This window comes from Hydra vulgaris, chromosome 07 (genome assembly GCF_038396675.1).
Source record: "Hydra vulgaris chromosome 07, alternate assembly HydraT2T_AEP".
Lineage (NCBI taxonomy): Eukaryota > Metazoa > Cnidaria > Hydrozoa > Anthoathecata > Hydridae > Hydra > Hydra vulgaris.
The window spans coordinates 25282525-25426703 of NC_088926.1; the positions used below are offsets into that span (position 1 = coordinate 25282525).

General features: G+C 26.9%; 4 protein-coding genes across 6 annotated transcripts in view; 3 read left to right on the forward strand and 1 right to left on the reverse strand.

Moving 5' to 3' along the window:
• The first annotated feature begins 949 nt into the window (after positions 1 to 949).
• LOC100205446 (sodium/mannose cotransporter SLC5A10) lies at positions 950 to 77867 on the forward strand. The gene is made up of 15 exons (XM_065801458.1): positions 950 to 1048; positions 13726 to 13797; positions 23020 to 23124; positions 23240 to 23299; positions 38700 to 38804; positions 40643 to 40748; positions 46528 to 46608; positions 47761 to 47969; positions 52917 to 53052; positions 62197 to 62304; positions 72092 to 72242; positions 72590 to 72758; positions 72832 to 73047; positions 73296 to 73467; positions 77471 to 77867. Exons 1-15 carry the CDS (start codon positions 962 to 964, stop codon positions 77776 to 77778), a joined length of 2085 nt encoding a protein of 694 aa, XP_065657530.1. The 5' UTR covers positions 950 to 961; the 3' UTR covers positions 77779 to 77867.
• Positions 77868 to 91398: 13531 nt separating this feature from the next.
• Positions 91399 to 116140, forward strand: LOC100210286 (probable rRNA-processing protein EBP2). 2 transcript variants are annotated; one of them, XM_065801461.1, is made up of 9 exons: positions 91399 to 91486; positions 98814 to 98858; positions 105101 to 105270; positions 105459 to 105582; positions 110873 to 110962; positions 111043 to 111118; positions 113055 to 113112; positions 115308 to 115479; positions 115934 to 116140. In XM_065801461.1, exons 1-9 carry the CDS (start codon positions 91433 to 91435, stop codon positions 116015 to 116017), a joined length of 873 nt encoding a protein of 290 aa, XP_065657533.1. In that variant the 5' UTR covers positions 91399 to 91432; the 3' UTR covers positions 116018 to 116140. The 2 variants fall into 2 exon arrangements, with proteins under 2 accessions (XP_065657533.1, XP_065657532.1); XM_065801460.1 differs by having other exon boundaries at positions 91402 to 91495.
• An 88-nt stretch (positions 116141 to 116228) lies between these two features.
• On the forward strand, positions 116229 to 133894 carry LOC100205729 (asparagine synthetase domain-containing protein 1). Of its 2 annotated transcripts, none has more exons than XR_010639636.1 (12): positions 116229 to 116466; positions 116659 to 116874; positions 116945 to 117067; positions 117248 to 117364; positions 121634 to 122259; positions 122499 to 122688; positions 128430 to 128464; positions 128869 to 129056; positions 129135 to 129202; positions 129426 to 129509; positions 132672 to 132762; positions 133602 to 133894. XR_010639636.1 is itself a non-coding variant. In XM_065801459.1 (12 exons), the coding sequence occupies exons 1-12, from the start codon at positions 116413 to 116415 to the stop codon at positions 133779 to 133781; spliced, it is 1947 nt and encodes a 648-aa protein (XP_065657531.1). In that variant the 5' UTR covers positions 116229 to 116412; the 3' UTR covers positions 133782 to 133894. The 2 variants fall into 2 exon arrangements, 1 of the variants encoding a protein (XP_065657531.1); XM_065801459.1 differs by having other exon boundaries at positions 128869 to 129031.
• A 6759-nt stretch (positions 133895 to 140653) lies between these two features.
• The window catches only part of LOC100197301 (DNA repair and recombination protein RAD54-like), a 68238-nt gene continuing 64712 nt past the window's right edge, over positions 140654 to 144179 (reverse strand). Inside the window, exons 23-27 of the mRNA XM_065801462.1 lie at positions 142064 to 142207; positions 141819 to 141974; positions 141598 to 141621; positions 141212 to 141375; positions 140654 to 141058 (exon numbers count right to left, since the gene is read on the reverse strand). Of these exons, the coding sequence (XP_065657534.1) occupies positions 140857 to 141058; positions 141212 to 141375; positions 141598 to 141621; positions 141819 to 141974; positions 142064 to 142207 (690 nt within the window). The 3' untranslated portion in view covers positions 140654 to 140856. The remainder of the gene's footprint in view (positions 141059 to 141211; positions 141376 to 141597; positions 141622 to 141818; positions 141975 to 142063; positions 142208 to 144179) is intronic.

The window sequence follows — 144179 nt, forward strand, 5'->3', positions numbered from 1 at the left end:
AACCCTCAGTCAGTTTATTTCAAATAGCCATTGAAATAAACTGACTGAGGGTATGTGTTTGGGTTGCCAACATGTAATTTTGTAAGAAAAAAATATTGCCAAAATTTATTTGTTTTTATCTATTATAAAAATTTAAGGTTGACACTCAAAACTATCAAAATTGTCAAAAATTTATTGAAATGTTCTTTAAGTATATATTAGATTGTTTAGATACTGATAATGGCAAAATTATTTTATTCTATCTAATTTCGTTAAGATATAGTATTTTATTTGGTTTATTGTCTTTGGCTGAATTTCAGAGAAATTATAATTTTTTTAATATGTAAAGTATAAACAATCTTTCTAAATAACTGTTTTTGTTCCGTAATACCATTAATCTTGTGAATCTTTTGATGGCCTGTTGGTCATGTATTAAAAAATTAATAAATTAACAATCAAACTAAAAGGTTTTTTTTTAAAAATTTGAATATCCAAAAGGTTAGACTCAATGTTGTACAGTAGCTTTTGGTGTCTGCTTCATGCTTATATTACAGAATGTTTATGTGGAATGATTTTTCGAAATAAAGTTGGCCAAAATCAATTATCTATCAGTTTTTTCACTTCAATATTATTTTAAGTTATAAAAAACATATACATTACTATTACAAAACAGTATACAAAATTGTCTGCAATAATTATAATAATTATGGATTATTATGTTACTACTATTCATTTACTCAGGATATATATATATATATATATATATATATATATATATATATATATATATATATATATACATATATATATATATATATATACATATATATATATATATATATATATATATATATGTATATATATATATATATATATATATGTATGTATATATATATATATATATATATATATTATATATATATATATATATATATATATATATATACAATTTTGTTTACTTTACAGCATAAAAACACTAAAAATGAATAATAACATTGGAAATCTATCTGTTGCTGATATCTGTGTGATTGCAGCTTATTTTTGTGGAGTTGTTATTGTTGGAATATGGGTATTTTTTTTCTATATGTATATATATATTTATATATATATATATATATATATATATATATATATATATATATATATATATATATGTATATATATATATATATATATATATATATATATATATATATGTATATATATATATATATATATATATATATATATATATGTATATATATATATATATATATATATATATATATATATATATGTATATATATATATATGTATATATATATATATATATATATATATATATATATATATATATATATATATATATATATATATATATATATATATATATATATATATATATATATATATATATATATATGTATATATATAGTGACAAGCCTTTTTTTTAAGATGCAATTTAAAGTTTTATTTTCTGGTGTCAAAAAAAATTTTGAGACTATGAAATTTACTATGAAATTTTTTTCTCTCATTTTTAATTAAATTGCTTTAAAATAAACTACTAAAATAAAGTTTCAAATATTTTGTAATAGAATAAAACCATTTTTAGTTATACCTGTTTAAGGTAATAAATCTAAAAAATAAGTACATTTTTATTTTTGTAAAATTTATTACTTTAAAAGCAATCATTAAATTCTTATACAGATGGTAGCCACAGTTCTGCGATATCCTTTTATTCAAAAATATGCTATTCAAGAATTGTTCTAAAATATAAAAAGTTATAATTAATATAGCAGTAATATTAATTTTTTTTATACTATATAAAAAATTAATATTATTAGTTTAATTTTTTTTTTAATACTATTAGTTTAATTTGATATAATTTAATTTTTAACAACGAGAGAGAATTTTTTATGATTTATTTAATCAAAAGTTTTAAATTTAAAATTTTTGAGACAAGTAAATGAAGATTTCAAACTTAATGAGTATTTAACATTAATAGATATTGGTCTTCACTCAGTTCTTGGAAGCCTTAAAATATCAATTTTAGAAACTTCTGAATGAATGTCTTTCTATGAGAACATTTACTCAGAAGTTTCCATCTCTCCAAACCTTTTATCTCAGACAGTATCAAATATATTTGAGATGAAGGTTTGTTGTTTACTTTATTGTGGCCATCATTGGTGTGATAATCAAAATATTGTGAACAAGCAGCAAGTTTTTTATTAGGTATTTAAAGTTTATTGAACAGTTAAAAAGTTTACTAAAACCAAAGCAACCTTGATGAAAATGGTTAAATTATTTTAAAAGATACAATAAGTTTTATTTTTTTTGATTTTATTTTTTGTAATTAATTTTTTATTGCATTTTTATTGCTGATTGCTAAATTGAAGTTTGTTGAGTTTATATCTGAAGAGTTAAATCTATTTCTGAAATGGTTTTTAAAGTGATAAACCAATGGTTCCTTTTTATTTAATGTTTTTAAAAGTATATTAATATACTTTTTTTATTAACTAATTAGTTAATATTCTCATTATATTTTTATTAACTTGTGTTGAAAAGATCTGATACAATTAAAATATTATAAAGCTAAATGTATCAGATCTAATTATCAACATCAAAAGGAAGCACATTTCCAAAATTTTACAAAGATGTATGCATTTTTTTTATCTACACATGTAACTGATCTGTTAGAAAAATCTTGTTTAGGTCTGTTAGAAAAATCTTGTTTAAGCCGATATTAACGTTGTGAATTAATTTTTAATTCACAATGTTACGTCTTAATTGTGTTTTTAAAAACTTTTTAAAGTGTAACTAATTGAGGCATAATGTAACATAACTAAATTTAGATTTAGTATTGATTTTTAACATTACGTTATGTCTCAATTGGTTAGACTTTTAAAAGCATTAAAAAAAAAAGTTGTGATGTAACATAAAAAATTTATATTTGTGATATAATTTAATTACGTTTCAATTCTTAAATGTTTTACGTTACGTTATGTCTCGATTAGCTTTATAAGCTAATAAAACAAATAATTAGATTGCTTAAGTACCTTAAATTGTTTAAGTACCTTAAGTTACTTTAAATTTTAAAGATACTTATTTTATGTTTTACCTTACATAACTTTTAAAGTTTTAAAAGTTTTATTTATCTTTAAAAAGTCTTTTAAAAAGTCTTAAAACTAAACCACAAGCTTAAGCTTGTGGTTTAGTTTAAAAAAAAAAAAAACTCTTCAATTACAATAGTTTTGACAAATGTATTAATGCGTTTTCAATATATTGATAAATAATATTGTTGATAAGCAATTTTGTTAAATAAAATTAACTCATTAATTAGTTATCGTATTTAACAATGTGTTTGTCAAGACATTTGTAACAAACAAAAAAAATATTTTTTAAATTGCTAGTTATCACCATTTATTTATATTATAAAATAGATTTGTCTTAATTAGTTACTTTATTTTTTTTATTACCAATTTGTCACAAAAACCCTCACAAAGTCTTTAAAATATACGCTGCAATCTACAGACTTTATAATTTATTCAAGCGCGTTTTATTTCAAAGACTTTTAGTAAATGATGTTATTGTAGAATTTTTTTCTTTTGTATTAATGTTATTTATTTCTGTTTTATTTGTTTTTTAAAATAAGTGTTTATTATCAATCGTATTTCTATATCGACTTTCCTATAAGTTTTATAAGAAGCTAAACAAAATAATGTTTTTTTATAGAGTGCGAGAGAACTAAATAAGTTTAAGATTTTTATGTCAAAATATAATAAATATTCAAAAAAGACATTGATCACCTTATTATATATTCTGAATCTTTTTTTTATTTTATTTAAACAATGTGTTATGTAAACTTTTTTAAGCCATTTATTGCTATGACATTTTTGTTCTCCTATCCTATTGACATTTTACAAATTCTCAAATTTTTAATTGATAAAGAATTTTGGTAAATGACATCATTTATTAGAGATATTTGCTGAATTCTTAAATTTTTAGTTAGAAAATATTAATAGATTTTACACTTAACAAATTTACAGACAGCTTTTTATTAATTAAAGCAATAATTAGTGTCTTATGGCAACAGTTCAAGACAGATGGCGAATAAAATAGTCAATGTGTTGCAGCGCGCGTTAAAAACATATTTAATACTTCCTAATTTATGTTGTATTTGGCAAGTATTTAACATTAAAACCTGTCTCTTAAAATTACGCATCAAAAAACTATCAAAATCGACAATGAAAAGTTTTTCATTAAACGATATCAATTTTAAAATTTACTCGATAATGCTACACTTTTTTGCAATCTTGACCAATAATTGTTCAATTTTAAAAATAAAATAAAATAACCAATACATGTTTTACAGAATAAATTTCATTAAATATATACTCGCATGATTAAATAAGAATTTCAAGAATACTTGTACCCGATAAAAAGTTTAGCAAGTAAATGCTGTTAATTAAACTTTCATAAGATTAAATCTTTCGCTACCAATCGTTTTAACAAAAATCTTTAAACTGCATCGCACATTTTTTTGAATAAAATTTGGAAGGCATAACATTGACAACTAATTAAAATTCGAATAGTAAATCTCTTTAAAAGCATAACAAACTGTATATCAATAGGAAGCTAAGCACATGAACTTTTTGATTAAATAAGTTTTTAACACACATCATTGAGCAATAAGAAATGCAAAGTGCTTAAAACCATTGTTTTATAAATAGTAATTAAAACATTAAGTCCAAAACATAATTCATTTAATGTATAAAAAGAATGTTTTTCGAGACAGAAAAAAGACGTTTTTAATTACTTAGCTAAATACTTATCCACTTATACAAGTTAAATTTTTATAGTGTTAATGCTGCTTTATTTTAGAACTAAATTTAGAGAAGTTTTTTTTAATCAAGGATTACTCAAGATTTTTTAACTTTGTCAAGTGTAACTTTTTATAATAACAATATGGCTCTTATTTGTTCTTGATTATGTAAAGAATTAAACCTTAAGAACAAAGAAATTATATGTGTCTAGAGTGAAAATTCATGTTCAAAACAAGATAAATTGTGAAGCAGATTCAAAAGCTGCTACCAGCAGCTTTCAGTCAAAATTTGAAAAAATCAAAAGCCGCTGTCAGCGGCTTGCGGTAGTGTTAAATAATACAAAATAATTTTTTCAACAGAATCTTAATAAAGATAATAATCATTTAATAACAATAAATATAGCACAAAAAATTATTTATAGCATAGACGAGCTTAAAATATGTGAAATACTTTATTTATATTTTTAATGCGAAGTTTGCGAAATTTAGAAAATAAAATAACTAAAGAAATTCTACAGTAATTTATGACGAAAAATAAACTTTTATATAAAATAAGTAACTAAACAAATATTTTAGTAATCTATAATAATAACAAATAAAAAGTTCTATAATTTGATAAAAAAAAAAGAAGAATTTTCAGATTTCTTATTGAAATTCTGCAATGATGTCATTTACTAAAACCCTTTGGAATTAAATGTGCTTGAATAAATTGTAAAGTCTGTAGGTTGTGGCGTATATTTTAAAGACTATGAGAGATTGGCTAACATGGAGAAGACAAGCTTTGAGTAAAGCAACAAATTTTGTTTTCTTGGTATACATTTATTATTTTGTTTTACTTGAAAAAATTCTGCCCAAACATTTTTTTAATCATTCTCTTTAAAATGAACACAACTTGTCTCTGCACTTTGGGATCCCTTTAATTGTATAGTTTGCACATTCTAACATCCAGTACAACATCTGTCCGCTTTCTTTAAGCTATCTTACTACATCAACTTCTTCTGTCTTTGGCATTATATATATCTTAATATATATCATATGTATATATAAATATATATATCGTATATATATATATATATATATATATATATATATATATATATATATATATATATATATATATATATATATATATCAATTAAAGAAAAGTAAACATTAAGTTAAAAAGATACCATAGGTTACAATGTTACGTCTCATTAGGACAAAACAATATGTATTGTTTCATAATATAATAGGTGTTGGCTACTTAAAATTAACAGACATTTTGCATGTAACGTTATGTTATAGTATTATGTATTGTTAGATAATATGTTACGTCTCGGTTGTGTAAAAATAACAGACATTTTGTAGGTAACATAACATTACAGTGTTATGTATCATTACGTAAAATCTTATGTCTCGGTTACACAAAAATAATGGACATTTTGCACATAATGTAATGAATCTTGTTTACGCTACAATACATGACATAAATTTAAAAGGTTATAGGGGATTGTTCATAAACATACCACAGAGTTTTCTTAATCTAAAAAACATGAAGATAGCATAAATTTTTTTTTTTGCTCAGGATATAGCTGTAAAAGGATATACATTTCTTGAGGATGTTTACATTTATATTGTTTTTCTTGTTTCATGAGCAGGTTGCCATTAAACGTGGATTTAAACTGCCCAGTATAAAAGTTTAAAAAAAAAAAACATTAAAATAAATGGTTTTATAATTTTTATATTATATATTATGGAGAAAAAATGTTGAAAAAATGCTGAATTGGAATATCCATAAAGATCTTGATAAAGCTTTTTTTTTTGATCAAGCATATAATCCAAAGTATTTCAACTTTGCAAAATATTGCAAAATAATTTATTACTCAGTTGACTATACTAGTGAACGATTATTAATCAATTTTTCAAACAACCTAATATTAAAACTATTTTGGAATAAAAAAAAATCATTTTGTCTGGTTTTAACAGGTTTTACACTTTATGCTAGTTATTTATGTCTTCGGAAATTAGTTAGGCATCAAACTTTCACAGTTTATTCCTTTTTAACACAGGTAAAAAAATATGAAATTTTGCTAATGACAGTTTACAAAAATCCATTGTTATCTGAGCTTGGTCTCAATAAACAAACAAAAGTTTACTTCTCTATAAAACCATTTGTCCTCCATAAAAAAAATTTATTATTGGATTATTGTAAAACCAGCATGACTGTTAGCAATGATTGTGCCCCTAAATCATAATTATTGGACATAGTTTAACAGAACGTGCAATGTTTAATGAATTGAAGATATTGGTGGCTGGCATGCATTGACTTTGTGTGCTACAAATTACTAAAATTGTCAAAAAAATTACTAAAAAAACAAAATATGTCACTCTATTTATACAGTCTTCATGCAAAACTTGAGGCAGTTGCAGAGGTTTGGCAACCTAATCAATCAACTAATGCAACATGGTACAATCAAAGGTAAAAGTACCTAGCAAAGTGTCTTTCTGACTGTGTGGGTACTAACACTCACACTAGAAGGCAATTGAAATCTGTATTCCCTTCACAGCCAAAGTGTACCATATTGTTAGCTTTTAGAGTGGTAGTTCTTATTCTTCAATAAGATTTTATTGGATTGGTCTGATGACTTGATTTGCTGAATGATTTCATGAAAATTTGTCTTAGGCATCTTTAAACCCCTAAAACATTTTCAAGTTAAGTTATGTCTCAAATTAGTTACAACTGGTTACAAGGTTACATCAACTTTAGACAATTTACTACATCTTTTTATTTATTTTACCTTACATCTCAATTGGTTACTCTTTTGAAAAACATTTAGCTTTTAAATGTGATCTTCAAGTTCAAAAATAGCAAGGTCAATTAACAATGTCAATAATGGCAGAATTAAGTGAGGTTGATGAAAAAGAGAAATTCAAATTATTCAGTAGAAAAGTTCTGACATGTCTCAGTTAATTACTAACGAAGTTACCTTGTTTGACACATTCATATTCTGCTAGTTTAGATTACAATTAATGTATTATCATGGTAGATTTTGCAAAGATCTATCAGTTTTTTATAGCTTTCTATTCACTCACTGACGAGTCCGCATTTTTTGATTTTTTGATTTTTTTTTTGTAGAGGCCAAAACTTCACAGCGCTTTTTGAAGCAATTCTTTTGATCGTACAGCCCTGAAATTTTACAAATAATCTTTTGCCGACTAACAATAGCTATATTTGTTACATTTGATTCAATAAGTATTTTAGATTTACGATGCCCCACCTCCCAGTTAGTTAGATCTGGAACTCCGAAAAAAATATCGGAAACCGAGAGGGCATCAAAAAGTGTTAAGTATCAATATAAATTTAATTAAAAATTTTACAAATATTCCACTTGTTAATTTCAGACAAATAAAAATGCGTCCAAAAAAGAACAAATACATCAACCGAGAAGAAGACCCAACCAACATTTAAATTAATAAAAAAAAATATGCTCCAAATATTTTTGTTAATTATTATATAAAAAATTCAAAATAAATTTTTATTGAATATTAATCATAATCAATTAGTGTAATAATTCAATTTTATCAAGACTAAAAAGTAGAAAATAAAATAAATAAAAAAAACTTTTTAAAAATAGCTTTCTATTCAATCGACTAAAAAGTAGAAAATAACTTTTTTCTGTTTCTGGTACTCGTGGAAATCATGTACTTAGTAATAATCACTTTTGTAAAGCCAATACTGGAAGACATTGAAGGCAATTCATGTACGTATGTAAACAAACAAACTCATCGAAGTAAAGGAATAGAAAGTTTGGCGCCTTTTAAGTCAGATGCTTTCAAAATCAAATTCGTTTTAAATGTACATAAAGCTAAAGGCGCCAACCTTTCTATTCCTTTACTTCAATGAGTTTGTTTGTTTACATACGTACTTGAATTGCCTTCAATGTCTTCCAGTATTGGCTTTACAAAAGTGATTATTACTAAGTACATGATTTCCACGAGTACCAGAAACAGAAAAAAGTTATTTTCTACTTTATAGTCGATTGAATAGAAAGCTATTTTTAAAATGTTTTTTATATTTATTTTATTATAAAGGATGAAATACAAAGTTACCATTGGAATAAACAACAATGTACAGTACATCTGCTCTCAGAATTAGGAAAAATGACCTTACGCTATTAGAGGTTGGCATCAGGTTAGCAAAAAAAAAAAAAATTTGACACAAAAGAGTTCCCATAAAACATAGAAATGAGGTCAGCAATTTTTTACTGACCTCAAACGCATTTAAGTCAGCAGTTAAGTTGGCATTGCCGAATGCTGACCCTAATTCTGAGCGCTGGTACATCCAGTTGTTATTTATTTCAATGAAATTTTTAAACCAATTATTCAACTTAAGTCATTCTTGATCATAATACGTGCTTTGTGTTTCAAAAGAGTAACAAAAGAAAATTGTAGAGTACATTCATAAATTATTAGGTGGAAGTCAATATAATTTATTATTTTTTGCATGAATATTCTACTTTTTAAAAAAACTTTTTCAATCTATACCACCATAAATTAATTATTAAACCATAATTTAATATTTACCACATAATTTAATATTTACCACCAATATTACCAATTTAATACCACCATATATTAATAATAAAGAAATTTTTTCAATCTATACCACCATAAGAAAGATTTTCAGATGACAGCTGATGGGCAATTTTTTTGCAACTAACCATTTGAAATCCCATGCGATAGTATAAGTGATAATGTTAACAGAACAACAGCAAGAGCGAGTGTACAAAGACCACTGAAAAAGCAAACATTGACAGTTGATGATATTCTTGACTTTCAATCTTCACCTTGCTGTTTCTTTAAGAATTTTATCAATCACATTTGATAAAATTCCTAAAGAAACAGCAAGGTGACAACAAAGTGACACTAAGATGATACTGGAAAATTGTCCAATGATATACTTGATTTATTTTGTATATTAAACACAATTACATTTTATAAAATTACCACAGAAACATCAATAGCATGTCAACAGCAACTAAAGAATATAAGATATGGAAAAAAAAAGTTTCAGCAACCAGAAGTAACCATCATTACATAGAGGAAAGGTGGTATAATTGATCTGATTTTAGAATTTATTAATCTCCTTACACAGGCTGTTTACACAAAACCTCTCTCGTGCAGCACAATCAAGCCAGATCAGCTTTTGTAACCTACTTACAGGGATCAAGTATCCCTGTCTATATGAAATATAGTATCCCATGAAAATAAAATATGTAATTAAATTAAACAATAATGCAAACTGAAATACCTACTTCATTAAAAAAAAAGTAGAAATAGGTTGAGCCATAAAAAATTTCGCAACAGTTTAGTCAAGTTTCTTGTAGGAAACTTGACTAAAACGGAATCAAAGAGTTAAAGGTAATCAGAGTCAGAGCTGAAATCTGGATTGCTGGAAAGGTTATGCTCTTCATCAGTCAAATTGAAAAGTTATCTTCTAAGTTTTTGAAGCTTTTTTTCTCTTTTCTTAATGATTTCCTTAACTATCTTCTCACAAGCAAGTTCTGTAATGTCTACTTTTTCACCGATATACAAGAGCATCCCCTTTATTTACCTCAAGATAAATGTGCACAAGTACACAAGGAGGATGTCTTTGGAGAAAAATGCTTCAGAGACATTTTATCTGATGTTTGACTGGGAGGTTTCAGGTTCCCAAATGATGTTTTTTTTAGAAACTGATGGAGTGCTACTAGGTGTTGGTTGCGTTAGATCATGTACTGATTCCTGAATCAAAGTTGAGTCTGGATGGTCTTTCACAGCACTAGTCATAAGTTCATTGTCAGTAAATATTCTTTGATTTATTGGCCATATTCCAGATACTTTAAACCCACTTACGATGTTTGTAGGAGCCATGGCTCAATGGAATTTATCTCCATGCACTTCAGCATCGTAAATTGTAACAGTTTTCCCTAGGAGTTTTATCATAAAATTGGAAACTGCTTGGGCATAGTATGTCTTTAGCGGACTAAAAACAGCAGTCTAAAAGCTGCAACTTATGAGAAGTGTGCAACAGAATTATAAGAAAATGATACTGTTGTCTCTTGCATAATTTACAGTCTTCACTGAGCATTGGCTCAGTTGGCTATAGTTGCCCATAATAATTAAATGCTTCGAATCTGAGTTCGGTTGAGCAAAACGGACAAAAAGTGTTCCAAAAAGTTTAGAAAATTAAAACATCCATCCAGTGTGATTTTGTTGCATGGTTTAGAAACCAATCCCGACAGTTTTACTGGTAAGTATCATTTAATTTTGCAAAATTCCAATTATGTTTGTAAAAGTGTTTTTAAATTTAGTAAAAGAACTTTGCTCCAAGCTTGTGACTTCTGTTTTTCTCAATGCTGATGTAGGTTTTCTATCAAGAAAACCTCATTATCAGTTGTGGAAACAGCTTGCTTGGTTTTATCCCAGGGGTGGGATATGGTGTCTTATTTGTTGCAGGATAGAAGTTTTCCAATTTGTGCAGTTGCACAACATTTAGACCACATTACATCATAGACATGTCTTCCAAAGTGATATCAAATTCTTTTTTCTGATCAATTGAAAAAGCATGTTGCACCTTGTACATACTATGTTTCTTCTGCATTATCTCTTCAATGTCATAACATTTATTCTGAGTTGCCTAGTAAACATTTTGTAGCCCACATTATTTTTTTACAGCTTTTACAGCTCCTTTAACTTTTTAATTGCTCTTATTTTAACTTAGTACTTAGGTGGCTGAAAATGGTGAATGTGAATAAAATAAATGCATTAAAAATAAAATTTTAAATGTCACGAAATATAACAATTTTTATTAAATTGTTAGGTTAAAAGCCATTTGTTGAAAAAATAAAAAAAATAAGGCCACTTCACAGAGGTGCCAACACAACAGTGTTAAAGTATCACTAGAATCTAAATTTGCATGAGATAAAGTATACCACTGAGATCAACCATCCCACCTTTCCCCTTCCCATTTTAAATTTTAAAATTAGTTGTAAAAGCCCAAGTGATCATCAATATGCAGACAGGTTTATATTGTCAAAAGCAGCAGGTCTGATGTTGTGGTTGTACCAAATCTAAATGATTTTGTTGCATGTAAGTATGATTCTTTTTGGTGGGTAAACATATTTACCAAGGTAGAAGATACTACAAAGGTTATTCAAATTAAGTTGATGTACCCCCATGGTCCATCTCAAAACTTGTCTTGAGTACTATTGTTGAATTTAATTATAGTAACTAATATCCTAACAACATGATCCGGGATCTGGGATCTATAGAATTTTTTTTTCCTTTAGAGTTTTTAATACGTTCTTTATTTGTCTTAAAGTCTTTCTTCATTTTCTAGTTAATTTGTCTTAGCTGTCATAGTTATATAAAAATAAAATTCATTTTTATCAAACCTTTTAATAAACAGTTTTACAAAGTAACAAATTCAGTACAGTTTTACAATGTTTAAGAAAACACAGTTCTCCAATTCTTTATAATAGCTCTAAGTATTCAAATCTTTTAAAGAAAAAAATTTGGCTTTTTTATTTTAACTTGCTCCAGTGAAATTATGAAAAATTCATTTGTTTAATAAATATGTTTGTAAAATAAATTTTAATATCTTTTCTGACATAAATCATTTAAAACAGATGAGATAACATTTAAAACATTAAATACATTTAAAACAGATGAGATAACATTTAAAACATTAAATACATTTAAAACAGATGAGATAAACCTCTTATTTAAATAATTCTCTATTTAAAATAGAAAGCAAAGCAAAAGATCTTTTTAAAGTTTTGATAAAAAATCAAGAAATGATTTTAGCTCAAAACATTGGCAGCATTATCTTCTAGGCAAAATCTTTTGTAATTGTCCTGTCGCATAAAATTTATTAAATGATTTTATATAATTAATTTTATTCGAATGTTGCCGGGTTTGTTTATTGTTTTCTGACTATTTTCTTATTTTTCAAAATAAAAAATAGTCAGTTTAAATTATCACATATGACATGTGATAATTTAAACTGACAATTAGTACATATGATCATGTTTTTATTTCTGTTTTAAAATTTTTTTAAGATAAACATAGTTTATTAAAATCTTTGAGCACTGTACACCTTTTGTTGCACCTGTTCCTTGTGGTCTGACAAGGTTCTAACTTAAATTTTTAATCTTGGGAGAATTTAGCAAAAAAAAATTTTTCTTTTTTTTTAATGTGTTTTTAGGATTATTTATATCATTATTTCTTATTTGTTTATGTATTATATATAAAGACACATAAATAAATAAAGTATAATGGTATAGTTAATTTTATTAATATATTAAAAAAAAGGATTTGTTAGCTGAATTCTCCAGCAATTGAAAATTTCAGTTAGACCCTAAACAAGCAAAAAATTTGGTCATAAAAAAACAGCAAAAATAAAAAAAAACAGCTATTTTTTCAGTATAATGAAGAAATGGTTTGTTTGGTTTAATAGCTTATTATCAACCATTTAATCACTAGGAGACTTTTTATTATCACATGTTTCAATTGTCACATTTTTCAATTGTAATCAAAATAATTATAAGATAATTATAAGGTTTTACTATTGAAATTCTTCTTTTTTTTTTTTTTTAGTAGTATATATTTTGCTGTTTAATAAAATAAGTTACATAAGAGTTTCACATAAAAAATATAAATAAATAAGACAATATAAAAAACAGACCTGGGCTAAACGAAGATATGGGTTCTAAAAAATCAATTCTTTAATTGTGTGGTGGCATTATTGAATTTGTCTTTATTCAATTATTTTTTAAATTCAAATAAATCAAATTACATAAGTTTCACTTCAAATATTTACACTTTTTTGTTGCATGGAATGTTAGTTGTATTAGCAGAACATTAGATTAAAAAATATATATGAATCTCTTTTTAAACATTTGTTTTTCAAAAATTTGTTTTAGTCGATGTTTCAGTCAAAAAGAGGCACAATCGATGGTTACTTTCTGGCTGGTAGATTTATGACTTTTTTGCCGGTAAGTTGATATGTACTTCATTATTTTATTATTATTATTATACTTCATTACTTTCTTATTTATTTGATGTATACTTTAATTGTTTATACTTTTTTATATATATTTATATTTCATATATATATTTTAATTTTTTTTTACTTTTATACATTTTCATATAGTTATATTTTTCTATTATTCTAATTAATCAGTGAAAAAAAATTTTTCAAGTTTTTTTTTTTTTTATTTAATCAAAAATAAGTTAAAATATTTCAATTTGATATTTCCGTTTGATTTTTATATTTTGTTTTTATGTTTATCAAAATTTATTATTATTTTTTTTGTAAATTCTTAATTGCAAATATAATGGTTCTCTGGATAATGATGATTTACAAACAATAATAATAAAAGTAATTTAAAAAAATTAAAAAGTTAAAAAGTAAAAGAAAATTAAAAAAGTAAAAACCTCAATTAGATAAAAAGTTAAAAGAAAATTATTTTTAAGTTCCATTAAATCATGTTGAATACTGAACATCACCATAAATGTCTTTTTTAGAAAAAAAATGCAAACTCAAAATAAGATTTTATTTTGATTTTCATTACTTAAGAGATTAAGCAATTAGCAACATATTTTTTTTGTATTGTGGGCCTTTTTTTTTTTTATTACAACCAGTTATTGTATACTTCTGGACCTTCTTATATCAATACCCAAATACTTTTTACCATATATCAGCCCTCGGAATTAGAAAAAATATAGTTTGCAATTTATTACCATCCTTAAACTATTTTTGATCAGCACAAAATTTTTAACACAAAGGTTTTACCATAGTAACATCTAAATCTCAATTTTTAAGGTTGGCAATTAGCTTTGCTGAAAGCTGACAATTCTGAGAACTGCATCCATGCTTCTTATTTTTTTAAATTATTTTATTTTTATTTTTTTGTTATTAATTGATTACATATATTAGAAACATAAAATAGAATCATAAAAGTTTATAATAGTCAATAGTGTCGCAAAACTTTGATTGTTGCAAATTTGATTGTTGAAAATGTGAAAATAGATTGTTGCAAATTGTTGCATTATTTATTGTCGAGTAACAGAATAAGGAATAATGTTGCAAATGAATTTAATGAATAGTGTCGAAAATAAAAAAAAGAATAATGTCGTAAAGGAGTTTAATGAATAGAGTAGATAACAAAAAAAAGAAATAGTGTCGCAAATGATAAAATCAGAATAGTGTTGAAGCCAAAAAAATGGAATAATGTCGTGAATGAATTTAATGAATAGTGTCGAAAATAAAAAAATGAATTCTAAAAGAGCTCAATGAATAGTAACAAAAATAAAAATTTAATAATAACTATAAACGTGTGTTTAGATAACATGTCTGATATTATACTGAAATAGCCTGCTGCCGGGTGGTTCAGTACATACACCAACTATCTTATAGCCTACTGCCACAATGGAGTGCCGCTACATTGACTGAGGGTTCGGGGTTTGGTAGCAATCTTTTTTTTTGTTATTCTTTGTTTTTTTCTGTAAAAGCCATATGCTATAAAGATAAGCAAAACCAGTAAGCAATTGCTGAAATTAACTATTTGTGACACTATTGCGTTTTTACTATTTGCGACACTTTTTCTTTTTTTTGTTTTCGAAACTACTCATTAAGTTCATTTGCGACACTATTCCTTTTTAATATATTCGACACTATTCTGAAGTTTATTATTCGACACTATTCCTGTCACCAGACTAAAACAGTAAGTGAATAGTTATTTTTAATGGTAGATACCAACAGAAAAGAAAGCCAGAGGCATCAATCTAAAATTTAGTTTTTTTTTTTTTAGTAAGAAACTGTTACTAAAAAAACATGAAAAAAAGGAGTCTTGTTCTGTTTTTCTGTTGTTCTGTTTTTTTGTTCTGTTAAACAGGAAAAAAATAAGCAAATAGAGTTAGTGTAATTAAATTTAATAATTAATTAAATGTGATGTAAATTAATAATGTAATGTAAATAAATAATATAATGTAATGTAATGTAAAATAATAATGTAATGTAAATAAATGATGTAATGTAATGTAATGTAAATAAATAATGTGATGTAATGTAAAATAATAATGTAATGTAATGTACATAAATAATGTAATGTAAATAATGTAATGTAAATAAATAATGTAATGTAAATTGATTTAATAATTAAATAAAAAATCCTTGTATGTTCATCTATTTGAGTAAGTCAATGTTGCAGCACTCCTTGCATATTCTTTCTATTTAAGTCAGTTAATGTATTTACACTCCATGCATGTTGTACCTAATATATTAATATTCTCATTAATTTTTTATGATAGTTAAATTTATTATCACTTTTTATTAAATTAATTTTTTATAACTAATATTTATTAAATTTCCTCAGCAATATCCTTAATTAAAAAAATATTAAACTATTATTGTTGTTTCGACACTATTCTTTAAATTAATTTGCAACATCAGTCTTAGTTCTGTTTTGCGACAGTCAAAAATGTGACAATTCACAACATTATTCATTATTCTGTTTTTTGATAATCAAAAATGCAAAAATTCACTCATTGTGATATGCTAAATTTTTCAAAAGTATCCCCCCACACCAAATTAGAATTTATTATTAAATTAGGACCAAATTACCAAATAAAAGAAAAAATCATATAAATATATAGAAAATCTTATAATGATAAAAGATAATATAACATATAAGTTTTAACTAAACATTCTTATTAGAGTAGAATAATTTAATACTTGCCTAATTTTTCAAATTGAAAGTATGAAAAAGCACACTTCCAATATGAAAATAAAATAAATACCTCTGGAATAAAATATCTTTTACCCAACAATTTAAAAACTTTTGTTGTATTCTAATTTTTATGTTCCACTATTATGCCGGATGCAAACCATCAGGCATTAAATAGATTTTTGAACATTTAAACTCTGATAAGGCTACTTTTATTAAAGACAGAGCTCTCTGACTAAAACCTCAAAGTAAAGTCTGAGTTTAAAGTCAAAATTATTAAAGGTATCTATTAGAACACTATCAACCTAAACCTGGAGATGTAAGTGTAAATTTAAATTTATATATATATATATATATATATATATATATATATATATATATATATATATATATATATATATATATATATATATATATATATATATATATATATATATATATATATATATATATATATATATATATATATATATATATATATATATATATATGTTAGTGTACTCTACAAATAGAGTGCTCAATGTTTTTAAAGAACAAAGCAAAAATAAATTAGTAAAAACACTTATCTAATTTTTTTCTTCAACAACTTGTTTCACCATCAGTAGGTTCATCAGGAAGCCTTTTTGATGAACCTAATGATGGTTAAACAAGTTGTTAAAGATAAAAAAGTATAAAAATTGTTAAAGATAAAAAGTGACATGACAAGTTGTTGTAGAAAATTGGGGGTTATGGAATCACATTAAATGGCATTTTTTGATAAATAAAAACAACTGTAAAATGTTTTGATTTGATTTGAATGCATCTTTTACTGACATTTTCCACCAGCAGAGTGGATGTAAAAAATTGATTATGTAAATAAGCAAAAAAATCAATGACATCATGTACTAAAACTCATAAGAATAAATTGTGCTTGAATAAATTGTCAATTCTGTAGATTGGGGCAAATATTATGAAGACTATTTGGCCTACAATAAAACAATAGAAATGAACTTTGACTAAAACAAAAAAGTTAGTTTTTCTTGGTATTCCTTTTTCTTTTGTTTTAATCAAAAAAATTTAGCCTAAAGTTTTTTATTATCTCTTTAATTTGAACACGACATGTCTCGGAGATTTGAGATCCCTTTTATTATCATTGTTGTATAAGCAAGTTTCTAGTTATTTATTACTTCATCACAATTGAGCAGTAAATGTTATAGATAAGGTTGTAGCATCAATTCTTCTTTTCCTCCCTATTCATTATTAGTCTATTGTTTTATTATTCTTCAAAGAAAAAATTTTAAGAAACTAAAAAAAAAACTTTTGCTATTTTTAGGAAAGCACATGTTCAAAAGTTTTATTTTAATGTTGAATCACAAAAAAGAATATAAATAGTTCAATCGCATTAAAGTTTTGAATTTGTGTTAAAGTAAAATTTGTGTGAATCTAAAAAAAACCTGAATATATACATATACTACTACATTTTCAGTATTAAAAACCATTTTGTTTGCAATGGAGTTTCATTGAAGTCCCGAATCAGAAAATGTGAGAACTGTTTCCCATGTTTTTAGCATATATATGGCATGAGACTTTGACTTTAGAATGCAGAAATTTAATGTGTATGTATGAATATATATATATACAGTCGACTCTCAATATCTCGAACACTAAGGGGACCGGAAAAAAAGTTCGAGATATCAAGAAAAGGGTTGAAAATAAATAAAATTGCCCGACTTTCATTAAAAGTTGTAGTTTTTGTTGTTAATGATTTTTCTGACAAAAATCATTAACAACAAAAACTACAACTTTTGGAAAAAATCTGTTATCTGATATTGCTTTAAATTATCCATCTTTTCCATCTTCATTAAGTCCTCAAGTTTTAGTGCTAGGGATTGTATTTCATTTCCGTATTTTGAGCTGTATAGCGAAGCATTTTGAATTGTTTCAAAAGCAATTTCTAATTGAATATCAGATGGGCGTGGCGGGGCTTCGACGTCAATAGCTTCGTCAACGCTATCTTCAACTTCATTATCGTCGTTTTCAAAATTAGGGTCTAAAATCTGAGCAATGATTTCAGCATCAGTAGCAAGTGAACCGGTGGTTACTACATCGCAATCTAAACCAATGTAAGATTCCGCTGAGAGATCTTCTTGGACAGCACGAGGATCTAACTCTCGCAAACGGTTAAGTTCTTCTGTCAAAAATTTAAAAGAATGATCATCATCAGCTTCTTCAATACTCTTGTTTGTTTTGCTGATACCAGCTTTTTTAAAGCAGTTGATGACAGTCTCCTTCGACACAGCATTCCACGAAGAAACAAGATCTTTCATTGCTTGAAGTATAGAAATTTTTGGCATGGGTTCGTTATTATCGACAGCCTTGATACACAAACGCACAATTTTGTGACGATAATGAGCTTTAAGACTTCGTATTACACCTTGATCCATGGGCTGAAGGACAGATGTGGTGTTAGGGGGGAAAAATATTAGGTTGATGTTGCTTAACCTTCAATGTCTTGAGCACGTTTCGTGCTCAAGACAGGAAAGTAGCCCTTCAGAGTGCTACTTTCCTGTCTTGAGCACGAAAAAATGAGTCAAGTTTCATTACCCATTCTGTAAAAAGGTCTCCGGTCATCCAACTTTTTAGCTGATTTTTATATGTGCAAGGAAGTTGTTTAATGTGCTTAAAACACCGTGGGTTTTTAGATTTTCCAATAACAAACATAGGTAATTTTTCTCCCGTTGCACTCCCTGCTGCTATGCCTGTTAGTCTGACTTTACTATTTTTTCCCCCAAAACATTTTTCTCGTGATAAATGGTATGTTTTGTTTGGTAGGCACTGGTAAAATAGTCCAAACTCATCGGCATTGAAAATGTTTTCAAGCTTGTAATTCAAAAGCAATGTTGGAAGTGTAGTTTCATTCCACGAAGCAGTCATATTATTCATCACAGCGGCACTTTCGCCTGAGATTATTTTAAAGCTGACGCCGTTCCTAAAAATAGGAACAGAATAATTGAATTTTAATTACACGTTTAAAAAACTAAATAAATTAAATATAAACGGATACATGTTATTTGTTTATATTAAAATTGAACAAGATTTGACAAAATTTAACTGACCTTTCTTTCCAATTATGAAACCAACAATCAGATGCTTTAAAATCCAACTCTCCTAATGCTTCTGCGAATTTTAGTGCCTTTTCTTTTAGTATGGTACCATCAATTGGTACTTGTTGACTTCTTTTTGCAACGAACCACGTGTATATGGCCTTGTCTACATTTTTGAAATTACCACTACGAAGTTTCTTCCGTTTAGATTTTGTGCCATTTTTTTCCAGTGAGGTTAATAACTTGGTTTTATTTTTAATCCAGGTTGATAATGTGTTCTTTGGGACTCCATACTTTTTGGCAACCTCTTTGTTAGACATCCCAGTCTCTAGGTCTTTTAATGCCTTGCATTTTTCTATTATAGATTTGTTCGTGAGTTTTCGTTTAATGAGCTGCATGTTGCTGCGTTTGACAAAAAGAATAAATTATATATTAAAGGAAAACTTTTCAGAAATTCGATTCTTAAAAAAAATCGAATTTAAAAATCGAATTAAAATTTTTTTTTTTTCGAAAATTGGAATTTAAAAAAATTAAATTTTATTAAAACATTTGTTGAAAAAAATGACAAGTTTGAGATAACGAGAGAAAATTGCCCTGTGGACCGAAAATATTGTTCGAGATACCAAAAAGTTCGAGATAATAAGGTTCGAGATATCGAGAGGATTTTAGCCTAAACTAGTACGTTATGTCCATGGGACCGCTAAAAAAGTTCAAGATACTCTAAAGTTCGAGATATCGAGAGTCGACTGTGTATATATATATATATATATATATATATATATATATATATATATATATATATATATATATAATATAAATATAATATATATATATATATATATATTATTATATATATATATATATATATATATATATATATATATATTATTATATATTATTATATATATATATATATATATATATATATATATTATTATATATTATTATATATATATATATATATATATATATATATATATATATATATATATATATATATATATATATAATAATCGGCAATAATTTGCCGACCTCAATGTTTTAGAGATTAGCATCAGGTCAGCAAAAATTATTTGGTACAAAGGTCTTACCATAAAACATAGAAACAAGGTCAGCAATTTTTTGCCGACCTCAAACATTTTCAGGTCGGCATTGCTGAATGCCGATATATGTATATATATATATTTTCAGGTCGGCATTGCTGAATGCCGAATATATGTATATATATATATATATATATATATATATATATATATATATATATATATATATATATATATATATATATATATATATATATATATATATATATATATAAATATATATATATATATATATATATATATATATATATATATATATATATATATATATATATATATATATATATATATATATATATATATGTATGTATGTATAGAGGCCTCGGTGGGAAGCTAGAGCTTTAGTTCTCACTCTCGCCCACACTCACCTCAAATGGTTTTGGAAGCAATTTACTGCTCTCACAAAAATATAATTTTTTCTCTCAAAAGTATAATTGTTTTTGTAACTAAATTGAAAAATACAAAGTCGTTTTTATAAGATTTTTTATAAGCAGTAAAAACTTTTATAGCTCTTTGTCAATTTTTTTATTAAATAAGTAATGTTGTTAATAAATAAATGGATAACTAGTGTGAAAACCCCCGCCTAAAGAATGTTTTCATGGCGTAATAGATGATGCTATGTATATACATATGATGTTATGTATATACTCTTGTAACATTAACGTTACAAACATATGCTTGTTACAAGTGTAAAACTAAATTTTTTTATTTAATAAACAATTTTTTTAATAAATAAACAGATAGCTCGTGTTAAAACCAAAAGCTCTTGAGGAGAAGCTATTTAGAAGAGCAGCTCGCATGGCTTGCCTTTTACTCCTTTCGAGGCCTGTATATATATGTATATGTATATATATATATGTATATATATGTATATATATATGTTTGTATATATATATATATATATATATATATATATATATATATATATATATATGTGTATATATATGTATATATATATATATATATATATATATATATATATATATATATATATATATATATATACACACACACACATATATATATTTAATGTGGAATGGTCAAGTTGCATATGAAATGTCAATGATGATGTAATACTGATATTGCCTTCTGTGGGGCTTTCATATATAGATTGACTGAGGGTTTAAGCTTTGACATTCAGGACATTTATTATTGCTTTTCTACTACTTTATAAAGAAAATTTTATTTTTTTCAAAATTTTCTCCTTTATTTGTAAATATGTTTGCATTAAAATCTGCATTTTAAAACTAAATTTAGGCAAATATATTACTTACTATAACTATATATAAGTATTTATGTTTCTGGTAACTTCCTGATGAACCTACTGATGGAGAAACAAGTTGTTGAAGAAAAAAATAAATATAAATTTGACACTCTTTAAGCTATTAAAAATGAACCAAAAATGGAAATGATTTAAAACTTTCCAGAAATGTGAAATACTATCATATAATTTGGTATGCAAAAGTTAGAGCATTAAAGCCTTAAATTTTTTTTTAAAAATTAACTCTATGTTGTGTGACAGTTGTAGCATTTATTTTTTACCACTTCTGAGCAAAACAACTTTGTAAGACTTAATGCAGCGAACAGCATGGTAAAAAAAATCATTAAGTGTGTGCATTTAGCACATATTGATATTGTTATATGCTGAGTTTCATAGTTTTTACTTGAAATTTTACAAGTATTTTTTTGTTTTTTTGTTGTTGTGACAGTCGTAACTGTGATAGTTGTAATGAAAAATCCAATATTAAAATACACCAAAAAACTAATCCAATCAATGACCTAAGAAAAAAAGGATAAATGATTATTTAAAACCATGTAAATTATGTTAAAAAAATGCAATATAACATTATCAATGTTTTCAATTATGGTTTTCAATACCATTTTTAACGCTACACAGCAGGGCTGTAAATAAACATCAAAACACGTTTTTACAACTCTTACACCTTTAAAACTTCGTTATGGTACGATAAAATGACAAAAAATATATATATGATTATATGTATATAATTATATTTATATTTATATATATATGTGTATATATATATATATATATATATATATATATATATATATATATATATACATATATATATATATATATGTATATATATATGTATATATATATGTATATATATATATATATATATATATATATATATATATATATATATATATATATATATATATAATTATATTTATATATATATATGGGCATTTTTATATATATATATATATTTATATATATATATATGTATATATATACACACACACACTCACATATAATAACAATCACACTAATCTAGGTTGGTATGTCCTTATTTGCTAGCAATATTGGCAGTGAACATCTTATTGGACTCGCTGGTTCAGGTGCTGCAGCTGGCATAAGTGTTGGTGCATTTGAATTAAATGTATGATAAAGATGCTGTATCACTATTTTATTATGTTAAAATAGAATAATATAATATAATTTAAGTTGATGTTTTAATTTTTCTTTTTAATTTTTATAAATTTTATTACTTTTAGGCACTTGCATTTTTACAACTTTTGGCTTTTGTATTTTTACCTGTATACATTGCAAGTGGGGTAAGTAATCTATTTGTTCTTCGATACAATGAGTTTTTTGGCGAAGTGCAAATCCAAATTTTACCTGCAGTTTTTCTATTTTAGAAATTAAAAAAATAGCTTATTAAGAAAAAGTTTTAAAAGAGATTTTAAGCTATTATTTTCTTTATTTCTAATATAAAAAAAAAATCGCAGGTAGAATGCATTCTGCACATGTACCTTGTTTTAAAAATTTTTATTTATCCCAACTTCCTGTGAGAAGTATTTTTTTATAATTTATTATTCTTCCTGATAAACCTACAGAAGGAGAAACAGCAATTTTGTCAAAGACAAAATTAGATTAGTATTTTTACTAATTTATATTGCTCTGTTCTTTAAGAACATTAAACACTCTATTTGTAGAGTACACTAACAAAATTTACACATCTTTATTGGAGGTAAAGTAGTTTACTACTTATATATATATATATATATATATATATATATATATATATATATATATATATATATATATATATATATATAAAATATATATATATATATATATATATATATATATATATATATATATATATATATATATATATATATATATATATATTAGACTAATTCACCTCCAACAAGGTTGCCAACAACCACTATTAAATTATGAGTTATTTAAAAACAAAGGATAGGGTTAAAGAAAAAGAAAAGGTTAGCTGAAGACTTGAAAAGTTGTAGGTTGTATGAGTCAGGAAAGCATGAGGTAGGTGAGAATTTTAAAGTTTTGTTGATGTGCAAGGAAAAAAAAACAGATAAATAAAAATTTTCATAGCATGAAGGGACAGATACAGTAAAAGGATGCAACTTTGCTGCATGACAAGCTAAGCAAGAATGCCTTTAAACTTGTGGGTTCATCCAGAGTGACAACAATGTGCCTCAAAGGAAGCTCATTGCAATGTAACATACAAATAGACACAATTTTATATTTTATTATATAAATTTTACCCAACAAAAGTTCAAGATTTATAGACATTTTATGAGATTTTGTGTGAACAAGTTTTGAAATGTTGTAAACTTTGATTTTACACAGAATATTATTATCTATTGAGAGCAGAGAAAGTATTGACAATCTTTGCTGTCTAATTCTGGTTTTGATTTAGTTTTTTTATAAGATCTCTAATTTATATTGGTTCATTGATGGCTAATAATACTGTAATTACATAACATGTAATAGAAAAAAAGTTTTGTAATCCCATTTAGGCCTACAAAGGTCATAAAACAGCCTTCTACCAAAGATATCTCGTTTATTAACACCCGAAACTTTAAAAAAGCATTCAATTTTTTCCACTGTTGAAGAACCAAGTCTGCTAATTGCACACAAAGTTCTTTTACAGAATCATCCTCCTGAAAAATAAAACAAAAGGTTTGGCATAGTGGATACAAGTAAAATTTCAAAAAGCAAACATTCTTGTATTAACAGACTCTTCATCAGGATTTCTCTGATGTTCATCACTTCTGTACGATTAAAATCATTACTTCCACCTAAATATGGTAAAAACTTTAATTTTTTTTCTAATTTAAATTTTACTCATTCTTCCTGTTAATGTTAAATAAATACCAGTAGTACTGCAATTAAAAAAAAACTGTTAATATTAAACAAATACAAGTAATAATGCAACTAAAAAATAACCAAACTAAAAGTAAATAACTTTTGTTCTGTGTTTACATGTATGAGGTACATGAATACACAGTGATTGCAATTCGTACAAAAAATTACATTGTTATAGAAGTGTGCTTCATGTATATTTTATGAAAAGCTCACTTTTGTACTTATGTAATAAACATAGACAAAAATATGCAATTTCTTTAACTTTTGTACAATGCAATAAACATAGAAAATACCTGTTCAAAGTTTAAAAATTTTTTTAAAGTTTTTATTAAAAATCATTAATTTAAAAAAAAAAATTAATTTAAATCTTAATTTCAAAATTTCAAAAAATTTCTAAAAAAAAAAAGTCCTCCTGAACAAAAGTGGAGTAAGGAGAGGGGCATATGACTTCTTGGCCACCCGGTTGTCAGCCCTGATAAATATCAATTTTTTAGCGCCAATCATTTTACCATTTTTTTCTCATTTGTCCAACATAAAGAACATTGAAACTAGACTAAAATTCATTGAGATATAATTTCTTTTAAATTCACGAGTTTTACAATATGAAATCTTCCAAAAAAAATCAAGTTTCCTAGTAAAAAAAAATTTCAATTTTTTTTCTGAACTTTAATTTTTTATATATATTGGCACTATAATATTGATGGTAGAAGTTTCTTGGCGCATTTTTGGTTTTAAGTGACGTACCCTAATATACATAGAAATAGACTTTAAATGTGTGGAATAATGAACTTAGTTCAGGGTTGATTAAACAAAAAAGTTACTGGTTTCTATTAGCATTCAATTACTATTAGAACAATTTTTTAATAAAAATGAAATTAATGTGTATATAATAAACTTAAAGTTGTACAATTAATCAAATAAAATTGTTAATAAGTTATTAATTTTAAATTATTCATAAAAAGTTAATTTAATGCAACATTTTAGAAACAAAGATAAAAACAAGGCTGTATTGTTAAAAAAAAAAATAAAGCAAAAATTTGCTTTAGCATCTTTTTGCTTTTAAATTTTTTGCTTTAAGGACCTCCTATCAATGAACTTACCATGACCTAAAGAATATGGGTCATGGTAAGTCTATTCCACACCAATCATTTCTATTCATGTTGTTGTAGAGATATAATATTTCACTTGGATATAATATTTCACACTCGCAAGCATTATATTATCATAAAAACAACTGCATGAATCATACATGAACTGCGTGAATCATACCTGAACTGCATGAATCATACATGAAATGCTTGAATCATACATGAACTGCATGAATCATACATGAACTGCATGAATCATACATGAACTGCATGAATCATACATGAACTGCATGAATCATACATGAACTGCATGAATCATACATGAACTGCATGAATCATACATGAACTACATGAATCATACATGAACTGCATGAATCATACATAAACTACATGAATTATACATGAACTGAATGAATTATACATGAACTGCATGAATCTTACATGAACTGCATGAATCATACATAAACTTAAACAATTGCTGTGATTATGATACATAGTGCAATCCTGTAACTTTCTTGAAATCTTTACTTATATATAAGATGTTATTTTAAAAAAAAAGTATACTGCTAAAACTTGTATTTTCGGAGGAATTAAAGTTTATTTAATTAGTAACTTGATTTTTCCGGTTTATGTGTGATTCCTTATCAAACTTAATTAATTTTTGATTAACATTACAAAAGTATACCATTCTTTGTTTACAAAATGTTTATATAGATTTGAATTAACTGAGAGTAAATTGGAGATTTCCAGTTTCATTATTTTGAAAATAATAGACAAAATATGTAAGAGTTTTCATGCGTGATTTTTGGAAATGCCCACATGCGAACCAAGAATGTTTATTACATAAAAAATCGGAATTGGTTTCGAAATGCAGGCATCCATTAGTTTTCTCTTAAAAAACTATAAAAATAAGTGAGCTCAAAAAATAATAATAATAATAAATCCCCCAAATAAAATTATATTTAAAAAAAAGCAGAAGTAAATAATTGTAAAAGATTCTTTTTTTATTGGTGTTAAAATATTCCATAAACATTATAGTAGTTATGACTTTTTTTTTTTTAATTTTATAAATCGTCATTTAAAATTAACTGCATTACAAATAATGTTTTGTACAATTTTATTTGTAGTTAAATACTAATCAAAAGCTAAAAATATGCAGTAAAAAACATATGTACATACGTTATGAAAAGATTTTAATGGGGGGGTGACATCTGGTTTTGCCGATAAAAGTCAAAAAAACATTTTTGCCAACTAATTTATCTATATAAAAAAAAAAGTTCTTGTTGGCCAACATTTGTCGACTGCTAACTACAGGTCCAATTTTGCCAACTCCAGTGTTCTATTTTATTCGTCCAGTGAATTTTATTTGTAGGGGGTGTCTAGCCCCCCTACGAATAAAATTCGTAATGGGACTAGACACCCCCTATGCCCCCCCTTGGGATGGCTCTGAACATATCATTTATGCATTGAAAAGGCAGTGGAGTATCTAATGTTTTGTGGCAGGTAGAGGTCACTGACATCATCACAAAGAATACAGAGGTATATTTGAATAAAAGATGGTTGATAGATAGTGATCTTTGCAGTGTTCAGAGCAAATCGGAATTTGTTTGGGTTTCTGCTGTTAGTGAGCTAGTTTAGTGGTGTAACAGGACACGAAGTAGAAACAGGAGCACAATGTATCAAGTAGGCGATAGCGAAAGATCTTTAGACTTGTAGAAGGAGTTTAACTTGCTTCAGGCATTTGAGTAGATATGGTTCTAGTTTTATATTATTGTACACTTTCGTCCATTGTTCATCTCAATCATATATACACAGCAAAATCCACAATTCTTGTTTTAAAGAAAAAAAGTCTTATAACAAGAAAAAAAAGTCTATTTTTTCTTGTTTCAAAAATTTTTATTCTTAAACTAAGAATTTTTTTTCTTAAATATTTTTTTTTTCTTGTTTCAAGAATTTTTATTCTTAAAATAAGAATTTTTTTTTTTGTTTCAAGAATTTACATTTTTAAAATAAGAATTTTTTTTCTTGTTCCAAGAATTTGTATTCTTAAAATAAGAATTTTTTTTCTTGTTACAAGAATACTTTTGCTAAAATAAAGATTTTTTTTTATTGATAAGAATTTTTTTCTTATTTCAAGGAAAAAAATGTTAGGAATCCTTACTTAACTATGTTTTATGGTAACCCCTAAGGGTTACCATAAAACATAGAAACAAGGTCAGCAACTTTTTGCTGACCTCAAACACTTTTAGGTGCAGTAAGCCGACCCTAATTCCGAGGGTTGTATATATATACATACTTCACTAAGTGTTTAACTTTAGTATCTAAAAACACATTCCTTATTTTATTGTTAAATGATTTCAATACATTATTGTACCTTACTCTAACCAAGCAAAAATATAAAAATGCCTGAGGTTGGCAATTTTTTGCCAACTTCAGATGAAATTTACTAATTGAGAAGTAATGTTTTCTTTACTTACTTTACATTGCATGTATTTGGAAATATGCAATTACTAAAAAGATAACACACACACTTATATCATATGCATGTGTGTCTGTATGCACCATACACATGCATTTTATGAATATTTAGAAATAGTACTAGTACTAATCTAAAGTAACAAATTGTATAATAATAGCAATAATAATATTAAAACAATTATAACCAGGAAAATAACAACATTAGCAATGTAAACAATAATATTTATATTAAAAAATGTAATCAATATAATGATAATAACAATAATAATAGTAATAATAATATTGATAATTGTTAAAACTAAGTATTAAACAATAACAATAAGTAATAGTGATATAAATAATAGTAAAATAATGTTATAGTAATATACATATTACATATAGTTATATCAAAAGCAATCATAATAGTAACCCACAATGAGCCCAACATTTTAAAGATGAGTTATTGTAGTAGAGTTTAGTGATTTGAAGTGAATATAAAAAATAAATTGTTCCATAAATAAAAAATGGTAAATTGTTCCTTGATTTTATGCATTGGTTTGTGATTTATGGCTGTACTTAACTGGACAATGATTTAGTATATATAATTTAAGGCTACTAAAAGATGGAAGAAAATAACGAGACCTTTTTATAGAAGTAAAGAAAGTAGAGATTGAGAGAGGTAGGGTAACTTGCATGTGATAAAAATAGATAGTTTAATAGATGAACAAGAGCACACAATTTAACAATTTTGGATACAAAGTAAAAGATATTAGAGTCAGAACAATATTCTTAAAAGTATATTATTTTAAATGTCTTGTTTTTAGATTAGATATTCTTAAAAAATTATTGGTTGATAAGTAGTTTAAAAGGTATTGTAGAAGCTTAAATTATAAGTTTGCATATATTTAAGTGTTTGTAGTATGTTTGAGAAATAGAATTTATATTAGATAAAAGAGATTTGCTTTTTACTATTACTATTGATTTGTCTTTAGAAAAATATATTGCTGTTTTAATACAGTTTTATTGTGCTAATTGGTCAAGTGATTCAGTGCTATCAAAGTTACATATGTTGGAGATCATGCTATTCCATTTTTGAAAAAATGGGGTGCTGGGTTTAAATACTACAAACAAGGAGGCCAATCTATTCATTATGAGTTTAATAAATTATTTACCATATATTGATCCCTTCTCCAACAAAGGGCTCAAAAAGTATTCTTAAAGAAAAAAGAATATGTTACAACTATTAGTTTCAGTTATTATAAGTATTAGAATAAAAATTATTATAAGTATTAAAAAAAAAAGTCTAAATAATGTAAAAAATATATGTAAGATATTAAAATAATAATAAAAATAATAATAAAACAGAGTAGACATATACTACAAAATATATAAAAATTGCCAAATACATTTTTTTCTTTGTTGGTTTCATTTTGTACTTGTTGTGTTAAAATCACGGCGATCTATACTGAAGGCCTTGCCATCGCGCAAACAGCGTATTTGACTGGGGGTCTATTTTAAACTGTACTTAACTATAATCGCCATTTTCGTTATATTGAAATATGGGTAAAAAGTGTTGTATTTATGGCTGTATTACAAATTATTTATCTGCTAAAAAGAAATCAGATAATTTGAAGATCTCAGTATATCAATTTCCTAAAAATGAAGAAGAAAAACAAATGTGGATTAAAGTAATTCCAAATGCAAATCTAAATGTAACTAATGAGACTGTAGTTTGTGAGTTGCATTGGCCGATAAATTTTGAAAAACAACAAGTCAGAGGAAAATATCGTCCTAAATTTCCACCATCCGTTTGGCCAGGCATACCTTCTTGTCAAATTCCCACTCAATCTCCTCCATTTCGTTTAACAAATTGTGCTTCTTCGTGTTCTCGAAATTTCGCTCAAGATGAACTATCAACCTTTTTAGAAAAAGATAGAGTAACTTTTGCTGAAATGAAAAAAATTATTTTAAGTAATGAAAGAGATTTAGGTATTCCATCGGTATGTTTTATGATTAATAACACTATTCATTTTCAATCACAAGCTTATTCAAATAAGGTTCCATGTTTTTTAATCAAGATTAGTAACGATTTGCATTTTGAAACTTATCACTATGGAGTCAAAATGAAAGTTTCTACAATTTCTGAAAACAGAGTTTCCAAAATTAATGCATGGTCAATATAAGAAGAAGTTGTACGTTATTTAAAGAATTTGATTCTTGGAAGAAAAAAAATTGTAATTCAAGAACATTTAGCTTCTATGGGTTCACAGTGTATTGGTAGTAAGATTTATTCTAAAGAAATTATTATTAGAAGTTTGTATAATCAATTGCAAACAGATTACCAATTGCCTTCTGTAACAACTTTGACAAGCAACTTCAAAAGTTTCTAAATTAAACGAAAAGCTTTTTTTGACAAATATTTTCCAATCTATTGAAGAAAAACAGAAACTTTGTTTGTTATTGCATGACGAGGTTTATGTTAAAAAAATGTTATTATATCATGGTGGTACATTGTTTGGAAAAGCAATGGACGATTCAACTTCTCTTGCAAAAACTGTATTGGGTTTAATGGTTAATAGCTTATTCGGTGGACCATCGTTCATTACCAAAATGATACCTATAAGTAAATTAAACTCGCAATTTCTTTTTTAACAAATTAGCATTACTATCCAATCAATAAAAAAATCATCGGGTCAAGTTAAAGCCATGATATGTGATGGAAATAGAATTAATCAGGCATTTTTTAAAATCTTCGAAAGAACAGTTCCAAATAAACCCTGGTTGACTAATGATGGTATTTTCTTAATCTTTGATTATGTTCATTTGCTTAAAAACATTAGAAATAATTGGCTTACTGAAAAACTGGTCAACTTATTTTTTATGATAAAGGAGTACATAAAGTAGCACAATGGGATCATCTTAAAAAGCTTTATGAACTTGAATCCAAAAATTTAGTTAAATTATCTAATCCTATATATATATTAAGTAATGAAAGAGATTTAGGTATTATATAATCCTATATATATATTAAGTAATGAAAGAGATTTAGGTATTCCATCGGTATGTTTTATGATTAATAACACTATTCATTTTCAATCACAAGCTTATTCAAATAAGGTTCCATGTTTTTTAATCAAGATTAGTAACGATTTGCATTTTGAAACTTATCACTATGGAGTCAAAATGAAAGTTTCTACAATTTCTGAAAACAGAGTTTCCAAAATTAATGCATGGTCAATATAAGAAGAAGTTGTACGTTATTTAAAGAATTTGATTCTTGGAAGAAAAAAAATTGTAATTCAAGAACATTTAGCTTCTATGGGTTCACAGTGTATTGGTAGTAAGATTTATTCTAAAGAAATTATTATTAGAAGTTTGTATAATCAATTGCAAACAGATTACCAATTGCCTTCTGTAACAACTTTGACAAGCAACTTCAAAAGTTTCTAAATTAAACGAAAAGCTTTTTTTGACAAATATTTTCCAATCTATTGAAGAAAAACAGAAACTTTGTTTGTTATTGCATGACGAGGTTTATGTTAAAAAAATGTTATTATATCATGGTGGTACATTGTTTGGAAAAGCAATGGACGATTCAACTTCTCTTGCAAAAACTGTATTGGGTTTAATGGTTAATAGCTTATTCGGTGGACCATCGTTCATTACCAAAATGATACCTATAAGTAAATTAAACTCGCAATTTCTTTTTTAACAAATTAGCATTACTATCCAATCAATAAAAAAATCATCGGGTCAAGTTAAAGCCATGATATGTGATGGAAATAGAATTAATCAGGCATTTTTTAAAATCTTCGAAAGAACAGTTCCAAATAAACCCTGGTTGACTAATGATGGTATTTTCTTAATCTTTGATTATGTTCATTTGCTTAAAAACATTAGAAATAATTGGCTTACTGAAAAACTGGTCAACTTATTTTTTATGATAAAGGAGTACATAAAGTAGCACAATGGGATCATCTTAAAAAGCTTTATGAACTTGAATCCAAAAATTTAGTTAAATTATCTAATTTAAACAAGGTTTCAATATTTCCAAAGCCAATTGAGAGGCAGTCAGTTTCTACCTGTTTAAGGATATTTTGTGACAAAACTTACCATGCTTTGATTAACCATCCAGGACTGCAGCATATAAAAGAAAGACAAGGCACAGCAGATATTATCAACATTGTTGTATCGTGGTGGAAAGTTCTCAATGTTAAGGGAACAGGTGCAGATATTAGATTTAATGATGAACTTCAAGCAGTAATTAGAGATCCTAATGATAATAGGTTGGACGATATTTTAAATTTCGGAAATATGGCTTTAAAGATGGCTGGAAAGTAAGGTAAAAGCAAGAAACAACTTACTTGTGGCACTGCACAATCAATTCACCACATGTGCAATGGTGTTGTTGAATTATGTCAATCATTATTGAATAGCTCACATCAATATGTCATTCTTAGTGAGTTTTCTACTGATCCATTGGAAAAAGAGTTTAGTAAATTGCGACAAGGTTCCGGAGGCACATATTTTATAACAGTACAACAGGTGATTGAAAAATTGATTATTTCAAGAGCCAAGCTTTTACTGTCACTTAATAACCTGGCTCTTGACATAAGTCTTGATACAACCTATTCTTGTCCAAATTGCAGCTTTTTATTGGATTAGTCCTCTGCTGAGATATTTGACAACTTACCAGATCTTGAATCTTTCATTTCTCCTGATACAAATATGGCACTTACATACATATTGGGGTATTTAACTCGTAAAGATATCGAACTATCAGAAAATGAGCTGCTAGAAAAAACCACTTTTTAGCACGAAAAATATGGACAATACATAGACTCAATTGACCGTGGTGGACTTAATATTTTCGCTGATAATACCTGTCAATGGGTAATATTTTGTTTTATAATTTATAATGCGATTAAGGATCAAGTATGCAGAGTTTCATTGAGCAATATTCTAATGATGGTATCAGAGTTTTACAACTTTGAGATGCATCGACATCACGGAAATATTCTTTCAAACATTTTTTTAAATAATTGATGTAAACTTCTGACTCGTTCAAATAAAGAACCAGCTCAAAAACATATTAAAATTGTCATGAATTCTTAAATTATTATTGTAATCTTATTGCAAACTTTTTATTGTAATTTTATGTATATGATTATTAACTTGTGTTTTACAAATAGAGTGTTTAATGTCTTTTTTTTTCAACTCTGAGTTTCACCATTACTGGATCTTCCGGAAGAGTTACTAAATCTCAAAATATAATATGTTTTGAGATTTAGTAACTCTTCCTAAAGAACCAGTAACGGCAAAACTCAGAGTAGAAGAAAAAAGATAAGTGTTTTCACTAATATATATGTATGTATGTATATATATATATATATATATATATATATATATATATATATATATATATATATATATATATATATATATATATATATATATATATATATATGTAAATTATGTTAGTGTATTTTACAAATAGAGTGCTCAATGTTCTTAAAGAACAGAGCAATAATAATTTTGTAAAAAACACATTTTTCCTGAACTCTTCCTGATGATCCAGCAATGGTGAAACTTCAAGTCGAAGATAAAAGTTAGATAAGTGTTTTTTACTAATTTATATATATATATATATATATATCTATATATATATATATATATATATATATATATATATATATATACATATATATATATAAATATGTACACAGATATATATATATATATATATATATATACATATATATATATATATATGTACATATATATATATATATATATATATATATATATATATATATATATATATAGATATATATATACATATATATATATATATATACATATATATATATATATATATATATATATATATATATATATATATATATATATATATATATATATATATATATATACATACATACATACATACATATATATATATATATAATTTTTTACAAAAATTTTTTTGAACATCGGAAAGGTCCCCACAGAAGGCAAAAGGGTCAATTTTTGCCCTGTTTTTAGGGAAACTTTACCCCACTTGTGGGATCCTTAAATTTCAACCAATCTAAAAAATAAACTATCCAATAACATGGTAATGAGTTCTACAACTTAAGTTTAAGGAGCTCTTTTCATAAATAAACATTCAAAGTATTTGTTTTTTTCGACAAAAAGTGGGTTTTTAGTGGGTATTTTCAAAATATCTTACATTTTAATTTTTGTGTACAATTTTATAGTTAAAAACATAATTTTTTTTGCTGAATAAATTTTGTTTTGAATAAAGAATATAAAAGATTTTAAATAAATTTTTATTTTCAAAATTAAAATATAATCTTATATGATTATTTTATCTACTTATATGTAAACATTTAATTTTAGATTAACATAAAATATTAATAATTTATATGATGCCACCCAAAAAGAAAATTGAAGGAGTTGATGATACTTTTCTAGTGGGAAAAATGAATTGTACTATTCTCAACAACAAATTTGCAACCACACAAGAAATTCTTCAATACTATAACTTCCTGAAAAAATCTAAATCTGAAGTTAAACTGAGTTTTATTGAAGGATATCCAAACAAAAGTGGATCATTCTCACCAAATTGTCCTACCAGTCAGTTACATTGCTACATAATATCTAAACTTGTAGTACCATGGACACTTGGTGGATTTGAAGTAATTACCACTCAGAAGCTAAGGTAATGATAGATCAAACTGTATAACCTTATCAAAACACTAAAATATATTTTTAAGTTTTTATAAGCATTTAATAATAATAATTCCATTTTACAGGACCAAGCTCAAAAAAATGGTGAAGGACTGGATGAAGCTGAAAAGCTTAAGTAAAAGAAACAACTCTGCTGAAGTTAAAAAAAGAAAGAACTTTATAGAAAATATGAAAAAGGTTTTCTGGATTGGAGAAAACCCACTAAATATGATTGAAAAAATAAAGAAAGATAAAGTTGAGAAACCAAAATGGCAAAGAGGAAGACATAGCTTTTCTTAAAGACCAGTTAGAGGAAAGGAAGGTTAGGGGGATTGGATAAGAGATTTCAGTACTCATTAAAAAGAAAGTATAAATCTAAATGTAATTATAACAAGTTAAACAATGTATCCGATACTGATTCTGAAAATTCCTTAAGTTCTTTTAATACCAATAAAAGCAATTCAACTGATAGTGAATTTAAATTTGAGCCATATATTAATCCTACAAATTCTGTCAACCTACCCAAGGATATCTTGCACCGTACTACTCACACGGCAGTTGGAGAGGATTTAACTCCACACCAACATACAGCAATTCTTAGCAGCATTATCAATTATTTTAATGTATTGTCAATTCTGGAGGATGCATGTCTGAGTCATACAGAGCAGCAGAGAACGCTGTGTTAATGGGTGCAAATGAAATCAGATAAAAAGCATTTCTAAATCTTCAAATTCTCTGAGTGCTATTTATTTTTGTAGATATATAAATAGCACTAAGGTTTTTAAGAAGGTGATTAATAAAAGCTTTATAAATTAATTCAATTAAATTTGATTATCCCTTCCTATTTCCAAAAAGTAGTATAGTAAAGTAGTACTTCACTTATAATTTTCCAGTTTTATAATTTTGTAGTAAGTTATTTAAGTTATTATAACTTAAAAAAAAATTTGTTTAGGATAGAAAGTTTCATAAAGGTTATCAGGAATTGGCTGAACTTACATTGATGGTACTGTCATACACCAACAGATTTAAACTTCACAATCCTGGAGCTGTTCATCATGCCAGATTCATGGGTAAAAGTTTATTTTACCTAAAACTGTTTCTACTTATTGAAAAAATCCCTGAAATCAATGAAGAGAGCAGGGATGAAATCACTGAAATGACAAAGTTCCTTTTGATTTTTTAAACTGAATGGTTTCTTAGAGCAGAGCTAAGTTCAGCTGCCCCGACGCAGGTACACAGTCTGAATAATTGTTTTAAAATTAAAATATAATTTTGAACAAATACATAAAATAGGTATATTATTTATTTTTAGATTAAACATTGAAAAATCTAGGCTTTAACTATAAGGATATGAAAGCATACTGGCAGATGAAAAGGTTTGAGGAATCGAATAAAGCTGGAGCTCAAGCTGTTTCTAACTCCATAATGCGGCATACTTGGTACCTTGACCCATATTTAGTCATTATAGCAATTGCAAATCAGAAGTGTAAAGAACGTAGCAACATGGCTAAGAGACAATTTGGTCTAAAATGAGCCCCTATAGAGAAGAATTCCGTAGAAAGACAGGTGTTGGATAAAGACATTTTGATTAGCTTAAACTTTACACAGGATGAGTCTCCCAATTTAGTTCTACTAGTTACAGAGAAGTCCTGGCTTGTATTTGACATGCTTGGTCATGGAAAAGCTGTAGTTCAATGGATGAAGCTTCCTCCAGAGTATTGGATTTTAAATAATTTCTATCAAGAATCTGAAATAGCCATCATGAATCTTGATGTTGTGAATGATAGATTTTTCAGAAAGAACAGTCAAATTAGTTCAACAACTTATTAATAAAGTACATTCAGAAAAGAAAAGGCAAGATACCTTTCTTTTTACTCATGTGTACAAGCGAAATCAAAATGATAGAAAAAAGTTGGATCATGTCAAAGCTGCACTCAATAGTATTATTTAATATATACTTTTTGATCCAATTTATTTTTGAAACACTTGTAAATTTGTACCAAAGCTTTTTTTTCATTTAACTTAATTTTGAGCTGCTGGTCTAATTTTTTGTGACAACTTTTAAATAATATTAAATCAGTTTTTTTGGAGTTATGGGAAATTTTGTTTGCATTTAGCCAGTTGCATAGTTTTTTAAGGCCGTGGTTAACATAATTAACATATTCGTAGTTAATATATTTGTTGATTTTTTTCATAGATTTATTAAAATAGAAGAGGTTTGTGTCATCTGCAAATAAAAGTTTAGCAAAAAAACAAATTAAAACATTTTAAAATATTTCTTAGCTTATTTATTTATTAATAAAAAAATGACATTTATTTATTGAGCTAGATTAATAATATGGTTGCAACATTAATTTTTACAAAAATGAACTAAAAAATACAGTTACCATATAAAAAAGATTATGTAGCTAAGAACCCCACCCATTTTAAAATTTTTGAAAAGTTCTGGCACATGTGCACCTAAACATAACACTCATAATCAACCATGCATAATTAAAGTTTTTTAAGATTTTGGGGCCCTAATGACAGGTTGGGGGGGACAGACCCTTTAGCCACGGTACTGGCCTACAAAAATTACTTGATCTGTCACTAGGCATTATATATATATATTTTTATTCATTTATTATAAAGAAGTGCACAACTTTGGAGCACTTCAAACTAAATGGCACTTATGCATGTTTGCACTTATGCTTGCACTTTACACTTATATTATTTTGCAACTATTTCACTCTTACAAAAGATTCACATTTTTGCTGTTTAGGTTTATGCAGATTTGCAGGTATGAAAATCGCACTTATCAATGGCGAATTCTATAGAATTCTTGTAGTATACGACTCCTTCTGGTTCATATTTTAGTTTTAATGGCAATCAAATGAGTTACATAAAATCATGAACACTGGGTCTATCAGAGGGTAGGGGAGGGGGGATAGGAGGAGAAATTTAGTAAACTTAATTTCTCTGAATTTAAGGGTCCCAATCCAAATTTAATGATTTAATTTTTTTAGGTATATCTGTTAAAAGGAAGGACCTTTGATATATATATATATATATATATATATATATACACACTATATATATATATATATATATATATATATATATATATATATATATATATATATATATATACACACATATATATATATATACATATATATATATATATATATATATATATATATATATATATATATATATATACATATATATATATATATATATATATACATGTTATATACAATAACAAAGTTTTACAATATTACAAAATTAGAAATAATGTTGTTTATTGAAATATTCTTAAATAGGAATGGAATTCTTAAAATAAGAATCGAGTTCTTAAAAACAAAAGCTTTTAAGATAAGAACAAAAATTCTTAACCTAGAATCTTGAATTTTGCTGTGTATGCATATATACACATACATACATACATACATACATACATACATACATACATACATACATACATACATACATACATACATACATATATAAACAATTGTAAAGTATAAACTATAATTGATTTTAATATACTTAAAATTAAAAATTGAATATTTAGGTGTGTACTCTACCAGAATATATACACAAAAGGTTTGGTGGTAATCGTATTCGAATATTTTTATCTGTTTTATCTGTTTTACTATACATCTTTACAAAGATATCTGTAAGTTTTTTTTCAATCTAATTCTTTTTAAAAAATTCAGAAAAATTACAACTGTTTTTTTTAAATCTTAAATGTATATGTAAATATAATATGAAATGGCGTATTAAATTCTCAAAGTGTTAAATATTCAGTTTAAATTAATTGTTTTAACATTCTTTTGTGCTAAAACACTTGTATAATATAATATATTTTGTGCTAAAACACTTGTATAATATAATATACAACTATTAAATGTTTTACTTTTGTAAAACATTTAATAGTTGTATATTATATTAAACATATATGCATTATTATAATGAATTCTATTATAGTTAAACAGTGAAACCTTTAATTAATAAATAAATTAACTTTTTGTTGCATAGAAAAAGCACTCTGTATAAAACAACATTTACAACTAGAAGTAAATTTCATATCATTGCATGCTATAATCTTAGTAATTTATCCAGCTATACTTTTTTAATATTTAGTAATAATCTAACCCAACACATGCAATAACTTCAAACTATCTCAAACTACGAGCAGAAACCCATACAGATTATTATATAAAACAAATACTGCTTACACTACATTGTATCAAAAAGTGTTTGTTCAGAAATATTTATGTACGCTTTGAAATGGTATCGAAAGCCTATACTTTCGTAAGTAGCATGGACAGTACATCTCCCACTTATCATTTTTAACTTAAGAGCCCGCCAGTAGGCTATTTCAGTGCTTATCTAAACACGTATTTGTATTTATAAATGTGATAAGCAAGATAGATAAGCAAGCAAGCATCATCTATACATGCATTTATATTTATAAATATGTGTATAGATAATGTCAAGCTTTTCCAGGAAGGCTTGATATTTTTTAGAGAACTTGACCACGTTTATATATATTAAGCGTTTTAAGAATTTGTAACAAAACAAAGCTATAAGAAATGAGAGAACAAAACAGCATTACATTTTTTTAAACAGTGCAATCATTATGTTCATTATATATAGTAATTCGTATTAACATTGGAAATTCAATCAAAATAAACAATTTCAGACATAAATATATTGATTAAAGAAACTGTTATTCTTTTATTTAACTTATTCCATCATAAACAACATAGGAAAATAAGAAAACAAATAGTTAAATATTTTTTACAAATAATTAACTATTTATTTTCTTATTTTCCTATTATATAAGTATTGAGAAAAAACACCAAATATAGCAAAAACTTTTTTAAAAGCAAAAAGACATAAAAACAAATAGACGAATAAACATAAAAAAAAAATTAACAAAATTTCTTATAGTTCTAGCCTAAATAGCAAATTAGTTTCTTAATTCTATGGGCTGATAAAAATGGTGAATAAATTGCATATCAAAATTTTCAATTGTTGTTAGATGGTTATAAAAGATAATGTATTTTTTAACAACGTCAAAAAATGAATGCAAAAGTTGTATAAAAATTTAATTAAAAATTTTTAATTTACTTTTTTTAATTATTAAATTTTCTAGTTTATTTAATTAAGCTTGATATTTCGTTACAATTTTGTTTCAATTTTTTAGGATTTTTTTTAGTAGCTAAGCTTTTTGCTGCGAATTATTAAAATGCTTTATATAAGTTAAAAGATGCAAATTGCTGTAGTTAGTTTGTCTAAAAAATATACTTTAAACATGGACGAACAAGGTATACGACTTCATGCGCTTCCTGGGAAGGCTTGATATATATGTATAATATATATAAATATAAATATACATATATATGTATATATATATGTGTGTATATATATATATATATATATATATATATATATATATATATATATATATACACATTTATATTTATATATATTATCTTCTAATATTAGGTCAATATGTATTCTGGGGCATTGTTTATACAGCAATCTGTTGGATGGAACTTGTATGTGTCTATACTCGGGCTACTTGCATTAACAGGGCTGTGTACTGTTACTGGTAAAAGTCTGCATATATTTGTCTCAAGTTTAAATTTTACTTTTAAAGCTTTAGTTTCTAAAATAATTTATAAATGTTTTTAATATATTGAATATATTTAAATATTGCTGCTTTAAGCTAAAATGCTTTTCTAAATTAATGATTTTTTGAAACGCTTTTTTAATTTTGATCCAATAATTCTTTACTTTATTTAAATTGATTCATTTTTGCGACATGAGTAACAACAATACTTCCAAACTCATGTTACCAAAATCATGTCAATGATCGGTTAGCATAAAAGTTCATACACTTATTATATATTCTGTTATATTATTATAATATGTTATATAATATATTTTATATAACACAACAAAAGCTATATTATATTATATAATATATGTTACATCATAATAAATATACTGCTCTTAATAAATTAACATTTTTAAAATTGTACTCTAATATACACTAAATAGTCAGGTCTGATTATCCTGCTACTGGTAATATGTACAACCTGCTTCATGTCCTGCTGCTTCGTAGGATTTCTTAGGCAAAGGCTAGAAGAAGGCACCCTTGAACCTCCTGCCTTGAGGCTCTTGGTTGAATAAAGGCTGGAGATGGTGTCTTGATAATAGTAATCATCTGTGGCAGACGCTAAATTCATCTGGCTAATGTCTTGTAAAAGGCCTCTTAGCCAAAGACTTAAGGGGTAAACAGATTATTAAGGGGATTTTATTAAGGAGCCTTAATTTATCTATTAGACTAGTACAGATGTATTTATAATACATTGTTTCCAGTTTAGGATGCTGAATGCTGGATTTTCTTTTTTATGACTAGGCAACTCATTCTATTATCTCCTAATGAGAGTACAGCTCTAAGTTTGATGAGCTAAGCTGGTAGTCAGGTTTTCCAAACTCTGTGGTAGCTCTCAAAGGGGCTGATCATCTAACAGCTGTAAAGAATCAGAGTAGTAATAGTGCTATGTGGCGGATGGATGGTGTCCCTGTTCATACTTTTGGTGTGCATTGTTTTAGCCAATAAGATACCCTTTTGTTACAGCTTAGGGTTTATTAATAGTAATGAGGCAATTGCTTGGACTATTAAATAGTGTAATGAGTACTATTTATACTTTAAGTCAAGTTTTCTAATAAATCCAAAAATGACTAAGGTACCAAAAACTATAAAATACAAAAAACAATTGTTATCATCAAGTTCTCTAAATCATTCACTAATATTCATAATCTTGGAAAACTTTTCTTCTGTTAAGTTTTATCTCTTGCAAAGTTCACCAGACCTAATTGCTCTTTGCCAGACTAATTTGAGTTCAGTTGTCTCATCTTGTGACCTTGGTGTTGATGGTTATCTTCTTTTAATTATTAAAGACACAAATAATTACACGGTTAGCCTGAACATTTACATTTGAAAGAATTCACCTATTTGTTAGAAAACCAGGTTTGAATCTGCAAACTAAATATGTGTTTTCATTTAGCACCAGTTCACTCTATCTCAATTTCTTTTGTTCTATATTGCTCTCCTTCATCTCAAGAATACACTTTTTTTGATGTTATTTCTGATAAAATTGACTAAGCCTTTTCCCTTTATCACTCAGCCAATATCATTACTGTAAGTGACTTTAATGCTCATCACACTGAATGGCTTAGAGCCAAGCCATTTAGTGCGATGAGCATTAAAGTGTCAGTGACTCTGCAGGCGTTAAGGCTCAATACTTTTGCTTTTCTCAACCTCTATCACAAATAGCCAACTTTCCAAATCGCTTTCTAGACAATCCGAATCATTTACCTTCTCTACTCCACGTATGTCTTGTTTCTGATCCTAGTCAGTGCTCAGTTTCTTCAAATTTACCCTTAGGTGCTTCTAATCATGGTTTGATCTATAAAACTATTATCTCATTCTTATCATTGTTAGAATCCCCCTATCATCATACCTCTTACAACTACCTTAAAGCTGACTGGGACTCTTACTGTGATTTTCTTCGTGATGACCCTTGGGTAGAAATCTTTTGACTTCTTTTAAATGTCCTCTTATATTACTTCTTAGACTCAGGCTAGCATAGAATCTTTTAATCCCTATCGAAAGTTCCAAGTCAAACCTCACTCTTGTTCAAGGTTTTCCTCTCATTTTGCTGCTGCAATTTTTAATCTTAACCATTACTTCAAAATCTATCACCAAAACAATTCTTCAGAAAACTGACGTCTGTTTACTAATGCTAGAAACCATTGTATATAGTTTTTGTCTAATGTCAAGGCCTACTATTCTCAGGTCACGAAATCTTGTATTTTATCTAAAAAATTAGGCTCCAGAGAGTTCTGGAGAATTTTTAACAGTGTCTACTGTTAAAGATTCTCCAGAACTGACCTAAAGATAAAGCTGAATTGTGAACTTTTCATCAATGTCATTTCTTGATTCCACTATCCACATCCTACCTGATATAGCCAATAAACTGGTTGCTCCATTGCTTGATATTTGTATCACTCCAGCTTCTGTATCTTAAGTGATTTCCTGCTTAGACTCTTCTACAGCCTGTGGTCTGGACAACATACCTGTTATAGTCTTGCATAAGTGTTCTATCTAGCTCTCGTCTATATTTTCAAAACTATTTAACAAGTGCTTATCAGAGTCTTGTTTTCCAGCCTGCTGGAAAGGGGCATCTGTTATCCCTATTTTTTAAAATTTTGGAGAGCGATCTGACTAACTACCCTCCCATTTGTCTCCTTACTATCATAAGCAATTTTATTGGGTCTTTAATTAACAAACACTCAATCTCTTATCTTTAATCTAACAACTTACTTTCTGATCATCAATATAGATTTCGATCTTTTCAGTTTACTGCTGATTTGTTAGTGGTAATAACCAATAGATTTTATTGTGTATTAGATAGATATAGAGAGGTTTAGGCTATCACTCTCAATGTTTTTATATCCTTTGATAAAGTTTGGCATGCTTGCCTTCTCCATATGCTCTCTTCTTATGGTGTATAAGGCAACATCTTTAAGATTAACAAATCCTTCCTTACCAATTGTAGCATAAAAGTTGTCCTCCATTGACTGTAACTTCAGGGCTTCCACCAGGTCTATCCTTAGCCCTATACTTTTTTTTAATTTACATTAACGATCTCCCAGAACTAAAGTGGCATTCTTTGCTGATGATACTACCATTTGTTCTTGTCTTGAGTAGAAGTAAACACTTTCTGATTGCTTAGAAATACATTTGAGCTTGAAAAGGATCTCACTTCTGCTACAGCATGGGGCTCTCAGTGGCTGGTGAACTTTAACTCAGAATAAACTCATTTTTTTCAGCTGATTGTTATTGAAATAATCTAGATCTTCCTATATTTATGAACAGTAATGTATTTGATGAATCATCTACCCTTCATCTTCTAGTATTAGTTCTTACTTCCAATCTTTCTTGGAAACCATATATCAAATCCATTGCAAAATTAGCATCTGCTAAGATTGTATTTCTTTATTGTGTTTGCCATTTTTTTACTCTGAATTCTATTCTTTATCTCTATAAATCTTTATTCCGTCCTTTTATAGAATACTATTCCCAAATCTAGAGCGGATCTTCAAATTATGCCCTTTCTCTTTTAGACAAGGTGTAAAAATGCTTTGTAAACATAGTTGGTTCTGCTCTACAGCCAACCTCCAACACAAGAGATGCCAGCTCTAAGGTGCTAGTGTCTCTTGTGCCATCTATTAAAATTCATTTTTTTGTTACTTGTCATTCAATAAAGTCTCATTTTTTTACTGTGACTGTTCCAAATGATTCAAAAATTACTTATTGTCAAGTTTTTTCCTTGAACATAAGTTATTTGGAATTTGCTCCTATCATTGTTGTCCTGATTCATATTATTTTCAATCTTTTAAGTCATTTGTTAATCCTTATCTTGCCTTATAAACTTCATTGCATTAATTGCTTGCAGCCTTTGTTGTTGAGGAAGAAGAAAAAAAATCTCTTTCTTAACCTTAAACTCTAAAACATGGTTGCTGCAGCAATTTCCATCTTCTATGCAGTACTTTCTTTGCCTTAGGGTAGATTTGGACATTGTTTTTGTGAGCTGGGTGTTCAACCATTAGTCTGCTATCTCATTAGTTTAAAAAATATTTCGACATTCACCAAAAGTTTTAGCTAGTGTTGATTTTTTGGATAGTGATGGAGTGTAGTGAGACAGTTTAAACTTAGTTCCAAAAGGAAAATGTTTGTGCTGTATTTTTTTAAACTCAAAATCCTTGATTTTTGAAAATATTGTTAGAACAAAATAACTTGTAGTAATAGTAGCACTTTAATCAACTGTTGAAACATATATACATAGACATAGAAACATATACATAGAGTTTAGTGCAGAACTTCTGATGCATTGTTAAATAGAAATCATAAAAAAAGCTTTCAAACATGGAGCTGGCTCGCTTATGGTTTCGGAATTTGATGGGGTTTTTCTTTTAATGGTGTGAACATGCTGGTGAATATTACAGGTACAATGACAGGAAAAGTGTATGTTAATGTCTTAAAATGACCACAAGGCCTGTACCTTAATGCTATAGAAGATTTATGAAAAATTTTGGATCTAAAATATCTTCTTCAAAATAAACACAAAATAATTTTATAAGGTTCTTAATAAAATTAAAGTTCAATTGATTCATTTAAATATTGCAGCGTAAAGGAATATTTTTAACAAATATGTACTACAAAAGTTCAATTGATTCATTTAAATATTGCGGCGTAAAGGAATATTTTTAACAAATATGTACTACAAAAGTTCTATTTATATTATGCAGTATCTGGTAATACTAATAGGAAAAATGCAAGCACATATTAAATAACTTTGAAAATTAACTTTTTATTGCAATTAAACTTTTAATAAAATCATGATTAATAGCAGTTTGTCTTAGTTAAATGTTTTGTGGGTGAAAGAAGAAAAAAAATCTGAATAATATAATGAATAATTATTGCTAATCAGAGTTGTTAACAAGGCCAATAGTAGCAAGGGCAAGACCAAAGCCAAGGACAAGACTAAGGCCAAGAATTAGAGTTTTAAGGCCTAGGCCTACGCAAACATTTTTAAGACCAAAGGCTTAAATTTTTGCCTTAGATTAAAGCCAATTTCTTAATTCAAGAAAAAGTTCAAAGTTAAAATTTAGATAAGTAATTATTTTTTTAATTTTTTGTTTATAATTTTATCTTTTTTTTTTCATTTTTCATTTTTATTTTGTTTTTACTATTTGTGGTAAATAAAGGATGATTGTAAAATATGACAATGACAAATTTCTTAATAAAATAATTTTGTTTGAATATAGTTCTTGGTTTTTCTAAAAGATCTATTAAAATTACAAGAAGATTTCAGATCTTTTTAAAAAAACATTATACAAGCTCTAGTGTTTGAGAGGATAATATATAGTTTTTATTGAGGATAGTGTATAATTTATACCAAGGGTATTATTTGTTCTCTACAAAAATTTTATCAAGTCTAAAATTAAAAGTTTTAAACAACCATAAATAATAACATTTATAGTTAACTATTATTGTCTGTTTCTTTAAAAACAAACAAGAATCATTTAATTTAGTCTATTTATATTAACTTTGTTGTGTTTCCCTAATTTGTTAACATAATTATTACAAGAGTTGTTTTGTTATTTAAGTGGTTAGGGGAGGGTTGTAAAAGTGAGTGTATAGTGTGATTACATTGGTTTATATTTATATTACTATTATTAATGCAGTTATACTTTGCTATATTATATGCTATTTTTATTTGTTTATTATTATTTTTCTTTGTTTATGTATTTAGGAGGTTTAGCTGCTGTTATTTACTTGGACACATTTATGGCATTTATTATGATTGGTGGAGTAACAGTAATGACATATATTGGTATGTAAAGTTGATTATGTTTCATTCAATATTTTTAAGTGTCATTTATAGTTTATTTTATTTTATTTTAAACTTTAATTTTTTTTAATTCAACAAAGTAATTAAATGACAAAGTAATATTACTTAGTAATAAAGTAATTGCAAACAGTGACAAAGTAATTGCAAACAGTGACAAAGTAATTACAAACAGTGACAAAGTAATAACAAACAGTGACAAAGTAATAACAAACAGTGACAAAGTAATAACAAACAGTGACAAAGTAATTACAAACAGTGACAAAGTAATAACAAACAGTGACAAAGTAATAACAAACAGTGACAAAGTAATAACAAACAGTGACAAAGTAATTACAAACAGTGACAAAGTAATAACAAACAGTGACAAAGTAATCACAAACAGTGACAAAGTAATTACAAACAGTGACAAAGTAATTAAAACAGTGACAAAATAATAACATACAATGGTAAAGTAACAACATACAGTGATAGCGTAATAACAAACAGTGACTTAGTAATATAGTTACAAGTTGTTTATTAATTTAGAAAATTTTTTAGTTGCTTTCTTAGGTTGCTTTTTCTGACCTAGAGTTTGTTGTTTAGGAATTCTTAAAACTTGTTAACTTCACATGGTGTCATCTTATTTGATTTTTGTAATAGGATTAAAAGGCACCGTCCTAACTGCATAACACACCATAACTTGTGCACATTAAGTATTTATTGTAATTGCAATCTTTGTATACCCAAACTAAATAGAAAATCTAATTTTCAGCATTTATGCTGGTGCTTTACAAACCTGGCCCAAATACTGTCTTTTATTTGAGTGTCAGCGATTATTGCATTTGTTTTGCATTTAAGCAGGTTTGTGCCTCAGCAGGTTTAGTGGTTTGAGAACAGCTCAACATAAACTCTAAACAATGTTAACATTGTTGAGTTGTAAATTTTTTTTTTCGAATTTTATGATTTAATGAAACAAAAAATGAATTTTTGAATCCAGGAGTCCATTCATTTTGACTACTAATTATTACATGGTCTAAAAACCAGTTTTCTTATCATTTCTTATTCCTATTTTTTGTGTAATTGATTTTAGAATCTGCTGTTCTGTGTTTTATAAGTTTTTGCTTTATTAGTTATGTTTTATTTTTTTTTAAACAGGATTTCATAAAATAGGAGGGTATAATGAGTTACGTATTAAGTATATGAATGCTGTTCCTGATGAAGTTCTTGCAGGGAACACAACATGTGGAATACCTAGACCAGATTCATTTATTTTATTGCGCGATCCTATTAATTCAGATCTTCCTTGGCCTGGATTCCTACTTGGTCAATCTACAGCATCCATATGGTACTGGTGTGCTGACCAAGTAAGGTATTTATTCTTCTTAATAATTTATTTTGATTAAACTTGAAAAGTGTGACCTTAATTAAGGTCACACTTTTTTAAAAAAAAAAAAGGTTTTTAAAGTTAAATATATAAATTGAATAAAAGAAAAAGAAGAATTTTCAAATAAATTTAAATATTTTTTTGTCACATACATGTCTGCAAAATAAGTTTTTATGAATTTATATAATAAAAAAGATTATAAAAAATCGTTTTTACGAAACTTAATAATAAAAAGTAAATGAATAATTTAAATTGTTGATCAGCAAAGAAAAGATGTTTAAACTCCATTAACTTTTAATTGAGTTATTTAAAAAAAAAAAAGCCTATTGATATTTAAATTATATTTTAAAAATATAAAAAAAATTTTTTGCATTATCTCTTAGATCCCTGTAAAAGATTAGCTTGTTTTTATAATGCAAAATTTAGAGTTAAAAAAGTTGCACTGTGAAATTTTAAAATCAACATCAAAGGCTGAAACTATTTTTAAAAAGCATTCAACTAAAAGGAAAAGTGTTGGTAAAGACTTTGATACCAAATGCAAATGGAAATGAGATTCTTTCTAATTTTTTCTTTTTCTGAATAATTCTGTGTGTATAAGATTTGTGTATACTTTAGCATTTTATAAGCATGGACTTTCCCCAGAAATACATTATTAAAGTTGATTCAAGCATCTTGATTCAAGCAATCTTGGAAATATGAATTGATAAAAAAATTTGTTGGTGAATTTTATACATGTAATTACACCAATGACAAATGGATTTCATGCAAACAGGTTGAAAAACACTTGCTAAAAGATAATACATTTGACTTCAAAGAAGTTTATTAGAGTGGAACCAACACATTAATTTTATGCTTTATTGTAATACTGATATATAACAGAGGCTATTCTATAATGCTTTTGACAGCGCTGACTGTAGTTGGGTGCTGACTTAAGCACTGCCCAAAAAGTGAGGACTTTTTTTTTTTTTAAAGGCAAATATTGTTTTTCGTGACAAAAAGCCTACATTTGTATCACCTTCTAAATTATTTTTCTAGAATAGCCCTTGTATAATATAATTTGTATTATATATTAATAATTAAACATGCATTTGTTAAGATAAATCAAGAAGTTTTTAAGAAGTTGAATGAAGTTTCAATATGTAATGAACCTCAAACTGTGATAATCTAATTTGACTGGGCTAAAAAAGCATTGTGATTTTTTAAAAATAAAGCTGTTTATTTTAGTCAAAACCAAATTTCAATTGTGGCCCTTTCAGTCTGGCACATCCAGTTCAAAACGTTTACATGTTTCTGCTCCAACTGATTGTACAAAGTTCAATTATTATTAATTGGCAAAATTATCTTCATAATCAAGCTAAAAAATTCTCTGTAATAATTCTACTTCTTGCATTTTTTGCTACTGGCATTTTTTTTGCTGTTTTAATGTAAAAGTAGGGATTGACAGAATATGAGCTGCGGTTAGGTGAACCGCTGAGAGTCAAATCTATTTAATGCAAAATCAAATCAGTTGTAAATTTTGTGTTAGTTTTATATGATTTGCAAGTCTCTGTAATTTAAATTAGAAAGCGATAAGAAACAATAAAATATGAATTTGAATTCTGTTCAATTTAAATTCTTTAGAGAAAAAACAATCATATCAAATTCACATTATTTTTATGTTCAGAATGTTAAAATATTTCTAATACAAGTTTAACCTTATATATAATAAAAATTTATTACGAAGCATTTATTCAATTTCAATGTAGCATCATTTAACTGATGGAATTTTAATTTTTTTTCAGAGTTTTAAAATTGAAAAAAAATTTTTTTTTTCAACTATTAGCAATGGTAATAATGTATAATTGTGAAAAGAAAAAAAAGGGTTTTTTTTGGCACTCTTTTATGCCCTTTGGGCACCTGAAGACCATAATTTTCTTAAGAAATTTTATTATTTTGAACCAAAAATTAGTTTAAAACTAAAGTAGTATAAAATTGAGTTATAATTTTGAATTTTTTTTTTTCAAATGACATTTTTTTTCAAAATTATATGACAATTATATACTAATTTAGCATCACCTATCATTTGAAAAAGAACTGCTTTGAATTGAAAAACCTGCTTTGCATCCCCTATTATAATATATCAAAATAATTTTATATTTACATCTAAATATTACAATATTTACATCTAAATGTTACAATTTTCAGCTTGTAATGCTGAATTGCGGATATTAACATTAAATTATTAAAAGTATAAAATTATTAAAAATTATTAATTAAAAGCAGCCATAGTGCAGTGGTAGCACGCTTGGTTGAATCTTTAGAGATCCGTGGTTCAATGCCACCTCTGGGCAAGTTTTAAAGCATTGGTAAGGAAGGAGTCGTGAACTTTCTTTCAAATGCTCTTCTGCGGTGCTCTGTAATAAGACTGTAAGGACTTCTTGGGGTGCCTAAAATAAAAAAATTAAAAAAATGCAACCTGGCATTCCATTTTAGTATTAAATGCTGATTTTTTATGTCGACTCTCTAATCTCAATCAGATAAACCCATCTCTTGATTTATGACTACACACTGCTGCTGATGCTTCATTAACAACTTTAGCGCAACCTTCAACATCTTGAATGTGACATGAAAATATATGATAATCAGTATTTTGATTGATCGGTAGTTGATTTACTAGTAATGACTATCTCTCTAATAACTGCGTCAGAAAGGTTAAATGTTAATGGAGGTTTGGTGATTTTTTTTTTTTTCGAACAAAGCTGCAAGCAACCACTATTACGTTGGGAGTTGCTAGAAAAGTTGAAGGTTGTATGAGTCAGGAAAACATGAAAATGGGAGCTAGCTGTAAAAACTAGAAAAATTAAAAGTTTTAAAACTATGCAGGGACAGACACAGGAAAGGAATGAGACTTTGCTGAATGAAGAGTCAAACGAGAATGAGTTATAGTTAATGGAGCTAGAGATAGTTCCTTTGAGTACCAACCATGATAGTATTTGTAGGAACGAGAAAGATATGCAACTTTACAAAGATGGGTTTTTAGACCTTGTCTAGAAGAAAAAGAGCATTATTAGAAGAACCATCCCAAATACGACAACAGTATTCCATACAGGGACAAATAAGAGATTTGTAGAGGTAGAGAATGGAATCAGGAGTGAGAAGATGGCAAGCACAATAAAGAGAAGCAACCTTAGTGGTTGTTAATTTAGCAATCAATATGGTTTCCATGAAATTTCAGTAAATGATAATCCAAGTAGTAAATGATAATCCAAGAAGATGCAAAGCAGAGTTCTCATTGAGAACTCTGCTTTGCCATTCATTAATATAGTTTTGTGATTTTGTTGTTTGCATTAAACAACTTTTAAATAGGCCGCTGCGAGCCTCAATCTGTTACAGAAGTGAGATCAGATTCAAGATTAACAGGAGTATAAAGTTGAGTCATCAGCAAAATGAGCTACTTTAGATGTCAGGTTGTCAGAAAGATCATTAATGTAGATAAAAAAACAAAATAGGTCCAAGGATAGAACCTTGAGGTACCCGATTCTAGTATAAACATTTTAATTATATAATGTAGATTATGTACTTACATAAATCTTTATTTGTTTTTATATCAGGCCTACAAACACAAACTTTGAAAAAATAATAATGTTACGAGTAAATATCTCGCGTGTGCTCATTTAGTTCTGTATGTGTTCAGTATTTTTAAAGCACAACATGGTTTAAAAAAAGTAGAATAAAGAAAATGTCATTAAAATACTAAAGGTTGGGTAAGTATTTAACACAAGATTACAATTGTTGCCTAATTTTCTTTTTTTTAAGTTTAGTTTTATTAATTTTATTGGTCAATAATTTAATATTTTCACAACAATCCGTAATAAATTTATAGAATTTTGAAAAATCATAAATGTTTGCTATGTTTAAATTGCCAACAAAGATGTGCTGCATCAGACACCTCTATACTAACAGTCTTAAGATACTTGTGCACATCTGCAACACAAGTACCATACTTTAAGAACATAATAGAATACTAGAAACATATGTGGAGAGAGTTATTTAACATATTTCCAGTTTATTTCCAGTTATCGTTTAAAAGTTCTCTTAACTAATTTAAATGATCATCTAGCTGATTTTTGAAAATGTTGAAGGAAGTTGCGTCAAATACTATTTGCAGCAGGGTATTCCACTGCAACACAACACGGTTTGTGAAGAATTTCTCTCTTGGCATCCAATTGAGTACTCTTTGCTGTGCAAGTCTTTGATTATGATCAAGCATAATATACTTTGACAACAAAGGATAATTGAATAATGCGTGAAAATTTATTTCATCAAATCCATGCATGAACTTGAACATCAGAATTAAATCACCTCTTATTCTTCTTCCTTCAAGTATCGTAAAACGTAACATGACTCTTTGCTGCTCGACGGTGCAATGCTTAATCTCAGAAATAGTTTTTGTAGGAGTAGTAGTTTTTGTGTGTATATATATATGCGTGTGTGTGTGGGTGTGTGTGTGTATGTATATTATATATTATTGTATATAGTATGTATATGTATATATATATTATATATATATATACATATATATATATATTATATATATATATGTATATATATATATATAATATATATAAATATATATAATATATACATTTATCTATATATATATATATATATATATATATATATATATATATATATATATATATATATATATATATATATATATATATATATAATATATATATATCTGTGTATGTGTGTATATATATATGCGTGTGGGTGTGTGTGGGTGTTATAGACACATACATATACATAAGCACAGGATTTAATTGTACAGATTTTTTGCATTTTATTATGCTAAAACTTGTGTTCAACATAGATTAACTATGAAAATAACTGAAACAATATTTTATTTATATATAGTATTAATATCATTTTTTTACATTTAAAGGTTATTGTCCAAAGAGCATTAGCTGCAAAAAGTCTTTCTCATGCCCAAGGTGGAGCAGTGATTGCTGGATATATCAAAATTATTCCTTTATTTACTATGGTCATGCCTGGAATGATTAGTCGCATACTTTTTCCTAGTAAGTAAAGTTTCCTAGCAAACTCTTAACATAAACTGAGTTGAGTGGGACAAAATAGGAATTTAAAATAGGTTAACATAGAATAAATCATGCTTTAATTAGTGCTAAAATAATTTTATGAAGTTATCATAGAAACACAAAGTTTAATATCATTTTACATTGTTGCTTGTAATATGTAATAAATATTTTATACAATATTTATAATACAAATATGGAAATAAATATTTTGAATACAAATAAAACAAAATATATAAATAAATATTTTGAAGAGGTTTTATTAATATTTCTTAATGTGACAAAATCCAGTATTTCCAAACTACTTAATTTTTCTATTCTTTTAGTCTCCTAGTCTTTTGAAAGAAAAAAATTTTATTGCTAAGTTATTTTTTTTAAATTGGTAAATTTTGTAACTGTATACAAAAAGCAAAAGTTTGTCATGTAAAGTGTACATGATTTAACTGATATACCCATATGTGCAGTGAAGTGTACATTATTTTTATTGTTTGATTTAAAGCAACACATTACGGGAAAACTTTCTGACTTTTATGTAGTTATATATATGTGCATATAATTTATATATATATATATATGTGTGTGTGTGTGTGTGTGTGTGTGTGTGTGTGTGTGTGTGTGTGTGTGTGTGTGTGTGTGTGTGTGTGTGTATATGTATGTATATATATATATATATACATATATATATATAAATATATATATATACATATATATATATATATACATATATATACATATATATATACATATATATATACATATATATATACATATATATATATATATATATATATATATATATATATATATATATATATATATATATATATATATATATATATATACATATATATATATATACATATATATATATATACATATATATATATATACATATATATATATATATATATATATATATATATATATATATATATATATATATATATATATAATTAATTTTTTTGTAAAAATTATTTTATCAGTCCAACATGGTAATTTATAATATTGGTACTGGATTCAATAAAAAATTATTGAATCCAGTACCAATATTATAAAATACCATGTTTGCCTCATCTCTGAAAGTTACCTATCTTAAACACCCAAAATCCAGAACTTGCCAAAGAATCCCCCCCCCCCCCCACTTTTTTTTGTAAGATATTGACACAGTATTTTCAAAATTTAAATTATAACTGTATAAGGTATGGTAGTTTCAAAAATAGAGCCAGTTTCTGTTGTACTTTTTTTATTGTATTAAATACTTCCACTAGTGTTTGTGTAGAAATTATGAATAAGAATATTATAGTAAAAACTTTTTAATTAAGAAATTAAGAATATTATAGTAAAAACTAAATAATTAGTTAAATATTTTTAATAAAGTAACTTAAAGTCATAAGATCATATAACTTTATATTTATCATAAGATCATATAACTATCATAAGATGATATAACTTTAACAATACAAGTATCAACAAAAAGTTATACACAAAAAATATTGTGGAGTGGTCCGCCGTAATGAAATAATGTTTTCAATTAGAAATTTATTTTCATGATGGCATAACATAAACTTGCTTTGTTTATTATACAAATTTAATGGAGACATAATAATGTGGTATTTTTCTGTCAAGCGTATGTTGCAAGATTTACTGCCAGGTTTAATTGACTCCACCAAGTCAAAATTATTCCATGTTAGGATTGACTCTAAACTCTTTTTTTAACATTTTCTTACAAGTTTTAAAAGATCAGTGGAGCCTTTCTTTCATAAAGAAATTTTTATGCTTATTGAGCTAATCCTTAAATAAATCAGTTGATAAAGCAAAAATGAAATAATAATTAAATAAATTTAAATAATAGAACAGTAAAAAAATTAAGTTAAATATATATTCTTAATTAAAAAAGCAACATTCTATTTAATAAAGTTGATTTTTTGTAGTTTTTTAAAATAAAAAAAGAACACTTTATAAATATAAATAAAGATAAAAAAAAAAAAAAGAAAGAAAGTGAAGATAACAAATAAATAAAAAGGAAAGGAAAGAAAAAAAAAGAAGAATTAAGGAAACTAAGAAAAAAAGAAAGAAGAAAAAGTAGAACTAGAAGATTGTAATGAAATTTAAGAAGAGTTTAGTTTGTTTATTTTATAATACGCTTTTAATTTAATGTAATTATTCATTTTTTTTCTAGCTTTGTTTTGTTTAGCTTTGTATTTTTCATTAATTTTTTCTTTTTTTATTTATTGTTTATTGTTATATATACTTATTATTATTATATATACTTATTATTGTTATTATTATTATTATTATTATTATTATTATTATTATTATTATTATTATTATAATATATCTATATAATTTGTTAACTTAGTTACTTTAGTTATACTTATTAACTTATAATACTAAGTATAAACTTAATAATTCATTATTATATAGTTTCACTTATTATAACTAGAATATTTTACTTATAATCATTCATAGTTTTTTTATTATTTTAATATAATTTATTTTATTTTATATTTATAACTTACAATTTAACTAATTACAACTTATTTTTAATACATGTTTACGTTTTTCTTCCCTAACTTTATTAATAGTATTTTTTTCATTATTAATTTTAATTGTTAAATAAATATTACTTTTATTTTATTAATTGAGTTATATTTATATTATTAATAAATACTATTATTATTTTTAATATTTTTGGTTATATTGCTGTTCATATTACTGCTTGTTTATTTCACTTCATTCAATCATTTCATTTTATAGACTACTTAAATGTCTACTCACTATAAAGATTGTTACAAGAAAGTTAAAACCATCACTACCTTCAATGTAATCATTGTCTAAACCTTTTTCATAAAAAATGCTTTCGTCTGAATGATATGGAATTTAGGATATTGAAAAACTCTAAAACATCTTGGCTCTGTATTTCATGTAGAAAATATATTTTTCCATTTAGTTCTTTATCTGACAAGGAACTGCGTCTGCAAACAATAAATGATAAAGTGATTCATATAAATGAACTCTCAAACAATGTATCAAATTTTCCAAACACCATTGGGTCTAATCTTTATAATGAACTTAATGACTTCATTTCCCATCAACTTAATAACAACAATAACCATAAACCTCAAAAAAAAAACCTATAAATTGTAAATATATGGACATAAAAAGTTTCAACTCCAACATCAACAAAAATAATTTTTCTCATTTTCATTTAAATACTGCTTCTCTTATTAAAAATTTTGGCAAATTAAACTCACTTTTATCTCTTATTAACTATAAATTCAGCATTATTGGCATAACTGAAACTAAACTAAAAAATGACATCCTACCAACTATCCTATTAAATTTTACCAGTTATGTTTATGAGCACACTCCAACAAAATCTTATTTTGGAGGAGCTTTACTTTATATGTTTAATACATTAATCTACAAACCTCAAAACGATCCTAATATGGCTAAACCAAAGTTTTTAGAATCTATGTTTGTGGAAATCACTTTTCCTAAAAAATCAAACATCATTATTGGCTGTATTTATCGCCATCCTAATATGGATATTTCAGAATTTATTAAATCATATTTAATTCCACTTTTTGAAAAGCTATCTATGGAAAAAAACAAAACTACTTTTTTAATGGGCAATTTTAATGTCAATCTTTTAGCAAACTCAGATAATTCTGTCTCTGAATTTTTAGACACCATAACTTTAAATAACTTTCTTCCCTTTATTTCATTGCCAACAAGAATCACAAATTACTCCAAAACTCTAATTGATAATATATTTTCTAATGCAACTTTTACAAATATTTTTGCTGATAATTTTACTTCTACGGTATCAGATCATTTACCCCAATTTTTAATACATCCATTATATAGAACCAAAATTAATTCTCGTAAAAGCTGCATTTTTCGTTGGAATTTAAAAAAATAAATTGCGAAGAATTGTGTAGTGATTTCTCAAAAATTAGCTGGACTAATGTAATCTATGTCGACAAAGGTATGACTAATAAATCATTTGAAAAGTTTTTCACAAGTTTCAATTCTATTTCAAATAAACATGCACCATTAAAATAAGTCAGCAATCGCTGTTTATCAAGGGGTCTCAAACGTTGGATAACAAGACGAATTTTGACTTCAATTAAAATATGAAATAAAATATTTAACAAATTTCTTAAAACAAAGAATCCTAATAACAAACTCAGTCTAGAAAAATCTTATAGAAACATATAGAAATTTACTTGTTACTCTCACCTGTCATAGTAAAAAGAACCATTACTCTAAGTTCTTCTCTGATAATGCCAAAAATTTGAAATCTACATAGGATGGTATTAGGAATCTTTTAAACATTAGTTCGAGTTAACTCATATTCTTCTTGCTTATCTTTTAACAACTCCATGATATATGACCCCATTAAAATTTTAGAATCTTTTAATTCATTCTTTGTTTCAGTTCCGGAAGAATTACAGAAAAAGATTCATTCATCCAATACTGACTTTAATAAATATCCTAAAAATCCTAATCTTAAATCAATATTCATAAAACCTATAGACAAAAACGAAGTACTATTCATCCTCTTAATGACAGCAAGGCTTCGGGACCTAACGGCATTCCAATTCCTATTTTTAAAGCTCTTGCAAATGATATCTCTCCTGTACTTTCTGAACTATTTATTCTGCCATTCATCACCGGTGTATTCCCTTATATCTTAAAAACTGCTTCTGTTATCCCAATTCATAAAAAAGACTCAAAACTTGAATGTAATAACTACAGACTAATTTCATTATTATCAAATGTCAGCAAACTTTTAGAAAAACTTATGTATTCTCGTATTTACAACTTTTTGAATAATTCTGCTTGTTTTCATATTCAACAATTTGGGTTTTGCTCAAATCACTCCAATTCTCATGTTCTTATTGGCATTACTGAAATGATTCATGGTGCATTTGACAATGGTTCCTTTGCTTGTGGCATATTCATAGATCTTCAAAAAGCTTTTGATACAGTTGATCACAACATTCTAATAAAAAAATTAAACTACTACAGAATACGTGGTATTGCTAATCGTTGGTTTTCTTCATATATTAGAGATCGCACTCAGTTTTTTCAACAATTCTTTGTAAAAAAGAGTCATAAGTGATTTGTTGAAAAAACTGAGTCTTATGTAACTGGTTAAATAGTAATCGTATTTCATTAAATGTCAATAAAACTGAATACATTATTTTTCATTCCCCTCAAAAGACTATTGATAATATTAAAATTAAAATTAACAGAAAAAAACTTTTTCCATCAAAATTTATATCTTGGAGTATATCTTGATGAAAACCTATTTTGGTGTGATCAACTGTATCATCTGTAAAAAAAACTTACACGAGCTAACAGTATACTTTCTCTAATTCGTTACTATGTTCCTATCCAAACTCTTTGAATGATTTATTCTTCTTTATTGTCTTCTCGCCTTTGTTATTGTTGAATTGTTTGGGGTCAAAAAAGTAACTTTTTACTTAATAGCATTGCTAGTTTACAATGCGCATTTATTAGAATAATGACGCTTTCAATTATGAGATCTGGTATCCAAAAAAAATTTTCTGAACTAAAAATCTTAAAACTTCATGATCTTGTAAAGTTTTACAAATTTCTTTTTGTGTTTGACTTTCTCCAAAATAAACTACCAAACTTTTTAAAATTTTTTATCAAAATAAATGAAATTCACAATCATCATACCAGGAATACAGAAAATAGTAAGCTATACTCTCTGTATTTCTCTCTGTACTGAAGTTGTATTTTATATATATATTTTTTAATGATCGAACGGTTTGATTTTTGCTTTATTTATTATTTATCTATATTATGTTTATTTATTATTGTGTTGTTATTGCTACATTTTATGTTATTATTATATTTAATTAATAATTTATTTTGTATTATAATTATTCTTAATATTATTGATACTTTATTATTATTGTTATTATTTTGCATTGTTACTATAATTATTACATACATCATTATTATAACTTTCAACAATCTTTTCTTTTTTTTCTCTCTTATTTATATTTTTTTGCTTTTTTTTTTATTTTATTTTATTATTTTTTTCCGAGCATTTTATGTTTTTTAGGTGTCATTCCATTGACTAGTTTGTAACTATATGAGTGACACCCAACCAAATTTTATTAATTTACAATGAGCTTTTGTAAATTTTTATTGATATGATTGTATAAAAAAAAAAAAAAAGTCAATTTCTCAATTATTTTGTCAACTTTAAAGATAAAGAGTTGTTGAGAGCTGTTTCTTACCATAAATTGTATACAATGAGCATTAGAAAAAACAAAGAATAATGAAAGAAAAGATTGCTACCCCATCCCAAACCCTCAGATGATGTAGCAGCACTCCGCTGTGAGTCAGGCTATTTGTCAGTCAATGTGTGTACTTAAGCACCCGCAACTTCTTGTTTTTTGTGACTTCGTGTTCCTGGGTCACAAATCAATGAATTTTGTAAACTTATTAAAAAAATCATTATTTTGATTTTCTTGTTGAAAAAGTCACCCATAAACCAAAAATTCAAATTTACCATTTATGTGTATGGATAAAATTTCAAACAATTTTATGGTTATTGTTTTTTAATTCTATTTTTTTTAATTGGAGAGTTATTATGTATTCTTTAAACATTTAATAGTTTTTTTTTGCATCATAACACTCTAAATTACAAATTAAATTACAAACTTAAATAACAATTCTAAAAGTGCAAAAAGTTACTGTACATATACTATATATTAAAAAAGGTTGTGGATTATTCAGCTTAATTAAAGCATAATATACAATTCTTATGCTTTGTTAGACTAAATAAATTTAAGCTGGAGGTTCTCTTTCTTTTTACAGATGTTAAAAAGATTTTGACGACAATTGATTGCACACTGCTTTGTTCTGGGATCTTCCGTCTTAATGGCTCCTGATTCAAAAACTTTTTTACTAAGTTTAATGTTTTTTTGTTTTTCTGCAAGCTACTACATAGCTTCAGATAATCATCTGCATTGTACATTTGGTCAGTAAACTAGTCTTCCACCCATCTGTAAGAGATGAATCTACAAATGTCGAGTAGTGAGTCTCTTTTCTCTGGTAGAAGAGTTAATGCCAAAAGAGCTAATATTGTTCTGGAATTCCATCTTACATTATTTAGTTTAGGTATTTTCTGAAACTTCATTTTAGAAAATAGTTTAGGTTCTTCAAAAAAGCGGATCTGCCCAAGTTAAATGAAATAGAAATTTCATATCATCACGCTATTCTGCTGTTTTAGTAATCACTTCTTTACCATTCTTGAAATTCTTCTTGAGCTGTTTTTTTTTTGTTTACTAGTTCATGGATAAACAGGTATTCGATATTGGGCAATAATGCTGTTTTCAACATGTTCTTCAACCATTACTACACAAAAGACTCGTTTAAGAACATGATGTTGACAACTAATGAATTGTGGTTCTTTCAGTTTTGTTTTAGTAAAATGTCTTTGTAACTGACTGATAATGCCATTCCTTCTTTCAGTATTTACAATCATAGTGTCCACTACAATCATCTTTATGCTCTTCCATAAATTGTATTCATTAAGAATAGCTGTTATTCTTTAACAACAGTGTCTGCTTTTCCATCTAGCAGATCAAGTGCCTGTAACTTAACTTCTCTTTGTTTATTCTTTAACACTAACACTTAATATTCTTGGTGACGTTTACCATCAAAGTACAGTGATCAGCTTTTTAAAAGTAGTGTTTTCTTCATTTCTTCTTTAACAGCTTTTTTATTAGTTGATCTGAATATATCAGACTGAAAGTGTCTGAATGTTAATCTTGTCTTGAGACAACTGTCAACAAATCGTTACTGCTTTGCTGGTTGATAACTTTGAAGATGCTACTAATTTAGTTGCAGTTTTGGTTTTGCTGTAGTTTTTGCTTGTACTTGTGGACTGTCTTTCTGAATCTTCAGACTCCTGATATTGTACCTCAGACTTGGAGTTGATGTTGTTGTTGTTGCCATTTTGTCCTCACTGCAGAGGAATTCATCATCTTTTTTTGGCGATGTCAAAAACTTTATTTAATGGATTGTATTTTCTTTGTTTTAAACATTTATTGTATGTCTTCAGCACTTGATCCAGTTTTGTGTGTACAATTTGAATTGATAAATTCAAGTTGTACAGGCAAAACTACAAAAAGTGGAAAATTTAATTTCTTTCGAAATAAACTTGTTACTTCTTTCTTGATTTGCTTTATATGTTCTCGCCTCCCTTTAATGGATTCTTCCTGGAATAGATAACGACCAACAATTTGGATTTTGAGTGGTATTTTTCCGTTATATTATAGTGGTTGTTCTTCTAGTGGAACTTTTCTTTGGAGCAGTTCTTCTTTTCTTATGTGACTCAAAATTGTATGAGATTCTTCATCCAGATTGTCTTGTTTCTTTCAATAGTTAAAGCATTTTTCTTATAGGGCATTACGAATGAAGATAATACTTGAATATATTTCTGAGGCAAAAATAAAAAATATAAATGCTATTGTGCTTCTATGCTATTTGACTGCTATCTGGAGAATACAGATTCATATTTAGTTGTTAGTGTTGCTCCATCAGCTTATATAGTCTAAATCTTGCTAATTTCCATTAACTTCTATTCCAGTCTTTTCAATTATAAAAAATTTCAGAAATTTCTAAAAACATCCAGAATAGATTAAAAAATTCTAGAAACTTCCATAAGGTTCAAGAAAGTTCTAGGCTTCAGAAAGTCATAATGCCTGCAAATTCTAATTATATACCATTTTAAAAATTTCATGTTGTGGGTGACTTTTGAAAATTATTCAGAATAAAACCCATTTTCATTAAATTTAAGCAAAAGTTCATCGGACACAGGAAATTATTTTACAAAAAGTCATAACCCTAATATATATGCATGTATATTATATATAACCCTAATATATATGCATGTATACTATATATAACCCTAATATATATGCATGTATATAGTTAGTTAATATTATAGTAATTACTTTTTACTGCTTTTTTTAAAGTTATATCTTTCAAAATGTACTATTGTTTATACTAATATATTGGTTTATGTTAAAAATTAAAATTTGTTATAATCGTTTTAACTATTTTGTATTGCAGATGATATTGCATGTGTAGATCCTGAGAAATGTTTAGCAATATGTGGAAGCAAAGCTGGTTGTAGCAATATTGCACTGCCAAAACTTGTCCTTGAAATACTTCCATCCGGTAAAATATATATATTTTTTTATATATGGTTCATTTTAAAGCATAAAAAAATCTCAGATTTACTTTTTGACATTAAGTCAGTAAACTTTTTTTTTAAAAACAAAACTTTAAAGAAAAAAAAAATAGTTTACCAGAATGTTTACTAGAGAATGTTTACCAGAATGTTTACTAGAGAATGTTTACCAGAAAGTTTACTATGAGTTTACTAGATTTTAAGTTTTGTTTTGTTTTTTTGTCATTTAAAGGTCAAATTTATTTAATTAATTGCTGCAGCACTTAAATTATACATATAAACTGTGTTTTATATGTATTATATTATATATTTCTATATAATATTAAATATATATTTACATATATATACATATATATATATATATATATATATATATATATATATATATATATATATATATATATATATATATATATATATATATATATATATATATATATATATATTGTGCGCTATCAAAAACTTGGCTCTTATATGTAAAAAGACAAAATATATAAAAAATATTGATTTGAGACAAGTGTAAGAGCTTGGTGTAAAACTTGAAATTTTTAAAAAATCTCAATATTTGTCATGTTTTTTTAAGTTTTTATTATTTTAATTGTGCATGTGATATAAAAAAGATGAAATTATTCAAAAATAGGATTTTTTAAATATAATTTTTTAAAGTAGTCATCTTTTACTTTTATTCAATTGTATATTTAACTTTTTTTATTGATTATTGGTATTTTATTGATCATTCCTATTTTTTACTTATAAAATTTTGATTACTTTAATATACATGTGATTTAAAACTGTTTCAAAGTTTTTAGTTTCATAATTAAATATATTGTTAAAAATGGGTCATACAGTAAAAAAATCCAGCAAAAAAGGACCAGGGGAAAAAGAAAAGTACACTGTTCAAAGCAGTTTAAGACGATCTCTATATCTGTTAAAATATCCCATAAATGAGCTATCCCATAAACCAGCTGCTCAGTGTCAGAAATATCCTGCAATACTTTTACTTTTTAAAATCTTTTAGGTAATTTTAATATCTAGTTCTTTTCTAGTTTATTTGCTTAACCTACAGTTCATGAATATAATTATATATTTCAGTTAATTCTCTTTAATATAGGAGCACCAGATTTCAGTCCAGCAAAAAAATTATTGCTTGTCCAACAAAAACAGGAACCAGAAGTCTAGTTTGTCAGTATAGAGCATGCGAAAGATCAATCAATAGATTCGTAACTTCAGCTGTCACTGACATCTGGATAAAAGCTGGATTTACATGCAACATTAGTGGAAGATCTGTTAGGTAAATTTTACACACAAAAAGTTATTATAGGCTTATCTTGTTTTTTAGTAACTTCAGCTATGTAATATTTTTCAGTGAAAGGATCCTAAAATTCGCAGAGAAATATAACAAAATAAAAGGATGGAGTAAACTAAACTGGAGTTCAAGTAAAGGGATCTGGACTCAAAAGCAAGTATTTCCATGTGGAGGTTAATACCTTGTTTGATATATCTGTTCCTACAATAATTGACATGACAATGAAAGATCAGAGAAGAACCGAAGATGCAAAGAAAGAAGATGTAGCCTTCTACGAAGACCAGAGATCTAAAAGGAATATGACCATGACTGCACAGCATGATGAAGAACTTGAAATTAAGGCTCTGCGAAGAAAACAGAGGTACGAAAGAGTTAGGCAATTGAATGATCAGAAAAACACAAAGGCTCAAAAAGAAAAAAGGACTTTGCAAACATTTGACAGATTGCAGAAATCAACACACGAGAAAAGTACTGACAAAGCTTTGGATGGACAAATTGAATTTAAAGATGATTTTAGCCCATTTGAAAATTCCATTTTATGTGAAGAAAGTGATGATTCTGAATATGATGTATCCAAATCAAAAAAATCGAAAATAATTTTAGAGTTAACTCCAGATGAACTAATTGAAGCTACTTCTGCTGTTAGCGTTCGCTATAGAATCGGTGTTAGGCCCCAGACTGCTATAGTTTCTGCTATCTGCAATAAAGCAGGTGTTGACTTGCATGAGATTAGTTTATCAAGATCTACTATACACAGAAAAAGATACAGAATTATTGAAAATCTTGGTAAATATTATTCACCTAAGTGATTAAGTTTATTTTTTTTATTATCTCTATTATTTTAAATGTATAATTTAATTGATTTAGGAGAAACACTATGACAGGATCTTGTTGATGTTTTAAAAGGAAAAAAACTCATAGTCCATTTTGATGGGAAACTTGATAGACAGCTGGAAGAAGAGAATGATCTGACAGTTAACTGTGAGAGAATTGCAGTTAGTGTAACTAGCCCAGATTTGGAATGTAGAGATGATTTTTTGCTTGGCATAGTGCAGGCAAAAAATTTAACTGGGTCAGAGCAGGCAAATTTAATCCTCAATCTCTTGGAATACTATGATATTGTCGACAATATCATTGGTGTTTGCTGCGACACAACTGCATCCAACACTGGAAAATTTGCGGGAGCAGTTACAATCCTCTCAATTATCCTTAATACAAGTCTGGTGCATGTGTCGTTGTCATATTATTGAAGTACATATTAAACATTTTATGACTGCTCTGACTGGCGTCGAGACCAAGTCTCCGAGAAGAGAAATTTATGTGCGCTTACAGAAGGCTTGGTCAACAATTGTTGACAAGATAGACACATCATCAGACAATCTGGTTTAACTGGACTTCTTTAGAAATTGGATCACCTGTCTATAATATAGCCAAGGCAGCATTAAAGTTTGGGGAAACTGCACTTCATGAAAATCTTTTCAAAAGAGGAGACTACAAAAATCTTTGTCAGTTATATGTTTACTACCTTGGTGATCATGTTCCTGCTATAAAATTTCATCAGCCAAGAGCTTGTCATGCAGCAAGGTTTATGGCAGATGCAATTTATTTGCTTACATTAGAAATGACAAAGAACATCTCAAACATCATGAATGAAAAGGAGAAGAAGATGGTTAAAACAACTTCTTTATTTATATCTTTAACATACTGTCCTTGGTTTTTCAAAAGCTCTCTTAGTATTAAAGCACCAGTTAATGATTTAGCAGCATTCAAAGATGTGTTTGATTTAAGTAAAGAATATCCCGAGTTTTCTCAATCAATACTGAAAAGCATGCAAAATCATACCCGGTATTTAAGTCAGCAGCTTGTTGTAATGGCTTTAGTTGATGATGATGTTGAAAAAGATGAGAAGAAGAATGTACTCCAAAAACTGTTACAGTTTCCTGTTCCTGAAGAATTCATGAAGGGTAAACCTAAAAAGCCTGTAATCACATCGTCTACAACACTATCAAATTTAGTTGGTGATCAGAGCTGGATTTTGTTTTGCCTAGCCAAGGTTACCCATGACCAGGTTAAGTTACCTGCACAAGGGGACTTGACTGTTTTAGACAACTTTAAGTTTTTTGTTAAAAATATGGTAGCCACCAATGATTGTGCAGAAAGAAATATAAAACTAATCCAAGACTTTATTATGTCATATCGAAATGAAGATATGAAGCAGAATGTTTTGTTGGTTGCAAAAAACCACAGAAAAACGTTGAATAAAAATCTGACTAAAACCCAGCTATATCAGATTTGAAGTGCTTGTGATATTTGTTCAACATTTCTTTCCACAATTCTTCAACACATGCAACATATATTTCACATAATTTTTAATATGATAAATGCTTAATATAATTTTTTTTCTAATATTTACAAGTTTTATTGCAAAAATAGCAAAAAATCAAAAAAAATCAAAAATTTGAAGTTTTACACAAACCACTTATAACTGTTTATATTTAAAAATTCTGATATATTTTGTCATAATATAACTAGTAACCAAGTTCTAGATAGCGCACATCTCTTTTTTTCAAAAAAAAATTATTTGGGTTACCCTAATATATATACATATATATATATATATATATATATATATATATATATATATATATATATATATATATATATATATATATATATATATATATATATATATTGTTGTTGTATGATTTAGTGTTAAAAACACTAATCTCTTGATCGTTGTAGAGTGCTCAATATTTAAGAAAATATATATTTTTTCAAAAACAGAGCGTTTTATACTTAAATTTTAGAAAAAACAACTTTTAATGGAACTTAAAGTTTCATGCCTATCGGCAATCATCAGCCATGAAGTACAAAATCAAAAATATAAAAAACCGTTTAAAAATTACAAACTACGGTAGAATGAGTTCTGAAGTTATAGTACAAAAAGACGTAATGGAAAACTAATCTCCGCTATCAAATAATGAAAGGAGAAATTTATTTTTGTGTCTGCATTTAGAGACTAATTCGCCTCTTTTGTTTAGCAGATTGTTTCCTTTGTAAAACAATATTTCGAACTTCTCATTTAAACAAAGCTTACAAATTTTTGACGCAGGATTGTATGATTTACAGCGTTTAATAATACTCCATTTGATTGAAGTTGTGAAATTGTTTTCTTTTAATCCCCATACTTCCTTAGACAACTCAGTGTCGTTTTTGTATTTTTTTATGTTAAAAGATTTTTGATGGTTCGCATAACGTAGCTTAAATGAGGTTTCGCTTATCCCAATGTACACTTTATCATTGTATTGAAGTTTATTTGAGCTTACGGTGTATTGGTTAACAATGTTTTTAGACAAGCAATTGTTGTTCAGTGGACAAAAAGATTTTTGAATGCAATTGCAGGCTTTTTCTGATAATTTTACATCACCATATAAAATATTTTTGTTGTGTGAGTTGATGATAGATTTGATGTTTGGCATACAGGAGTAGCTTATCTTAATTGTGTTTCTGTTAAATATTTTGTGTAGTTTGTGGTTTTTAGGAAAATGCTTGTCAATTAGGGTTAAAAAGCGTTGACCAATTTTGGTTGTAACATTTTTACTAAATGGAGGATTGTACCAGATTATGTTTCGTTTGTGGTTATTTTTTGAAACATTTTTTGTGCTTGGTTTATATGTCAACTTATAAGTGTATCCCGATTGCTTTAATGCGTCTTCATAAAGGTGTGTGTTAAAAATAACTTCACTTGATGAGTTGGCAGACAATCTTAGCTTGATATTTTTTGGAAGATTATTTATTATGCTAGGTGGATCATTAAAATCAGCATGCACATAATTTAGGTTATTTTCAGGCTTGCAGTATGGTTGAAAAGAATTTTGAGTAAGATTAAAAGTTAAATCAAGGTAGTTAACAATTTTAAGATTGCAATTGATAGAGATGTTGAGATTGTTAAGTTTGAAAACTTGAACAACATGCTTTTTTATTTTTTCCATTTGATGGCCATTTTGTTCTTAAAAACAGCTAACCCGTCATCTCGATATAAACCAAAATCATTTTTGTTGTAAAACTGCAAAAGTTGATCTAAAAGAAAAATCCCAACTAGTTCGCAAACTTCTGCGCCATCATAGGCTCCCATGGTAACATCAAACAATCCTGCTTTTTTCCATGATATGCCACCGTTTAAAATGAAAGATTTTCTTGCATGACGTATAATGGATTTGCTTTGCTCGTTTATAATTATATGTTGTTCGGCAAAGAAAAATATATATATATATATTTATGTATATATAGTATACATAAATGCATGTCACCTAGTTATGGGCTTTTATATTTTTAAAAAAGTGACAATAATTTAAAGGTACATCCTTTTAAAAAACTCACGCATCAAATGAATTATAGTTCCAAAGGGATTGTCCGTAAATTACACAACGCTACATTTATTTTAAATACAGTAGTAGGAGATCTTAAACTCTTTTATGCGGTTTTCATTAAACTTAATGCGCACTTTTGATTTAACTTAGTGCTCTGCAAGGAGGTTTTTGAAATTTAGCGTCACGTAGATTAATCTAATTAAATAGTAAATTATATAAAACATTACAAGTTCAGTTATTACACAATCATTGAATATGTTCACAAAAATTCTACTGCAACCAAAATTTCAAGAGACCTATGGAAAAAGAGTTTGATTCACTTTGAGAAAAGTTAAAGTTTATGTAAGAGTAAATCTCAAGAAACATTAGAAACAATACATGAAATGCCAACAAATTGGCAAGTAATTAACCGACACACCAGCTTGGCATCAGACTGTAAAAATGTGAAAGAACTAATAAAGAAAATTTCAGACAAATGTTTAGAACTATGGGCTAATTTGAATTTTCCAACAATAGATACAAGATCAGTGCCAAAAATAATAGAAAAATTAATTAAAAAGAGACAAATAGATATCAAAAAACTTTGATATCTATTTGTCATCAAAACTAATAAATCTATTAGTTTTGATGGTTTATTAGATATAATGAAAGAAGATGAACTTTGGTTACATTCTGAAGATAAAAGTCTTTATTAGAAAGCAATTAGACATATGGTAGAGTTGGATATACTACAATGAAGCCTGATGATCCTAAAAAAATACACCCATCAAAGAAAATTAAAATTGGAAACGTTCCGCCAATGCTATCAACTTCAATTCTGAATAAATACAGAGAGGAACACAAAAGTAGTAATGAGTCAGTAAGTGACAGTGGCAGTGATTATGAACTTTCAATAAATGTTAAAAAATAAAGAATTAAATAGAGGACAGTTAAGGCTCTTAAACTGGTTTTTCAAGCAAAGCTAAGTACACAAAAAGCTGCCACAGTGTTTCAGCAACTTCAGATGGCTTTTGTTGACCTTCCTGCACCAACTCAACAATCTATATGGCAGTCATCAGAGAAGGTAAAATCTTACGAGATAAATTGAGAAAAAAACTGAAGGTCAAGAATTGGTGTTTGCATTTTGATGGATAAAAGATAGCTGGGGTAGAACATCAAGTAGTTGTGATGAAGAGCAATAAAAAAGAGGTTAGGCTAAAGCCAATGGTATTGAAGAATAGAAAGTCAGAGACAACTTTTGAAGGACTTTGAGAACTTTAGAATGAATATGATTTATGGAGATCTACAAAAATGATTGTGACAGACACTGCAAATGTTAACACTGGGAAAACAAGTGGCGTAATTAAGTGATTAAAGACACATTTTATGTATTGGCTTTAAGAAACCTCACTATGTTCGTTGTCAGCTCCATATATTAGATCGATTATTAAAGTTATGTCTGGATGATTTTTTTGGACATAAAACCAATTCACCTAAACTGTCATTCTATTTTGTTGAAGCATTACATAGAAAATATGTCTATTTAACATTGAACTTTCACAATAGTGGTATACAATTGAAGGAGAATGAACTGAAATGGAGAGATGACATGCAGTTTTTATAGCATCTGCTTAACAAAGTGAAATACTTTTGGAATAAAAAGAAATTACCTAAGGTTGATTTTAAAAGTTTACCAAATATTGGTTAATCTAGATGGAACTTCCAGGCAATTTATTTACTACTTGCTTACACACTAATTCCTTCAGACAGACAAGGACTTGAGATGGCAGTTTAGCTTGTTGCTCTAAAATAGGCAGATATCTGGTTTTCAAACCAAATTTTTAACCCTGAAAAATGGTAGAGAATTTGAGGAAGCCATTAAAGAACATCCAAAGGCTATCAATACATTCACGAAGTTTGGGTGAGATATTCTTTTGCCTAAAAATACGCAAAGATCCAACATTTGTGCCAAATGAGCAGTAAAAGTTTTAGAGGATATAAATAGTCTTGGCAAATCTAAAGAAACTTTGTATTTGAAATATTTATTAAAAAATCACGATCAAAACAAATGCAAACCTTTTTAGTTAATGTAGTTTTATTAATATAGTTTTTTAAACATTTTGATGTTTTTTTAATTTTATCAATATAGCTTTATTTACGTGATATATATCTTTATTACTTATTTGAACATAACTTATTATTTTAAAACAAAGCGGAAAACATTTTACTTCAAAATACCTAAAATAGCTCTTCAAGATATTCAGAAGTGTGCAAGCTTCCAAATGTGTCAACTGTGTCAGCTAAATAGACATCACTTGTTTCAGTTGTGACTGTAACACAAATTATAGGCTTCTTGTGAACGTTTGACCAACCATCCCGTGCTATATTTACAATCTCTCCATTTAGAGCGGCTTGAATGTTGCCCTTTTCTTTATCAAACACTATTGTTAGGAGTTTGTCAGCTACGTCCTTTCTTGTTGGGCCACTATAGCCTGGCCTCAACATCAACATAAGTTTTTTGGAATTCTGGATGTTCAACTAATTGAAATGATGAATTTGTTGCAAAAATCATTCTTGCAATCTGCTCATCAAATACGGCTTTTTGAATCTGACTTGTTCTAACTACATGTGATAATTACCCAGAACTTGTATTTTTATTTATTGGACCATTTTTATTTATATTTCTGTCTGTTATTTTTTGCTGATACATTTAAATAACATTTTTCTGCTAAAACAAATGATTCTGAGGGTTGCTTTGTAACATCAAATTTAATTTTGGAAGAAGTTGAAGTTTCTTTTTTGCATATCCTACATCTTGCTTTACATCACTTTGCTTGCCACTTTTTGTTTCAAGCTTTTCAAATTTACACCACATTGGGTTAGATCTTCTTCCAGATATTTTTTTGTTTTTGTTCAGTATGTTTTAAATATTTTTGCTTCTGCAAAAATATAGCTAGATTTTTAAACCATTTCAGTTTTAAATATTGTTATGTTGTAATTTAATATTGACTGTTTGTCAAAATTAAAGATATTAATCTTTAATTTTGACAAACAGTCAATATTAAATTACAACATAACAATATTTTTAAAAAAAAACTTAATACAATCTAAACTTTATATAATAAATATCCAGAAAATCCTTATACAATCGCATAGTGTAGATAGTTTTGTGGAGGTATAAAGTTAAAAGAAATGATTTTAGAATCCTGATTATACTTCTGACCTGTTTAACCACTGCATTATGTACAAAAAACACAGTCAACCAATTTCATATTACTTTTAATATAATTTATCAAAAAAATCTGATTTAAATCAAAAAAATCAGATTTTTTTGATTTTTTTTTTTAAATTGTGATTTTTTGCAAACCTGGTTGAGTGTATCTAATTAATTTTTAAAATTGTGCACACTTGCCTAATGATGATCATTTGGCTTTCATGTTTTTCTCGATAAATCACAAACATAAAAGACATAAATTATCATATATTATGTTCATGTGTAGGTTCAATCCAAATTACAGGTAGTATCAACACAAATATAGTTGTTATCAAAGTTATACGAATATTGTTGTTATCGTTATTAAAGAATATAGTTGTTATCGAAAGTCTTTAATAATTATTTCAAAGATTTTTAATTATTATTAATTTAGATTCCTCAAAAAGTTAATTAAAAAATCTCTTGAAACATATTTACATACTTTTATCTCTCAAAAGTTGTCATCAAAAACCTCTGACAACATGTTCTTAAAAAAAATCTTATTAGAACTACTAACCATGGCAAAAATAATATCTATGTAGTATCCACAAATAAAAAAAAATAGACTTAACAAAAAAAAAAATTTTACTTAAATAATTAAAGTAAATAGAAAGTAAGAATGTACTGCTGAATAAGATATTCTGTAATAAATGGCTGAATAAGATATTCTGTAATAGATGGCTGAATAAGATATTCTGTAATAGATGGCTGAATAAGATATTCTGTAATAGATGGCTGAATAAGATATTCTTTAATAGATGGCTGAATAAGATATTCTGTAATAGATAGCTGAATAAATCAAAGTAGTTGAATAAATTAAAATTAAATTACTCAAATTTAGTTTTATTTATTTGTTATCATTTTAGGTTTACGTGGTGTGATGTTAGCTGTCATGATGGCTGCTTTGATGAGTGATCTCACCTCAATCTTCAATAGTGCATCAGCACTTTTTACTATGGACATTTATAAAAATCTTAGAAAACATGCATCAACAAGGGAACTGATGATTGTAGGCAGGTAAGCAATATCATTTAAAGATAGTTAAACATTATAATGAAATTTAACAACAAATAACAGCAGAATATTTTTTCACTTCCAAAGGCAATTTTAACAAATGTTTACTAAAAAAATAGGTGAAAGTAATAGAAGAAAATGGCTAATAAGAATGTAGTCACATGTGTACAATGTCATTAAGTTAACACTTACCCATGTGTACAATATCATTAAGTACACAGTATTCTAAACTTACACTACACAGTATTCTAAACAAAAGAGTAAAACTGAGATCTGTTTTTTTTTTTTTTAATTATTTCTTTAATTGTCCTAAAAGATTAATAGATAAACCTTTTAAAATTTGTTTGTAGATTGTTTGTGCTTGTTTTGTGTATCATCAGTGTGTTATGGGTTCCAATCTTAAAAGATTTGCAAGGTGGGCAGTTGTTTATCTACATACAAGCTGTCTCTTCATACTTTGCACCTCCTATAGCAGCTGTATACCTCATTGCTATCTTATGGAAGCGTAGTAATGAAGTGGTGATTTGCTTAACTTTATTTATATTTATTTGTAAACTTGAAAGGTTTTTGTAATTATTTTTATTTTTTGCAGGGTACTTTCTGGGCGCTAATAGTTGGTTTTATCATTGGAATTATAAGAATGGGATTGGATTTTTCTCACCCTACGCCTGGTTGTAATGAACCTGACAAACGTCCTGCAATTATTAAACATGTGCATTATTTCTACTTTGCATTTATCTTATTTGTTGTCACATCTATTGTTTGTATTGTTTTAAGTTTAGTAACAGATGCACCACATCCTGAACAAGTGAGCTCTTATTTTCATTATGTATATAAGTGCATAATTTTGTTGTTATATATATTTATGCCATATACATTTTGGACTTGAATTAGGACAGGTATGAAGTATTGAGACTGCAATGAATCTTTAAAGGGAATAAAAAAAAATATTTTATTTAAATCTTTGCTTTTGTATGTACAATAATTTATGAAATAATATCTTGCTTATAATAAAATTTATACACAAATGCTATGAAAACATTTTTATCTTCACAGCTGATTCGTACAACAATTTGGACAAAACATGATTCTACTATTCGAGGTGATGAAATAAAAGAAGAGCATGATATGGATGAAATTGACGAAAATGAAATGAAAAGTAGAAATTTGTGTGATGAAGAATTGGAATTTCATTCCTATGTGGACGTCATTGGAAGCAGAGATACAGGTTATTCTTTATATTAATAAAAAACAGATTTATAAACACCTTATCGTAGATTTATTTTAACAGATGTTTTACAACTATTATTTTGAATTACCTGTTGTTATAGGGGTTACCTAATGTTAAGTCTTATAATAACAACCTTTTGTTTCTTTTTTTTAAAGTTATATATTAGTAATAACAATATTTAAAACCATAAACATTTTTCTAAAAATATACAATATAGTGTATGAAACAACATATATGAACATGAAAAAATAAAAAATTCATAGTAAAAACCATGTTTTAGTAGTTTTTATGTTCTCCTCAAACTTCCAGAGCAACCTCTATTCTTCATAGTATTGTGGAAAATAAAAATTCACAATGTTAGGGCATAATTTATTCTACTGATCTGGCTTCAGATTTGAGTTCTGAATAGGAACTGCATCAATTTTATCCAATAGAAAAAAATTATTAACCATTTTACCTATAACAATTTAATATAACTATTTTAGAATGTTTACAATGTAATTACATTAATCATGGTAAAAATTGTGATTTGTTGACTTGTTTTTAATGGAGTTTAAACAAGCCAAATTGTCTAGCCACATAACAAAGTATTGTTTGCATTTTTTGGAGCTATGTTATAACAATTTTAAGCTGATGTCAAGTTGTTTTGTTATGCATAAAAATATTACAGTTTCTAGTTAGTTTCTTAATCAGGAACCAATCAAACTCATTGTTCTTCAAAATTTTCAAAAAAAATTGTGGCTTTGACAGTTTTACCTGTGATAAATGTTGTAACCAGCACAAAAGTTAGTAGTGATTGCACCTCAAATCATAAATCCTGAAAATCATATAACAGAAAGTGCAATGGGATTCAAATGTTGATGTTGAAATGTAACATTGTGTGCTGCAAACTGCTTAACTTACGCTTTCTTTAAGAACACAACACATCGCTATGACATTATTTATGAACATGACATTTCATTGCATTTTAACAGTCTGATCCATATGTTCTTCAGAAAATTGGAGACAAATTTACAAATTATTTTAAAAATGCTTTAATCAATTTCTATAGTATTTGATCTATTATAAAAATTTATGTTAAAATTAATTATTTAATATTTATAATAATATTAACTTAATATTTCCTGATCTCATTATGAATAACACAACATCTATGCATATATTTAGTTTACATCTTGGCAAAGATATTTTTAATCACAGATTGTGGCTGTCTATAGATAGTGAAGTAAAATATAAGGATAAAATATTATATATATTAATGTCAAATATTATTATTAATGTCAGACAAACTTAAGCTATCACAATTAATCTCTCTGACATGTTCTCCAAATTTATCAAAACAAAATGATGAATCTTCAGCCAGAGGATCTACTTTACTAGCTTAGATTATAAACCAAAAAATTTTAATTTCTTTAGACAAATTTTTTTCAATAACTGGAAGATCATGAAAAATATTGAGCATCATTACATTTATTATCTTGAAAGTATAATCTCGCATTACATAACCTCGAATTACATAATCTCCCATTACATAACTGAATTTTTCACACAAGTAGTTTGATGAAACTTGTAATTCATAAGCAATGATAACAATATTCAAACAAAGTTTTTTTTTAATGTCTACTTTTTGCAACATTTGTTGAACATTTATATGATAGATACCACCTAATCCTGATACCACCTGGTTCTTGTCAAGATACCATCTGGACTTTGTCAAAGTTTTCCTAATGTTTTTTAAAATGGGTCACAAGTAAAATGTCCAAGGTAAACATACTTTTGACTGTAATTAGTAAATGTTTGTTAATCTTTATAAGTCATGTTTGGTTAAATTTTTTATTCTTTGACATTGTTTTTCAGGAGCCATTTTTTTCTACCATTTTTTTCAGCCATATTTAAAAGAAAGTTCAATTGTTTCTCATTGTTTGATGAAAAAACAGCAAGATTTTTACTAGTACAAATATATTCACAAAGTCCTTTAACATGAACAATTTCATTTTAACATGAACAGTTAAAAAGTTTAAAAAATAGATTAAAGAAAACTGTCATGTTGTCAATATTTTTCATAGATTTTTAAAGCAGCTTTAGTCTTATCACAAAATATTTTTAATCAAGTTGACATTCTTAAACATTTTTGACACATTTTAATATTGTATTTATTAGGATTAGATAATTTTTCAATAGCACCATTTTCAAATTGAAAAAGCTTTTTGAGATCTGACCATTTTGCAGTTTTTAAAATACCTTCATAATAAAACATAGTTCTTGGTATTTTTTTGTGAGCTAACTTTTGTGATTTTTTTATTAAATTAAACAGGTTTAATCTTTTATTGAACAGGTTTTGTAAAAAATTAAAAACTCCAAAAGCTTTTTATTTACATTGTTATTGTTAAAAAGAATAGAAACAGCAGAACCTTAAAGAGTAAACAGATTCTAGCTGTTGACCAGCTTTGCATCCCTTCTTTATCAATTAGGCTGATGTAAATGTATTTATAATACATTGTTTCCAGTTTAGGATGTTGAATGCTGGATCTTAATGACTTAATGCACTGGTTTTGCTTGTGTCTCTGTTTTTATGACTAGTCAACTCATTCTATCATTTCCTAATTTTTTTTAAAATCATTGAAAATCACCACCTAAACTTGTTACTGGAAATGCCTCATACAAAAACCGTTTTTCACCAAAAAAAACACAAATAATTTAACTTAAAACTGTTTGGGTAGTTTACATTTGGGTAGTTTACAGATTTACTAAAAATATTACCTCCTTTATCTGTTAACTGTGATTTAACATAAATTTCATCGGTTAGTAGAATGACCCGTCTTTTAGGAAAAAATAATATTCATAAAAATATAGCTTTAAAAAATCATCTTTAACTTAGTTTATCTGTTTAATAATAATACTTTTCTTGTGATTGGTTGGTAAAGAATTCAGATATTTTATTGCAGTATGGAGACAACTAATTCAGTCAATAATTTTCATATGACTATAAGATTTTATGATGCACATAACACCACAGTGGTAGTTACCAACACCACAGTGGTAGTTACCAAAAAGTAAATCTTTAATGTTTGGAATTTTGTCAGCTTGCAAAAAATCCTCATTTTCATTGGGTAGAATATTTTATAAAGATAGCAGATGGTTGTTTGGATTTGGTGGTGCCTGTGAAGTTGGAATTTTACTTGAATTTTAACAAGAAATACAGATAGTGAATGCTTTGGGCTTAATTTTATTTATCTTAACTTTTTCAAATTAAAATTTTTTCATAGTCTTTAGAATATGGAAATCTGGAACACTGTCTTGAGATATAGCACTTATTTATCTTTTTCGTTTATCCACATTTTTTTTATTTGGAAGGCAAATTTACACTGACTGTAACCTTGTAGTTATCTTTCCATCTAGTTCACCCAGAGATCTGTTTTGAAGCTTATCACACTCAAGTTAATTATTCATTGTAGCTCGTTTTTTGGAATAATTCTTTTATTTAACAATATATTTATTGTTTCATATTACAAAACTATATACTTGTTTTTTTTTTTTGAAAATGACAAATTTTAGGAAAATCTTTGAGTTTTAAAAATTTTTTAAAACTCAAACTGTTTTTGTAACGAGTTTTAGTTGTTTGTAATATATGTTTCAATATATTTTTGGGGATTTTTTTATCCAAAAAGCAAACTTTTGAAGCTTACTGATGGTATTAGACCGAGTCATGTGGCGTCTTACTGACCTGATATATAAATTTTTATTTTTTTATTTTTTTATTTTGTTAAAAAAGCTGCTTGTTATTTTATTAAAATTTTTAAAGTATTTTTAAAGTCAGAGAAAGCAATTTTGACTATGGATAGCGGAAACTATCCCAGGAGTGAAAGGGTTAATCGAAAGTTTACTATCCCACGGGCAATGATAATAATCACTCACACACACACACGCACGCACGCACACATTCATTTTAATAAGAGATATTATTCTTTTAGAAATTTTTTTTATCTTTACAATCTTTTAGGTTTAACAGTTCCTTTAGTAAAACATAGCTCTTGCTGGAAACGAGTGTTTTACTTTGTGTGTGGGTTCTCGCAAAACGTGCGAGAGGAAAAAAAATCGATTGTCGAACAGCACGAGCATTGGAGAGATATTATATCTCTTAAACAAAGACCTCTTGCAAAAGCGTTTTTGCATATCCAGTGTTTTATTATACTTAGCGTTTGTTTGTTTTTGCAAATTTATTTCAGTGTACCTGATGGTAAACCGACTAAACCGACCATTATAATTCCAGACCCATTATTTAATTATAATAGATCTAGATCATTGTGACACGATGTATATATTTAATATTAATTTTTTACTGGAGTTGCGCGATATTTGCCTATGGCGGTTGAAAAAATTATTAAGATTAATTCTTTATATAGTTTAACAATATATAATTTTGATAATAATAATAATATAATAATAATTATTATTATTGTTATTATTGTAATAACTTTTATAATATATATATATATATGTGTATATATATATATATATATATATATATATATACATATATATACATAAATATACATATATTTACATCTATATACATATATATATACATATATATACATATATATACATATATATATATATGTGTATATATATATATATATATATATACATATATATACATAAATATACATATATTTACATATATATACATATATATACATATATATACATATATATATATATATATATACATATATATACATATATATACATATATATATATATATGTGTATATATATATATATATATATATATATATATATATATATATATATATATATATATATATATATATAAGTATATACAGTTATATATATAACTTATATATACTGTATATACTTATATATATATGTTATATATATAAGTATATACAGTTAATTCCCGGTCGAAGTTCCAACACCGGTTAACTTGAACTTTTGTTATCTAGAACTGTTTTCTATAGTCCTTTGAAAGCAAGAACAATTGTTTAACTTCGCTTAAGTCGAACATTCGTTTAGTCAAACCATTTTACTCGGTCCCAAGGAGGTTCAAGTTAAAAACAATTTACTGCATATACGTATGTGTATATATATATGTATATATAGTGTTTTTTTAAACAACAGGTTTGTAAGTACAGATGGTGAGGTGACTCTTATTTTAAATAGGGATTTTTTTTTGTTTATTATTATTTGTATTAAAAGACGAAGTTTTGTCGATAATCCGAGGATAAAGTTCTAAATAGTATGCAAAAGGTACTTATTGAAGTCTTGTTATACTTTATTAAATTCAGGTAATTTTTTTGCTGAAAAAAAAAGTGTGTTCCTACGATCTTGTGCCTTTGTATTTTATAGAATATTTGTTCAGATATTTTATTTTTTACCTAACCAGCAATCTTTTGTAGTAACTAAGTACTTTAATTTGAAAGTGTAATATATATGTTAAAGTTTTAATGAAAATCATACTTTATTTTCTTAATATTTTCAAAATATTAGTTTCGTCAAACAGATCCAGTGTCCCAACCCGTTTATTTTAGCTAGAGGATCCGGGTTTTTAGATTCTTTTTTAAATTTTTATAATTCTCAACTATTAATTAATTTTATAAAATGTTTTAAAAGAGTTATAGTTAAGAACGAGAAACCTCCAAACCCAATGCAAGTTTGTCAGTAGCAACCGTAAAACAAGAAAAAAAAAAATAACACCATGCACTACGTCGCTCATCAATTTTTTTGCCTCGATTTTATCCTACATTTATTTGCATTTGTTTTAAGTTGACTAGTTTTAAGTTCATTATTTAATTCCATAATTCTGATTCTCTAGTAAAAATTGAAGATTCAGTTGTTATCTCTCTCTCCTTGTCAAATTTTTGGCAAAAAGTTCGCCAAGAAGTTTTAATTTGATTTTTCTTTTTATGTCTTGATTGGCAACACAAAGTTTTGGAATTTTTTGGAATTAAAAAAGTTTGAATGAATTTTATCTCAATCATGAAAATAATTGAAAACAAATTTTCTATGTTATGAAAATAATAGAAAAAGATTTTAATTTATTTGCATTTAGTTTTAATTTATTTAAATTTTTCTAAAGGAACTTTTAAAACATATTTTAAAACAGTAAACAAGAAAATTAAAAAAAATTGCTTGTTTACTGATCTAAACAAAATATTTAAATCAATGAACAGATTTGTATCAACTGTAAAGAAAGTTGTGTCTCAATTAGTATAAGTTTCTCTTAAAATATAAAGTAATATAAAGTAGAAATAAGAATGTTCCTAACATAGATCCTTAAAGAATCCTTCAGGCTATATTCATATTTGCATTTATTAGATTAATAGCTTTTAAACAATATTTTAATGTACCATACTTTCTAGCTATGATAATAAACTATAATAATCGATAGTATCAAAATACATACAGATCGATAAATACACCCAATGTATATTTATTTTCATCAAATGATTGAAAGACATCATAAACAAGATGAACAACTGCCTAATCAATGGGTTTACCTCTTTTTAAATCCAAATTGCTTATTATAAAGAATATTGTAAGCATCTCAAAAGAACTATTTTTTACATTAGGTGCTTTGATAATTTTGACTGTTATTTCGAAATTTTGAAAGCATTGCTTTCAAAATTTCGATGTCAGATTTTCTATGTCAGATTTTCTATATCAGATTTTCTATGTCAGATTTTCATCAATAAAACCCCTTTTACTTTCTCACTATGACGTATCATTGAAGTCAAAAATGTTAGATATAATATGCGGAGTTCCTCAAGTATCTGTCATTGGTCCTCTGCTATTTCTCATATACATAAACGATATTTATGAAGTATCAAATTTAATGACAATTATGTTTGTTGAAAACATGTATTGTTTTTTATCTCATAGCAACATAACGACACTATTTCAAAGTATGAACATAGAGTTAATTAAAATTTCTAAATAGTTTAAATTATATAAACTTTATATTAAAATTGAAAAACAAAGTGGTCTTTTTTTCGTCTAAACAACAAAATACATCTTTTACCAAGTCAATTGCCTGCTCTTTTTATATTTTATGACATGCAAATTAAAAGTGTAACGTCAGCAAACATAATTGTCATTAAATTTGATAATTCATAAAGATCGTTTACGTATATAAGAAATAGTAGAGGTCCAACGACAAATACTTGAGGAACTCCGCATATTATATCTAACAATTTTGACTTCAATGATACGTCACAGTGAACAAATTGCTTTCTATTGCTTAAATAACTTTTTAATAACATTTAATAGCTTCAAAATGTTCCCAGAAATTCCATAATATTTTAAGTTTTTTGAATAGAATATTATGATCAATCGTATCAAAGGCTTTAGATAATTCAATAAAAATGCCTAAAGTAAATTTGGGTTTTTCAAATGATTTTTTAATGATTCTTGTTTTTATTTGACCATTTTGACTTGGTATATTATGCGTATTTTTTTATATAAGCATAAGGCTTATAAGCTATTTAGATACAGATTTAAGTAAAAGTTAAGCATACTATTCAGGCTTACTCCTAATTACGCATTTATTTTTCTCAAAAGTTTATATGATCTTTTTGTAGCAGCTAAAAGGATGGATTCATCCCACGATTTTTTTTAGATACTGAAATGAATATATTCACTATAAACTTAGACTAAACTTAAACTGTTAAACTTTTTACATTTTTGCAAACAACAAGTTTTTTGACCTATTTTAAGCAAACGTTTAATATTTTTTAATATGTTTAAGCAAATGTTTAAATATTAAAAAAAATCTATTACTTGACAAATATCAATAACGTTAAGTGATCTACCAATGTCTCTTGGGTTGTTGTTAAGCGTAAATAGTTTTTAATTATCTTCAATTTTTAAAAGCTTTTTCCTGAGGTAGTAATAGTGACTGAACTTGTCTGTAGTTTACAAAAAGCAACATAAGTATTTGGGTAAATGTCTTCCAGTTGATTTATACAAATCTCTTGCAGATGACCCACAACAGTTACACCGTGACTTGCGTTAACATTGCTGAAATGCTGCAGTTGTTTGCAAAGGGTTATACCTTCAATGACAATTTCATTTTTCTCAAGATCGTGGAAGCTACACTGAAGTTTCATCCAATGCTCCATAAACTTTACTTTACTTTTTTTTCCTTTACTCTAGTTATGCTGTACAAAAATGGACCATCATTTTTATGAAAATATAGCGTTTTTTTTTTGACAATTTGAACCAAAAAATGATTATTTTTTTTTACTATTATTAATCTGGAGCTGGTACCTTTCAGAAAGTAGCATCAGATAATATAATCCAATTATTTTCTATAAAGAAAGCTAATAGCTCTTTAGCGTCGAAATTAATGTAGTAAAAGTTTTACTGTAAAACAGTTTTTAAATGCTTATAGAAAATTATAGTTTTCTGATAAACAAACCCAGGATATAAAATAAGATAGCATTATGGCTAATCAAAAAATCAGCACAACACTATAGTGTCATCAATTTTTGTAAAAAACATCCAAATACAATCCTTTGTAAAAGAAATTCAAAATTCAATCTTTTAATTGAAAGAAATGCAAAATACAATCTTTTATGAAAGGCATACGAAATGCAACCTTTTAATCTTAAATAAAAGGCAAAAGATTTGTGAGAGAAATGAAGAAATAGCAGAGTTATTAATATAGAATATCAAAAAATCAAATTCTAAAAACAATTGGATTCGTCAAACGCAAATATAATTTAGCACAACCATGAGCATTTCTCTTAAATTTGCATTTTTATTTTGGTGTCACCCCTTTGTGTCAGGTCACCCGGTGCATTAGTGACGCCACTGATAATACATTATAAATAATGCATTTAACAAATTACGAAAATATAACTACCATATAATTAAAAAATTCCGCTATTTAATGTTTTTTGGGTAGTTTACATTGACACTAAAAACATAAATTTGTATACATATATTTGCTTCATAAATATAAAGTGTTCTAGTACTTTAATGTAATAACTTAAAATGCGAAAAAACGATTTTCAAAATAAGTTAAGCCTATCGCCTGTTTTTGGCAATTATAAAATGTGTACAACTTGGGTTTGCTACTTAAATACTTTTATAAATACTTTAATACTTCCTCAAGTAATATTTGCGTAATTCGTATAATTTTGTATAAACTAACTGACCGGACCTCTAAAAATATGGGTCTTTGAAAGTCAACTCCGCACCGACCATTTTTGTACCAAGTCGACAGTTTCTATAAAATAGTCGGTTTGGTCGAGAAAATGGTCGAACGTATTTTTTTTTAATGGAATTATTCAAAACGGAGATTAAAGATGTAGGCAGTGTTTCAAATTTGATCAAATTGCTAACAATAACAAGGTATTGGTAAAATTCGGAAACTTTCAACTTGCTAGATTGGCTAAGGGTTGGGATTGGGAATAGTGTTGAAATTATGAGATTTTTTTTGCAATTTATTTCCGCTTTTTACACGTTAAGCAAATTAGAAAGGACTAAAACACATTTAAGGACAAAGATGACGCAAGACTGTTTGTCTGTCCTTAGCCTATTAGCTATTGAAGCAGAATCAGCAATATGATTAAATTTAAAATATGTTTTAGGCTAATTTGTTGCTATAAAAGTAACAAAGAAAAAAAAAATTTCATTACATTTTTAATATACTAACATACAGTGACCTTCTGGTTTCTGTATGTTAGTATGTCATCAAAATAAAATTGTGTATATAAGAATAAGATTTTTGTTCTGATGTATAACTTTTTTGTCAATGAGGGGATGGGGACAAAAGAAAAAAAATTTAGAGCCCATGCATGGACTCTAAATTTTTCCTTTTTCATATGAATTAAAGGTTTATAATAAAAATAAAGATAAATAAAAATAAAATTTTTTTCTAATTCATATAAATTAAAGGTTTGCAGGAGAAGGAGGCTACTTTTTGGCGCTACCCTACTGGTAATAATTTGTTACAGGTATAGTGTTTTTAAAAAGACAACAAATTTAAAGTGATTTGAAATATTTTGAAAAGCCTGTCTTTATTAAAGTTATTTATTTTTTATTTTGTTTAAAGCCATATAATTTTTTCTGGTGGTTAAAAACATGACTCAAATTTTTTTTAATGTTTTTTTTGTATTTATCACTATTTCATTTATTTAACACCCAACGTAATTTACTAGGTAAAAAGAAAAATGAGAAAGTTATTTCTGGTGATTTTCACTTAAGAATTTTTTCTTTTAGAATTTGTTTCAAAGTTCCTCTTTGCTGTCTTGCATTCCAGCACTTTATTGCATACTTCAAAGTTTGTTTTACTTCGGAGGGAATATCACTTTTAGAAAGTGCTATTTTTACCTTCTTTTTATTTTGAATTAAATTTTGAAAATTTAACATCTAAAAACGGCATAGATCTTAATTATCACCAACAAACTAATGTTGAAATAAAGGGTGTTTCATTTGTGAAAAAATAATGTCTGCAGTTGATTTATTATTAAGAAGACCATGAAACAAGTTAATTTATTTTGTTGAATACTTTTTGAAGTTTCATGAATTATAAATAGCGAATTCGTATAGTTCTTACTGTGTTTCGGAACATTTAAAAACGATTTTAGAGCGCTTCTTTAAATTATATCTAGCTTTTTCATCAAAGCAGAATTATTTTTACATAGCTCCATTCCATAAGTTAAGGTAGGGTCTGCCAATGATTTACCAGAAATTGTTATGGTATTGGTTTGTATTTGTGCTTTACCTGAAATCAAGAACTCAGTTTTTTCGGCATTTAGTTTAATACAATTTAGATTACTGTAAATATTGGATGTTTTAATAAGCTTTTGGATTCATCATCCGATTTGAATCATCCGATTATGATACCACACCAGTAAAGTTACAGTATATAGATGTGCCATCAAATACCTTGATTTTTTATAGTTTCAATAAGACTCTTAGCATAAATGTTATAGAGGTGAGATAAAAAAATCTATCCTTGTCTTACTCTTTGCTTTAGAAGAAAAGAGTTTGACTTACAACCTTGATATGAGATTGTTGCACTAATATTTTTATATTAAGAAGAGATTGTGTTAACTATACAGAGTGGTAATTTTTTGTCGAAATATAATTTATCAAATAGGATATTCCAGCTTCAGCTTTTCTGCATCTAAAGAGCATAAGTACACAGAGGAATTGCTGCTGTTGTAATGTTTAATTGTTTCGCTAATTACAAATTTAGCATGTAGGGTTGAACAGTTAGCATTGAATTCAAATTGTAGGAGGTATCTCTAATATCCGGACATATGATGAGGATTAGGTATTCTTGAACCTTTGTAAAAATTGGTATAATGCTAATACCGTGATAGTTGCTTAAATTTATTTTATCCTGGCTCCCATTGGATACCAGATTCTGTTCACTGTTTTTGAAAAATTGTTTTGTCCAAAAAGCTTTTACAATTATTTTATTGTGCCATAACTCAGTGTTGAATATTTTTATTTTTTCCGAAATGTTTATTGTAACTTGAAACAATCTTTTACACTCGTTTATTTTGTTTACCGCAACTAACAATGGTGTAATGTCCATTTCACTTATCATATAATTTTTAAGATCTTCTTCAGTAATTTGATTGCATCCCCCCTCTCTTCCCCACGAAGACATCAAATTTACGTACAATTTTTTTGCCTGCAATGCTTTTATGATCAGTAATTTTGGTTCCAAAAATAGGCTCGACCTTACGGTACTTTTTTTCGAAAGATAAAATTTGATGCGACATAATAAACCCGTGCAACAGGGAGCACGGGTTTATTATTTTATAAACCCGTTTATTGTGTAATAAACCGTTTAAACCGTTTATCATGTAATATGTAAGATAATATGTTTATTATGTAATAGGTAATATAATATGTTTAAACCGTTTATTATGTAATAAACCTGTAAGAATAATAAACCCGTGCGAAAGGGCGCACAGGTTTATTTTTCTTACCCATGAAAATAAAGTTGTCATCTTTATTCTGCTCAATACTCATTTCCAGTTTTATGTCTTTTATTACGTCAGAAATTTTCTCAGAAGTTATAACCGTTAATTGCGTTTGAGCCACAACTTTGGCAAATGTTTTTGAAAAATGTTGTTTGTGTATATTTTCAAGTTCAACATTTTTTTAATATGAGGAATGAAAATTTATCGAATTCGAAACAATAGATTTTATAATTTCTAACGATTTATGAGGTTTACAATTACTTCCGTTATTAGATTGTATATATATATATATATATATATATATATATATATATATATATATATATATATATATATATATATATATATATATATATATATATATATATATATATATATATATATATATATATATATATATATTCTATTAAACACCCAATAATTACATAAATTATAGGTAAAAAAAAAACAAATAAAGAAAATGCTATGGGTGTTCTTGTACTGTTCTTGGAATGTTTTCTTCCATCAAAGTTCTAAATATAAGTCTTTGTTCCTTTAAATTCCATAATTTGACAGATTGTTTTAAAATTGCGGCGACGTTGGCATCTTACACTTCCTTAGGGCGTGCAGTTTTAATTTTATTGCCCTCGATCATACATTGCAACATATTAATACCAAATTGCTTGCATATTAGCCATATCTCACCAACAAATAAACTTTGGTTATTTATACACGGCAACTGAGTCATTATAATGGAGTAACATATGGGGTCATTAAGTAGCCTGATAAATAAGTTTAATTTGTTATGAATAAGGATGTTCGATACAGAGTTTACTTTGAAAAAAGAATGGAGGTAATTTTTACTATGCTTAGAAATATTAAAAAATGATTTTAAGACAGATCGTCCAACTTTATCAATATTCTGTAGAAACTTATTGTTGCAACCACCCAGTTCTAGTCCGTATAATAGCGTTGGAGTAGCTAGGGAGTTGTGACGCACATTGATTTTTTTTTTTTTGAGATCATGCTAAAAAAAATAAATAGAGGAAGAAAGTTTATTGCTTTTTTAAATATAGAAATTGTAAGTTTCTGTGTCCGTGTTAGTTTCAAATAAACTTAGAGTGAAAAGAACATCAAAAATATGCGCAGTCCTCCATTATGTAAATTCCTTTTATATAATACTATATTGTACTTTTCAATATCTAAACCCCAAACAAAATTTGAACACTCTTGAAAACTGTTATTTATGACCTATGCAAAGACTTATATGTATTAACAAATGTAATTCTTTACTGCAGCATTGAAAAGTTAGTTTTATTTTATTATAGTTATACTAAAAACAATTTTAAACTTTAAATTATAATACTATGCTATATAATTCTAGATGTCAAAACTTATTTCATAAAATTTATTTTCTTTATATAAACATTTTAAGTGCTTATTAGTATAAGCGGATATTGTCAAAAAATGATAAATTCGAAAATAAATAAAATTTAAGACAACACATGTAAAGTATATTTTGAAACTTTAGACAACTTACTCGCTAGATAGCTTCACTAGATGCTCTTCGAAGTATTCCAAACTTATTGATTATGACAACACAGAATGGATCACAAGATCACAAACCCTTACTTGCATTTTATAAATTATTTGATAGACACTTAATTTAAAAAGGCATACTTTGTTCTGTTGTTGTACTAAGCAATGGTCACAGTACTCGCTTTTATTACACCTTACTTCAATTTCTTAGAGAGAAAGAAATACATTTATATTTATCACCTCCAGACACTACTGGGGTAACCCAACTTCTCATTCAAATCAATTAGGCGCTTCGTGAACACTATGCAAATGCAAAAGAAAATTTGTTTCATCAACATCAAACAATTAATAGAAAAGTCTTTATGTTATCTCTTGCAAGTGCGAGAAGTGGGCCACACATGAGTTGATACGAAAAGCTGGTAAGAAGGTCGGTATTACTAATGAAAGTTTAAACGTTGCATTTATGCAAAATGATAAATTCCGACAAGCTGCAATGTTAATAGAGGAAGTTCGAAAAGACAATTCTTTAAAAAAAAAACCTCAACAACATTATGTTTATCAGCTGCTTCACCTAATGTTACTGATATTTCATCAGTTCTAAATGGCAAAATAAGTTCTCCTATATCTATGAAACGAAAAAATAGCCAAATATATTGGAAAGAGAAAGTTTCAAATTGGAATGAAAAATGTTTGTCTACAGAAAATGATAACGAACTTTCATGAAAAAAAGCATTAATTTTAATGAAATACCAGGTCCAACAATCTTCTTCCAAGCGTTTTTCCAGAAAATTTCTTGATATCTTTTTTTTTTTTTTTATAGTATTTGTTTTCAGATTATAAAATATATGTTATAGTTTACAGTATTTATTTTCAGATTTTCAAATTTTTCATTTTTTTAAATTTTTATTTTTTTATTTTTTTTAATATTTTTTTGCTTTCAATTTTTCACACTAAAAGAAAATGAGTTTTGCTTAATTGAATTTTTATTTTACTTGACATTCCAAAAAATTATGTCGACTAAAAGTAATGATATGCAAAAAGTAACCCAAGTCCATGGCTTCATGGGAGGTCGAGATTATATGTGGAAGATTATATGTGAAAAATTATATGTGGAAGCCAGGATAATTTTTCATTGTTGATGAAAAATTATCCTGGCTTCCACATATAATATATATCCAGTCAAAAATCACCAAAATAATAGGTTTGATGTATCGAGTTCGCTCCTACGTCAATAAAAATAGTCTTAAATTAATCTACTTTGGGCTAATTCATAGCCTCATCAGCTATGCAAACATTTCATGGGCAAGTACTCAAGCGGCAAAGATTAAAAAAATTTATAGTCTTCAAAACCATGCCTGCAGAATCATTTACTCAAAAAATAGGCGTGAACACGCTAAGCCCTTACTGAAAAATATGAAAATGATGAATGTGTTTGAAATAAATATCTACCAGCATTTAATTTTTATGCATCGTTATAATCACAATATCTCTCCTATAAGCTTTAATAACAAGTTTAAAATAAATAAAAATGATAGCTATAATCTTAGAGCGAATATGTCCTACACATATAAACTGCCTCGGATAATAAACAAATATTCAGAGTACAGCATTCTATATTGAGGTCCAAAAGTATGGAATACTTTTCAAAAAGGATTCAAAGGTACGGTAAATTCGTTAAGTTCATTCAAGTTTTTAACAAAAAAAGAAATTTTTAAAATATAAGAAACGTTTTTGGTTAATGATACTTTGAATAATTTCTCATAAATCTGTTTTTGTTTTATTTCTACTTTTGTTGGTTGCTTATCAATTTTATTAGCGAATTACGCGTTTTTATTACGATATTTTATTGAAATTTTATTACGCATATTGTAACATATTACGATATTTTTTTGAAATCTTGTTATAGGGGCTCTATGAAAAGATTGTGATAACGTACTGTCATCCTCATCTTCTTTGAGCCCCTATCTGTTTTACTTATTTTATTTATTGAAATTTTATATTACGAAGTTGTAAAATCTTATATTATATTAAAACAGATAAAAAAAAAAAAAAAAAAAAAAAAAAAGATGTGCTAAAATTTGTCTATTAATAATTCAAAGGAGAAAAAAGCGCAATAGAAAGTAGACAAAGAAAGAAAACAGAAAAACGGAGCTGAGTTGTTTTATAGATAAAAAAAAAAGGGTTTCAGACAAAAGCATTTGCAAAGCTACAAACCTTAAACAATGCCCTATGTGTTAAATTGTTATCGGTATGTCGTAAATTTAAAGTGCATCGTAGATGGTAAAAGACCAATTATGATTTAACCTAAATGTACACCAAAAAAAGTAACCGCTGCAAAGAAAGTTATTAGAAAGTCTGACGATGAAGAAGACATTATTATATATTTTTAACTCTATAGATTCCATTAGATCGATAGAATCTTTGTTATTATTGATTAAAAAATTGCAGTAATCATTAAAAAGAGTTTTGTTTGTTATTTTAAAGTTTAAAAAAAAAAAAATTGGCACAAAAATTAAAAATAAACGGTGTTCTTAAAAAGACAAAAATATTAACATTTTCAAAGTCCTTTCAAAGTGCTTTCAAGTGCAATCAAAGCTATATGTTTGTATCAAACAAGTGAAAAACAATTACATTTCTGAAAAGGACCCTATTCATAGCTTTTTTCGAGACTTTGGTTTACGGAATTAAATTAAATATTTTTCGTTTAATGTTAAATATTAATCAATATTAGTTCTCTAATTTTTTAAAACATTATCTTATAAGACAAAGTTAGAAAATTTTTGAACTTCTGCACTATAGCTTAACTTTTTTCTAAAAGTTTTAAGGCTTATTTATATTTTGGAATACCCATAATTTTGTTTAATTTTGGTTAACAGTAGTTTCAGCAATATAATATTTTTTGTCTAATTAATGGCGCTGTCAAAGTCCACTACTCTCGGATTAGCACAACAAGGCGGTTGCTGAAACCGTTAACGCGTAATAGTTTAACGCCGAATTTTTTTACAGCACGTGGTTACTGTTTGTAAAACTCATGCGTTGAATAAGACAAAATATTGATTAAAATAGCGTTTATGTTTTTTCGTAATTTTTTGAAAAATCTCTTCTTAAGATATATGGACTTCATTATATGTTTTATAATTTGTGTCTTTTTTAAAATGTGATCCAATCTTAGAAGTGAACTAAATTTATCTATCCAATTAATAAGTAAAAATTGTTAATACATTAATTTAAAGAAAAAAATGGATTTAGACTACTAATCAGCACACACCAAATTTATCATAACCATTATTTGTATCATATCATTTATGAAACTTATATACACGAATAATGAGTTATTTATAACACATAAAATTAGATACAATTCATGATTTGATTAAGTTTAATTATCGTAAAGTTATCGAAACTGTTTTTATTAACTTTTTAAATTAACTTTTAACAATTAATAAGTTATTTATAAAACACAAAATTGGATACAATTCATGATTTTATTAAGTTTAATTATCGTAAAACTTATTTTACTAACTTTCTTTATTAACTTTGTTATAAATTTATAACTTAATTTAAACTTTGTTTAAATTAAGTTATAAATTTGTTAATAAGGATGAATTAAATCTAAATCCATGTTTTATAAATTTTATAACTTGAAGAATATAGCTTTAATGATTATTCTAAAATGTAATAGGTCACAATAGGGAGTAAACTACAAACCTAAAAATATATAGTATATATAAAATAACTGTGTGTATACTTTTTACTTTAATACTACAGTATTGATTGTTTTGACATAGTTGTTAATAATAACAATGCTTAATGGATCTAAATTTTGATTAGTGTAATTAAGGTGCAGTTGATGCTTTTTAACTGGACATTTATTATTCTGTGCATGCATTTATTTTTTGTTTTGCGCTGAGCAAGCAGTTTTTGAAAGTAAATATGTTTGACTAATATTTACCATAAAATTTGCATTTTGATGATAATGACTAATACAAGCAAAAAAAAACTCACTGCATGTTCTCCTATTTAGTCAGTCTATGTATTGAGGCGCCCGCATCAGTATGGTTTCATCAGTGCCATACTGAAATATTCTTCTGAAAGATTTGACTATTGTTCAAGGACTTTAAGATAATGATCTTAATTTATTATTATTTTTTTTTAAATAACAGCATTTTTTTAATTTTAAAACTAAGCATTACAATACCCATTTAAAAAAAATGTTGCTTAAACTAACAAAGTAAATAAAATTAAGTAAAAAGTTGTTATAAAAGGAAAAATATATATACATATATATATATATATATATATATATATATATATATATATATATATATATATATATATATATATATATATATATATATATCTTGATTAGCATTTGGTGCATGTAAATTATTTTATATGTAATAGCTACTATAATTACTTGTTTATGATTTTATGATAATAATTTATTTGTTTTTTTTATAAATAGCTTAATAAAAAATGGATAAAAAAATAGATGACGAGGAAATAACTAGTGACGAAGATGAAGATGAGGTTTGTGAAGTAATGTTGCTTTTTGCTCCTGAATATTTTTTTACTTTTTTTTTTTATAATGATACAACGAATGCATCAATTAGACCAAGAGTTATTATATTTTGTTTGTGAATAAAATGCTCTTTATGTTTTTAGTTGATTACTTGCAAAATAATTACAAAATTAAAACCTTTCAATTTAGAAAGTTTTTTTCGAAAAATTAAATAAATTTCTAAATTTTATCATCTTTATTTATTTTTATCATCTTAAGTTATTTTTATATAATCTTACTTAGAAAACTTTTATTTTGGCTTTTACTAACTACCTCTTTATTAAATTAAAGATTGTTAAAATTTTTTTAATAACTTTTTTGTAAAGAATATTTTTTTCATCAAAAGTCAGATGACCAAAATGATGAATTCAAAAATATTTGTCTTCAACACCAACCACAGTTCTGAAATATTTAATAACTAGGACAACAATCAGAAAATGTTTAGGAAATTAAAAATGAAAACTAAGAGGTTTTTGACTCTAGTCGCACTTTAGAAAATTTTGTTGATAATTTTCATGTTTTAATAATCTCAAAATGTGAATTGAAATAGATCACATAACTATTTTTCAAATGCAAAAAAGTTTGCCTCTGACGATAAATTGCTAAAGCTTTTAGTTGTTTTTGCATCCAAGTGTACTTTGTGCACAATCGTATGTATGTCTACTTGGAATTTAAATTCAAGTAAAGCTTTAAAGACATTCATGATCTGATGTGCACTTGATAACTTCAAGTAATTATTTACAGTCAAGTTGTCTCTGTTGGGTGTTTGGTTATCAATTATTTCTTTAATGTCATTACAATGAGAAACAACCAAGTAGGTGGAGTAGTTAGATGGCAAAGCAATTCTTGATGCCTGTAGAAACTTTTTTACATGCTGAAAAACAAGTATGTTTTTATGATGTTTTTAGCATATTTGTTAATAGTGTAGTCCTACGAAAAATATAGCACATAAAATGCATAACACAGGCCTAATAAACAGGATGTCTCTTTGTTTTTCTGGTCATGAAAGCACAATACATTGAAATTTTTTCTATTAGAAATTGTTTTTAATAGAGAAAAATTTTTGGTTGAGTTATAATTTTAAATTTTAAATATTGTTTTTTCAAACAGGAGAAATAATAAAAATAAAAAAAAGTTAAAATTATTTTTTATCATAATAAAGTCATAAAAACTTTATGAAAAAGGTTTTCGCTCCTACAGTGAGTTTAACAAAGTTTTTTATAATATGCTAGATTACTTAAAAAGTTTTGGAAAGTCTTTGCATCTATAGAACAACTCAGTTTCTTCTCTCTTTTTTCTTTCTGTGTCTTCTTTCTCCTATGCCTTTTTCTCTTATGAGTTGTTAACAGACTCTACAAGTATTAGTACATCTTGACCTTCCATGGAGCCATGGGCTTGGGTTACTCTTTGCTTTTTGCATATCATTACTTTTTGTAGACTTAATTTTTTGGAATGTCAATAGACCTGGCATTTCATTAAGATTAATGCTTTTTTCATGTAAGTCTGTAATCATTATCTGTAGTGACCAGGGTTGCATGGTTTTAACCATGGTTTAAACCAATTAAAAAAATTGTTGGTTTAAGCCAAATTAATGTTTTTTTAAAAAGATTTGAACTTACAACAGAAAACTAAACCAGGGTTATGTTAACAAGTATAACTAATCTTCAATATAGATATTTTTTTTAAATCCATGATTTTTGTTTCTGTCTTTTCATAGAATAGAGTCCTCAGTGTTCTTATAGAACAGAGCAGTAATAAATTAGTAATAACACTTATTTATCTGTTTTCTTCTACAAGCTTTTTCTCCTTCATTAGGTTTATCAAGAAGCATTGCTTCCTGATTAACTTATTTCATCAGCAAAATGTAAAAAAATGTGATATGATTTGGTTAAAATATACACGAGTGACTGTTCCAGAAAGAGAGGGGTGCAGAGCAGTTTGTAATGCGTGTAGAAAAGAAATGGAAGGTCAAATTCAAAGGATGCATAAACATTTAAAAAAGTGCAAGCAATCACAACCCCATGAAATTATGGAGTCAATGGAAGATCAACAACTTCTTGAAGGTAGTTAAATTACTGCATTGCCATTTTAAATTTTAAACTTTCCGTAAATTGTAAACATATATATTTGAATTATCACGTATAGACATATTAACTTAGAATAATTCAATAAACTGCAATTTCATTTTAAAGGTAACTCACCATCAACGTCACAACAACAAATGAAAAGGTCTCAGCCCAATTCAACATCAGCTGATAAATATTTGAAAATAGATAAGTTTTTCACACAAACAAGCCTCGAAGAGAAAGATTTATTTGATCTACAACTTGGTAGATTTATATACAGTACAAACTCTAGCTTCAGAACAGTTGAACTCAAAGAATTTTATATATAAAAAATAAAAAATTTATCAATATGCTTTATCCAGGATACACTCTACCTAATAGAACTCAAATTGGAGGAGAAATATTAGATAGGGTTTATGCAGAAGAAATTGAAAAATGTAATGTATTAAATGGTAAAATTGTAGCCATGTCTTTAGATGGCTGGAGTAATGTACATAATGAACCTATAGTTTGTATCTCTGTAATTACAGATAAAGTTAACATTTTAGTAGAAACAATCAACACTGGTCATTCACATACTGGTGAATATCTTACACAATTAGCAAGAGAAGCGATAGGTTCTGTAAGATGTAAATTTGGATGCACAGTAAAAGCTTTGTGACTGACAATGCAGCTAATATGAAATCTATGAGACAAGTACTGTCATCTGAAAGAGATATTATCATAACTTTTAGGTGAACTGCTCATATGCTGAATCTTTTAGCAAATGATCTTAACATTGAAAATGTGAGCAAATGTTACACAAATAATAAAATATATAAGAAATAATCATAAAGCTGGAGCAATTTATAAATTAAATGGATGAGCAAAATTGCCACTTCCTACTGAAACTCGCTGGAATTCTGTATGTGATTCACTTGAAAAATATGTCAACAACTGGAGCATCATTTTCACAATGTTTGAAAAAATAAAGACTTAGATCCTATGATTGGTAAAAAAGTAAGTGATATACAGATAAAGCAAAACACAGAAGATTTATTAAAAATATTAAAACCAATTGCAGTAGCTCTAGATAAGTTGCAAAGAGATCAAACAAAAATAAGTGACACTGTTGAAATTTTTAAAGATTTGATAAACAGTTTATCATTTTTAACAAACGAAAAAAAAAAAAAAAATTGAATTTAGATACCTTCAGACTGTCAATGATGCTCATTTCCTGGCAAACACAATATTTTGGATGTAATCTTTCTGAAAATGAAAATGAAGCTGCCATGAATTTTGCAAATAAAGAGTTCAAGAATTTGTTACCAATAATATTCAAATTAAAAGCCAAATCTGCTCCATTCGATAAAAGCTATTTGTATAGTGAATCTGTTTTAAAAAATGTATCACCAATAGAATGGCGAAAATCTCTAAAAATTGTGGATTGTAACATAATGGATATTGAAGGTTTATTAAATGCACCAGCTTCTAGTGCTGGAATCGAAAGAATTTTTTCAACTTTTAACCTTGTTCATTCTAAGTTAAGAAGTCAATTGGGGGAAGAAAAAGCAGCAAAGCTTGTATTTATATATAGAACATTAAACAACGATGTATTGAATAATTTTGATGAAATATGACAGTAATATTGATAAAGAATATAGTTTACTCAAATAAAATGCATTATACAACCCTGGTAGTGAGAAAAATGTTTCTCACTACCAGGGTTGCAAAAAAAAACCGGTTTTTTTTGCAACCCTGGTAGTGAGAAACATTTTTCTTTCCAGCTTGAAGCTTTCTCTTTCCAATATATTTGGCTATTTTTTCGTTTCATAGATATAAGAGAACTTATTTTGCCATTTAGAACTGATGAAATATCAGTAAGATTAGGTGAAGCAGCTGATAAACACACTGTTGTTGTGGTTTTTTTTTTTTTTTTAGAATTGTCTTTTCGAACTTCCTCTACTAACATTGCAGCTTGTTGGAATTTATCTATTTGCATAAATGCAACGTTTAAGATTTTATTACTAATACTGACCTTTATTCCAGCTTTCTGTATCGACTCGGGTGTGGCCCACTTCTCCCACAAACTTGAAAGAAATAACATAAAAGCCTCCCTATTAATTGTTTGATGTTGATTAAATAAATTTTCTTTTGTATTAGCATAATGTTCATGAAGCGCCTTGTTGATTTGATCGAGAACCTGTGTTACCCCAGCAGTGTCTGGAGGTGATATATATAAATGTATTTCTTCCTCTCTAAGAAATTGAAGTAAGGTAAAATGAAAGCGAGTACTGTGACCATCACTTAGTACAACAACAGAACAAAGTATGCCTTTTTCTATTAAGTGTCTATCAAATAATTTATAAGTATGAATAATGCAAGTAAGGATTTGTGATCTTGTGATCCATTCTCTGTTGTCGAAATCAATAAGTTTAGAATACTTCGAACAGCAATTGGTAGAGCTATCTGGTTAGTTATTACTTGAGTACCAAATATTACATAGCAGATGCATTTTTCACCTAAATAATATATTAAGTAGTGAAAATTTCAAATATAAATTACATGTGTTGTCTTAAAATATATTTATTTTCAAATTTATCATTTTTTGATTATATCTTTATATATAGAAAATAAAATTTATGAAATAGTTTTCAATATCTTTTAACTCGAGGATCACTCTCATCCTTTCTTTAAAGAGTTCTTTAATGCATCTGACCTCAATAACAACATGCGAGCCATCTCTACTAGACTTAATTTCTTCCCTAACAGAGTTGTCAACTGATGGAATTTACTCCTACAAACTGTGATTAACTCTCCTCATCTTAATGAGTTTAAGAGTCGTATCGACAAATGCTTTGGTCGGCACTAGCTTTATAATTATCCACGGAAATGCTGTTACAGCTCATTGTATATATATATATATATATATATATATATATATATATATATATAATATATATATATATATATATATATATATATATATATATATATATATATAATGTAGGGAAATTTTAAATAAATCCACAGAAAAAATTGTAAAATAAAAAATTATAGAAATTCATACTTTTTATTTTCGATTAAAAAAATGTCGTTTATCTGCAATAAAATCTAAAAAAGAATTACCACAAAAGATAACCACATCATATTAAAAACACTGAGTTGTGATTTTCTAAAGAAACCATCTTGACTAAAACACCAACTTGACTAAAAAACCGTCTTGACTAAAAAAACCATCTTGACTAAAAGGGGTTTTAAGGCACCATAATATCTATATTTACATATATATATATATATATATATATATATATATATATATATATATATATATATATATATATATATATATATATATATATATATATATATATATATATATATATATATATATATATATATATATATATATATATATATATATATATATAAAGAGAGAGAGAGAAAGAGAGAGAGAGAGAGAGAGAGAGAGAGAGAGAGAGAGAGAGAGAGAGAGAGAGAGAGAGAGAGAGAGAGAGAGAGAGAGAGAGAGGATATCTTTATATTATTGAGTGATTTCTTTTTGTTCTTCTTCTTGGTAATCAATTATGATTAGGCTCTCCATACAAGGGGGAGAAATAAAATCATAGTTGTCTCTTTATTTAAACCTATAAACCAAATTAGCAAAATGGAAAAAGTTAAATGTTCCTTTTGCCATAATTTTCTGTCTAAAAATTTTGAAAGTGAAAAATTTCAAAAATGAAAAGTTTTGCTAGTATCTTGATATATTACTATACGAAAATATCTAGATGTAAAAAAATTTCTCTTTCTAAAAATTTGGTCTAAAACTATTATCTTATTCTTCTTCATCATCAAAAAATCCTCCTATCATCATACCACTTACAACTACCTTAAAGCTGACTGGGACTCTTTCCATGATTTTCTTAACTAATCCAAACCATTACTTTCATATCATATTTGCTTTTATGTTAGCAAAACGATTCTCCAGAAAACAGACGTCTGTTTACTATTGCTAGAAACCATTGTAAAAAAGTTTTGACTTACAACAAAGCTTGCAGGTCAAGAAATCTTGTATTTTATCTCAAAAATTAGGCTCTCGTGACTTCTGCAGAATCTGTTTATAGACAATATCTATAATTACAGATTCTTATTATAGACAATATCTATAATAAGAATCTGTTATTTCACCTCCCTTGTATGGTTCAGATTTTGTCACCTCACCTAAGGACAAAGCTGAATTGTTTGCTAAAAATTTTTCATCAATACCATCTATTGATTCCACTAGTCGTGTACTACCTTGTATAGCCAACAAACATGTTTGTCGATTGCCTGACTTTCGTATCATTCCAGCTTTTGTAGTAATTTAGACTCTTCTACAGCTTACCTGTTATTGCAAAAAGTGTTCAGTAGTGTTCTCCGGAGCTGTCGTCTATACTTTTATAACTATTTAACAAGTGCTTATCTGAGTCTTATTTTCCATCCCGCTGAAAAACTACATCTGTTATCCCTATTTTCAAAAAATTCTGGAGAGCGTTCTGACTAGTCTAACTACTGTCCCATTGGTCTTCTTCCTATCATAAGCAAGGTTTTTGAGTCTTTAATTAACAAATGCTTAATCTTTCATCTTGAACCTAATAACTTTCTGATCATCAATATGGCAACCAATATTTTACAATGTTATACAGCTTATTAAAAACCGGCCTTTGGTCAAGAAAATTCCTGCACAGTGTTGTGACCTTATAAACAGAATATAGAGAATATAGAGAGAAGGCCTTAGTTTGAATAGTGAGTTACTAAAAATTGTATACACAACTTTTGTAAGACTCTTAATTGAATTTGCTGTATCTGTGCTTTGTGCCATTCACTTCTTAAAAATCATATTAATCTTTTAGAAAATCTAAATGTCAAAGCTAAACTTGACATATGGATTTTAAATAATGTAGCAATGCTAAATAATGAAATAGCTGTCTAAATGTACTTAGTACACTCACCAAGTTTCTAGACTAAATCTAGTTTGTTTTTTTAAAAAAAAAAAAAGTTTTAATTTAATTCATTATGATATCGATTCAGGAGTTCAATTAATCAGATGGGATTTTGATTCACGGTTTTAAATTTGAAAAAACTTTTATTGATTGCAATTCTGTAAATAGACAAATATGTAACATTCATCTATAAATTGCCAATAAATTCATTTGTTAATTTAGTATTTATAAATATATGTTACATTTGTTTATTTTCTTTAATTTTTTAGGAAATAGAACTTGGAAAGAAAAAAAGAGAACCATACTTTGATAAAGTAAGAAATTTTTTTTTTCTTGAAATTTAATCATTGATTATTAATTGCACACCCTTGCACTCCAACATGGCTCTAACAATAAAACAATGAAAGTGTAAGTTTTATTTAATTACTTTACATTCCTATATTTATTGAATTTCGTATGTGGTATTAGAAAGCCAATTTTGTTTGTGGTACCTATAAACTTATGTAGTCATTGAAAGTTTAAATTTCAAATAATTTTATGCAGAACAATTTTTTTAACACTACACCTTATTGTCATAAGAATTTTGAAATTTTCTTGCTAATTTTTGTTTAGAAATTAACAAGAGATAAAGTTGAACAATTCATTATTTTTAATGCAGGTCAATTTTAAAGGTTTACAAAATTGAAAAAGATAATTAGAAATAAACTTATTAATAACTTTTTTTTTTTAAGTTTGATTCACTCCCAACAAGGCTGCAAGCAACCACTATTAAGTTGGGAGTTGCTAGAAGAAAAAAAAATTAATTAATGAGTTATAGAGCAAAGAAACATTTGACAGAAGACTTATTTATAAAAGTTGAAGGTTATATGAGTCAAAAAAACATGAAGGTGGGAGAGAGTTCCAAAGGGTTGAAATGCGGGGGGAAAAACTTGAAAAATAAAAGTTTTTTGATCATACAGAGACAGAAACAGTAAAAGGATATGACTTCATTAAAAGTAAAAGGATATGAGCATCATTAGAAGAACCAGTCCAAATATGACAACAGTCCATACAGGGACAAATAAGAAATTTGTAGAGGTAGAGAATGGAATCAGAAGAGAGAAAGTGGTAGGTACGATAAAGAGAAGCAACCTTAGCAGATGCTAGTTTAGTAATTGGTTGTATATATGGTTTTCATAAAAGGTCAGTAGTAAATAATAATCCAAGAAAACGTCAAGAATAGGACTCAGTGAGAGGGCTGCCATTCATTAATATAGGAATGTCGACAGTAATGTGATAGTTGTTTGCAGTAAATAACTGAGTTTAGGTTAGAGCGAGAGGGTCAAAAACCGTATTGATTGTCTTACAGTAAGTTATTTGACTTAAGATGGGATGTGAGAAATTTATTTATCACTCTTAGACTTAAAGACTTTGCTATGCGACTATATGATTCAAGATGGGATGTGAGAAATTTGTTTATCACTCTTATCAGACTCAAAGACCTTGCTAATAACAGAAAGAAGACTGATCGGGCGATAATTAGAGGAGTCTTAATGTTTACCAGAGTTTTTGAAAATTGGAACAACAGATGCCATTTTCCAGCAGGCAGGAAAACAAGACTCAGTTAAGCATTTATTAAATAATTTAGATTTGAAGTGAGTTCTGGAGAACAATTTTGTAAGACTATGACGGTAATGTTGTCTGGACCACAATGTTGTCTAACAATAGGTTAACCTGTTTAATTGGAATAGAAGGAAGAGTATGGCTATAAGATTCGAGAGTCGAATTTAAAGAAAAGTTCTTTGCAAATAGTTCTGCCTTATACTTGGGAGAGGTAATAAGATCAGTCCCATGAATGAGAGATGTAATGTTAGACCTTTCTTTGTTAACGGAGCTGCGGAAGATTTTTTAAAAGTCTCTAGAGTTTAATTTCTGAGATAAGATACTAGATTTAGTGAGCTGAGAATAATGGAGCCTAGCATCTGACAGCACCTTTTTACATCGGTTTCTTGTAATAAATAGCGGTTTGTTTTCGAGAGAGTTGTTGATTCGAAAAAGTTAAAAATAATGATTACAATTAGATATATCAGCTGCACAATAGGGTGAAAACCATGGAGTAGAATGAGGCTTGACTTGGAATTGATGAAAAGGAATAAAAGCATCCATTACTGCCTGAATCCAGGAGGTTATGTAGGAGGCGCATTTTTCAGCTGAGAGGGAAAAAAGATCATCCCAACAATTGTCATGAAGAAAATCACGAAAAGAATCCCAGTCAGCTTTGGGGTTGTAGTAAGTAGTGCAATGTTAGGGTGAGTCCGCAAATTAAGAATGAGATAAAACATTTAAAGAGATCATTGTATGGTCACCACCTAAAGGAGAAATGGGAGAAATTGAACACAAGCTAGGGTCAGAGACCAGATATAAAGAAGGTAAATGATAAATGAAAGAGTTGTCATAAAAACGAGGCACTATCTGAGTAAGAGATTGAGAAATGCAGAGATTATAGGCTTTTGTACCAGCGGGGTCAGTGGCGCTATAGCCAAGTCATTCAGTGTGATGAGCCTTAAAGTCACCAATAACAACAATATTGGCAGAGGGGTAAAGAGAGAGGGCATGGTCAATTTGATCAGAAATTACATCTAAAAGAGTGCAATCATGGAAAGAAGGAGAACAATAAAAAACAAAGAAAAAGATGATAGAGTGAAGAGGTACCATGCGAAAACACAAAAAAGAATGGTTAAAAGATTAAACCTGATTTCACAACAAATAGGTGAATTGATGCGTATGTATACCACCAAGCCAAGTATGTAACTATTAGAGTCTTTGCGAATCAAAGGATAGTACCCATAGACACTGAGATCAGAAGAAGGAATAGCAGATTTTAAGTTAGTCTCATGAAGAGCTTGCAAGTCTAGTGAGTTTTTCAATAGGTAAGATTCAGCTGATAGAAGGTTGCTTCGTAGACCACAAATATTAGTAAAAGATATATTATAACAGTTAGTTGGTAGGGATGGTTTTTTATGTTTGATGTTTTAGGTTATTTTTGGCATGAGAACTTGACTCATTCATAGATAAAGCACGGCCTCCTAAGCAATGACCTATGCAATTTTCTCAGACCTGTTAAATAACCCTAAGTTGCAACATAGGGTTCCTTATGTGGCCTCAACAATGTGCACCATCCATACGCAACATGGCACTGTTAATACTCTGATATTTTGCAGCTGTTGATGGAATCAGCCTCTCTGAGAGCTACCACAGAGTTCAGAAACCTTACTACCAGCCGGCCTCAGAACTATTAAACTGGGTTTTAGAGCTGTTCTTTATCAAGGAGGCACAAGCAAAAAACTATTAGAAAAGTCATGAAGATTTAGCATTCATCATCCTAGGCAGGAAATAATGTAACACAGGTTTACATCTATGCCAGCCTAATAGAAGAAGAAGGGGTTCGAGGCTGGTTAGCAGAATTATTCTGCTTACCCCTAACGTCTTAGCCTATGAGGCCTTTTACAAGACAGTAGCTGGATGCAGTTAACATCTGCCCAAGATGAGTATTTTTATTGACACCATCTCTAGCCTTTACTCAACCAAGAGCCCCAAGGAAGAGGAGTTTTAAGTTGGAGTTTGTTTCTCATAGCCTTTGCCTAAAAAAGCACACTCTTCAAGGCAGCTTGGCATGAGGCAGATGGTACTGGGTTACATAATACCAGTAGCAGGGTGATTGTGATGATCCTGAACTTGACCTGACCTGGAGTAATTAAAAGAAGCTACTTCCTGCAAACAGTATCTTAAAACATTGGACATGATATTTTGGAAATGTATTAGGAAAAGTATTGCATCAAACAAAATACTAGAAATAAAGGTGAGCATAGGTTTTATAGTTGGAGTGTCTAGTTAGTTAATGAGCTCACATCATCAGCATCATAACAGTTTAAATATTTAAACAAAACATTTAAGCATTTAAACAGAACACATACATACATAAAATAACTTACAAGTTAGTAAACACTGTGCCAGGGTTCAGACAGAACACAAACATACATATAAACATATCATACAGATAGCAACTTTTGGGTGAGCCAACTCTGCGCCAGAGGTTTTGACATAACACATATAACATACATATAAATTACATTACAGGTGAGTTAAAACAGTAACTAAGGCACCTACAACTATATAAAAGATACACACAATATATATATATATATATATATATATATATATATATATATATATATATATATATATATATATATATATGTATATATATATGTATATATATTTATATATATGTATGTATATGTATATATATATATATATATATATATATATATATATATATATATATATATATATATATATATATATATATATATATATATATATATGTATTTATATATATGCATATACTATTATAGGCATGACCGATTTTAAATAGTACTGATGACAAACTCCTTCCAGCCTTTGCTTTGAAAGTGAATCCCACAAGACAGCAGGACAAGGAACAGTTTGCTCTGGGTTACATGTTACCAGTAGCAGGGTGATCATGAAGACTATATACCTGACCTGACACAATATACAACTATTATATATAACTACTACCTTTATATATAACTAATAGCCTCATAAATTATTATTCATTGATATTTGGGCGCTCAGAAAAGTTCATTTTTGCTTTCACAGCAAATCCTTGCATAATTATTATTTTTTAAACTGTTTTGATGTTACAACATTTGATTAAAGTATAAATTTAAACATATTTATAAACATATATATAAACATAGACATATCACAATATACAAACATATATATATATACATAAACATATACAGCATACAAACATATATATAAGCATAAACATATAACAATAGCACCAGGTTTGGAAAAAGGCCAATCCTAATGGTTTTTTTTTTTTTAACTGATCGTAATTCCAAATTTTTATTATTGTATATAAACTGTAGTTTTTTTTAACTTTAAAGATTCGCCTCCCTCCTTGCTCCTTGTGTCCACTACTGTCAAGGGAGCAATTTTTAAAATAATTTTACTTTATTTGCAACTCTCAATCCTAAACTCAGAAACACAAATATTTTAAAATAATGGTGCTGTGCAGAGAAAAGATTAAGAAAAGTAATTTTAGAGGTGCAGGGTGGGTTTGAATCTCAACCAAATAGGATGTTTTACCACATTATATCTATGATGCACAAGTGGACTCCTTCAACAATAACTGATGTTGATTAATTGCAATTAATTTCAAATTTGTTCAGAATATTTTTGACTGAGACAAATCACAATAAAGTTTTATTATTCAAAGTTGGTAAGACAATATAAATGTTGCAAACTAGTTTTTGGGCTAACATGTTCAACATGTTACTTCAAAAACTAGTTTACACAAGTTTACAACATGTAATTTATAATTTTGAAATGTGATGTGCAACCTTGTAAATTACTGTCAATGGGAGGTGGCTATGAGTGCATTTAAAAAATTTTTGCATCATAAAAGAAAACTTAATCAAAACTTTTTTTTTAACAGAACATTATATTATTCAGCTTCCTGGAAAAGTGCTAGGCCTGATAAACACTATGTGGCAAATATCCTAATTTTCTGATTTTATATGAGCATATTTGTAATTTTATAACAGGTGAGAAAGAACAGCTGATTTGGGGTGACTATGAACACCTCATCATGTATTTATTTCTTAGATTATAGATAAATTCGTTTTGCTAGTGGATATGTGTCTAAGCCTATATTGTTCTTAAGAATATCTAAGGTGAATTCATTAAGAACTATTACAGTGTTTTCATCACCAAAGTATTTTTTTACTAGAAGTCATTTTATTGCCTCTGTTTTGAACAAATAAACTTTCTTTTGAACTATTAAGTATGGTTTGTTCACCATGATTTTCACTTCCTGAGTGTGAATAGAGTGTTTCATATATAGTGTTCTGATTGTGGCCTTGTGCTGAGTACCTATATGCTTTTGCAGTTTTTTGTAATTATAATATAAACTTTATAAAATAAAGATCAAATACTAATATCAAATGGTTGGTTTAAAATACTTGTTCAGACAAAGGCATTTGAGAGATAAGATATTAAATAACTGGTATTCACTTGTACTTTGAAGTTTAGTTAATGAAATAATTTTTATTTTCTTTATAAATATTTAAGTAATTTGTACTAATATTTTAATATGTACTACAATAATATTTTTTGAACTTGTTATCCGGTTTAAATAATTATCAAATACTAGCTTGCTAAAAAAAATGATTGATCAGATTTTGCATTCTGTAAAAAGTTCAAGCTAAAAATCATATTCATTGCAAATCCATTGTAAATACCGTTTTATACATAAATACCGTGTTACAAGTGAATTAGTTTTGCATATAATTACAGTGTATACAGTATAAAAGTTGCAATTTGTTGATGAAAAAGAATTTTTATAAGCTAAAATCAGACTTATCAGTTGTAAAAAAGGGCACTTTTTAAACAAAACCCAAATATATATGGGTTTTATTGGGTTTTTTTAAGGTAGGTTTTTTTGACAACACTGAATAATACAATATTCAATTAAATATTGTTTTAGGAGACAATGGAGATGTTGTTATCACAAATCACTTCTAAACTAGAATGGATTAATCACTTAAATGTTGTTACAGATGTAAGCCAGCTTGAAGTACCTGGTATAAGTAAAGATGCAGCAAAAGACAGTGTTCCTACTGAGATTGAAGATGATTTTAAGCGTGAAATGCTTTTGTAATATTTTTGTTCATTTTTAGGTTTAAATTAAGAATTACTTTTAGCAATTTAAATAATAAAAAAATTTCTATTATTTATTACCATATTTAACAATATTTAATGGTAATATTTAATAGTACTGCTCATATCAATTGTATTGCTGCTCATATCAATTTTATTGTACTTTAATAATTGTCAATACTTAGCTATTGCCAAGCTCAACATGCTGCCAAAGAAGCATTAGAAAAACTTCGAAACATGGGTGTACCTACAGAAAGGCCTGAAGACTATTTTGCAGAAATGGTTAAATCTGATACACACATGCAAAAGGTATAGCTGAGGCAAAAAAAAATGTAAAACTTGATTATGTTTGCTGTTTTATATTTAATGCTTACTGTATTATGTATTTTGATGTTGAATTAGGTATCTATAATTAGTCTGTTTGTAATTAGGCATTACAGTTCCAAGCCTTCCCAGACAGTGCGTGCAGTTGCATGCCTTGTTTATCTACAGTAATTTTTTCAGACAACTTAACCACATTTTTATATAGTAAGCGTTTTAAGAATTTGCAGCAGAATACAGCTGTAAGAAACTAAAAAGAATGAAACAGCAGTACTCAAAAAAAAGAACCGAAGACTATACGAAATAAAAATCTAAACAAAATAAGCCGAAAAATTTGAATATTAAAAAAAGAAAATTGTTGTCAAAAAAATAATATACCTAAATATTTTACTGTTTTTGTTTTCTTATTTTTAGGGCATTTGTTATTTTCCACTACCAACATGATACAAGTCAAGGAAAAAAAGTAGAGTATAACAAAAATAAAAATATTTTTTGGTATACAATTTTTTTGCAACTTTTTTCAGTCAGTATATTAAGGAAATACTTTATAATTTGTGCTAGAAACACGGACAATTTTTAAATTTGTTTTTCAAATGTTTTTGCTAAACTTTACTGTTTTTATCAATGCACAGGAATGCGAGAAATACTAATTGCTATTTATTTGTAAAAAAAAATGTTTAAAAACAAGTTTTTTATGTAAGAAAATAAAGTCATATTTACTAATATTTAAATATAGAATATTTGGTTGTTTTCAATACTCCCATTGAAATAGTCAGTACTTTTTTAGGATTATCCAAATTGTGCATTTAAACTCGATAGATTTTCTGATGAAATATTATTATTGAACTATTGTTAATGAACTTTTTTAACAAAATTAGGTTCAGGAGCCTATTTAAACTTTTTTTTTAAGTTTTTAATTACATTTTTTGAAACATTGCTCTGTTTCGTTATGTTTATTACCTCTAGTAATTCGTGTTAACGTTGGAAACTGGGCATTATAAAAGAAACAATTTCATAACTGCATTAAATGTAGGCTTGTTCAGGAAGCGGGTGCGATCGCACTTGATTCCTAACCACGCATATAAAATTTAGTTGCAAAAGTTTGGCCACAGCTCGGTAGTTGTTTTGAGAACATAGTTGCATCGATGAGAGACGATTACAAAAGAAACTTAACTAAGAAAGCAGGTCCGTACTGTATAATTTTATAAGTGGGGTTGTTTTTGAAAAAATAGGCAGTTTAGAATAGCAATTATATATTTTGCTCAATTTTTATATCAATATTTGTGTGAAGCGAAGAGTAATTGATAAAAAAAAGGATCATTTAAAAGGAGGAAAACTTAAATAATACAATCTTTAAGACGAAATACTCTAGAACGTTGTTTCGCATTGCCAGCATATTTTTTGAACCAATAGAATTTGTTTGTTTGTAGATTTGGTGGGTTTTTAGTGTTCGTGAATATTCTTTATTCCGCACCAAGATGTTTTGAGAACAAGTTTTTGTATGTTTCCATGTATGTCCGTATAACTAAGTTTTTTTAAATTTGTAAACTTGAATGTTCTCAATCTATGTTTCCATGTATGTCTGCAAAACAAAATTTTAAAAGTACATTAAGTGTTCTTAAAACATCTAATTAATATGGCCAAGTTGTCGCAACTAAATAATTATTTTCCTAGTCAATAAATCGAGTGCAATCGCACCCACTTTCTGACCAAGCCTGTAAATGTGATAAATACATTTATTAAAAAAACTTTGTTATTCTTTTATTTAACTTATTCCATCATTACAAAATATTATTAATCAAATAATATATTTTATAAATAAATAACAATTTATTTTCTCATTATATAAGTATTGAGAAAAAAACATTTTTAAAAGCGAAAAGACGCACAAAACAATTAACGTGGATAAATCGTGAATAAATTGCATATCAAAACTTTCAATTGTTGTTAAATCATTATAAAAAATAATATTTTTTTCGACAATGACTCTAAAAAAAAAGAAAACAAAAATTATATAAATTTTTTATAAAAATAAAAAAATTTATTTACTTTAAATTTATTTAATTAAAAACAAAAATTAAACTTTTATTAAAAATTTGTTTATTTAATTAAACTTGATATTTTCCTTTTTTTAGGAATTTTTTCTTAGTAAATAAGTTTAGCTTTTTGCAGCAAATTATTGAAATGCTCTATAAGTTAAAAGATGCGAACTGCAGTGGTCGGTTTGTCTAATAAGATTACTTTAAACATGGATGAACAAGGTGTGCGACTGCATGCGCTTCTGGGAATGCTTGAGTTCATAAAAATATGCTTTTATATAAATTTTTCTTGGTATTGTTCGACTATGTACATTTCAACACTAAGTAGAACACTTTAAAACTATGTAGAACACATTAAATCCTTTATTGTTATTGTGTTTAAAATATTATATTTAAAAGAAAAATATATGCAACCTAATTTTCCTGTTCACATTTACTCCTAAATATGCTAATGACCCTTTTATTTTGTTAATACCGAAAAAACTGTCCAAATAAACACATCTCCATATTGTAGTATTTCAAATACACAAATTATAATCCCATGTTTATATTGATATTTTAGCAGTTTTATAATCCCATGTTTATACTGATATTTAAAAATTTCTTCTGTTACCAGGTTTACCGGTATGAAATAAGTTTTTTTTTATGAAAATGAAACACTAGTTTTTAATAGAAAAGTAAAAAAAATTATTTAAAGTAATAATCATTGCATCTACACATTTTGATCACCTTTCTGGCAATTTGTGGATACTACACCAATAGAAATGTTTGCCTTTTGAAGTAAATCAATCAGACAACCAATTTTTGACTTCTTTGTAGAAACTGAAGTACTGCTCAGCTAATGCATGTCCCATCAATGAAAACAAATGGTAGTTGGAAGGGGCCAAGTCTGGTAAATATGGCGGGTGGGTTAGCAGCTCCCAAGTGCTTTGATTGTATCCTAAACCGGTTTTGTATTTTGTGTAGGATCATGTTTCAAATTGATCATTTGTTATCTGTAGTAATTAGTACTAACAGTTTCAGCAATTTTTAGAAATTCATGATACACCACATCTTTCTGATCCCACAAACACAGAGTTTCGTCTTTTTGAATCGATCTGGTTTTGATGTTGATGCTTGTCCCAGATTAGAACTAATTTTTAATCTGGTACTAATAAAACTATTTTTTATTACCAGAATCAATACGATGCAAAACTGGTTTTCTTTTGTGTCTTTGAAGACAAATTTCCGAAGTGTTTTTTCAGTTTTCCATCTGTTTTTAATCAATTTATATGGCACCCATTTTCAACACTTTTAGATCTTTCCAATAGCTTTTAAATGGTCAGAAAATGTTTGTTGTGTAGCATTTAACATTGCTGCCATTTGCTTTTGACTCAAAGTATCTTCTTCATCCAATATTACTTGCAATTCTTCAAACTTTTTTGGTGGTCTTTCACATTCTTTATTTCCTGCATCAAAATCATTACCTCTGAACCATTGAAACCATTTTTTGAATGATGCTTATGATAGAGCATGGTCACTCTGCAGCACTTTAACACAATAAAAAATATGTTGTTTGTTTAATGACTTGATGTTTATTTAATATGTTTGACAATGCTTTTTGTGTATTAAATATGTCATAACAGCCAAATAAACAAAAAAATTCACTGGTACACCTGGTAGGTGTCACATTTGCTTTGTTAAAACGCTTTTTTTTCAAACATTTTCTTAAATGAAGACATAAAAACAAAAATTCCTACCATTAAATAAATCTTTGAAGTTTATTTACAAAAAGTTTCTTTTTCAAAGCATCAAATAAAGTTATGTTATAAACATGAATAAATAAAATAAAAATGTAAATTAATACAAATAATAATATTAGCAAAAAAAGATTTACTATAGAAAAATCATTCTAGTTTTTTTAGTTCTTGAAAAACTGCCATATTAATATTTCTAAATTTGATCTTGAAATTTTGATTTTTTTAATTTAAATTCAAGTCTAAACAAAACAAATAAAAAAATTGTGTAAAATTTTTAAATTACCATCTTTTTTAATGTTGAATGTTTATCAACTTTGAAAAATAAAATATTAAATGCACTTGTTCTTGAACAAGCAACATAGTTGGCTGTGAGAGAAGCACAGTTTTTTAAGACTAGTACACTATCAAACATTTGACATTTGATTTTATTGTCTATAAAACTCTAATAATTTCTTGTTAAAGACCTTCTGAACTTTAATAGTGTGCTCAGTTTAGAAAATGTTTGTTTTAACTCCAGCTGTTAATAATTTTAAATCCCACATTCAACTCTAATTGACCTAACTATATTAGGATCCTTTAAAATTTTATTTTTAAAAGTTAAGTAATTATAATGGAAAGTGTAGGTGACAGTCTATCATATTAATGATTTAAAGCATTTAAAGCATACTTATCTTCTTTATCCAAAGTATTGTTTCTATTATCAATAATAGTAATATAATTAATAACAATAAAAATAATATTATTATTATTATTTATATTGCTTATTTATTATCTTCAAATAGTATATTAAGATCATTTTATTAGAAGAAAGAATGATCAAGAACATCTTGAATAAAGTTGTTCTAGAATGCTTTTGCATAAATTCTCAACTATCAAATGTTCATCAGCAAAATTTTCACTAATTTCATGCTTTTTACACTGATCTCACATTAATAATTTTATTGACACTTATTGATTTACTCATTCACTCTGCGTTAAAATGGTTGCTATATGTGATGAACATATATGACATTAAAAATGCAATGAATATATCTAACTTTAATATATTTAATTCCCTCAGCTCCATCAAAAATTTCATTACAAAGTCAGCACTAAAATGTATATTAAGTAATTAGTATTTGATGAAACTTAAGTAAGACTAACTAAGACTAGGCGTAGTAAGGCTTTAAGAAATGTAAAAGTATATAAAGACATTTTTTATTATCTTTTATTTGATTACTAAAAGTGTTATATACTAATTTATAACTATTAATAAAAAAACGCAATATATTAATAACTTGCTAACCTAAAGTGACAATCGTAGTTATGTGTGGGTAAGGATAGATCAATAGACTGATCGACGGATATATAAATAGCTAATAGATTATTAAATTTGATTTGACAGAATTTCCTCTAATTTACCTATTTAAAATTGATTAGTTGTTAGTGATAATCTTCAATATCCACAATTTTTTTAAGTTAGCAGTTAATTTGATAACAGTCTATCACAAATCTTACTAGATACGGCAAAAACTTGTTGCAAGAAAAGAGAGTATGGAGAAATCTGAGAAAGCCAAGAAACAGAGACAGTTTAAAAAGATTGGAAAAAAAGTAAGCTTACAACTTTCAATCTTGAAGCTTTTTAAAATGTATTTAATTAGCGCATGTTAAAAATAATTCACATTAATTAGATACAACAAGAAGTTTTACAAAAACGCCAACAAGAGAAAAAGAAAATGCTTAATGCTGTAGATCAATTTAAAAAAGGTTTTTTCTTCATTATTAACTATGCTTGATAAATGAAATATTTTATATATATTCTATATTTTAATGTGTAATTAATAATTAATTCGTTTTATTTTATTTAAGTTTCTAAAAATGTTTTTCTTAAGCAAATAAATTATTTTTAAAACATTTCTAATTTTATTAGAAATGTTTTTTTACCATTTTTATACTTCAATTAAATTAAATTACTTTGAGAGTTTAAATAAGAAAGGTAATAATACATATACTACTAACTTTTAAATCATCATCTATGAATTTTTTTTTATTTGCTTTGCTTTTATCAAAATTATTTTATAAAAAGTTTTTATTATATTATTATATGTTGCAGTAGCTCTATCACTATAAATCTCTTATTCATCCCTATATGGATTACTGTTGTTATATATGGATTACTGTTGATATATTTGGATTACTGTTGTTATATTTGGACTTGTTCATCTAAAGATGTCATTTCATTTTTGATTAAGTCCAAAAATGTGTTGTAAATTTAATAAGATCTGCTTTTTCTGTCAAGCACTGTTGCATTGTTGTAAGGCTGCATCTCTTTCCCTTTTCTACAAATAATATTATGGTTGCTGCTCAAATAAATCGTTATGTCTAGTTCGATTAACCAAGACTCATTGTCCCTTAATTTGTCATTTTGCAAAATCATTCACAAAAAAAAAGTGTATAAAATCACATTTGTCTCAAAATTTGGAGAGAAAACTTTTTTTTTTTTTTTTTGTTACCAAAAAAAACTTGTTTAAATATTAAGTTTTTAATATTTCAAGTTTAAATATAAATTTTTGGTATAAAACTTGTTTATATATAAAATTTAAGTTTATTTAAACTTAAATGTTGTTGTTAAAAAAACCAAATTTTAGTTGTTGTTAAGTACAACTTGAATTGAGCTGTACACCAGAAAAAAATAAATTATGAAGTTGTTTATCATTACTAACCTTAGCATTACAAAGCAAAATAAAATATCCCTTAGAGGGTAGATAACTTATTAGAGGCTAAAGAAATAATGAGCTATTAAATAGACTTATGTTTTATAAATTGTCAGTTATTAGAAACAAGCATCTCAGTTATTACAAACAAGCATCTCAGTTATTAAACACAAGCATCTCAGTTATTAGAAACAAGCATCTCAGTTATTAGAAACAAGCATCTCAGTTATTAGACACAAGCATCTCAGTTATCAGTAACAAGCATCTCAGTTATTAGAAACAAGCATCTCAGTTATTAGAAACAAGCATCTCTAATGTTCAAATAAATAATAATTTTATTATGTTTTTATTAAAAAACAAATCTATATATAGATAAATTTAAATTTTTAGAGGTCGATTTAATTTGTTATTATAATAATTTTAGTTATTTAAATTAAATCAAGAAGATTATAATTACAATATTAAAATATAATTATACAATATTATAATATTGAATATAGTTATACAATATTATAGTTACATATTAAAATTTATAATTACATATTATAATTTACTTAATAAAGTTAAATGTTAAGAAAAATTAAATAAAATAAAAACATTTTTAACAAAATATTTTTACAAAATTAATTTAAAAAGGTTTATTATAGTAACTACATTTTAAGAAACAATTGATAAAGATTGTCTCTCAAAGACATTATGATGAGTATGCATAGTTATGTCAAAATTGTTGACAACTAGTATTTAGATTTTACAATCTACTAGAGCGTTAATGCACATTAATATAAAATGCACATATACTATAAAGCGTATACAGATGCACATTTACCAAGTTTTTTTGCTGAATCAATTTGGAACAGTTTTTTTAGAAAAAAGAAGTTAAAAAAAAATGCCTGATTTCAAACTCTTAGTTGATGTAGCAACATTCCTTTGGATGCTTATTTACATTTATTTTATTTTTAAGTATTTTAAAAATTCTATTGTTACTTAAGGAAAAAAGAAAAGAGAAAATGATAACAATGAAGATATATTTGATGTCTCTGCCACTAAGTATGTATTAATTAATGTTAAATTTATATATTTCTTTTTTTTGTTTGTTTTTGTTTTGTTTTAGTTTTACCCTTTTTTTTATAACTATTATGATTATATAAACTACTTTACAGAGACAACCAACAACGACGACAGATTCAAAATATGTAGTGTTTAGGTAATGGAAAATGTTTAAAAAAAAAAACTTGATTAAGGTTATTTTTACAAAGCTTGTATAATATATCAAAATTATTTTTATTGTACAATACATTTTATTCTTTTTTAAAGGAGAGTGTTTAGTGCATGTTGTTTACATTTTGCAACTTAAAAACATTTTTTTTTTTACTTTAACTTATAAAATTGGTAAATGTTTAATAATTTTCAGTATTTTAAATTTAAAAACTCAATATAATGAATATAAATATAATTATTAACAGTATTAAAAAAAAAAAAAACCTGAAGGGGAAATGTTCTGGAGGTGGCATCCCCCTCCACCAAATATAAGCCAGTGCCATCACCCTGTTTACCTTTTGTTCACCATGTTTAGTTTTATCCAAAGATAAGGAGTTTATATAAAATTTTTGTAAAATTTCTTTGAATACACAAACCTCACAGTAGACATGAGCATATGCTACTTTAGTTATGCTTAAAAAAAAACTGTTTTGTTTACAATTTTAAGAAACACTGAAGTTGTAAATATTGATTGAAAATTGTTTAAAGTATTTTAAACATTATGTATGTTTATAGTTATATATGAATATATATATAACTATATATATACATACGCGTGTGTGTGTGTGTGTGTGTGTATGTATATATAAATATACATTTACATATCTTGGAAACTAAACAAAAAAGATTTAATGAAATAAAAATATGGCAAAATCAGAAATCATCATTGAATCTAGTTTTTGCATGTACTTTCTTTGTCTATTCAAATGTAATTTTTAAAAGCATAAAAGAATTTTGGTTGTAGGCACCCATACTGCACTAATAGCAAGTTTATTTGAGAAAAAAAAAGTTAAAGTAGTTTTCAGTTTGTACTTGATCATCATTCAATAAGTAAATAGTATAAATTTTCGTTATGATCAGTTTGGTAAATAAAAAATTAAATTAATTATTTAAATGATTCATTTATGTTTTATTATGTTAATCATTAATTTTTTTCATTATTTTCTATGGAACAATATTTTTTATTTGAATTTTCCATTACCTCAAAATTAACAAATTTACAGACAATTCAAAATTAACAAACTTTTTACAGACATTAAAAAACAATCTTCATTAACTGTTCATATTGTTTCTAGAAATAAAATTTTTTATAAATCATATCCAACACTACATCAATAATCTGTACAAAATGTACTATTGTAACACCAATTAAATTAATATTAAAATGTCAAGTGTAAAAAAATTTTTATGAAATAATAAATTTTTAAGCAGAAATTTATAATATGAAAATATCTATAAAAAAAATGCAAAAAAACAAAAAACCACACTCACCCCCCCCCCGCCCCCCATCCTGTCTGTTGTCAGTTTGTGATAAACCATACAAATATAAAATATAGAAGTCCTTATATATTTTTTTAAATTTAATTATAAATAATCTATTTAATCAAATTATTTAAAACATGTTTAAAAATTTTTTTAAACAAATATATCTATTTTTTAAGTTGAAACATTGTCATGATAGAAAATCACATGATAAAAAAACACACATGATAGAAAAAACGCTTTTTTTTTTATTATAACAATTTTTTTTGAGTTAGAGGGAGCTTTTAAGGGCTTACTTCAATATTTATCTTACTTTAAGTTCAATGTCTTTTCTCACAGAGCTTCTTTGAATGGGCAAGTTTAACTTTAACTTTCATTTACTTCTGCCATTGTACAATTAAAAAAATAATAATAATTTTACAAAATTTGTACAATTAAAAAAAATTAATTTTATTATAAATACAAAGTCTAAAACAACTTTTTTATCAAGTTAATTTTCACCAAAACAACAAATTTAATGGGACAAAATGTACTAACTTGGAGCAAGACTGTACTTGTAAAGAAATCAACTGAAAAAACAACAAAATTAATAAAAGTTGATTTTGTATTCTGCCTTTTTTTTGTGTCTATCTACCATGTTTCTATGTTTTCATTACTCAATCAAGTCAAGTTTATTTGAAAATTGTTATTATTTATGAGTTTTTTTATTTTTTCTATTGTAGAGGAAAACAACAAGAATTAAGTATACGTGGTTTGAAACGAAAACATAAAGACGAAAAGTTTGGATTTGGTGGATCGAAACGAAAGATTAAAAAAAATGATGCAGAAAGTTCTCAAGACATGAGTTCATATAAACGTCATATTCACGGAAAACCAAAAGGTGGAAATCAAAATGTGAGATTCCTTTTTTTTTTTTTTTACTTTTCTTTTTTACTTTTTTAACTTTTAACTTTTTATTTAAAATTTTTATTTGTGTATTAGAAGTTATTTATTTTTATTAATCCATTTGAATTAATCTTCATATATCAAACCTTTTTATAAAGAGTTATGCTGTGTGTTTAATTTTTGTTTTACTTGTGTTTGACTTCTTTTTAAATTTTTGAAATATTAGTTTTAAAAAAAATGTGGTTACAGTTTTAAGTTTGACTGGCAAAAAAACATAATTAAAACAAACACTTAATTATTAAGCCATTTTGAATTTTTTATTTTCTACACAAACACAAGTTTTTCGTATTCTACAGAAAAAATGATCAATATTTTAAAACTTACATTGGAAATTAAATTATAATTAAAAATTATCACTATTAATATTAAAAATTATTAAACCTCTATTGTGTTTTATATTCAGGGTAATAAAAAAGGAAGCAAAGGAAAGCGACTCGGGAAATCAAGGCGAATGAAGCAAGGTTTTGGAAAGAAAAAAAAGAACTAATACATTTGATTTAATATTTAAAAATCAGATAGATACAATTAACATTGGTACTTTATTTTAAAGTAAATTTTAAAATGGAGTCGTCATTGGAAGAATAATAAAATGAAATTCATAAAATTCATGTTTTTAGTTGTTTTTTCTGAAATAATTTTTTATATTTTCTTTATTTGACAATGAACTTTTTTTAATTCAATTTATCAAAAATATAAATTAATAAGACCTGTAAATAGTTGCAGCTATTAATTTAAAATAAGTTTAAAAAAATAAAAAAGTATGTAAAAAATGTTGGTCAATCCATAAAGTTGTGTAAAACAGTGAGAGAAAAAAGTGAAGAAAAATCGTGTGAAAAAAATCTACATTGTTTTGCTATAAACAATTTTTACCTTCACGTGATTATGTGTGGTATCTTTTGTGAAATCTCTACCAAAAGTCAACAGTTTCAACAACATGTAAAAATGAATAAATTTTATTTTAAAATATTAAAGTCCTTCAGATTTTCATAACAGCCCATAATTATTATAGGTTTTATTTTTATTTCATGTTATTTAACTTCTAAATTGTTTTTAATGTATTATATTACATAGTTATTTTTAAATGATGTTAAAAAGTTTTAAAAACTTTACATTAAACTATAACAAAAGGTTTGCCGAGAATCTATTCATAAAAGTCTAAGTCGAAGAGGACCTGATGTATCAGGAAGTTGTGCATTTGCAATAAACATAGACAGTAGACCAGTCTATCTAAGTTTTGCTGGTTATGTGCTTCATTTACGAGGAAATTTAACAAAACAGCCAATTGTTTCCAGTTCTGGTGACGTTCTTTTATGGAATGGAGAAATATTTGGTGGAAAGCTTACGGTATAGAAATGTTCATATTTGTTTTAAATACATTTTTCACCAACTTACCATCAAGTGGAATTAATTGTAGGTTGATGAGTTTGCCAATGACACAGAAGTTCTTATGAAAAAACTACTTACTTGTTCAAATAATGATGAAATAATTGACATACTTTCTTCTGTTGATGGTCCAAGAGCATATATTTATTACCAAGTATGTATGTATGATAATTAATGTATCTTTTTCATATTTAGATACTACGTGTATATATAAAAAATATATACAGGTATATTTTTATGTTTTCGATAAATTTATAAAAATGTAATCTTTTTTTATTTGTATTATAATAGTATGTATTTTTATATTATTTTATTTGACATTAAATGGTTTTAGGATAAGAGCAAGTTGCTCTGGTATGGACGTGATTGTTTTGGTAGAAGAAGCTTGTTATCATGTATTAAGCAAGATTCTTTTGTTCTTTCATCTGTTGGAAGCAGAAATTTAGAAATGGTATAGTTGTATAATGGTTTCATTTTAGAATTACTTGTTTTAAATCAATTTATATATTATAAATATATTTTTTTAATTTATGTTTTGTTATTGTTATATATACCTATTATATATTTAATTTATTTATTATATTTGTTTGTAAATTATAAATTTTAAAACCATAATGATCTTCATGTATTCTAAATTTCAAAAGATTTTTTAAAATCTGAGTTTTTTGAAAAATCATTTTTTTAAATATTTAGTACTTTAAATTTAATTTGAAATTATATTTAAATTTAAATAGAGTATTTAGAAAAAAAAAGTTTCTAAGTTTTTAACTAATTTGATTTGAACAAAATTTTGTTTTAAAATATGATTATTAACATTAAACTACAATGATGAAGTCATGAGAAATGACCATTTATGGTAGTTATAAACTTTTATTTTTTGTAAATTCATCATAATTGTTTTTTAAAATGTTTGTTGTTTTTAAATTTTGACAGTTTACTGGCAGTTGATTCCATTGTTTGACTATCCTGTTTTGAGAAGAAGTTGTACCTGACGTCAGACTTGTTTTGCTTTCTCATTAAAAAGTTTTGTTGTCTTGTACCATAGTTGTGTTTTTATTGGGTTGAACTTTAATTTAGTTGAGTTTAGTCTCTAGCCTTTCTTTCCTTTCTTCAGTGTCAGACTTGTGGCAGCGGATCCTTTACTCTTATGTTAATAATAGTAAAATTTTATTGATATCTCAGTAGAGCTTCATTTTTTCATAATTTAAGGCTGTCAGTGTGAAAAAAGAATTAGTAACTAAAAGAACAATGCAGGCTGTAGAATTAATGATTGAATGGCTGTAAAATTAATTATTTGAATGGCTGTAGAATTAATGGTTGAATGGCTGCAGAATTAATTATTGAAATGAATGATGTGCATGATTTTACTGTTCTATTGCAATGCTTCAGAATTTATTTTAAAAAGTATTTAAGAAATTAAATTTATCAACTGTTGTCCATAAATTATGTTAGGAATAATATTTGAATGGTGATCTTGAAGGTTACAGCAATGTTGAGATTTTAATCAGGTTGGCCAAGTAAATCAGGATGGCTAAGCAAACTAAGATAACCAAGTGGTTAACATGCTATGATCCAATAGAAGTATGTCTGCCTTGATTTGAAACCCACTTCTGTTAGTAAGTTTATAATAGGAAGATGAATCCCTTTTACTATATATGTGTGTATATATATATATATATATATATATATATATATATATATATATATATATATATATATATATATATATATATATATATATACTATATATGTGTGTGTGTGTGTGTATATATATATATATATATATATATATATATATATATATATATATATATATATATATATATATATATATATATATATATATATATATATATATATATATATATATCTGTGTGTAACGGGTGACAACTAAAAAATGAGACAGAAAGGTATTTTTACTCTAGTTTTTAAATATTTTATGTGTTTTTATTTTTTATAGAAAAATGAATAAAAAAACAAATTCAAAACAAGAAGAGATTAGAAAAGGTGTGTATGAATTTTATTTAAATTATAAAAATGTTGGTAAAAAGTTCACTTATGCCCACTTTAAAGTTGAGAATATACCTAAAAGTACTATCTACAAGATAATTAAACGTGCTGAAAGTGAATCTGGGCACCAAAGAGTTCAAGGAAGTGGAGTAAAAGCTAAAAAAATGACCAGGACAAACATTGAAAGGCTCAAACTCATGTTTGACCATAAAGACGGAGTTTCTCAACGACAGGCAGCTAAAAAGTTCAACTGTACTCATCAACACATTAGTAAAACATTAAAAAAAAGAACAAATATTAAATCAAGAAAAAAAATGACGATTCCAAAACGCTCTGACCAGTAAAAAGTAGCAGCAAGAACTAAGTGCAGTCCATTGTGTCTGAAATTCAAAAATCGTAACCAATCATTGACGATGAGTCTTATTTCACGTTAAATCACTCCAGTATCAATGGAAATGATATATTTTATACTAGTGATGTAAAATCTACTCGATCTACAGTTAAATACCAAACAAAACAAAAGTTTCAAAAGAAATTACTTCTATGGACTGCTTTTTCTGAAAATGGAATTTCTCAACCTTATTTTGTACCAAGTGGACTGGCTGTAAATCAAAAAATCTATTTAAACAAATGTATTAAGAAGAGACTTATTCCATTCATCAATAAGTATCATTCAGATGGGGCATATGTATTCTGGCCAGATTTAGCATCATCTCACTATGCAAAAACAGTAATCATGTACCTAAACAAGGAAAACGTGCATTATGTTGAGAAAGCGGATAACCCTGCAAACTTGCCAGAATGTATGTCGTCCTATCAAAAATTTTTGGAGTATTTTGAAAGGCCTTGTCTACAAGAGTAATTGGTATGCAGAAAATCTTAAAAAATTACATTCTAAAATCAAGTATTGCCTTAATAAAATTGAAATTGAGCTCATACGGAGCCTAGCTCAGTCTATACCAGGCCTAGTTGATAAAGTCAGAAGAAATGGTTTAATTGAGAACAATTGATTATATATTTAAAAACTAGAATAAAAATACTTTCTAGAATATTTTTCCTTTTTGTTTTATCTCACTTCTTTAAAGAGATATGTGTCTTTAAATCCAGTCTCGTTTTTTAGTTGTCACCAGTTATATATGTATATGTATATATATATATATATATATATATATATGTATATGTATATATAGTCTTGCATGGTAGTAGAAAAGTTTCTTCCATAAACTGTAGTTTGAAGAGAGTGTTAATAAACCAGACCAGAAAGAGTTGTAAAACTTGAATGTTTTTTTTTTTCCTCACATGATAGACTGCCTGCCCTAACCAAACCTTCAGTCGATGTAGCACTCCGTTGTGAGTCAGGTTATAAGATAGTCGATGTGGTAGCACTCCATTGCGAGTCAGGTTGTAAGATAGTCGATGTAGCAGCACTTCGTTGTGAGTCAGGCTATAAGATAGTTGATGTAGCAGCAATCCGTTGCAAATCAGGCTATAAGATAATCAATGTAGCAACACTCCCTTGTAGTAGCAGGCTATAAGATAGTCGATGAAGCAACAATATCTGTATATTTTAAAAATATATTTTAATAAAACAAAAACACTATTAATTAAAAAAGACTTTCTTGTCATTATTATTGGGGTTTTTTAAAAACAATGAAATTTAATGTACATCCACATTAATTTAAGTGCTTTGACTTTTCAACAACAATAAAATGTAGCTTAATTGTTAAAGTTGTGAAATTGTTGTCAAAAGAGACTTTTTTTTTTACCATAAAAGTCTTTTTCCACTAGATAAAGATATATATATATATATATATATATATATATATATATATATATATATATATATATATATATATATATATATATATATACATATATATACATATATATATATATATATATATATATATATATATATATATATATATATATATATATATATATATATATGTATATACATATATGTATATGTACATATATATATACAGGGTGTCTGCCAGATCAGGGAAATGTCAGGGAATTCAGATTTTTGCAAAAAAAATCCAGGGAAAATGGCTCTTCATCAAACTTACATAATTACATAATTTAAATAAGTTGTATATGGTACACATAATATAAAAGTATATTATGTAGATAGTTTTATGAACCTCTCATGATACATTTAATGTGGGTTGTATTATTGTTTATATTTTTGCAGTTGAAGTGCATTTTTAAACAATTCTTGGTCAGTTTTATACACACACACACACACACACACACACACACACACACACACACACACACACACACACACACACACACACACACACACACACATGCTTGATCATCTTTAATTTTTATCATACCATGTATTTTTTATGTCTTATTAAATTAAATTAGAAGACCAGAAAAAGTTTAGAAAGTAAAAAAAAAACATTTTTGTTTGATAGATTGCCTGACCATACCAAAACTCTAAGTTAATGTAGCAAAACTCCTTGCATGTTTTAACTTTTTGTCAGTCAACGTAGCAGCACTCCTTGCATGTTCTACCTATTTTTCAGTTGATGAATGTAAACAGTAAAAAAATCAATCAATCAATAATTTTAACTTTTGAACACAAAGAGTTGTTAAGAGCCGTTATTTACTATAAACTGTAAATTAAGCAATCTGTAGGAATATATATATATATATATTATATTTATTTATTATTTTATTATATTTATATTTCTAGGAATTTGAAGAAGTTCCTGCAAAAAATATTTACTGCTTGCATCTTAGTGATATTTATGATAAACCATTTATAGATGCTATTCAAATATACTCATTACCTTTATTGCCTCACAAAATAGACAACAATTTGTATCTTTATGAACATCGATGTCTTAAACCAATATTTACAGAGAACCAACTAATAAATAATAATTTTCAAGACAAATTGTTAAGATTTTTCGAAAATTTAAATATTAAATTTCATGATGAAAAAAATCTTCCCTCTATTTGTTGTTGCTTAGCTAAACTGATACATCTATCAAGCGATGATGAATTCACAAAATACGAAGTGTTGCAAAATACTAGTTGCAAGTGCTGCTTGTGTGAAAATGAGACATTTTTTGATCGACTTAAAGCTGTGGATAAAGTTAATTCTTCAAGTTCTATAAAGTACTGCTCTATTGAGTTATTGCAAGGTCAATTTTATGAAATTTTATTGAAATCTGTTAGAACACGTGTTAACAACCTACCTAGAGAAAATTTTAATGAATCATGCGATAAAAAAGTAAGTGGTTTCAAAAAACCATGTGTTGGAGTTCTTTTTTCAGGTGGTATTGATTCAGTTGTTTTGGCATCTCTTGCTGATTTGTAAGTAATTCTAATGTTTTTAAAGTTACATTTTTTTGAGTTTAATAGTTTCTATGAAATATCATTTTTGCAACATTAGTGCAAGATGATATTTCATTATATTAGTGCAACTAAGACTTTAATATTAATTGTTTCAATGAAATTTCACATTGCAAGATTATTGCAAGACTTCATTGTTTCAATGTTTGCAAATTTTTGTATGATTTCATGTAAAAATATTTTATTTTTTCATTTTTTAGATGTGTCCCAAAACATGAGCCTATTGATCTTATAAATGTTGCTTTTCAACAACATAGCTCTACATTTAAATTAGGTTCAAAGAAACACCAAGCTACTAACAAAACAGCTCATTTTGATGTCCCTGACAGAGTATCAGGAAGGCTTGCATTAAAAGAGTTACCAACTGATAGAGTATGGAATTTTATTGAAGTAAGTTTCCGCCTTTTTTAAAAAGACTAATAGTTAATATTATGTATTTATATTTTTTATGTTATTATGACTTTACCAGAGAATAAGTAGCAACACTGCTTGTGAAAATAGCTTTCATGATTCATGGAGATAGATTACTGTATTAAATAACTTGGTTTTGTTCACACACAGTTGCAATAAAAACTCTCTAGAATTATTATGAACTGTAAATTATTATTAAGTTTTTTATTATTGTTTATTATTAATACCTGTACAACTGTATTGATTATATTTATTATTCATTTTAATCCACAACTGTGGCTAAATATAATCAGTTCTTCATCATTAGGAAAAAAAGTTTTTTTATTTAAAAATCTGCTTACTTACTCCTTACTTGCTTACTACTTACTTACTCCTTACTTGCTTACTCCTTGTGTATATAGTAAAAAGTTATAAGAAGAATATTATCATAAGAAGATATAAAAAAAATAATTCAGAAAATCTTTTTAAAGTTTTTGAAGAACTTAATCTTGTTTTGCTTACCAGTAATGTTGTTATTGTTGTAACCTAGTAACCTGGTGATTGAAAGCTTTAGCAACCTGGTAACTTGGTGATGGAAAGCTTTAGCAACCTTGTAACCAAAAACTTTAATTTGAGTAAATAAGTTATAAATCTTGTGGAGATTTGTGTCTTGTGGAGATTTGTGCAATGTGAAATGTTTTTTGCAAAGTTGTATAAACAAAGTGATTAAAGATTTTTTTTTCCTATTAGATAATCCATATTGTTCAATGTAACAATCATTTAAATTTAAGACCAAGTAAACATAAATTTAACATGTTTTTGACAAAACATGTCTGACAACATGACAACTTAAGTATATTTAAGATATTACTAAATCTATGATTACCTGATTCTATTTCTACAAAGGTTGTAAAAGGTTAAAATAAATATAATAAATAACTGCATTTATTTGTACTTATCAAACATTAGGCCATCTGTACAGTTATTATACTGTCACATGACCAACCTGAGTTTAGTTGAATATATTATAATACATTTTAATATATTATAGTACTAAAATTGTAATATGATTTATGTTTCAAATAAATAACAGAAAAAAAACTTATAAATTAAAAAAAAAATCTTTCCAATTATTCTCCAACTAAACATCAGCTGTTTACTTTTTGCATATTATCAAGAAAAATTATTTTTAAAGATACAAAATAAATTCTAAATGCAAGAAAACGTACCTGAATTATTTCAAGTAGTTTAGGCTTAATTTTAAAATTGCAAAGCACATGATCTACATTTTAAAAGCTCGATGGTTTCTTTTTTGAAGATTGAAGAATGTTATTTCAAATTTCAGGGACGGGCCTGTTAACGCTTAATTTATTAAAGCACTGTTACCAAATATGCCTAAGACAAAAAATTATAATTATGTGGCATGTCTCCAAGTTTAATGGCAACTCATCCTTATTAAATGTTCATGAAAATAAAATAAAATTTTTTAAAAGAATTGCTATGAACTAAAACACATGGGTGTTTTTAGTTCAGAACAGTAAAATTGATTAATCATATTGTTAAAGTTCTTTTATTTAAAAGTGGTAATGACTTTTTGATTACAGTTACAATGAGGTTAAAAGTCATACTTCAAAATCTAAATCTAGGTAAGAAATAAACAGGATTTGGTTTCTTTAGTAAACAAGCAAGAAAAGCACTTCATTATTCACAAATATATTTTACATAAACGTCATTCAAAAGTTAATGTGACTTTTTTAAAAATTAATTTTTTTTTATCTTACCGCTTATAACATATTAAAAAAGTTAAAAAATGATAAAAAATGTTGCATAGCCAAAATCGCTTACTGCTTAGGTAAAATTGTTTAAGGCTTACGTAAATCGCTGTACATATAAAGCTTTAAAACAACGCCTGAATTGTTATTTTTGCAGTTTTTATTAATTCTTTTAAAAAATATATTTTTAAATGATTAATACTAAGTCAAATGATTTAAGTTAACCTTAATTTATTTTTATTTATGGATATTATATTGTTAATTTATGATTAAATTTCTGCAAATAGTTGATGTAACTAGTGTTGATTGTCTAAATACAAAATACTAATTGGCCAAGGGAGGGAATATTTGCATAAACATGAACTGTAAAATGCAAATGATCAATTCAAGACTAAAGAACAGTAAAAAGGTATCGTCCGCCTGGAATTCAAATGTTGTATTCAATATTTAAAAAAAAAATGGCTTATTTGAAAATCATCTATTTTTATGCACTTATTAAAAAAAAAATTATCTGGTAGCTCAATTAATTTTTTTTCCAATATAGTTCAGTAGATCATTTGTCGAACTTGTAAAACTTTTTATATGAGATGATTGATGTACATTTGTTGTACTTAGCGTAGACCAATAGTAGAGTTCTATTTGCTCACGTGACTTTGAATTTAACTACGTATATTTCCCTGTTTACTTTATAACCTGTTTACTTTATAACCTGTTTACTTTATAACCTGTTTACTTTATAACCTGTTTACTTTATAACCTGTTTACTTTATAACCTGCTTTTTTGTAAATAAAAAGTAGTACATTTAATTAATTTTTTAATATGATTTTTTAATTGTTTTTTGTCTTCTTTGAATTGAATTGAAATGTTCATTAAATAAAAATTATTTGTAATCAGAAGAGTTAAACATTATTTATATCTTTTTTTTGTAAAGATAAGTAACAAATGGATTATTTTATATCAAATATGGAGTATTTTATGGCCTCTGATGCTGGTAATCCGATACCAATATTGGAGTCTTACCACCATATGAAGGAAGAAACTCCTGGCTATTTAGCGGAAGACCCTAGCAATTTATTTATTTTTTCTACTAGCATTTCTCCTCACAATGAAAAGTAAATATAAAATACTTGTTAACAAAGATTTCATTACAACTACGTCTTATGCTTGAGTAGTTATAAAGCGATAATTATTTTTACATTCTTGAATATTTTGAAATTCTTGAAATTTCTTATATTATCGTGAATTTTTATTTTTTTTTAAATTAACTGCAATTATGCATTATTTTTTATAATATTCTAAACTATAGTTTTATTAACATTAATTTTTCTATTTTTAATAAGCAGTTTAATAAAAAGTTTCCAATACAATAAATTTTTTTTTACTTTGATTATATTTTGTAGAAAACTCACGAGAAAAAAAATAAAGAACTGTTAACAAGCGGAAAATAAAATGTCAGAAAAAAGCAAAGGCAGTGTGGCAAGGCCTATATAGATAGGGAAGGTCAAGAGAGAAAAGTTAGAGAAAGTTGTTCTTTAGTGCGTAAAATAAAATGTTTTGAATTTTTTAGAGTCGATGAAAATCCATTCTTATTTCTGGAACTTGAGTGACTAAAAAACTTAATTTTTATACTCAAAATATAGAAAGGTGGGATTGTTAAAAGAAAAAGTAAAAGTTCAGGAATTGAAAAACAGTAGTGGGTTTATAAATATCATTTTGAAAAGAACGTTGTTAGAGGAAGAATTTATAAATTATTCTTTCTAAAAACTTCATATATTAGTGAAAGAAGAATTTACAATAATTTTAATAACATGGTAAATAAGTAAGTGGACTACCAAGGTCTCCAAAGAAAGGAAAAATAGTTTGTAGAAAAACTCCCAAATCTTAGATAAGATCAGCGAACATATAAATAGTTTTCTAACAGTTGATTCATACAATTGCAGACAGAATACGAACAAAAAATATTTAGAGTCGTCATTGAGTACAATTAAAATGTACAAGTTGTTTACGCAAGCTTACCCAGAGTTAAATGTAAAAAAAAGATGTTTATTATTCAGCTTTTAATACAGAATTTAATTTCCCATTTTATAAACCAAAGAAAGATTTGTGTGATTTATGTCAAAAGTATAAAAACAAAGAAAATGATCAAAAAATACTGCAGCATAAAGAGAGTAAGCTATTAACTAGAAAGACAATGTGGCGTAGCTAAAGTTGCTAATGGAGATTGCAAAACCACAGCAGTTATAACTTTTGATTTAGAAAAAATTTCCCCTTCCAATTGCTAATATTTCTGCATTCTATTATAAAAGAAAATTAAGTTGATATAATATCAAAGCCTACTTCATTGAATAATAAAACTTATTGTACACTTTGGAATGAATGGTAGAGGTGCAATTGAATTTGCAAGTTGTCTGTATAAACTCTTAAAGTTAATCATTCAAGACTGTCCTAAATATATCAATTAATCATAGTATTTTGTGGTAAAAAAAATGGTTTAAAAAATTAGGATGTTTTTAGATGTACAGTCCTCCTACCTTATTCAAATTACTGTCATCTATTAAAAAAGCTTCTGGAGTAGAATTGAAAATCATACAAATGTACAAAGTTGACTTCAAAAACTGTAAACTTGCTTCCAAGTTTTTTTTCTTTCAAAAAGTGCCTTTTGCAAAAGTAAAACGAATGTGTCATGAAAAACATCTACCTTTTCATATTAAATTCAAAAAGTCATTCTCAGCTCCTTTATTTGAAGTAAAAAAATTTTAATTTAATTTTGGTAAAATGTAGAAAAAATAAACAGAAAGTTAAAGTTCTGAAAGACTTGCCTCCATTAAAAAATGATTCAACTTTTTTTTTGCTCTCAGATAAAAAAAATTAATGACCTTAACTCAATGGTAAATTGACTCAAGGTCATTATTTGTCTCAAGTAGATTTTTTTGGTGATGATCTTGAATTTTATAATATTCTTTTTAAGTCACCAAGTGTAAACAATTAAATATATCACTTTGTAAAATGTTTTAATAAACATTGTATATATTTATTGTATATATTATTTCTTTATTGTAAAAAAAAGGTACACTAATGGATTTTGAATAATTTTGAATAATCCAATATTTTTTATTTAAAGTTTAACTTATATTATTTTTCACTGACAAATTAAAAATATATGAATTAAAAAAATTAAAAGATATATCAATTACTGGAAAATAATTAATAATAATAAAAGTTGCTTAATGTAAAAAAAAAAATTGTGAATCTTTGATTATTTTGTGCATATTTAGTTATTCATAAATTGAGTATGTAAGTACTTCATACTTACATCATGCTTACATAGTACTTCATACTTACATCATGCTTACTATTATTGCATCTATATTTTTTATCCATCTATATTATATATTATAGTAATAAATATATTAATTTTTTATCTATCTATATTAATTCAACTATTATTGCAACTATTATTGTATCTGACAATTGTATCACAATAAAATGTTCTGATTTTGAAATACATTTGTCGTATTTGAAAATCAGTAGTCTTAGTGGTCTAGAGAGGGAGTTTTTTTTTAAAATAGTTTAAACAAAAACTTAGATTGATTTTAGTCAACTAGTTAAATAAACTTTCAACATGTAATTAAATTTAAATAAAAAGGTTTTGTACTTTAAACTTTGAATCCAATTTTATGACACTATTAGTATACGACACTCTGGGCAATATACATTTGTATAAAAAAAACCTTATATTATAATTTATGTTTAACAATATAATTTTATTTAAGAACTGATATAATAAATTATTATCATCTCTTTAAAAATGTGTGTTGTTTGAAAATTCAAAGATAACAGAAGTTTTTGGAAAATTGTAATGATGTTGTGATAATTGTAATGATAATTATGATAATTGCAATGATACTATTATTTTCATATTCATAACTATCTTTATCATCATAAGTTTTTTTTTTTACTTTGTTTAGGTTGATGTTACATTAGATGAGCTTAAAGAAGAAAGGTAAATATTTTTTTATTTTATAATAAAAATGTAGCATAAATAGAGTTCATAGACGTAGAGTTCGTGGACGCCTCAGTACCTAAAAAATTAGGACAATTTACGGTAGTTTTTTTATTATGCTAATTGATTCGCCTAATCTGTTCACTCAGATTAGGCAAATCAGTTAATATCAGATTAGGCGAATTAATAACAGATTAGCGAATTAATAACAGATCAGCGAATTAATAACAGATTAGGCCAATCATATCTGCTTGATTCGCCTAATCTGTTCACTCAGATTAGGAGAATCAAGTAGATATATAGTAGATATGGCCGAACTGGTAACAAGTTTGGCCATATCTACTATATATCTGCTTGATTCTCTTCTTCTGCTTTCTTATTATTATATATATTTGATTTTTTAGAAAAAATAAAATTGCCGATTTAGTATATCCCCTGGATTCTGTTCTTGATGACAGTATTGGTTGTGCTCTTTGGTTTGCTGCACGAGGTATTGGGAAATTGTATTCAGTGTCATGCAACAATTCTTTTAGTCTAATTCAAGAATATTATGAAAGTCCAGTGAAGGTTTCAGATAACTTATTTTCTAAATGTAATATTTATTTTTTTATAATATGATGACTGTTATTTTATATTTTTATGTTTAATAAAAATATTTTAAATTAAACAGGTTTTATTGTGTGGAATGGGAGCTGATGAGCAACTAGGGGGATATTCAAGACACAGATCAAAATACGAGTCAGCTATTTTTTTAATAAAAAAATTGTAACAAAATATTTATACTTATTATAATTAATATTTATACTTATTATAATTATTTTAATTTTTTTTTTTTTTCTTAAAATTCTAATTTATTTTAGTATTGTATTATAAATGTTTTTAGTTTTAATAATAACATTGCATTAAAATTTTTTAATTTTGTATTATGATTTATTTCAGTTTTATGAAATTAATTTTTTAGATCTTCTGGATGGGATGGTTTAACTGCAGAAATGCATATGGAGTTAGATAGAATATCATCAAGAAATCTTGGAAGAGATGACAGGTGTCTATTTATGGTTATTGAGCCATTGCAGAAAACAAACAATTGTATAATTATTTGTTTTCTGCAATAATTAATACATATTCAGGAATATGTAAATACAATTAGAAACCAACCCGGTCTTTACTAAAATTGACTTTTATCAAATTTAGCCCTGTTTATATGTATATTAATTATATTTATATTAATTTAGCCCTGTTTATATGTATATGTAATATAATTAGAAACCAACTTGGTCTTAACTAAAATTGACCTTTATCAAATTTAGCCCTGTTTATATGTATATTAATTATATTTATATTAATTTAGCCCTGTTTATATGTATATGTAATATAATTAGAAACCAACTCGGTCTTTACTAAAATTGACGTTTATCAAATTTAGCCCTGCTTATATGTATATTTATGTGTGGGTGTATTTTGGTGTGCACATATATATGTATGTGTAACCAAAAAAAATAAAGTGTAGAAATCTCAAACAATACACTAAACAGGAGTTCTGTAGTTTTCTTTGTAGCTGTGATTTGTCCTTGGTTCTACTTTCAACTAATGTAAATACATCGTGGACTAACATAAAACACATAATTTTAACATGTCTTGATACCTTAGCCCCAAATATTGAAAAATGCATTCAAGGCAAACTATGTCCATGGCTTGCCTTGAATGACAATCTACTCTGTAAATTTCACAAATCAAAGTTAGCAATTACAAACAGCCTTTTAAAAACAAGAGAAATAGTTAAAAACAATATACCTGTAAGAACGAGTTGGTTCCCAGTACCATCATATCGGGAACCAACTCGTACTTACAGGTCTTTTAAATCTATGTCTGTAACAATTAATCAAATAGAAAAAGAATTACGTGGGTTAAAAACAAAGAAGTCCACTGGCCTAGATAGTATATCACCATCAATACTGAAAGATGCAATAATGTCTTGTCTAAATCACTTATTCACATAATAAACATGTCTTTGAAGACATCAACCTACAACGACATTTAAAACTATCAACCTATATCTGTTATACCAACTATATCAAAAATTATCAAACGAGTTGTACACATCCAATTATCAAATTATTTAGAGGAAACCAGTTTGCAACCCTGTTTGTATATAAAATAAAACGAAAAGCTGACAAAAGTAAAATAGTTGGTGCTATACTTCTTGACTTGAGTAAGGCATTTGACACTTAAAGTCACGGAATACTAATCAACAAACTTAACAGTTATTGTTTTCTTGATACTGAACTCATCTGGTTTAAAGAAGACCTATTTAACAGATCTCAAACAATTTGTTTTCAAAACACAATATCTGAAACAGGAAAAGTTGTATGTGATGTACCTCAAGGATCAATATCAAGCCCTTTACTTTTTGTTATTTACTTCAATGACCTGTTACTTTGTTTAAGACATTCAAAATCTATTATTTATGTTGATGATACAGTCATATACATTCATGGAAAAGATATATTTATTATAGAATCATGTCTTTCATCCGATATGAAAGAAATCTCAAATTTTTTTACATCTTTGCTTCCAACAAGGCTACAAGCAACCACTATAAGAGTTGGAAGTTACTGAAAGAAAAAAGATGAAGTTTATAGAGCAAGATAACGATTTACAGGCGACTTAAAAGTATGCAAATTATATGAATCAGGAAAACAAGAAAAAGGAAGCAAATTTTAAAGAACTGATGTTCAAGGAAAAAACCAGAAAAAGTATGTGATTTAATTGAATGTCAAATAACACAAGAATAAATTTTAGTAGATGGCACAAGAGACACTAGCTCTTTAGAGCAGTACCCATTATAATATTTGTAGAAAAGAGAAAGAGAAGCAACATTACAATAATGTGATAATGGTTGGAGGTTAACTGCAAGAGCAGGTCCAACTATGTTTACAATGCATTTTTGCACCTTGTCTAAAAGAGAAAGAGCATCATTAGAAAATCCACCCCAGATATGGCAACAGTATTCTATACAAGGCCGGATTTTAGATTTATAGAGATAGAGAATAGAATCCGGAGTAAGAAAGTGTCGGGCTTGATAAAGAGATCCAACCTTAGCAGATGCTAATTTTTCAATGGATTTGATATATAGTTTCCAAGAAAGTTCAGAAGTAAGAGTTAATCCTAGAAGATGAAGGGTAGATGACTCATTGAGTACATTACTGTTGATAAATATAGGAAGATCTAAATAATTGCGATAATGATTGGCTGAAAAAAATTGCCCCATGCTGTAGCAGAAGTGAGATCCTTTTCAAGCTCAATGTTTTAAAAATACATCTGCGCTAGCCTAATAGATGAAGAAGGGGTGCGAGGCTGGTCAACAGATAAAATCTGTTTACCATTTATTGTCCATTGTTGCCATTTTTAGCATATTTTGGTCTCTGATAGGCACAAGGTGATGCGTTTCTCAAAACTAACTTTTTGTTATATTTCCTCAAAAAAAATTAGAATTTTTTTTTTTTGCGTCTCAATTTCTATGAAACAAAAGAAAAAGAATTTATAAAATTTAATTTACAATATCAAAAATAACAGCTTGCTTTTTTTATGTAATCTAAATTATACAACAACTAAGTCCAAAGTATATAATAAAACAACAGTTCTAAATTATAAAGAACGATAATTAACATAAGTTACATTACCTCTTTAAGTTAGAAATAGTTTAATGCAATAAGGCGAGCAAGTGTAACTAAAGATTGTGCAATTTTTTAATAAAAAGTTAACTAAAAGAACATTAAGTTTTCTTTATATTTTTTATTTACTTTTGTTTATAAGGTTCTGCGTTAAAAAATGCACAAAGGGTCATTACCATTTGTAGCATTAAGTTTGATATTTTAATATATAATTTCATATGATGATGATATGATTAAAACTTATCTAAAAAAATCATAAAATCATTTGATATCACTCAGTTTGCGACAATCTCGTGTTTTTTTTAATTTTCTATCTGAAAAGAATTGTAAATTAAATATATTTTATCTCTTAAATATCTTAAAGCTGTAAACTTAATTTTATGTTTTATTTATAAAAGGTCTTATAAAAAAAATTTATATAAAAAAGTTGTTTATTATTTTTATTATTCCTTAATTAAAAAAAGTAATTGGTATTTTGTAAACTCATTTTGCTAAAAAAAAAAATCTAACATTAAGTTTACTATTCACAATAGATGTATTTCTGACCATGGACGCGAAGTTAGATTTCCATTTCTTGATGAAAACGTGGTTTCGTATCTTTCAAAACTTCCTACGTGTGTTAAGGTAAACTTGATTTTTTTTTAAAGTTTTTTAACTGGTTTATATGTAATTAAGATTAAATAATGATAATTATGTGAAGGATATTTATGATGTTAGAAACTACCATTTTATTTAAGTCTTCTAAATTCCAGTTCCCGTGACAATTTTAAAATCCTAAATTTGCTCTTGTTTATCTTTCCAAAATTCTAATTTTTATCGATTTCTTGAATTCCAACATAATTATCATAATTATCCTTCAAAATCTCAATAATCTTAAGGATTATTTTATTCAGACTTCGCATGTTTATTAACATCCATCGCCAATCCGATTCCAAAATAATAATTATACTCTGAAAAAAACCTTTTCTAAAATGACAATTTCATTATTAAGAGATATTCACCACTCTGGTACACGAATTCAATTAAAGTTCTAATAAAGGTTATGTGTTTAATTTTTAGTAATTCGATGATGAAACCTCAGAGTTGTTGTTTTTTTGTTCGTTTTGGTTTTCTGCAATTTAGCATAATTAATTTTTCCATTTTAAATGAAATGTTTTTTTTCTCATCTGCAATAAAGTATATTTGGTTTTAGAATAGATTGACAAAAAATTTTGTTTATTTTGGAAATAATAATTTAATTATTGAAATAAAAATATTTCGAACATAACATGAAAAAAGCCACCAATATTGTGAGAGCCATTTGAGTACGAACCTTAAAATATGTTTAAATAAAATATAAATTAACTTGAAAATTAATTATCAGTTAAAATAATAGTCGAATATAGTTGTATATTAAAGTTATACAAGTTTATTATTTTTTGTGTGTGCTTAGATATGAGTTTTTGTTAATTTTATGCTTTTAGTGTGATCCTCGTTTGCCACGTGGGTTTGGAGAAAAGATATTGCTTCGCGAGCTTGCTGGTTCCCTAGGTCTTCGTTACTGTAGCTCGTTGCCAAAAAGAGCTATTCAGTTTGGTTCGAAAATTGCTAAAATAGAAGGATCTAAAGAAAAGGGAGCGGAGCGTTGTGACAGACTTAAATAATTCTTAGTAATTTTTTATCATTTTAAATAAAGTTAAAAAAAAGTTTGATCAAATTAAATTTTGTTAAGAAGGTTTGAGAAAATCATTTAAGTTATTATTTATCAAAATAAAAATTAATTATCATTTCGTTAACCTGTATACTATAGCTTCATTCTTTTTTGAGAAAGTCAAGTAGCTGGGACAAATTGACCCTAGTATCAGAAAAGATTCTCCTATTAAATAATCTAATATTTTTTCATTGAAGGGAATATTGTTTATGTAACACAATTATATAAAAGGAGTATAGTTTATTAAATACATACTCAAGAGTAAAGATTATTTAAAACAATTTTATTAAAAGAGTAAAGATTACTTAAAACAATTTAATTAATAAGGGAGACCTAAAGCAATAAAATCAGGGAGATAAAGAGACCTAAAGCAGTAAGATAAAGGAGCAATACTTATAAAATAATAAGTATTAAGTAAAAAAATAATTTTAGATAGTATAACTTTTCGTAGGTTATTACTTATGTCATGTGATTTCAATTTTAATTATTGAGATCAACTTGTTTATTTTTACAAGAAAAGATGAAACTTCAAGAAAAGACATTAACATCATGTTACAAGTAGCATTTATAAATATTTTTTATATAATTATTAAGTAATTATTAATAATATAATTATAAAGTAATCTTGTATTAAAATAACTAATTGAGTTTTTGTTAAAATGTATGTAGAGCATTTATTATTCTTTTATAAAGGCTAAAATAGTCTTTTGAACTATTTTAATGGGCTAAATATTCTTTTCGGCTATCATTTTTAAACAAAAAACCTTTTTGAATCTTAGCATTTTATATGTTAACTTAGTAACTCAGTATATGTAAACTTAGATTCAATTTATTGTTTAAAAGTCAAAAAAATTGTCACATTTCTTTGGAAACGAGTAGAGGTCTAAAAAATACAGCCAAGGGGTCTTTCATGTATAGTTGAAACCGCGTTTTTTGCTAGAATTAGAAATATTGCATAAAAAATCGTTAAACTTAATTATTTTTTTTTTAAATTATATCCCCAAGGCCCAGAAGGCCACTACAGTCGAGGAGGCTACTTATGTGGTTACAGCCCTCTTTCTAACTCCAAAACACGAACCTCGACGAACAAGGCCGCTGCACTGAGAAACAAGTTGAGCGTGGTACTACTAGAGACATGTTGGGAATCGAACTCGGAACTTCCCGCTTATGAGGCTCTACCATTACCGCTTTAACAAAAATTTTATTTAACAAATAAATTTAAGATCCTAAAAGAAATACGACTAAGTTGTAAAAACATTTTTAAATTTTATTAGGAAAAGTATATTTGTTAAAATCCATTATTCTCAAGAGAAGTCACGTGGATGAGAGGAATGTTCAAGCTAAATTGAATTCAGATAAGGATTATTACTTGATATTTGGTTAAGTAACAATTTAATTTAAATTTAATAACGAGTTTTGGGACTAGCTTAACTATTCCTTAGTGCTTCAAAAATTCTTTTTCGTCTATTTTTTTTCCTCGAATATCAGCTCTTTGGAAATCCCTCCAATTCATCTTGTTTTTTTTATTCATATAATTTGCAACTTTTTAAGTCGTCTGTTAATCGTTATCTTGCTTTATAAACTTTATCTTTTCTTTTCCAGTATAACATATAAGTATGTATAACTTCCAACTCTAATAGTTTTTTTTTTTAAGTTTAGGTGATTCAAGAAGTCCTTGAATCTTATCAAAGAGCACCGCGGGCGAGCATTTAATTGAAAGTTCACTCCTTCTTTCGATGTCGTAAAACTTGCCCAGAGGTGGAGTTTGAGCCACGAATACTTTGTTTCTGAGGCAAGTGCGGTCCCACTTCGCCAAGGCTGCTTGGCAATAGGTTATCTCTATTGTTTAAGATGTTTAGAACTCTTCCAAATAAAAAAATTTGCGCCAATGAAGTTATTAAAGTTGACCATATTGACATTAGTGCATAGTTATATAGCAACAAAAAAAAATCTTGTATAGTAAAAAATCCAATTGTAAAAGATAATGTTTTTGTCCACTTAGTTTGTATTAGGCGATTAAATGTGTGAAGTAGACACAGCAATTGCGTTGTAAGCGGTTCGTTACCGTTAGGACTGCTTGAGGTTTGGTGGTAGTTTATCTTGTAGTATTTGTTTTGGCAGTATTAAATGTATTTGTCTTGCCAACCAACCAGCCAGTGTAAACCGCGTAAGGCAAACAGAAACTAAAGAAAAATGTACAAATTATATAATTTGTTGCAAAAATAATAACTTTTTATTTGAGGTAATTATCTCAAGTAAAAAGTTACTCATCTTTGCAACATTAGCCACGCTAAATCTTTAAAACCATGAAGCCATTAACGTCTTTAAAAAATTGCTTTCATTTCATAATTCATTTTATAAGTTTTTTTAGAGATAAAACTCATTATATAAAAGTGTTATATTAGCAGTATTTATTAGAAACTGATTCTGAAATTTATTTTATGTTTTTAATAACATGAACTTAGTAATGATTTGATACAACTCAAGCACTAAAACGAAGACCTAAATTATAATGTAAACTTTGAAATAACGATCTCAAAACAATTTAAAACGATCTTAAAACCATTCTTCACTTAATTCAAAACAAAACTGAAGCAAAATTTTTTACAAAACGCCAATGAATTAAATTCATTGGCGTAGAAATGAGAGTATTCTTAAAATTGATTTTTAGCATTAAGAACATATTTATTGATTTTATATATCAAAAAATATATATATAGTTTTTTACAGGCCTATTTAAAAGACAGAATAATTCTATTAATTGTTTATTACTGAGGTTGTAAAAATAAAATACTGACAAAATAAAGTAGAGGAGGGAGCGAGTTTTTAAAAAGCTCCGACTACTTTCTGAAAAAAAATTATTCGACTGAAATGTGTCGAATGCCCAACTAACCAACTATATTCCTAAAAAAACTGACTATAACTTGAAAATCGCTATCTTGAGTGGAGGTAGGGGGGACGGGAAGGAGGAGAAGGACACCCCCGTTGAATCGCCCCTGCCTCGAATGTAACGATATATTAGGCCGGGTGAATAAAAAAAAGTAACTGCTTTTACTCAATAGTTGGTCAGCTTTACGTGAGTAAAAATTTTAGCAATTTTGCAAAAGTTTTTATTCACGCAAAGCTGAGCAATTACTGAGTAAATTGCTTAGATTTACGTAAATAAAAATTTGTGCAAAACTGCTGAAGTTCTTATACTACCTTTTTTTTATAATAATTTTTAATCTAATAGAATGTTTTTACACATAAATACAAAAAAAATGAAATACTATTTTTTTATTTTTGCTTATTTAAAATATATTTCAAGTAAATTTCAACGATAATACACGGTGTCATAAATCGACCCTCAGGTTGAACTTTATCCTACTTAAAAAAAAAAATATGCCATCAAATAGATATTTATTAGAGTATTAAAAATTAAACATTTTAAAAATCCAAGGGTGCATTTTTAGATTGGGGGGGGGGTCCATAATCCTATTGAAAATATTAATAATAAGAGAGCAGAGGGGCCTTGACCCTCCAATTGCCAAATTTTTTATATAAAATATAAATCTAGCATAAAATATAGAAATATATTTAAATTTTTTGTTTACATCCCTTTCCCTTCCATCTTCCCCATAAAAAAGCATGCATTGCAATCCTTGCATGCAAGATTTTTGCATGCAATGTACCAAAACTCGTATTTTATGGGGCATTGTATGACTCTTTCGAATAATAATGATAATATATGATGACTTTATTCACCAAAATATACTTTATTTTTTTAAATAACTTTATGCTAAATTTATATATCTTTTATCTTTATTTTTTTCAAACATTGATTTTAGTAAACATAAATCCGGCCTCTCGGTCATTTGTAGGCAAAAGACAAATTTTATAGAAAGTTATATAAAGCTAAATACTTTTACAGATCTTTATTTAATTAAGTTACTGCATAGTATTTATAAAGTTAATTAATATTGTCTTTAAGTTACTATCTTCGTCTTGATGAGAAGTCTGAAACTGCCTTATGCAAGTTCTCTCCGTGGTCTTTGTGACTTACATTTCTTTTGTATCTTGCCCAAGTTGGTTTAAACTTAGAGTGAATAGCTTCTCCAGTTTGTTGTGCAAATCTGGCTAGACCACATTGATTTTCTTCACAAAAAGGAACATATGCGCTAACATGATGTGGACCTTCCATGTTATAGGTAAGGTGTAATTATAGCCTTTTCAATCTAGCAATAGAATGCTTGACATTGGGAGTAAGGAAATCACAGAAACAGTCATCCACGACACACTTTAAATCTTTGAAACATGTAATAATTGGTATTAGCTGTCGACAATCATTTAGGAATGCCTCTTCTAGATCTTGAAGATTATTCAATATTTTGTTACAGTTCACTCCATCAAACCCTCCTCCATGATAGCCATGAGAATGTATTTTCCAGACAGCCACTGATTGAAGTTTGGCCAGAGAGTAAAAACTGGTTCGCTGAGAACATTAATAAAACCCATAAATATATGTAACGATGATGGAGGAATTTTGTTTATCACTTTAACTTTTGGATCTTCATCAAGATGAATAAGCCTTTTTCGTATAACATTTTTATATAGCTGTGCTGTTTCTTTTTTTTTCTACTGCTGCTTGAAACTCTGACAGATGAAGATCAAGGCTTCCAAACATTCTTAGAGTTCCTGCATTTATAGTCTTCTCACTTTCACAACATAAACATGCATGGATGCCACCATGCCCAGATAAATCCATAATCATGTTAGCCAACTTTAAATCCCATGCAATATGAAAACCCAGGCTGTCTAGCTGGATAATATCTAAAATTTGTTTTATATTCTGATATGTTTCAGGAACATCTTCAGCAATAGCAATAAACTGTATACGTTGCACACCAGACCCAATATATTCGTCAGATCCCCGACGTTTACTTCTGTTTTTTATATTATTTTTATACTGTTAACTTTAAGTTCATCTGCATCAAAGATGTTAACACATATTTTCAATGAACCTCCACCTCCGTCAATTGAAACTCGTACAATGGTATTATAAGGATTTAATGCTCTCTCACTTATAATGTTCATAACAAAATCTGAAGAATCTTTTACAAAAACCAGGTTCCTATCAACCTTTTTATCCCCAACATTAAATTGCATGGACTGAACACTGTAATAATTTTTCTCAGTTAATTCAAGACAGTAACTTCGTCACTTCTGACTGGACAACTCTCTTTCCTGTGGCCTTGTTAAGAGTAGAAATCAGTTTTCTAGTTCCTCTGTTTGAAAGATCAAGATTTATTCAAAGTTGCTTGAATGTTTCAAAAGAGATTTCTCCTTTGTTCTCAGGACGACCAACTCTTATTATCTGTGGTTTTCCGCAGGTGGCTAAATAAAATAGATCACCTGAATTTACTTTTTCTTTGTTCATTTTTTCCTTGATTATTGAAGAAGCCACCTGCTCTGCACTGTGCATACCTTGTTCCAATGCCAATGATGTAAGGTTTTTTACAGCAGTTGATTTGCAGCATTTGTGCTCTAAGCCACGACCTAAATAAATATTGTTGATGGTAATTTGACTATACCAATATCATGTAATATTTTAAAATCTTCTGTTTATATTACCTATTATTGACAGACATTTAGAGCAGATCTTTAATGTGTTTTCTAGAGAGGTAGAAGAGCTCTCATCAATCTCAATTGTAATAATGTCAGACTTGCGCTTCTTAGAAATCCAATCAATCTAAATAATAATTATTCAGAACTGACATTTGAGCTTTTTATGACAGAATTGACATCTTTATAATTTAGCAGATATTTTAAAATTCTATTTTAAAAGATACAATTAACTTAAACCTAACCTTTTCTATCTTCTGTGTCCATCTGGTTGGTGGTTTCTTTCTTTTTGCAAGCATGTACAAATTATTTTTGCAATTTCCACATATAGAAGAAGGATAGACTGCAATTTCTTTCATGTATCCAGAGTATACATGAAAGAAATTGCAGCCTATCTGCACCAGTTTTTCAATAGTATCTTGGACTGCAATACGACTTTTTTTAGTTTTTGTTTTCCAGCAAACACAGCAATAACTATTTATATTCATTTTTTATTTGCTTATAAATAAATTATAACAATGCCACGAGTATTATAATACAATTTTTTTAAGATTTAGAAAATTTATTAAACCAATCTTTAAATTTTTGAAGAATTTCGCGCCAAAAATTCAATAAAACAAAAAATTTAAATATATTTGCATACTTTATGCTAGATTTATATTTCATATTAAAAATTTGGCAAGTTGGGGGCCCACACCCCTCTGCCCTCCTATTATTAATATTTTCAATAGGATTTTGGACCTCCGTAGTCTAAAAATACACCCTTGGATTTTTAAAATGTTTAATTTTTAATATTCTAATAATTATCTATTTGATGGCATATTTTTTTTTAAGTTTGATAAAGTTCAACCTGAGGGTCGATTTATGACACAGGGAATAAAGAATTAGTATTTCACGATTTTTATAAGCTATATAATGTACGATATAATATATTACGGTGCATGATAAAACAAATAGTTTAATTTTTGCTCCGGTCACGTAAAATTTTTACTTATGTTTTTTGTTATTGTATACACAGGTTGCTGTAAAAATATTTAATTTAATATTTCATTTTTTACCGATCAAATTATTTGATTTTAATTGGATTTTGAACAACTTTGGATTTCCCCTCCCCTAAATGTATAGGGCTCGCTTCCTAAGCAAGAGTTTAAGATGCTAAGTGGACTTGTTTGTGTTGTTGTTTTAAAACCATAGGTTGAGTGAAGGAATGTTACAAAAAAATAATTTCATAATTCGCTTTGCAGGGTTAAAAGTAACAAGTAAATAACAATTTCCTATGTTCTAATATGAACAAACCATTAAAAGTTTAACCATTAAAATCATGGGTATTCACATATAACTTAACTTTTTTCATTGAACTCATGAATATTTATAACAAAATGTAAAATATTTATAAATAAAAATTACAACAAATCAACAGATACATATTAGGCGGTAACAATCATTGCGTCATGCGATTTCTGGTGAAAAACAAAAGATATCCCAGAGTTCCACGCACGTTTTAAAATTATATCCGAAACGCCTTTTGTACTCGCACTATGATTCCATAAAGTAAGATCATTCGTACAATCAGCTTGGTCCGGAGGAGCTTTAACTTGCACGTTATTAACGCACCGCCTGCATTTTAGTCTATAGAACAATATAAATTAAAAAATCACATAGTTTAAACATCTAGTTAAAACCATGTGATTTTAACTAGATATACCGCGTGGTTTTAACATCTAGTTAAAATCTTTGTTTTCCATTTTCCTAAACTTATAATGGCATAAAAAACATCAATACCTTTCATGAGTATCACAAATTGTTTCAGAATCGTACTTGAAAAGTTCTTTTAGTTCGTTTAATGAAAAATGTCTTTCAACGTCAATCTCTTCGTCCACTACACAACTGCTAAGCGCTTTTTTGTGCGTCTGTCGCTGCAAGATTTTTTCTTCAATAGTTCCAGTCTAGTGAGAAAAAAAAACACTTAAAATTTTACTTTTTTTCTGCATTTAACCATTTTTTATTTAAATTGGAAATAAAACATTTAATAACATAATAATCAAAATCATTTAATAATATAAAAATAAATACGTTTTGATTGAAAATAAAACATTAGATTTAACAATATAAAGATTCAATAAAGAAATAAAATCAAGTTAGATTGTTTTAAAATTTCAATGACGTACCGATAAAAGTCGATAAATAAACACCTAAAAATAAAAGAATATTTTTTATTATTTCTAAAAAGTAGTGGGTTTTAAGTCTAAAAACTATTTATGATATTATAAAAGTAATTATGATAATAGGATAATTACAAAAAAATTTAGATAATTATGAAAATGTAATTACAAATATAATAATATGTATTTAACTTATTTTATAATTTAATATAAATAAGTGTTGATACTTCTTTTTTCTGTCCGTCTCTCCATACTCTTGCCATGGCTTGATCATCATTTGCTGGATTCCAGTCGGGATCAAACATAACCAGTCTGTTAGCGCCTATTAAATTTAAACCACAACCTCCTGCTTTGCTACTCAACATAAACAAAAAGTCGTTGCTCTGAAAAAATTAAAAAGTAACATTCACACTCAAGTAAAAAATGCTAATATTGCATTTTTGAATAGTTTCCAGCCCGGCATAGTACTTACACTTGGATCATTAAATCTGTCAACGACTTTCATTCTTTTTTTGATTGACATTGAGCCGTCTAATCTAACATATTGGTAACCTCTTAATCGAGACAACTTTTCAAACAAATCTATCGTTTGTGTATAGTTGGAAACAAGGACAACCTTTCAGAAAAATACAACATAAGAAAATGCAAGAAGATATTATATTATACTAAGGTAAATTTTTAAATAGCAAAAATAATCTAATTACACAAATTTAAAATCATATTAAATGTTAAGTAGACCTTGCCTACTAAGTAAATTTATGTACAAAGTAGACTTTATACATTTATATAACACAATAAATGCAAAAAATATAATAAGAATAGCTAACACAATAATACAATTAAAACAATAAAAAAAAAAAATTATGAAAGTTCCTTGATGTTTAAATATTTCTAAAATGTAAACTATGTAAATAATTTTGCTAAAAGAAACTTTAAAAAGTGTTAGTCTCTCACTCTACTATGCATCATAATAGTGTAAGAAGCTAACATATAAAATATATATATATATATATATATATATATATATATATATATATATATATATATATATATATATATATATATATATATATATATATATATATATATATATGTATGAATATAAGGGTTGTCCAGAATTAGTATGAAGTGTCAAAACGTCGTGAAATGAACTTTTTCCCATTATACTATCAATAACATGTTTAAAAATAATTTTTACAGATTTTTGATAAGTGATCCTGTGGTCCCTCAAGGCTTCCGAATTTGAACCCCATATTTAGAGCAAAAATTCAAATCTTTTACATTATAAAATGTTAGAATTCTATAAATGTAACAACATAATTTAAACAAAATCATGTTTAATGTAAAGTTAATCAGATCTACAAAAAAAAAATAATAATAAGTTAATATTACATTTAACATTTCAACTTATAAAAAAAAATGTTTTGTCAATTTTGTGACCAATTATAACAAAAAGTGAAGGACTTTACAGTCTTTACTTGAAAAATTAGTAATTTACTTGAAAAGTGTTTAATCTCTTATACTCAACACACTCATATAGTACTTAGTACAACACTACAGTTTCACAAATGTAGTGTCTTTTTAATTAAAACTGGAATATAGCTTTCTATGCTGTTTGACACCCTACAACAACCATGCCCTTTGCTCAATATCAGTTGTAATGATTGTAGCAAAATCCGAGATTAACTTGACACTATGCTCCGCTGCATCATTGACAACTTTAACTGTACAAACAAATTGTTCTGCAACTCTAAAAGCCTGGTCTGAATTCCATTGCTTCACTGGTTTGGAAAGCCAACCAATGCTCACTTTTATAATGTGGAACAACGAATGAGATTCAGGCCCAATCAAACTTGTCAAAGTTGTTTCACGACCAATTTTTTTGAATACTGGCTTACCAAGGCAGAAGTTTTCTGGTATTGGAGTCAAAAGCAGTTGATCTGCCATTTCTTTCTTTAGTGCATGTGTCATCAAAGGATGTTTACTAAATAAAGCAAACGGCACAACTTCTTCTGACAAGTACCATTGATGATTACGGAGTTTGTTAACCATAATGTCAGCAATATCTTTGTCAACACTTTTAAAATCAATCATGTCATGAATAAACTAGAGGTCGTTCATAGGTGCATCCGCTCCCCATGATGTTTTCACCTATGCAGGAGTGTAAAAATGAGCCAAAAATCTATTCATACGCATGAGTTTAGCAATCATGTCCTCATCATACCGCATCTGTTTGGAAAACATATATATCTTTCCAGCATATATGTTGTTGGCCATCCAACGGGCTTGATGCATCCCTCCTGGTTTGAGAAAGTGGGCGCCACGTGGGTGGGTGAGTTTCACCCAAGACTATCAGAGTGTTTTCAGCAGATTCACAATAATCATCTCTTGGAAAAATTGTTGAATCCTTGCAAGATAGCATGTCTGTAAGTTTTTTGACAGCTTTATGTTTTATGTTTAACAACCATTCGTTTTCAGTTTCCAGTACTTGTATTGCTTGAACTTTATCCAAGTTTGACCATGCATCTTTAAATTTTGCAAAAAGTTTGTTTTCCGGGCCTAAAATGTCACAAAATAATAATTTCCAT

Excerpts from the sequence above, each read along its gene's own strand:
- LOC100210286 (XM_065801460.1), top strand. The coding sequence starts at position 91,433 with ATGGATAAAAAAATAGATGACGAGGAAATAACTAGTGACGAAGATGAA. Across the intron at positions 105,271-105,458 it reads TTTAAGCGTGAAATGCTTTT|CTATTGCCAAGCTCAACATG; the intron begins GTAATATTTTTG and ends GTCAATACTTAG. Across the intron at positions 113,113-115,307 it reads TTTGATGTCTCTGCCACTAA|AGGAAAACAACAAGAATTAA; the intron begins GTATGTATTAAT and ends TTTCTATTGTAG.
- LOC100205729 (XM_065801459.1), top strand. The coding sequence starts at position 116,413 with ATGTGTGGTATCTTTTGTGAAATCTCTACCAAAAGTCAACAGTTTCAA. Across the intron at positions 122,260-122,498 it reads TTGGCATCTCTTGCTGATTT|ATGTGTCCCAAAACATGAGC; the intron begins GTAAGTAATTCT and ends TTCATTTTTTAG. Across the intron at positions 122,689-128,429 it reads GAGTATGGAATTTTATTGAA|GTTGATGTTACATTAGATGA; the intron begins GTAAGTTTCCGC and ends TACTTTGTTTAG.
- LOC100205446 (XM_065801458.1), top strand. The coding sequence starts at position 962 with ATGAATAATAACATTGGAAATCTATCTGTTGCTGATATCTGTGTGATT. Across the intron at positions 38,805-40,642 it reads ACATCTTTACAAAGATATCT|GTCAATATGTATTCTGGGGC; the intron begins GTAAGTTTTTTT and ends TTCTAATATTAG. Across the intron at positions 46,609-47,760 it reads AACAGTAATGACATATATTG|GATTTCATAAAATAGGAGGG; the intron begins GTATGTAAAGTT and ends TTTTTTAAACAG.